The following is a 144,179-nucleotide window of genomic DNA, read 5'->3' on the forward strand; positions in this document are numbered from 1 at the left end:
ATGTCATAACCAGGAGCTATTTAGAGAGAGAGTTCAGAACTATGGCCTTTACACAACTAAATCAACCTGTCACAATTTTTTAAAAAGATACAAAGAGAGTGCTAATCTCTGATATCTTTTTCAGATCCTCCTGGCTCATGTTGAGTTGCACTGGAAATACCAGTAATGCCATTTAAATCAAATGTGTTCTTGTGTGTGTGTGTGTGTGTGTAATGGTGTGTGTGTTTATAATGGTGTGTGTAGCTTCCTCACAAGTAAGCGGCTCCAAACCCCGGGCTTGGTTTTTACAGAGCTTTATTATATACATATGTACAAGACAGAGCATCAAAAAGCATGACTCTACTAATCCGATTCAGAATCTGGAAGCGCCTCCCTTCATGATTTCCGACAGCATAACCCCTGGGGCATCCTGAACCTCCTCCGTTGGTCCCTCCTCTCCCCCCCTCCTCTGTTGGGGTGAGGGTGCTGGTGGAGCTGCTCAGTCGAGGGTCCACTAGAGCTGCTCAGCACTGTGGCTCCCGGAGCCTCCTCCTCTTGAGTGCTTGGGTCCGCCCTCTGCAGCTAGGGCCGGCCCTATGGCCAGGCTGGGTGGCGCAGGGCACCACGGCGCCAGCCCGCCAGGAGGGCGCCGCGAGCTGCACCCACCCGCTGGCCGGCCGGTCCGCTGCGCAGCTGTGCCCACGGCAACCGCACTGTGCCTGCCTGCCCGTCCGCCGCGCCTGTGGCAGCCGCACTGCGCCCACCCGCCCACCGCGTTGGGGCGCTTAAGATGGCCCTGCCTGCAGCCTTCCCTCTGGAGCTCCCATCTCCACAACATCCCTAAGGGTTTGCATCTCCTCCTGAGCCTCAGTCCCACCTTCTGGAGGAAGCTGCCAGGCACTAGGCGCTGGGGCTCTGGCAACGTCCTAGAGCCCTCGCTCCGATCCACCAGGCTCTCCGCTGAGCCCTGGTGGTTCCCTGACTGTGTGTGTGTGTGTGTGTGTGAGAGAGAGAGAGATTCCTGGTTTATGAAAACAAAGTGGTTGTGTAAACTGATCCTAAGGCTAATTGGTGGAGATGGCAGGCTAAAGAGATGCATGAATTATTTGTTTTACACTGAGGAGATGGAATTGAAAATATATTTTTCTTGTCAATATTTTTTTTAGCAACTCACTTGACTTCTAAAGATCTCAATTCCACCATTCTTGCTTGTTAAAACCACCTTCAATTTCCTCAGCTTTCAGGGGACCCTCATGGACCTCCCGACAGCACCCACATCTCCTCCTCATGCAGTTGCATTTGCCCCCCTGCCATCACCAGGGCAACAGCAGTAACATAACTGACTGCCCTCCTTCCCAGCCCCCTGGGTGCTGTCTTAGAGTAGGGCTGGCGGTGATGGCTATCCTGGCTCACATCTGTGGTGGCCAGCTGCCATTTTAATTTACCCAGAATGAGTTGCCTCAGGACAATGCTAGGGCAGCCCAGCTGAGTCAGGCTGGTGAGGGATCTTTCTGAGCAGGTGGGGTCTTTGCCAGGGCCCAGGCAGACTGACTGCTGGCACCAGGCCTGTTTTCTCTCTTGCTCCCACATGGTGCTAATACAGACAGAACCCACCTGCCATGTACATCATCCCAGGAGGTGCTGTCAAGCACCTGGAAGGTCACAACTGCCTGCTTGGATCCCATGCCTTCCTTAAACTATTTTTGTTTCACATTGGACGTCCCACTGCCACCATCCAAAGCTGCTCCCCTCCATAAGTGAAGCATGTTGCCTCACTACCTATTCACCACAGTTATTATTATTTACATTTGTATATTATCATTTCCTCCAAGGAGCTCAAAGGGGTGTACATTGTTCTCCCCTCCCTGCTTTATCCTCACAGCAGCCCTGTGAGGTAGGTTGGCTTGAGAGACAGTGACTGGCCCAGGGTCACCCAGTGTGCTCCAAGGCTGAAAGAGGATTAAAATTCTGGTCTCCCAAGTCATAGTCCCAACACTCTGTTATTCCACACTGGCTCTCAGCTTTGCAGTGGCATCTGCACATGGTGTATTGTGTTGTAAATTACTGAAGTACTATTCACGAAGTTTCATAATTCATCCTTCCATTCATTACCATGGATCAGTCAGGAGTCCTTGATGGTGCAGTGCTCCTGAAGTGGATGGTGCTTCTCCTCAGGCCCCAGGGACCAAAGGCTCCTCTTCTGCCTGCAATCATAGCTGCCAAGTCTCCCGTATTCCCCGGGAAATCCCTGTTTTTCCAGCTGTTCCTAGCTGAAAAAACGGATTTTTTTTGTTTCCCCCCGGTTTATTCTGGCGTGGCGGCCATTTTGGAACTGGGCGGAGCATGCTCAGAAGCGACTTTTGATGCTGCTCTGCCCAGTTCCAAAATGGCTGCAGTGCGACTTTCAACAGCAACTTGGCAGGTATGGCACCCATCTAGCCAGTACCCCCTCTCCACTGTCCCCATACCCTAATGTAGGTGGACAACCTGTGAATGTCAACCCCAAGGAGTGTTGGCTGTTTTCAAAGCCGCACAGAATGGCTAAGGGGTGGTGGTACTCTCCTGCTCCCATATGTATGGGCTGGATTGAGGAGGGGGGGAACACCTGATGCACCTGGACTTTCCTCCTCTGCCTCCTGCTCCTTTCCCAATCCTCCCTTTGCCTCCTAGGCTGCAGATGCCCCATGAAAACAAAGACAAGTGTGCCAGTATTAGTAATAATATTATCTTAAACATATCATGGTTCTGAGCAACCCAGAGATCATGCTCATTTACTCAGCAGCAGATGTAATAGAGCTAAAAGTATCCATTTTCAAATAGCTGGAAAGCATTTTGCCTATGCAGTTCTAACCTTTAAGCAAGCAGGAAGCGGATGATGGCCTAAATCCTTTCTAGGGAAACGGATAGCCAAGCCCAGATGTAGATTAAAAAAACATAAGGGCAGAACCATGATCTGTTACGATGAAAACTAAATTAGGCACCAGAAGATAGCAAGCAGAGTGTCAAATAATGAAAACCCACGCTTGGCAACAAGGTGCACTCCCAAAACGAGAGAGTGCGTGAAACGTAAATATTAATATAACAGTGCCATGTGATGCAAGGGCAAGTCAACTTTGTATCTGTTTATGAAAAAAGACAATTGTGAAACATACCTTTTTTGGAAGTTTTTACTGCTACATTTAGGCCACTGACTCAAAGGCTTTTTTATATCAGGTACCGTGTGTTATTTCCTCTTCTCATCACCTCCCAATGACAGCTTGACTGCAGCACAACCAACATGGCCAAAACTAGATGACATGCTAGCTATGTGCCTTTAACTGCAGGGTTTTTTAAATATACAAATTCCCAGAATGGGCAGCCTGATCTAGACTGGCATCTCACCACAGAGAGAGGCTTCTACTCCTTCCCATGCCTACCTGTACCTTCACGCCATACAGTGGTATCTCTGGTTAAGAACTTAATTCGTTCCGGAGGTCCGTTCTTAACCTAAAACTCTTCATAACCTGAAGCACCACTTTAGCTAATGGGGCCTCCTGCTGCTGCCGCGCCACCAGAGCATGATTTCTGTTCTCATCCTGAAGCAAAGTTCTTAACCTGAGGTACGGTACTATTTCTGGGTTAGCGGAGTTTGTAACCTGAAGCGTTTGTAACCCAAGGTACAACTGTATTTCTGGGAAAAGTAGGAATCTGAGCCCCAGCTTTTTTCTTTTTCGGTAATGCCTCCCCTTCATCAATGTCCAGCTTGCTTTCAGTTGTGGGCCCCCAAGAGCAGAGGGATTGCAAGTTCAGGAGGGACGGTAGCTTTGCTGGGTTCAGACCCAGACATTCTTCCAGTTTTGTGTGTGTGTGTGTGTGTGTGTGTGTGTGTGTTTAAAATGGATCAGATAATAGGAAAAAATAATAGGAGATGGGACAGGCAGTGGGGGGGGGGACCTCTGCCTGAGAGCCTGGAGGATAAACGACACTGAGCAAAACAGACAAACAGTCTGACCTGGTAACTGTAGAGCATCAGAAGAGCCCCACTGGAGCAAGTCAAAGACCCATCTAGTCCAGCATCCTGTTCTCAAAGCAGCTGAGCAGAAGCCCAACAAGCAAGGCCTGAGCGCAACAGGGCTCTTTCCACTTGTGATTTCCTGCGACTGATATACAGAGGCTTCCTGCTTCTGTTGGTGGATGCCGAAATAGTAGCCATTATTAGCAGTATTCTCCATCCAAACAACTTCCTATGATCCTAAGAACTGTGCCTTCCCCTCATGAGTTTGCAGGGGAATGACAGAGAGGTAGGGAACTCCTAGGCTGTTGAAATGCAGGGGGTGGGTCACGCTAGCACACTCATCACTTTTCTTTCTAATAAGCCTTCCATGGAAGCTGAGCTCCCTTGTGCTGAGGCAGAATGCATGCCATTGTGAATGACATATCATAATTGACAGGCAGAAGAAATGAACAAATAAGCAAGCAAGACCATCATCAACAGCTGTTCTGGGCCTGTCTGAACTGGTCCTCTTTGCAAGAACAAGTATTCCAAAGCACAACATGGATGAGGTGTCCTCTATGGTGTTTATTTTGCTAATTGTGGGTTTAGTTTCCTCAAAGGGCTCTCTTGTACAAGTCTGTGACTCACTGAGTTTGGATTTGGTAGAATGAAAACATGTTCGGAAGACTTTGGGTGCCTAACATCATTCAAGTATGCCAAATGTTTGTGTGTCTTCATCTATAATAGGCGGCTTACATTTGTCTTCTCCAAAGTCCCTGTCTCCTCTGCCCTTTTGGATGGCTGTGATGCCACACAACCAGAGGTGCCACAGCTCTACTGATTGCCATTGGCTTAGCTGATCCAATGTCACAGAAGGAGGCCTTGTCCAGGAAGCTTACCACTAGGAAGGTGGCCTTGGGAGATACTTGAATGCGAAGTTCAAGGTCCATGCTGAGCAGCTTCTGGTAAACGAAGCCAAGCAAGTCTTTCCCAGACCAAGCATAGCCAGTTGATGCTCCCATGATATGGATATGGCCTACAGAAGCAGAACAATTGTATTTGACCCTCAGTGGCTTTACCAGATTTGAACTGTGTAGAAAAAGGTTGCCAATAATTTAACCCATAAAGAAAACAAAGAGTTTAATGTCAGAGTTCTTTCAGACTTAACACCACGGCCATACAAATGACCACCTTTCACAGCATATTGGTTTAAGAGTCTTATACTTTTCTTTCTGCTTAGTAAACAATACATTTATGTTGCCTTTCAGCTTAGCTTCCCAAAGGCAACAAAAAAGTATTTTTTCAGTTGCTCTACATAACTACAAATTAGTACTGTGCAATGCAACCCACAGCAAAAGGAAGTTCCACTGAATTCATTGAGCCTTTATAGCATTGCAGCATAAATTATTTTTTAATTGTTTTTAAAAAGCTAAGTTGAAAGTGTAACAGAAAAATCAAAGGACAACCTTATTAGTTGAATAATCATTATTTAACTCTGGAGCATAATCAAGTAAAATATTTACTAGTGTAGGTATATCAAAGGCCATTTCCTGAATTCCTTACTAACCCAAAACACACATGAGTCTTAATAAGGGCTTCTACTGGCTTTTAAGGGACGGGTGGCACTGTGGTGTAAACCAGAGCCTAGGGCTTGCCGATCAGAAGGTTGGCGGTTCGAATCCCCGTGACGGGGTGAGCTCCCATTGCTCTGTCCCAGCTCTTGCCAACCTAGCCGTTCAAAAGCACATCAAAGTGCAAGTAGATAAATAGGTACGTGCTGTTGTGTGCTACTCTGGTTCGCCAGAAGCGGCTTAGTCATGCTGGCCACATGACCCGGAAGCTGTATGCCGGCTCCCTTGACCTATAGCGCGAGATGAGCACCCCAACCCCAGAGTCGTCTGTGACTGGACCTATTGGTCAGGGGTCCCTTTACCTTTACCTTACTGGCTTTTAGTATGAGTTTGGGGCATGGAGTGAAATCAGGAATCATAGAATCATAGAGTTGGAAGAGACCACAAGGGCCATCCAGTCCAACCCCCTGCCAAGCAGGAAACACCATCAAAGCATTCTTGACAGATGGCTGTCAAGCCTCTGCTTAAAATAAACCCTGATTTTGGAATAAACCCTGATTTTGGAAAATGAACTGAATCTTGACAAAGTTAGTTGTGCTTAGTGCCCGTTGAAATCAGTGTGAAAAGTCTGTTTGTTTTAACTTAAATCCTACCTCCATGCTTGCAAGTGAGAATACATGGAATTAAATGGATTTCAGCCCAATTCTTATGCCCAAACTGCTGTGGCACATGACAGATAGGTCCATGCTGATGAAGTAGCCAGGCAATTGTTTCATTGTACTTGCCATCCAGCCTGGCATAGCTGACAAATAAGGCTCCTCCTTTTCATGCCTGCCTGGGGCTACAGCGTGGGGTTTGTCACTAATATACGGGATGCCACTAATATATGGGCGGTGTAGCCTGGACCCGCAGTTGTTGCTATGGCCCAGAGTCTGTTCAATACTCTTGCTTGCTTCTTCCCTGGTTGTCCTGATCCCCAGGCCCAAAGGAGGGCCCGTGTGAATGGTCTGGTGCAGGTATACCAAGGAAGGATGCCCCAAATGCCAGAATGATCAGTTCCAGTGCTGTATCAGAAGAAGGTGTAAACTGTCAAAAGTTGGCAAAGCCTTGCTGCGTTGACAGAGAATGAAGACCAAGACAGCAGTCGTTTGCCCCTTCATCCCACATACCCAGCTCCTTAAGCCGTTCCTCATAAGGCATTGTTTCCAGGCCTTTGACCATTTTAGTTGCCCTCCTCTGGACGCGTTCCAGCTTGTCAGTAACCTTCTTGAACTGTGGTGCCCAGAACTGGACACTGTACTCCAGGTGAGGTCTGACCAGAGCGGAATACAGTGGTACTATTACTTCCCTTGATCTAGATGCTATACTCCTACTGATGCAGCCCAGAATTGCTTGATCCTTGCCCATGCTGGCTCATAAAAGTAAGCTGGGAAGGGCTGGGCGTGGTGAATGCTTCCCTCTGTGAGGGAGCCTTCCCAGACCTGCTGAAAGAGGCGGTCATTAAACCACTTTTTAAAATAACATCTTTGGACCCAGCCAATATGGCCAACTATCGCCTAGTCTCAAATGTTCCCTTCATGGGCAAGGTGATTGCTGAACAACCCCAGGCATGCCTGGAGGAAGCAGTCTATTTAGATCCCTTCCAATCAGGATTCAAGTCTTGGTCATGCTGGTCGATGATCTCCGGCAGGCTAGGGACAAGGGTGAAAGGTGTTTCCTAGTTCTGCTGGATCCCTCACAAGCCTTTGATACCATTGACCATAACATCCTTCTGGACCGTCTAGAGCAGGCACCCCCAAACTGCGGCCCTCCAGGTTCCGGTTTCCGCCTGCAGGAATGGCGGACCTGTTTTCCATCTCTCTGACCTTCGTAAGGAATTTGGCGGTTGCTAGGGGAGTAAATGGCAACCCCCTACCCTCTCCGGGGGTTACGGAGAGGGGCCGCTGGCCCGCGATGCCCCCAGACCCACTCCGACTGTTTTTGGAGTGGGGGGAGCTTGGGCTGAGCACTTACGACGGCCAGGACTCCCGGACGCTAATCTGCATGGCGGGGATTTCCATGGTTAAAGAAGATAATTAGGCTTAAATCTATGGACATACTTCAGAAGGAGGGGAAGAAGCGCTGTTTACTGCTGAGAATTTTATGCTGCTGAGCGAGAGGAGTCAAAGAATGTACGGCATCTGGAAGAAGGATTGATGGGGACGGAGCGATAAGGGAAGCAAGTTTTTATTTTTTCTTCATATTGTTGCCTCGTATCTTCCCGGACGCGATGTCCTGGCTTGTTTGGAGTGAAAGAGAAGCAAAAGACTGTGTGAGTTGAACTTTATAGCTGTTGTTACTGAGCATATTTCTTAAAGATGTGAAGTTGCCGATGAGAAAAGCCCCCCCCTAGTCAGACGGAAGGAGTTCTGGACGCGTTCGGAGGATTTATGAGCTGTGACGCACTTTAAATTGGAGCAGCGACCTGAAGCTAAGTTCAGCTATAGGGCAAGGAGATCCATTAATTTACCAAGAGTTCATGGTTGGATGTTTGGGTCTCCTGCCTGAAAAAGCTGTAAATTCTATAAAGATAAATAAATCGTAAATCTTCATGGCTATGAGAGAAAATGAAAGTGATTTGAGCCTTTTAAGATGGCGCTGCTACTCCGTCGCAACAGGGAGCTCCACTAAGAAGATTTATGGGGAGGCTGGACTGATTAACTCACACAGGAGAAAGAACATCTGTGAAACTTCGTTTGACATTTATCTCAGCAGCTGGAACAATCGGATGAAAGTGGAAAACATCTAGGTGACTGTAAGGGGAAGATTTGGAATATTATGAGCTTGGAGGACGATTTGAACTTTAGAAATAAGACGGCAGTGGACAGTTGCGAGGAATTCCCAATTTCTTGAAGCATGGGAACCCAAAAATAAATTATTTAGATGATTTGGCATAACATTCGGTTTGATTGATATATATATGTGTATAATTTGAAATATTGAATGTGATATAATTGGTTTTAATTGGAAAATTAATAAAAATATTTTTTAAAAAAAAAAACAAACTGCGGCCCTCCAGATGTTTTGGCCTACAACTCCCATGATCCCTAGCTAACAGGACCAGTGGTCAGGGATGATGGGAATTGTAGTCCAAAACATCTGGAGGGCCGAAGTTTGGGGATGCCTGGTCTAGAGGAGCTGGGGGCACTGTTATACAGTGGTTCCACTCCTTCCTCCTGGGCCATGTCCAGTGATCAGACCCCTGGGATCTCACTTGTAGGGTTCCGTCCTCTTGTCCCATGCTTTTTAATGTCTACATGAAGCCGCTGGGGGGGGGGGGAATCATCAGGAGGTTTGGCATCTGCTTGCTTTGATATATGCTCATTGGCTTGCTTTGGTGCTATGCTTATCTGTGGACTTTGGATACTTGGCTCTTGGCCTAGGGAGGGGAGCTATCCACAAGGCTTGGATGCCTGCCACCCCTGTCTTCATGAGCCAGGTGGGCCAATGGGGGTTTCTAATCAAACTGACACATGATGTTTTCTGTACAAGCAATGCACAAAATGCTTGCCCAGGGGCAGGCAGTCATGATGAATGTTTGGTGTTTTCGTGTGTATCCTGAGTCTGTAAAGGCAGTAAGGTTTCTGGCATTGCATTGAAGTTTTCACCTTTTCATAATAAAGCACTAGAATGAATCCTTTTGGGAGTTTTGACGTCCTTTTCTGGAATCCCTGATCTGTGGATCAGGACAAGGGGATACTGCTGTCTGCTCCATCATTTATTCACTCAGAAGCCAAAGCATCCCTGGGCTACAGGCTGCATATGGAAGATGAGGGGCACACTGAAGTGGAACTTTCTTGAGCATTAGACTGAGTCGTGGCACACCTGCCCCCTAAAAGGCAGGCTTGGCTATGCCTGGCACTTAAGGGCTAAGTTTTTCATCCCATGTTCACACTTCAGTATGCCTCTAGAAAGACAAAATGGATTGGGCATACAGTACCCATCTTTCTTTCCTTTTAAATCATTAAAAGCCCATACAGAATCAGTCACACAATTCCAAAAAAAACGCTGTGCTAAGCAAGCGGATACAGAATTTTGCTAACTCAGAATGTCTACTTCTGATATAGTGAGGATTGTACTATAATTCCACCCAGATTTTCTTACTTAGCCTTCTTTTTAAGGGGGAAAATGTGTTCTTTGCCTAATGTTTAAATCCTGGTACCGTTCCTTCAATGCTGCTAAATGTGGACTCATTTGAAACTCATTTGAAACCATGGCTTTTGTGTTTATATCAGATTGCAACGTCCCAGGTAGGGAGAAGAGAACAGAAGCTACTACAGGACTGTTTCAGGTCCCATTTCCCTTTAAAGGTAAAGGGACCCCTGACCATTAGGTCCAGTCGTGACCGACTCTGGGGTTGCAGCGCTCATCTCATGTTATTGGCCAAGGGAGCCGGCGTACAGCTTCCAGGTCATGTGGCCAGCATGACAAAGCCGCTTCTGGTGAACTAGAGCAGCGCACGGAAACGCCGTTTACCTTCCCGCTGGAGTGGTACCTATTTATCTATTGCACTTTGACGTGCTTTCGAACTGCTAGGTTGGCAGGAGCAGGGACCAAGCAACAGGGGCTCACCCCACCGCGGGGATTCGAACCGCCAACCTTCTGATCAGCAAGCCCTAGGCTCTGTGGTTTAACCCACAACGCCACCTGGGTCCCTTCATTTCCTTAGAGGCACACAAATTCATTTTGTTCTTTACCTCTGCCAGTCTCAGCTAGTGGCAAATAAGCAGCTGAAATTAGAAGTGGGGTGCTTCAAGTTCAACACTGGCTGTCTATTTCTTTTGATCTGGGGAGCCTTGTCAATGCCTGTATTAGTTTCATGATCCCTCGTGTCACCATCACAGAAAATAAAATATTAGGCAGTTAGATGGCATTATGGAAATATCAGATGTGGTGGTGAATCTGCGTTTGGACATAGCACATTTGAGAAATTCCTATGTATTTTATTTTGGACATAATTCAAAGGGAAAGCCTGCATTTGTCACCCCTCCTCCTTCTTTAGAGAAAAGAAGTAAGAACATTATACCTGCAACACACACACACACACACACCCCTCCCTACTTTTCTGGAGTGTTTTATAATCATAAAAAGCTGAACACTGCTGCCAGTTTCTGAAACTTGTTAAATATTGCCAAACTTTCACCACATCTCCAATGCCTTATCAAGGAAGTACAAACACCAAGATGGGCACAGAGCAGTCAGCGCAGGTGCAGGTGAAGAAGCTGCAGGATTAGGTCCCTCCACAGGGTGTTTCCTCCAAGCATTTACCAAGGGGAAACTATTTGGTTTGAGAATAAAGTCACAACTCCAGACCTTTTCCTAAGGCTTTCAACATTCCAGAAGAGGACCCTCACATTTCTCCTTCTTTTCTTGTGAAATATTATGCATTTGGGGCTGTGAACCAGCCAAGCCTGATTTCAATGCGGGAGAGTTGAGCACATGCTTAAAGGTGAGAAACTGTGGCTTAGGGCTGACAGGTATCTAAGGGAAGGAGGGAGGGAACCCAACCCCAAACCACCCTCACATTCCTGCCCTTTTGCTTTGCACAACACTTCTGTGTGTAACTATCAGCAGGTGACCCTTCAGCAGCAAGGAGATAAACTCCAGTCACCTGCCAGAGTTTGCACACCCAACTGCTGGGAAAACCACAGACTGGCTGGAATGCTCAAAGGCTTGCTGTGTCCTACCTGCCCCTAACTCACAGCAATCTATGGACAATAAAGTGATAAGCAAAGGGCCCTTCTAGTTATTCTCTTAATTGCACAGCTATTTTCCTTTCTCCTTCAGATGACCTGAAAATCTTCAAAACGTTCGCTGCCAATCTGGTCAAAGTTCAGAGATACTTTTTGTTTTAGCAATTGTACTCTGATGCAAGGAATAGCAAAGTGCTGGTGGTAAGATGAGAGAACCACTTTAGGGGTTCGATAAGATAATACCTTTCTGCTTATCTGTTTGTTTGTGCATAAGCATGGAAAGAATTTGCTATGATATCCTTTTCTTCTATGGCAAGCTTGTTTGCAACATAGATTTTTTTTAAGGCAGAGGACTTAGCTGGATATACGGAAAAAACAATGAAGACTCTTGTGGTCCCTTAAAGACTAACAAATTTATCACAACATAAGATTTTGTGGGCTACAGTCCACTTCATCAGAGATATGAAGAGGGATCCTCAGTTTCAGGTACATATATACTTGATGGTTAGAGGAGGTAAACCAGGCATCCCCAAACTGCGTCCCTCCAGATGTTTTGGCCTACAACTCCCATGATCCCTAGGTAACAGGACCAGTGGTCAGGGATGATGGGAATTGTAGTCCAAAACATCTGGAGGGCCGAAGTTTGGGGATGCCTGAGGTAAACTGTCAGATCCAAAGTAAGTATGGGTAGTGGTAATTTACCTTGTTCACAGAAAAGTGGGGCTGATAGCACAGACACCCCGGCTCTGATAAACCAACTAACACATGTAGCGTGATAAAAGTCCATTGTGCTGATTCAATCCACAAGTTATAGCAGCCAGGGTACCAGATGGAACTGGTAGACAGTTTCCCAGGTCATAGAATTGACCTGCACCTCCATGGTCAGCTGTGAGTCCAAAATGACTCCCAGGATGCGCACCTGATTCTTCAGGGGTACAGTTACCCCATTCAGGACCAGGGAGTTCCCCCCACCTGCCTGCCCCCATCCCCATAAAACAGTTGGACCAGATGATCCTCAGGGTCCCTTCCAACTGTGATTCTATTCTATTCTATTCTGTGCAACCCTTGAGATTCGTTCACCTGATCAGCTTCCAATGATATGCCATCATCTGCCAACATGACACTTCTGAATTCTCTTATAAGACAAACAGGCTTTTCTCTACACAACACTACTCTAAAATGGCAACATGGCAAAAATGACAACATGGAAATATAGAAAAAAACAGTAGGAGGACATTTGAGCTTCCAATGACACTGCAACCAACATAACGTGAATATAGGAACTTCAAAAGAAGACTGCAGTGAGAAGGTTAAGTGCTGTCTTTTATGGACTGAAACAGCAGAACTTATTTTTTTTAAAAAATCATTTTACCAGTGCCAGGATGTATGTTGTATGTGTCTGTATGGAAGGCCCAGTTAATAAGATAATTATCACCCAACATACTTTTCTGCATTTTGTTTTCTTCTGACGTCACTGTTTACAATCCTTCCCCCATCCTGCATTCACATATGCATGCCACACACCTGCAACACAGGATAGCATTTCATGCATGTGATGAAGTAGATCTCCCTCGGGCAGGAGATATAGAAGTATGATAAGCCGCACCAACAGGTTAAAGAAGTTTTTGCCCATGGGCCGTGAGGCTGCTGAATGAAAGACAGCAAGCTTGCAGCTGACGTTCGGGGTTGGTGGTTAGCTTGAGTCTAGCTGCAGCCAGGCCCTATGCAATCAATGATTCAGGAGAGTGGATTGGGCTGCACATTTCCTTCTACACTCAAGACAGACAGTAATGTACACCCCCACCCCACATGTGCAGTGCAAATACAGATTTCATCAGGTGTCTCTCACCCAGATGCCCATCCACACATGATCTAAGGAGGAAACCATGCATGGAAGCTTTGCTGAACTGCAGCAACTATACAACTATATATGTAATGTGCTTGGGGGTGTCTTTCTTGCACAGTATTACAGAGGACATGAGAACATAAGAAGATTTTGCTAGATCAGGCCAAAGGCCTATCTAGTCCAGCATCCTCTTCTCACAAGGCCCAAGCAGATGCCCCTGCAAGCAGAAGCTGAGCAACAGGTTCAGCTCAAATAAGATTATTTCCATTCTGTGCAGTACTGGAGCTTAATCATCCTGCTGTATCCAAAACCTCCAGGAAGAGCCCTCAAGCCATGGACCCTCTTATTTTCCCCAGCCCTTTGCCTTGCATGTCAATGCCTTTTTTAGATTGTAGAAAGTCTACTAGCAAGGATTGTCCATCTCATTATGGCTCTCAAGTGGCTGGCCCGCTTTTATGCCCTTCTCTTGCAGGTACGTAGCTATGCATGTGTGTTGTTCACATTTCAACAATTCTGCTGGATTTCTCCTCAAGAAACTGTGCAACCCTACAGGCGTCTACTGATAAGTGAATACCATTGTGCTCAGTGGCGTTTACTCCCAAGTAAATGTGCAGAAGATTGTAGTCTACATATTTTAGGAATGAATTGTAATTATAAATCAATGTTAAATTCCCTAATACAGTAACATATTCTGATTCCCCCCTTTGCTGATTTTATCTTTCTCTCTGTAAACCATTAATACTCTCTTATAATCCAGTCCTGAAAATCACCGCTGTGGAAGTAATGCTATAATTTCTGCAGAACTTGTTCCTAGGCATCAGTCAAATCCTATACAAATTTCCCAAAACAAAAAGGCCCCAATCTTATGCATACTTCCTTCAGAGTAGGTGCGACTGAACCCAGTGAGGCTTGCTTTGAGTAAACATGCATAGGATCCAGCTGTTAGTTCGATGGGGCTTCTCCCAAGGTTTGCAAATAGTACCATGGTTAAGGCTGAAGCCCTAAAATGCTTTGGGCTCACAGAATCATAGCTTCAGACATAATTCATACAGAGCAACAATTGCAACCATTCTGAAACAGGATGGCTGTGTCAGCAGCCACACTCTGCGGAAACAGGGGGAAACATCAGGGAATAAAGCTGCAGCGAGATCCATAAGTAAAAACCAGCAACAAAGTTATATGCACAAGTGAGAACTGCACAGACCTACAGCAATAAGACACAAGGAGATTGCCTCAGTGGCAGAGCTTGAGGGAAGTTAAGCCACGTAAATATAACTAACCTTAGTATACTGAATCTTCAGATCCTTGAGGGGCTCTGGCAAAGCTGGGGCAGTTGACATGTTTGGACTAGTTCCTGAAACACAGGTGAAAGGAGGTTGTAAGAAAAGTTCAGTGATATTTGCCCTGACTGAGCACTTCGATTTAATTGTGCCTTTTTATCTGAGCTGGCTATAGTATATTTGCATGCAAGAGTATGATTGGACGAACAACTGCACAGCACAGAGAGAAGGGGGGGGGGAAACTACAGCTGATGTGCAACACCTAGAAAGCAGGCTGTGTCCTTGGGTGCAAAAGTCCATATGAGGTTGTGGCATTCTAGATGTGTGCAAATAGCAGCCTGCTCCTTTTCACCTGCAAGAATAACTTACACCCAGAAACATCAGTATAGATAACCTAAAAAGGGTTCTGAAGATATTTCAGTGCTTTGGAAATTTACACAAATATATACTGTATGTGGTTGTTGTTGTTTAAATAGTTCCTGTCCTAGAAACGACAAGATGGGCAAATATCCAATAGGTTCAGCTTTTCCTGGCAGGAATTGCTGTGATAATATTGAAAAGAGTGTTTGATTTGAATATGTCAAATCAATTCATTTTTAATAAACTAACTCATGGAAACTATCCAGGAAACAGGAAACAATGATGGCTTTTGCAGCAAGAGCAACTTAGTGCCTTGCAGCACTTTTAAAATATTCAGATGTTGTCGTTTATCAATAATATCTTCAGGACATATTCTTAGGGGCAAAGCACTGTGAGGGGGTAAAGCATTGCCCATAACTCCAACCTTTAGGTAGTACTGCCATCACCCTGCTTCTAAACTTCCAGGCTAGTGGGTTGAAGACACACCGTCTTCAGGCTCTTATTGTAGGAATTGGGAAATCTCCAATTGGCACCAGAATAAAGAGTCGGACTATCTTCTCCAGGTTCCTTGGAGAACACATTACTGGAGCAGCCTGGCTCATGACCTAAAGCAACCATCCAGCCTTCCAAAAGGATACGGAGTTTATTTTAAAAATGATGAATAAGGGCAAGAGAGAGAAGAAGAGTATATCAAAAACCAAAACAAACACAAACTCAGCACCTAGGAAGCTTATCACTTCACCACATTGCAAGATCCAGGTTACAGTATAGGACTATAATACACATGGATCTCCAAGAAGGTCTAATGAAGACAAAAACAAGTTAGGTATGGGCAGCATATTGGTTCAGTTTAGATTTTTGTGAGACCTGACCTAATTCACAGTTCCTGCTGAAACAAGATATGAACTGAAGCAGGTATACTTTCTGAATTTTTGTGAAACTATTCTTCTAGCAAATAATAAGCACAAAATGTGTGCTTAGAAAAGTATTAATGTATTATTATTACTGAAAATAATGCCATATATAATAAAATAAAACATAACATAACATAACATATAAAATGCATTGTATAAGAGGAAATTGCTTGCAAAATAGCATACAAAAATGGGTATGTATTAGGGAAAAAATCACACTAAAACGCTGATAAATTTTCATTTTTATCATTTATTAAATTAATATTAAATTCCAAAGATCACAAGGTGGTTCACACAACATAAACATACAAAATGAAAACACAAAATACATAATAAAACAAAAACAAACCAATAACCCCCACCCCACAAACACATTTAAAAGGCTATACTGTATAATGTTTATTCAGCCCAAGGCCTGGTTACAGAGAAATGTTTTCACTGGGCACCTAAAGATCTGTAATGAAGGCGTCAGGCAAGCCTCCCGAGGAGAGCATTCCATAAACAGGGAGCCACTACAGAAAAGGCCCATTCTTAAGTTGCCGCCCTCTGAGCTGCTCATGGAGGGGTCACACGAAGAAGGTGCTCAGGTGGGCTGGTCCTTCAGGTATTGTGGTTCTGAGCCATTTAATGCTTTACAGGTCAAAACCAGCACTTTGAATTGGGCCTGGAGACTAATTGGCAGCCAATGCCGTCATTGGCATCATATGCTCAAACCGTCTTGCCCTGGTAAGCAACCTGTCTAATGAATTCTACACCAGCTGAAGTTTCCAAACAGTCTATAGACCCATGTATAACACTTTGCAGTAATATAAGCCTCAAGTGACAGCAAAGGATCCAGGAGTACCCCTAAGCTACACACCCACTCTTTCAGAGGGAGTGTAACCCCATCAAGAGCAGGCAACCCCCCCAGCCATCCGGTCTAGGGAGCCACCTCAGTCTTATCTGGATTGAGCTTCAGTTCTTTGGCTCTCATCTAGTCCATTACTGAGCATAGCTGCCAAGTTATCCCTTATTTTAAGGGATTTTCCCTTATGCTGAATAGGCTTCCTCGCGAGAAAAGGGAAAACTTGGCAGCTATGTTACTGAGGCAAGACAATGATCCAACACTTCCCTTCCACTGCCTCACCTGCAGATGTAAAGGAGAAGTAGAGCTGCATGTCATCAGCATATTGCGGACAACCTCCTCCAAACTCTGTTTCAGGTAGATGTTGAACAGCATAGGGGATAAAATTAAACCCTGAGGAACCCCATGTAGAGGATTCCACAGAGCTGAAGAACCACCACAAAGCAGTGCCAGGAGGATACTATGGTTGATGGTATCAAAAGCCGCTGAGAGGTTGAGCAGGGACACATTGCCCCCGTCTCTCTCCCAACAGAGGTAATCATACAGGGTGACCAAAGCAGTTTCTGTGCCAAACCTGGGCCTAAATCCCAATTGAATGGATCTAGATGTTTTGGCCTACAACTCCCATGATCCCTAGCTAACAGGACCAGTGGTCGGAGATGATGGGAATTGTAGTCCAAAACATCTGGAGGGCTGAAGTTTGGGGATGCCTGATCTAGAATATCAGTTTCCTCCATCCGCTCAAGAACCTTGTCCAAGAAGGAAAGATTGGCAACTGGCCAGTACTTACTTACTTAGGGTGGATCTACACACAGGGATAAACCCCCCACTATAAATAAGTCAGAAATTAAATCATAATAACAAAAGAAAAAAATGCTATGTAAAATTTGCATAGAATTTTCTCTCTCTCTCTGGTGCCATCTGGTGTTGCATGTTTATAACAAATTCAAAATACTGTTTTTGGACTAATGTAGCTGAGTCCTTAGATTTTTCTGAATCCAAGGAGGGCTTCTCAAGGAGTGGTCTTACTACTGCCTCCTTCAAGCAGGCAGGAACCACCCCCTCTCATAAAGAGGCATTAACCGCCTCCCTGGCCCAGCCAGCTATCCCCTCCCTGCTAGTTTTTATCAGCCAAGAGAGGTATGGATCCAGAGTGCAAGTCCTAACTGATCCAAACACATTGTCCATGTCCTCAAAACTTACTAACTGAAATTCATTCAACATAACAGCACTAGACAGTGTTATGGACACCCCATGAACAAACAAAAATCGCAAATTGATTGCAGAAATGAATTTGAGATTAGGAAAATGGGAAAGTGAAACCAACAGATCTGTCCCTTTCTCATTGCAGGGGGGGGGGAGGCCAATCCAGGGGAGGGAACCTAGGACAGCAGAAGGCAGGTCATGTATGCAGGAGATTTTCAGAGATGGGTGCATGGGGCAATTGTCACTTTGCCAAGGTAGGAGAGGTGGTGTCCACTGGAAGGACTTTGTGAAAGGACAAGCGGCATTTGTGCAGGGCATTGTGGCATCAGGGCATTGTGGCACATTTGAGAGTTAGTTCCTTAAAGATGCATAAGACCAGGCAGTAAAGTTCTGGCAAACAGCAAAACCTTTCTCCTGACTATACATTGCAGGTAAAAAGGCACCTAGTTCAGCCTCCCCCCCCCAAAAAAAAGAAGATCCAAAAGTATTTAGGAAGAATGCTGCATTAACTGGATTTCTGCCACTTAAAGGGACAAAAAAATAATTTTGGGGGGAGGGGGGAGATGGCAACCTTACTTGTGAAATGCATGCCATGTTGATTGGGCTGCCTTGCCTTTCCACACCTGAACAAAATGTTCTCCCTCCCTCCATGACTGACAATTTTTTGCTATAAACTAGATGCAGGGTGTGGTAATGCTCAGAAACATCAGCACGGTTTTTGAAGTGCTCAGCCTTGCCCTTTAGCCCTGCATATTGCAACACAAGAGGATTGGCACAGAGCTGTTCGCCTTATAACATATCTGGCACCTCTTAAAGATTTGTATCTAATATACTGTACAATGTTTCATAAAAAGAGATGGACAACTCCAACCTTGTACTCATCCCCAGATGCACCACTATGCGTACACATATACTGAAGCACGCACGCACATACACACACACACACACACACACCAGCATCTGCAAGGTGTTATTTCCCCCTGTTCCTGCATGTAGTTAGAAAGCAGAATATACCCAGTTTATGTGCATTTGAAAAGCATTGCTTTCCATGAATTCACTTGCATAAATATTGTGCCGTTTCTGGCTCTGCTGCTTTGCCTTCATCAGCAACCTAAAATTCATGGTGTGCAGAGCTAATGGCAGAGACAGTTCCACTTGCTTAATTTCCTCCTACCAGGCTGCTGTGAAAGACAAAGGAACAGGATCAAGAAAATTGGCACCCCTGCTGTAAGCTGCAAGTCTTTTCTCATTCAAAAAGTGAAAAGTGGATACAGTCAACTGGAGGTGCAGAAAAATACTCTGCACATGTCTAGCTGGCACTGTATTTTTATTACTTTATAAGCACCAGAGCTGCACTGTGAATTTGAAACCAGATTCAAGGTTCACACCCTGCAAATACCTCAGTCAGGAGGACCAAGGTCTGTTCACCTGTTGAGCAAGATGGCTAGCTGCCCAGAACGTTTCAGCTACACCACTAACCTGTCCTTTCCTGTCCTTCCAGTTTAGCTCAAAGCCCTCATAGTTTTGCTTGTTCCAGCAAATCCTTGGTGGTGCCAAAGCCACTCCAGAAATAAGCCATGGGGCACATTACAAAATACTTACTTGAACTGTATAAAGGCAAGACAGTTTCTGTCTGAAAAAAGAGGGACATCCGGTGAAAAGCATTTCGCTCTTGGCTGCGACCGCAATCTGGGTTCAGTCCCTAGAAAGAACTTCAAGCCTGTAAACGTGAGTGTTGGAGTGATGTAGCCTGCCCTGTGCCCCCTAAGCTAGTCTTCTCCCCTCAGGGGTGGTGCTGGTTCTGTCATCAGTGCTGAAGTAAGATTCAGCTGTCAATCTGGCTGGCATCTATATGCGAAATGGGCAGCCTTTGCCTCAGAGAGCAAAATGTCTTGGGCTGACCCTATCATTCATGCAAGGAACAAAGCAAGACTTTCCTCACACTGTTAGGATGTGGCAATACCCCAAATTGCAAAAGAATACATGAAGTTAAGATTTTAAATGAACATATTGTATTTCTATAACATAGATATGAAAAGAGTTAAGAACTTTACAAAGAATATGTATGTGGCCTATGGCCAATACAGTAAGCGAATAATTGTAGTTTCACAGCGCTGAAAAACAGACTCCGTGCAAATGATGACAACAATGTTATCTTCCAAATGCTGACTGTACCACAGCACAAAGATATGGTTGTCCAGAACCTTGGCATCCTGAAGAAAGACTGTGGTCTAGTCAGCATTTGGAAGTTATATCCAGTCAGCATGACTAGATATGACAGAATACATTGTTGTGATAATATTTGCAGTGTCTGCATTTCAGGGTTATGAAGTCACGTGAAACAGTTTGGTTAGTACTATATATAAATGGTTTGGTTAGTCTTGTCGCCTCCTCTGAATGCACCCCTTCTGGAGTTAGGGGACACGTGGAGTTTCCAGTTTTCATGAGCCACATGCTGCCATGTGAGGCCCCTGCCAGCAGCCCCTTCCCACTGCAATTTCCCCCTCCATTTTCAGGGGTCTCTCGAGGTAGAGCAGGACATAAGACCCAGAGCAACACTGGGCTCAATCCTACTCAGTCTTCCCAAAACCACTTTCCATACTTAAAAGTAGTGTTTATATGCAAGCAATAGCTGTCCAAAGGTTTCTATTTTTTAACTGTCTAATTGCTCTAAGGAATGTTCAGCATTCCTACCATTAGGCAGGGTGAGGGAACTGCTGCAGGCAGCGGATTTGTGGTGTTATGACAATTGGTTAGCTATTTAATTTATTATTGTTGCATTTTAACTGCTAGACACAGGTTGCGGCAGTTGTGGGATTTTCTGCTTCAGGTGCCACAACTGCCTGGATGCTATATATTGTACTTTGGTTTTTTTGAGGGTTGTGATTTCCTGCTTTGTCTCAGGTGGCAAAATAGCTAGGGTCACCTCTGCTTATGAATGCTTCTTTCAGCATTTAATTTTATTCTTAATATATAAAGCATCCAACAATATTACTGACTTTCCACTTACTACAAAGCTTATGGGTTATAATAATTGTGCCAGCAAACAGATCAGATTCCACCAGGACAGGTTTCCAAACAGACAAGGAATGATTAATAGAAAGTTAGGTATTCTGTAGTGTCACTGGAAGAAATGGAATGCAAAGACTTTATTGTCTGCTGAGTTCCTATTGATCCCTTTCTTTGAATTGTTCTTATTGGACACAATCCAAAGCATGCACGTTGGAGTTTTCTGTTAACTTCTGTCATGGGAAAGGCTCTGTGCACAGGTGCACAAACAGTTTTCCTACTGTGTGCACAGAAAAGGTTTTGCTTGCAGGGGAGAGTTCCTACCAAGGCGAGGCATGTTTTACATATGAGGCTGTGTGATGCCTTGGCAAATATTTGTCTAGAGTTACAGTGTTCTCACTCAAACTCTGTAGTTTGGGAATGGCACAATGTGTTTTGTAGTTCACACCAAGCAAATCACATCTTTAACAATATAACCCTCTCATGTAAGGGGTAAATTTCTTCTTTGCGTGCCCAGGTGGAGACCCCTCGGCCCCAAGAGACCACCAGAAGGAATAATGACTCCTGACAATGTGTTATGGAATTAAAAATTGGCCACAACTTTATTAAACCTTTCATATGTAGGGAGACCTTGGCTTAGGCATTGGGCATGTATCCCTCCCAGGCCCCAGCTGGGGAATGGGGGCTCATCAGGGTGAATGGGAGATGAGAGGGTGTGCTGCAAGACGCTTGTGTACGCAGGCAGCCCACCCCATATCCCCGCAACACAGGGGAGTTCACTACAACCTTTCAGTGTATGGCCAGTGACTCCTTATTTACAAACCCCTTTAAGAGGGGTCCCTGGAATTGTGGCTGCAGGGGATGGGGTGGGGTGGTTCAGTCACCACTTCACACCTCCCCCCCCCCCCAATATATGGAGGATAGACTAAAGGATTCCGTCCAAGGCCTCAAACTGCCAAGTTGTGACAAATTGCTACGGGGAAGGCAAAACCTGCCAGTGCAGGGAAATTCCTTCCCAGTTCTTCAACAGCAGCCATTGAAAGACCATAGCAGTGCCCACTGAACAGGAAGGAAAAATGGTTAACCTGCAAATAAGCAATAGACAAAGGGAGGGTTAGGTGGGTGAAGCTCCGGAGCCGACCGCATGTTTGCTGCTGGCTCCATCTCCTATTTATGCGACTGGCCACGCCTCCCAAAGGTGCTGATAGGTTAACTGGGGTTCAGTGGGAACCCCCATTGACTATCACAGGGAGGCGGGCCAGCCCAACCAGTTGGTGAGTCCCACGTGGCCAGAGGTGCTGCACGCACTCCTGCAAAGGATGCCCACAAAGAAAGGTGTGAGCACTCATTCTTGCACATTGCATCTTGGAAAAGAACGCATACAGTGTCATGGTAAGCAAAGTGTGTGGGGCATTTTAAGCAATCACTCATAGTAAGAATTAGTTCTTACAATAAGAATTCGTGCTGAGTCAAAGCATCACCAAGTGAAGACTTTAGAAAGAAAGGGGGCTTGTGGTGTTCAAAATACCCCCATATAAACTTCACATATGAAATTAATTCATGTCTTCTGCGATTGTTTGCAAACTTTACAACCATATACTGTAAGAAGCAAGTTGTGGCACAGTGCAGGGTGGGCATAATGAGTTACCCAACTGCTTACCTCAAGCTGAATAGCCACTCATCTCTTCAGGTGTGAGGTGGTTTTTGGAACCTGACACAGCCCCTCCCCCCATCTTCTTTGTCCTGGCTCCCAGTCTCTGGCTCCAACAGCCATTGAGAGATCTCTCTCCTGTCTCTCCTAGCAGCTGTGCAATTCAAATTTGCCCACCTGCAATTTGGTCCAATCACAGGTGGGCTTGGGGGAGTGGCAATGGGGGTGGACCTGAGGCAGACTTCCTGGTGGAGTCTTCACCCAGGTCCACTCCCTGGGCACAAAACTGGTCTGGCCTTCACCTGAGGCCACAGTTGCCTGTGGATCTCCCTCCCTCCCTCCCTCCCACCCATATTTTCATGGTTTTCACTGTTCTGTTGTGATTGTGTGATATTTGATGGACCTTGCTATGGTCATTATGGTTGCCATATGTGGGGTTAGGGAGGAAAATTTCTCATCATAAGAACTGGCCTGTTTTGAGGGTTTCGCCTACCTCACAGCGATCATCACAACATGAGCAGATATGGCATTGAGTAAATTCCTAGTCATTGGCAGAGGGGAAATTGTGAAACCTCTGCTTCTCCCTCCTTGGTGGTGGGGAATGGGGAGGTGCTGAGGACCATAGTACTCTCCAACGTGGCAAGTCTGTGGGGATTGCACCTATTTGATGTATGTCATAGGTGAACCCCAAATCAGTCTTGAATCCTGATATCCCTCCAGCAGGTAAGCTGGAGGAGATGGTGGCTACCCAGTGCCAAGCCAAAACTCACTCACATCTGCAATCAATAAATTTGTAGCCTAATTTAAATCCAAGAATGTTATCGGTGGTCCTTGGTTTTTCTGCTATGGCTAGATGGGGTGGGTTCACTGCGCCCGGGCAGTAATCTCCCTTTCTTTCTGAACTGTGTTGCAGGGATACACAGGCTGCAGTGTACAGAAGGAAGAGACAGAAAGTTGCCCAGTTGTCAAGACACTGGGGTGATTCTTCCTCACTTCCACCTCCTGCCTGTGACTTACATGCATTATAGTGCAGGAAGAGAAGAAAGTATCCTTGCTTTGCCTGGTGAATCAGGAGCAGACATTCCCCTTTCTTCCTGTACAGTATTGTAATTTCTAGCATCGCACAGGAAGTAACCGCTTGTTGCCTAGGCAACAAAAGCACACCCTACCTCATATTTCTAGCATAATGCATGAACGTTATTTATCTTCAAAGTCCCCACAACCAATAATCTTTAAAAGGGGGGTGCTTTAAAACCCCAAATGAGGTTGCAACAATAGGACTCTCAAGTTAGAGATAGACGGTAGAGAAATTTGGTTCAGTTCACATTTAAAGGTGAACCTATCTAATTCAGATTTCCCAGAATGATACACAAACTAAAATGTAGCTATCATTTGAAATTTGAACTTATCTGATTTTTGCAATGTATTCCTTCAGCCAAGTAAGATGTTCCACATATATATTTGGGGGTATACTGGGCATAAAAGCTCAAATATTAGTGTAATAAAATACAAAACTGCATTATATTGGGGAAAATGGCTTGTAAACATGTGAACATTAAGTAAAATTGCACACAAAATATGTAAAGGGAAACTATTACAAATTTTTATGAGTTACAGGTAGGTAGCCGTGTTGGTCTGCCATAGTTGAAACAAAATTTAAAAAATCCTTCCAGTAGCCCCTTAGAGACCAACTAAGTTTGTCATTTCGCATGCACACGAAAGCTCATACCAATGACAAACTTGGTCTCTAAGGTGGTACTGGAAGGAATTTTTAATTTAATTTTTTGAGGACTTTTTAAAAATTGCAATCAGATGTGGAAATGTGGAGACTGGAAAAACAAGAAACAGGAATTTGACAGATTGACCCATCCTCCTCTGCCCTAGTAATAATTCACAATGAAAGATGTTTGAAGGGCTATAAGAAATAGTCCATAGTCAAAGCAATATATGCTGAGCTAGACATGCAAAATAAAATAAAAAAATGAGCTAGAAAATCTAATGCTGCTTCCATTGACTCTTGCCAGGGTTGGTGCCAACTAGTAAATGCAAAACAATATATGGGCAGAATTTTATTTCAAGGCCAAAGGCTGAAAATCACTGATAAGCCTAAACTTATTACAGAGGGAGTTTGTATCATCTGAGCAATGATTTAGCGAAGACTGTATTGTGCTTGTGTACAGTGCTAATCTACTGATTTTTTTCAGAGCTTGGTCAAGATGGGTCAAATAAGGACATGCACATCTTAAAAGCACATGCCTTAAACAAATTGCCTGAAATATATCAAAAATATATTATAAGCCCCCTCACCCCTTTTTGTGCAGCGGCATTGCAGGATGGAGGAGGCTTCACTGGGGCCCCGACGCGGGATTTCAAACTGTGGTCCCCTCCCTATCAGGAACTGGACCCTCGCCTGCACCCTGCTTTGGCAAATGGGACTTGGACTGTGCCGGGTGTTTGTTTTATCCATTGTCTCTAGACATACAGTGTTGCATTGCTAAAGGAGAAATGGTAGCCTAATACTATGGGACTACATCACGCTCACCATTTATTAAACTAACCTCCCCCCCCCAAAAAACCACCACCACCTCCTGCAAGAACTGTTCCAAAATGTGTCCAAGCAGCAGGTCTCTCATGAAAACTTTGTAACGGAGGTGACAGAAACACTTTTGAATCACAATGGGCTCAGAAAGGGCCATAGCTCAGTGGCAGAGCAATGCAGAAGGCCCTAGGTCTAATCCCTGGTATCTCCAGAGAGGGCTGGCAAATGACCCTTCTCTGAAAGCCCACAGTAGGCAATTCTGAGCTCAATGGATCAGTGGTCCATCTTGGTCCTTAGAGCTTTCTGGAGTAGGGGAAATGGAAGGATACAAGTCACAGATAACAAGATACAGGTAAACTGTACAAACCATTGAAGTGGTAATCCTATCTACAGTATGTACACTTACTTAGGAATAAGCTCTGCGGAACAACAGAGTGGTATTCAAAGTTAGTGCTACGCAGAATAGACCCATTGATGTTAATGGACACAAATAGTGGGTTCATTAATTTCAACGAGTCTAAGATTAGGTTAGCTTGTTTTAGATCATAAAAGTATTAAGTACAATTTGGGGTGAGGACCCCCCCCCCACTGAAACCTCTTGGCCTTACTTCCATCCTTAATATCCTTATATCAAAGTAAGCACCATAGAAACAGTTGATAGTAACAAACTAATAATGAATGCATTCAGGGTAAGGTCTGCATGGTATTATCGGCAAACATTCTTCCGTGCAACTGCAAACTGCTTGTGCAAAATCTATATCCAACTATTTAAGAACAGAAGGAAAACATTGGCTACTATTCAGCGATCTGTAACATGAATATTAAAATGACTAAAAGGGAAGGAGTCCAAAACTGAATGGTAGGAAGCATTCTCAAGGAGAAAATCCTGCAGGATATGGTGGGATGTTTAATTTAAATGGGGGTTATAATGGACCTACAGTTTAGAATTAGAAAGTTCTATTAGAAAATGTTGGTTCAAAGCAAATGATTTAGATACTTTAGATCATGGTCAGTGTTCTTAGGATTAGGATTAATGGGACTGTCATCTACATTATCTAGATATAGCTGCACAATCCTAGCCTCGTCTTCTGTGAACTAAATCCTATGGAATTCAATAAGGCTTATTCCCAATTTAGCAGGGTTAGAATTGCAGCCTTAGTCTTCCTTTTTATTTAAATGAGATTCCTTCCAAAAAGTGGTTATGGTATCATCCAAAACAGAAATACATTCCGTTAAAATATTGGCATGTACTTCCAACATAATTTATAATTGATGTGTAAATCATCTTAAATTTCAGTTGAGTTTGGACAGATAAAAACATGATAAGAAAATCAATGATATGCTTGAAAATGAGATATTTGTATTGGAAGGATCCATAGAATTTTAACCCAGGGTAAATACTATGCCTAGGTTATTAAGAATTATTAAATAGTCAAAGTGGGTGAAAAACTCAAGAATGATTATATTTCATTTTATATGTGTTTATTTCAAAAAGCGATGAAATATACAAAGGCAAATGGCAAGGCAAAGCAAATCCTTTAAAATACTATTCTAGGATTACAAAATAATCACAAATGAATTATTTGTAGTGTTGCAAACTAGCATGCTTCTGTTTGAACTGTGAACTTCAAAGTCATCAAAGGTTAGTGCCTCCGCCTTGACTTTTCAGACCTGCAATATCTTAAACATGCCTAGTCATAGTATTTATAATAACTCATTTTACTTATAAATCTATTTATTTTAATTCAGCCGAAGTTCAGACTTGCGGGTTAAGCTTGAGATGCACATTCAGCTGGGGTAAATTAATCTGTCAGGAGGAATATTAAAATGTTACAAAGAAGAGCAAGGAAAACTCAGTCACAAAGAAGTTGTTTTACAAGAAATATGGGTAAAATTTATACGGTGATTAATCAGAATCTTCTCCCCTACTTCCATAGATTGATGAGATGAGATGAGTGATTTATCAAAGAACATGGATTAAAAGTGTTCCAGGTTCTTATGATAACCATCACTAGAACTATTGGTACGTCTAGTAAATGAACAAATTTGAATATCTGAAGTCAAAACTTTAGTCTACTGTAAATTATAACAGGGCGGGGTTCTTAACATTGCAAATATTATTCTGTCTTTCTTTGTACTGTACAGAGGAAATCTCCTACATTAGTTTACATTTTAGAAAGCTGCTTTGTTTAAAACAAAAATGTTGCAATCTATTTATTTCATTTTACTTTTGTATGTAGCATGTCCCTTAAGACATTTGATTTACTAGCATCTTTCACTGATTCCTACCTCTGGTGAATGCCAAGGTCTAATTTGTTTTCTTTTGAATCATTTCAAAAGCTACATCTTGAATCATTTGAATCATTTCATATCTGCATTTCAAAAGCTGAAATGGAAAAATAAACCACTTAAAGGCTAACTTGATTATGTTATTACATAAGACGTCCCCCTATCCTTCAAGGGTTATTATGCAGGATTCTAAGAACAGTTAGGAGAGAGTGGCTGTTTTTGTAATAAATGAATCCTGTTTCAACTCCAACATCACTAAAGGCAACAATACATTGTCTGCATTTGAATATGTTCTGCCTAGCCTGGATCGCTTTTAGGAACTCTAGGAACACTTCTGAAACATCCGTATCTAGCGGCATTTTAAGCAGGGTTTTTCCCCCTAGCAGCTTTACAAATTTCATTTGATATAATTACAAATATGCACATTGGGCATCATCAGCAATTCACTTTTCCCTATTTCAGATTCAGCCATTTTTAATGAGAAGTATAAACAAGAGATCCTTCCTAATAAATATAATGTGTATAATATATAATAATAAATATATAATGTATATAATATAATTCACTTCCTTTTATTTCATTGGCTGATAATTCTGTCTGCTTCCTTCTCATGTGTACTGTAAACTATCTGCATGATGGTTCTGTTTGCTTTTTCACTTTCAAAGAAAACCTGAACAGACCGTCTTCATATATCACACCATTCACTGTTGTGTAGATGCTTTTGGAAGCCAACATCTACATGCTGCAATTTTTTAGCATTGCTGTTTGCATTGCACATACAATTAGAGCATTCCTAAATGGGCAGTAAAGGATCTTCTCTGAGATCACTCTAAAGTAAGCATGATTTAAGCGCCAATTTCAACCAATTCCCCCCCCCCCCAAAGAAATATATAAAAATCAAGAATCCAAGGCCTTACCTTTCCCCGTGCACGTTGAGTTCCTAGATGGGATGCACTTCGCTCAAAAGCACACTCCGTCCTATAGTCTGTGATCAACACTACAGTCAAAGCATCACACATGACCTCTCTCTATATATGCACACAGCAGTCGCCGCAACAAGTGGCTATCGAGAGTCCTACTTCATCCCCCTGTTTATCAAGTGAGGTTACTCATAGAAACAGATCCTTCAAGCAAACACTAAATCTCCATTGGGAGGAAACTGAATGATACACTTGGAGGAGGGGGGGAGGAGGATCTTATTTTTGACACAGCAGATGAAAATACCCACAGCTATTGCACATACCATTTATTCTGTTAACCATGTAATATACATTGTCATTTTGACGTCCAGACCATTTCTCTTCTTCCATCACCTCCATGTCAATCCAATTCACTCATTCTTACCAATGATGAAATGGGGGCGGTGAGAGGAAACATGGACAGATTGTTATCCTAGATCCTGTATTTGCAGGACGTTTTAAAGCCAGCCAGATTAAGCATTGGGAAGATGTTAGCCTTGATAAAGGAAGCCCCACTGGCTTTCTGTCTCCCTGAGACAATGAAATCGCATAGTTGTGTCTGTGTGTCTTTCTGTTTGGGATTTTTCTGTTTTAACACATAAGAGATTGAAGGTCGACTACTAGTCTTAATTAACTCAAGTTAAACTAATGAGGGTGGCGGGAGGGAAAGGGAGAGATTGAAGGTTGGGGGAGGGGTGGCTACAGAAAGAAAATGGATCATTAACCAAGAAGGGTTCAGTTTCAGCTAAGAGTTAGGTGGAGGAATGGATACAGCAAGACTCCATTCTTAGGGAGAAGCCACCAAAGACCATCTGGAGTTAAATTCCAGTTCCTATTTTCATTTGGATGCATTTCAAACTAGATTCCAAAGCCGAAGTCTTTCTACTATCCCTGCTCTGCCCATTCTGCTTCACTTCAACACATTATTGTCCTTATGTAGAGGCTGTACAGGTTTATATAAGAGCCATAACATCAAGCCCTGCCTGGTTCTGGACAACGTCTGTGATACATGGAAAGCCTACAGCATCAGCTAGAAACATCCAACAGCGGTTTCTCCACAATGCCTACTATCCATGTTGTGAGCAGCATGCCTTGTTTTGGCCTCTGAATTAAAAAAAGAGAGAACTATTTTTCAGCATCCTTCATGCAGAGTGGCAGAAGATATAGACTATATACGTAGAATATATAGTTAAAAATTTAAATGGCATTATTTCCGTACACTCTTGGCTTTGTTTTAACAAGATAGTCTATGCAAGACTGGATTTTGGGCTGTATGAGAGGTTTCCCCGCGCAGGCGCTGAGCCAAGGGGTCTCAGAATGGAAGGTGAGAGGGAGAGGGGCATGAAAATAAGAAATATTGGGCAGGGCACCAAATTTTGCCATTGATCAGGGTGCCATATTACCAAAGTCCTCCCCTGGTCTAAGCTAGTGCATAATATATCAGACATACCATTCTAAGACCATTCTAAGATCCTACAAGATCTTTGTTGATAAAAGTACCTGCTGTGCAAAGATTTGGCCTGATATAGGTAGAATCCCATGGTGCAATTATAGGGTGGCCTGGAACCCGTGAGTTCTCAGGGATCTCTCAGTATCCTTAAGCATTGATACATGCGTTGCAAAGTATGGAATAAAATGGGCCACTTAGCAGCAGACACGGCACCCAGAGGATGCATATGCAAAGTGAATGAGATGGCAACCACCCACCTCAGCTTTGCCCTTCAAGGTGTGATAAGGCTCCTGACCAAACAATTCCTGCTTTCTCCTGTTTTGATGCATGAACCACTTACATGAATGCAGCCATGCCAGCTCACTAAATCACTTAGTTTTGCTGCTTGCCTTCCCAATGGACCAAACCTTGGACAGGTCACATTGCACGTCTGGAAGGTTTTTGTTCTTTTTAGTAGGTCACAAATTGTGTCAGCCTGATTTCATACAACTGGTGGAGGAATATATATATATAAGGTAAAGGGCCCCCTGACCATCAGGTCCAGTCGTGTCCGACTCTGGGGTTGCGGCGCTCATCTTGCTCTATAGGCCGAGGGAGCCGGCGTTTGTCCACAGACAGCTTCCGGGTCATGTGGCCAGCATGACAAAGCTGCTTCTGGCGAACCAGAGCAGCGCACGGAAACACCGTTTACCTTCCCGCCGGAGCGGTCCCTATTTGTCTACTTGCACTTTGATGTGCTTTCGAACTGCTAGGTGGACAGGAGCTGGGACCGAGCAATGGGAGCTCACCCCATTGCAGGTATTCGAACCGCCGACCTTCTGATCGGCAAGCCCTAGACTCTGTGCTTTAACCCACAGTGCCACCTGGGTCCCTGCATTTATATAAAAATGTAAAAATCTAATGGGTCAGAACAGGATGGGAGGAGACACAGGGATGAAACCTGCCCTCTCCACAGTATCTGGCCTCGACTCAGGGGGACTCTGAGGCTCAGGGGGATCTGAAGGGGGGCTATTACCCTCCATTTCACATATACTATGACTGAATGCAACCCTCTGCGTCTTTTTTTTATTAAAAAAAACAACCATGCACTTTCTCTCCCCAGTTTAAGTCCTCAGATATTTGCAGTGCCCAATTTCCCCCCCCCCCTCGATTTACAATCCCCTACCTTCCCCTGCCACCTTGCAGGGCCAGACAGAGGCCCGGGCCAGGTAGATAATATGGCCCTGTGTTTTTTTTTAAGAATAATTTTTATTGAGTTTTACATTAAGAGAAAAAAAGGAAAAAAGAAAAATTTAGAAAAGAAATACAGAAATACAAAAAACAAAAATGACCATGTTATCACATCTTGTTTCTTCAAACTTCTTCACTTCCCCTTCTTACAGTCCTTATTAATAATTAACTCTTACCATTTCCAAATCTTAGCTAAACATCATAAAATTACATATTGTCTCCCATTTCATAACCTTATTCTTAAATAATTCTTATTCATTTTATATAGAAGAGTGAAGGAAAAATAGAAAGAAAAAACCCAAAATAAAAATAAAAAGACATAAGACATATTCATATTTTTCAATTTCTAATCAACACATTTAGGACTTCCTCATTTCCCCCTCTTGAGTTCCTTATTAATCACTAATTATTGCAGTTTCCAAATCTAAGATTACCATCTTTCTTCCAATTTACAACTTCTTTTTAATCGTTTACCCTTCATGCTTCTCTTTACCTTTATTACCCAATATTCTCTGCCCTTTTACCCAAAAATATTCATAATTAATTTTCAAAATCTCCCCCCCTTTTTATTCCCACCCTCGAGACTAAATCTACCCCCTTTCCTTGGAATCGGTGTCTCCAGAGATTTCAGCCAGCTCCTTAATACATTCTGAGTTCAAACCGTGTTTTATCCACCTATAAAAGTCATCTCAGTTCCTCCTCACCCCACTCCTGCTCTGTCCCAATCTAAATTTTGCTCAACCCTTCCCCCCCCTGCTGTATTCCCAACATCTTTTTCCGCCCCCCACCTGCTTCCTTCTCCCCCTCTCTCACTGGGGTAACAACCTTTTTGTTTTTCCCCTTTTTGGGGGACTTATGGATCGAGTCCTCTCCCTGTTCCACCCCTCCCACTGGTGAAACAGTGATTTCTTCCTCATCCTCTTCTGTCTCAAAAATCAGTTCTGTTGAATCAGCAGTCTTCTCTCCCGTAGTTATTGCGTTTCCTTCAGGATTGCGGTTTCCTCTGTCATTTCCAGAATTTTCCCTAAAGTCAAATCACAGCATGCATCTTCTTCTAGTCCTTCCCTTAGTCCTTCTCTGAATTCATATGGATCATCTGTTTCAAAATTCATTTCTGTTAGTTCATCAATCCTCTCATCCATGCTTGTTGCAACACCTTTAGGATTGCGAATCTCCTCTGTCATTTCCAGGATTGTTATCAAAATAAAGTCCCACTGTGTATCATTCCTCTCACAGTCCAGAACCTTCTCTTCCTTCCTGTTGATGCTTTCCGCCTCCATATTTGTGGCAGAGCAGGAAGTGGTATTGTTGTTGTCCTTATTTTATATTTTCCAAATGTAAAAAGAATAAAGTCCCATCTGAATTGGATCCAACCTCTATTTCTTTACTTTTTCTTTTATTATTCAATCTCAAATTCAACACTGAGTAGCCTTAAAGTCTATTTTTAAAACTTCCTCTTTTGCTTGTCTGCAGCTCTCAGTCTCATACAAGCACTCACATTCTTTTCTATTGTGACGTCATAAAGGCGGCTAGCCAATCCTTCCTTTGACCCAACTCCAAGTTCATGGGGGGTTTCCCCTTGTCAAATCACAGTCTTTTGCAGAGATTTATACACACTTTACCTTTTTCCCTTACTCTGCATCAGGAAAAAGTTCTTAAAAACAAATTTCTGGGCTTCCCCCAGCTTTACTGCATCATCCATTACTCAAGTGGGGGGGCCTGACTTCCCTTTTAAGCCTCCTCCCAGCGCCAATTATCCAGTCCAATTCACAAATTTATGACTTACTCGATCCAAATCTCTTCTTTTTAAGGGAAGAATCCGCCGCTTGCAGGCTGTAGGCTTGGAGCTTTGCATCTTGGAGGTAACGTTGGTGCTCAAAATGGCTCCCGCGACTGCGACTACACTGGCTCTCGGGGCTCTTACGAGTTTACCGGGCAGCAGAGGAGTCACTCCTGGAGCTCCACCAAGCTTTTTTGCCCCCGGGACACTCTACCCAGGGTTCTACAGGGGTCCGCGTCACCCCCCCCCCGCGGAATTCCCCCCCGCAAGCCAGAAACCTCGGAGGTTGAGGTTTCTGCGCCTCTCAGCCAGCGCGGCAGACCGGAAGTAATGTGGCCCTGTTTTTAACCCTTTTGTTACTTTTTTCATTTTACTGATTGTGAATATGCTGACTGAGGCCCCCTTTGGATTCGGAGGCCCGTGGCCCATATGACCCCCCCTCCTTCTGTCTGGGCTATGGGGCTGTGGGGCTTCGCTATTTGACACCCCCCCCCGTTGGGATTTTTTAAGTAGTTCCCTGGGTCCCAAGGCGCATCATCACCCCTGATCCTTAATCTAAATATATAGAAATGTTCACGATGCGTGCGCAGGGGCCAATGTATGGAGATGCAGGGGGGAGGGGACAACAGAGGGCTCAGACAAAAGTAAATACTGGGAAATGGAACCCAGAAACTGACAGTTCCTTCTCCAAGGGTGGGGGCCAATGTAGGAAGATACCGGGGGTAGGGGCCAACACTCCCCATGGACAATAGAGGGCTCAGACAAAACTACATGCTGGGAAATAGAACCCAGAACCTAACAGTTCCTTCTCCACGGGTGGGGGCCAAGGTATGGAGATACATGGGGGAGGGGCCAACACTCCCCAGGGACAACAGAAGGCTCAGACAGAAGTGCATGCTGGGAAATAGAACCTAGAAGCTGACAGTTCCTTTTCGAAGGGTGGGGGCCAAGGTATGGAGATACAGGGGGGAGGGGCCAACACTCCCCAGGGACAACAGAGGGAAGGGTATCCTACCGAAACACAGGGATGAGCCTGGGTGGAGGGAGGAGGGGCAGGATACGTCATGGATCGGGACAGGGTGGGGTGGGGATCACAGGAAAGAACCACAGCAATGCGTGGCCGGGTCAGCTAGTAGAACATAAAATAGTAAAGGGGGATATTTAGACAAGGTTATAAGAAAAGCAATGGGCATCAAGTTTGGGGTTATTCCAAAGGATGTGGCTTCTGTGTTGTCCCCTTAAGAAGGTTAGTTGGCTGGTTCATCAGTTGTGCGTTGTGGCTACTGATCCTTCACAGTGCTGTCTACTGAGGATCAGCAGGGATCAGCAGATGGGATCACATAAGAGATTTCCGTATCCTGCTTAATTTATTTGAGAAGAATCTGAACCTGACAAGTTTTACATTCTGTTTCACCACACCCTTTTTTTTCTTTCTTTCTTTCTTTCTTTCTTTCTTTCTTTCTTTCTTTCTTTCTTTCTTTCTTTCTTTCTTTCTTTCCAGATTGATCAGGATGTTTATCTTGGCAAATGTGCCATTCTGCATATTCAGCATCAAGAAAAGGAAAGGCAGCTTCCAAGATTTTGAGATGGGTTAGAGTGAAGAAGCTGAAGCTTAATCCATACAAGATGGCAAGAAACTGGCTGAGGGGTGCAACTGGTGTGTGTGGAGGGGCTATATTCTCATTGAAGGGCCATGTTTGCACATGGGAGTCCTCGTATGCCAGCTGTGACCCAACCTTGAGAAAGTAGACCTAGTAGTGGATAGGCATGTCCTTGTTACACCCATACTGGACTACATACATGGGGCTCCCTTTGAAGACTATGAAAACTTCAGCTGGTGCAGGAAAGTGGTTGCTAGTGTGCTCAGTGGGACCAGATGGTCAGATTATATTACACTGGTGGTTCTGTGCTGGTCCTGTTGGTTACCAATGCATTTCCAGGCCCAATTTGAAGTGCTGGCTTTGTCCTTTAAAGTCTTAAGTGGTTTGGTGTCAGGCTATTTGAGAGACCGACCACCTGCACCCATATGAGCCCACCCATTGGAAGCCCTGAACATAGGCTCATCTTTAAAAATTAGATGAATGGGCACTCTGGTGCAGTATTCGAAGTCTTTAAAAACTCACCTGTTTAAAATGGCTTGCAGCTGGTGTGTTTGATAGGCTGCTATTAAATAATTTTACTGCTGTGGTTGGAAATTGTTTTATTCTGGTTTACATTTTAGTGTATTGCTATTTTGGTGGTGTTTATATGTGTGTGTTGTACAGTTGTATTGTTGCCACCTTGGGAGGACATGGTCTGGGAAAGATGGCTTATTTATTTGCTTTGTGTGGGGGGGTGGGGGGGTGGTATGGAAAGGCAAAAGTCGTTGCCAGTGGAAAACACTGTAGCAAAGACTAGTGCATTTGTCTACTAATTAATTAATCGGAGGCAGAAGCCTAGGCCAAGAATTCTTTGGAACAATTTACAAAATGCCGCTCCTCAAAGGCAGCAAGTGATCTCATGCAGTGGGGTTTGGGTTAATTAAGAAAAGTAGGAGGAGTTTCAGCAGGAGGAGATCTGGGACCCGAGGGGGCAGGAGAAGGGGAGGGTGGGACATAGGTTCTCTGTGTTTCAGGTCAGTTACAAAATGAAAGCCAAGCCTTTGGCAAAGCCTTTGTTGTCTATACATGTGTATCTGTCTTCATCAGCCATGGCCTTGACCGGGGTTAATAAAAGCACTGCTTGCTTTAGGAAAAGCCGAGGGAATGTGACAGGTAACTGAGAAGGAAACTGCCGGCTGCCTTTGGCTTTGCTGTCGTTATTTGTGTCTAACGAGGCCGGCTCGTCGCCAGCCTCTTTGCAGATGAAATGAAGCGATGGGCCCAGCAAGGCAAAGGAGGCGCCGTGTCCTGACAGGCTGAGGTGTGACCTGATGTATCCTAACCATCCCAGACAATGTCAGAAGAACAAGGGAGAAGAGTGAAAAGGTGGAGGGGTACAGAGTCTGGACTTGGGGTACCCAGCGAAAGGGAATGAAGGAAGAGGGTGACAAGATGCAACACGTCATGAAAAGGTGGGAGATAAATTATTCTCCTCTTCTTCTTGGTTAGTACAAAAGAGTCTACAAGCAATTGATAAAAAGGTTAAAAGCTAAAATGGCATCACATATAAAATAATATGTTTCAACAAAACCATTCCAATAACACACAAACGAGCCCAGCAGAAAAACAACACTAATTCCCGCAGCAAGACTGTTTCATTCATCAGCCAGTCATCACACAGCTATTAGATGCGTGGGAGAAAAGAGAAGTTTTAACCTGGTGTCAAAAGGATGTTCTTGGTGGCACCAGGTGGGCCTTGCCAGAGAAGAGCATTCCACTGATGGGGAGCCACATCTGAGAAGGCCCTCTGCCTTGGGAGAAAAGCCTGAGATGAAGACTGAAGAGGTCCACAAAGGTACCTATGTAGAGAGGTGCTCTGAAAGGTATTGGGACCCTGAGTCATAAAGTCATAAGGGGCCTTATGATTCAAAAACAGCACTTTTAACTGGGCCCAGAAACACCTAAACATTGAGTTCTGGTCAATTTTATCCATATGCTTAAAAAAATTTTTTTGGGAGAAAATGCTTTTCATTTTACACTGCAATCCAAACCTCTCTCCATCAATGTGGAGCTGCCTGGTCCTTCACCCTTTTTCTGATTACTTGCACTGCCTTTGAATTTTTAATATTTCAAATTTCTAAAATGTATTTTGTATATTTTTATAGGTGTTTTTTATAAATACTTGACTTTCTGATACAGACATTTCTCTTGGAGATCTAATTATGCCAGGTTTCTCTAAAGCACAAAAGCAAGGTAAAGTGTGTTGTATATTACAACAAATGTTACGGCATGTACTAGTCAAGAGCATTTCGTTGCAACAAAGGTTGCATTCCTCATTCCTTTCTCACTGTAAATGCAGTATAGTAGACCTTAAGTGACCAATTTTTCTCAGTATTCCTTTTTTCCACCTCCCATCTTTCTCATTTTACTGTATATACATTGTTAATTTGGCGAGCACTTCAATTGTCCATGCTTTTATCATTCATATTATAAATTTCCACTTCTTTTCATATCATGAGTGTGTAGATACTTTTTGAAGTAGAATTGAGTTAAAAATCCAAAGGAATATTAAATCCAGTAATTTCTGCATAATAATTTCTTAGACGTAAGGAGACCTTGCACATTTCCACTATAGCGGAAGAATAAAGTCTTTTTAAAATTCACATCGGCCTTTACCCTTGCATTTTAAGTTTGGGTGATGAAGCTTGAATACACAAAAAACATGGACATTTTACTCATAAACACTACAAATAAGTTCTAATAACTTTCTTTGATTTTTAGCTCCTTTTGAAAACCTTCAGATTATTATTTTTTGAAGGGTAAAGCTATAATCTCATAATTGTATTAGAAAAGGGAGGCAGAAGACAGCAAAACATCCAGCTGGATTTAGGAAAACCATAAATGGGGGTTCTTTGTGCCACACCAGTGATATTTTGCTACCATAATAGTTTGTATTGCTGGTTGCATGGTAGTGAAAGTAAGAAAAGAAAAGAAGAAAAGAAAGATCAGAGAGAAATGAATATATGGAGCTTCTCTTTTTGACCTGATTTCAAGGAAACAAAGAGTTTCACTTCGTCAACAGATTATAGAATAGTAGATCTTAACAGGAAGGATGAAAGTCCTTTCTAGGACTTTTATGAGGGAATCTTATGCAAAAGGGATTTCCAGTATTACAAATAATTCATCACTGATTCGCAGTGAACTGCTGTAAAAATTAACTATTTTGCTGGAGGACAGGTTAGCCGTTGAAGGCTGAAACTCTCTAGCTAGACTCTTGCTGTCCAAACAAAATGCACCTTTTAAAGCCATTACACTGCATGGCAGTATTTATGCAATCCACACAGCTCAACTCCATAGCTGCCAAGTTATCCCTTTTTTACAGGGATTTTCCCTTATGCTGAATAGGCTTGCTCGCGAGAAAAGGGAAAACTTGGCAGCTATGCTCAACTCCATGCTGCAAATTAGAACCAATGGGGCAGGTTGTGTTTCAAAAATAACTGCCTGTACTGGTGCAAACTTCACTTATAACCCAAGTTCCAAAAGAAAGAGAGAGTACTGTAAGTAGTTGCCTCAGCAACAGCAGCCAAATGCTGATATTTAGTGTTAAATATTGCTGGTTGGGTTAGTACATTTTTCTTGAAAGTTTCTGTGCCATCAACAGCTGTGTGATATGTAAAAACAAAACAACAACAAAACCAGCTCTTCCTGCCACCACACACCCATGTTAAGTAACGCTATACAGTGGAACCTCAGTTTACGAATTTTTGGTTTACGAACGCCACGGACCCATATACAACGGATTAATTCACTTTCCATTACTTATAATGGGAAAGTTCGCTTCAGATTATGAACGCTTCAGTTTAGGTACTCCGTGGACCGTCTGGAACAGATTAATCCACTTTCCATTACTTTCAATGGGAAAGTTCGTTTCAGTTTATGAACGCTTCAGTTTATGAACAGACTTCCGGAACCAATTGTGTTCATAAACCGAGGTACCACTGTACTAGCTGACTTTCTGCTTGTCACATAGCTGTAACAAACAGGGGGAAAGACCTGCCTGGAATAAGCATGAATGGTGGAATGTACACTGGGCACCTTAAGTAAAGGGATGAAAAATCAATTGGTTAAGAAGCTCACACTCAGCAGTTCCATACTCAGCTACAACCCCCTTATACCATTGGCTCAGGTTCTTGAACCCTTTCAAGATTCTGGAAGAGTTACGTCTTACTAAATAATTTCATGTGGATGAAACTAGCTTTGAAACAATTGTTTTGTGATCTGTAATCAATTAATTTCACAAAATCATTCTTCACTTACCTACATTTTGTGTGGCCTTTTGAATTCTTTTCATTTTTGGGAATGGCATATATTATGCACTTAAATTCACCATTATGTCAAGGCACCTGCCATTCAGGCTTCTTCACACACACACACCCCTTCATATATATTTCTTTAACACATTTTGCCTCCTTTACTTCAGAAAAAAATGAACAGCAGGTCTTCCTCATAACCAGCAATTAGGGTTGGGCTTACTTGGCCCAGCAGTTCCAGTGCTGCTGAGCTGACTCACACACATTTGGGGATTTGGGCATTTTCAGCTTTTTCCTTCAGTGCTAAGACTGCTTCTGCTCTAATAATAAATTTGTTTTCTGGTTTGGTATTTGTGAGAGTTTATCAGGTTTCTAAGCAAGAGGTTGTTATTGCTGCTGAGTGACTGACCAGTAACCCATTTGTAAGCAGATTGCTTGCTGATTGTCAAGTATGATACTGGTTGGTGTTCCCTTGATAGAAGCAAACAACTGGGGAGGTTTCTATTGGATGGACATCTGCAGAATTGGGTTTGGAGTCAGTGGCGAACGGTGCTGCTTGGCAGCTAGGGCAGAGGAGGCGAGGGGCGGGCCAGGGGCCGGGACGCTGCCCCCACGCTGCCCCGCCAGACTGGAGCTAGGGGCGGCCCGCCCCCTACGCCCCTCCCTTGCTACGCGCCTGTTTGGAGTCAGGGTTTCCATAAGCAGGTTCTGTGGCAGAAAAGACGGCAGTTTGCAGCTTGAATCTGGGATTGTGGCGCTGGGAGCAGGAGAACTTAAGACAACACAAAGAACCCCGCAAGGACCCATCCGAGTCCAACCAGGTGCTTATGGGACCTATTCCCAGCGAGGAGTATTCAGAAGTCCATTGCCTCAGACCATAGAGGTTGAACATCACCATTGTGGCTGGTAGCTACTATTGATAGCCTTATCCACCATGGATTTCTCTAGTCCTCTTTTAAAGCCTTTAAAGTGGGTGGCTATCATAATATATTGTGGGAATGAGTTCCACTTTCACTATGCACTTTGTGAAGCCCTTTCTTGTGTAATTCCTGAATCTTCCAACATTCAGCTTCATAGGATGGGTACTGAGACTTAGGCTGGATCTATATAAATATTTAAAATGCTATAAAAAAAACTAATGTTTATAAGACATCATTAACGTTATAAATTTACCTGTGTAGCTGAGTCCCTAGTATTAGGAGAGAGACAGAAACTTCATGTCTACTTTCTTCATTCCTAATTTTATTCACCTCTACCATGTCCCCCCTCCTTTTCCTCTAAACTCAAATATTTCTTCGTAGGGGAGTTGCTCCAACATCTGTATCATATCTATATCTATATCATCTATATCTATATCTAATTTTATTGGGTTTTTGGTAATTTTATACATATATAACATAACCATTTCAAACATTAAAATACATGGTTCTTTTGAAGCTTCGGACCTCCCTCCCTCCCTCCCTCCATGGGTTCCATGTTTAAGTTTAAATTTTCTGCATCTTTTACCATTATCCATCTATTATATAACGATAATTACCATAAATAATTCCACATTACAAGTGTCATGCATCCTTGCCAAAGATTTTAATTACAAATTTACTCCAATGTTTAGTAAATACTTGATCTTCCTGGTTTCGGATCTTCCCCGTCATTTTTTCCATCTCCACACATTCCATCAGTTTCATCTCCCATTCCTCTTTTGTATTTCTCCTTCCTTCCTTCCATCCATCTCTTCCTTCCTTCCATCTCTGGGCTAGAAGCATTTTTGCTGCCGTCATTGCATACATAAAAAGTCTTTTATCTTCTCTTGGTAACTCTTCACCTATTATACCTAGTAAAAAGGCTTCTGGTTTTTTAACAAATGTATTTTTAAACATTTTCTTTAGTTCATTATATATCATTTCCCAGAAAGCCTTTACCAATGTACATGTCCACCACATATGGTAGAAAGTGCCCTCTTTCTCTTTACATTTCTGTCAGAGGTTCTTGCGACTACTCTTGAGTAACGACACTGCACACCTGCTTGTCTTTAAGATGTTTTTTATTGTGCATTCTATTTACACTGCAAAGAGTCTGGAAAACATGTCTGCTTAGTCCGAGTCAGAACCTCGCTATGGCTTCTTTCTGTTTCGCTCCCAACATAACAGCTTGGGAACCCCAAAGCGCCTCCCTCTCGTCCTATGGGGTGCTGTGTGCCTCAATTCAGGCATCGGGGGAAAGGGCTGTCCTTCTGACTGCCCTCCCGTCATTTCCTCCCCAGCTGTCTCCCTCTCTACTCGGTGCTGAGGCTCTTTGACGCTGCTAGAGCCTCTTCCCTCCCTCTCTGCTTCCTGACTCCTTTAATCTGATCCGCTACTGGACTTACTGCTCTGAGAGGAACTCGACCTGATGGGGGGGGGCTGTTCCCTGTAAGCCCTCCCCTTTACAATTTCCAACACAATTTTGAACTTGTTTTGTACATTTTAGCAATTTTACTCTGTGTCAGATACCAATGATACATCATTTTCATATAGTTTTATTTCAACGAACAACATGCAGTAAATTTTATTTCTTCTTTCCATAACTTTTCCCAAAATGAAAGTTGGATATTATACCCAAAATCTCTAGCTAGCCCAATGTATCATCACTGCCTTGACTTCTTCATCTTTTGTAACCAACATTTTTGGCATATAGCAACTAGGAAACTGATGAAGGATTAGCAGCCATTTTGCCTATTTTCAGGAGTCCACTTATTTCCATAATGCTGTTGGTGAATGTGTAAATAGCCAGACACTGCAAGGACATCATAAGTCTCCCTAAGGGGGACTTTGGGCTGGAACTAGGTTTGAGGGGTACCCAGGCAAGGTCACCTCTGCCTCCAAAGTCACAAGACCAGGGGGTGCGGAGGGGAGCAGGTGGCTGCAGGGATGGATAGCAATGTAACCCCTTGTTCCCCCCACCCTGTGCTAAGAAGTGCTGGGCCAGACATTGGCAGCCATCCCCATTTTCTGTTCTTTTTTATAATCATTTTTTAATCGAAAGTTTTCAACATAGAATATAATAAAACCAAAATAATCTAAATAAAACTAAAACAGAGAGAAATGTCTTTCTCTGATCCAATATGATAAGTTTCTCTCCAAGGGTTCCAACAAATCCTAACAGCACATCGTTCACAATTATTTACTTGTTATGTCTTCATTAAGTCATAGCCAATCCCATATTTTCCAGTCCCATTTAAAAAGAGGAGAGGTCTTTCTTTTCCCATTTCCGCCCCCTTCTTTTTCCAAACCAATCGCCAAAAGCTTAGAGGCTTTTTCTTCTGTGATTCACCTCAACTTGTGCACTCTCTGCCAACAGGAGTGTCGGCAGTTGTTGACTATTCCTTGCGCTCACCACCATTTTCATTTCCCCAGAAACCCTGTCAGCCCAGATGCAGCTTTTCAGAGGGATGTGAGGTTGTGGCTGAACCCACAAGCACGGGAAAGATGGTCGCATCTGTGGCTGCCTGGTCTGACGGGTATTTTTTTCCTCAGTGTCAGGTCCTAATATACGGTATGTATTTTTTAAAATAAAATAAAATAAGGATACTGGTGTGGGCTCTGACCATGCTGTGTGCTCATGCTGGGCTTGTGCTCTCTCATTCACCCCCACTTTCATAATGAGAGGCCTGTGAGCATTTAAAAATATAGGCATGGTTTGAGACCGGGGTGGTGAACCTCAGGCCCTCCAGTCTCTTGCCCTCAGGAAGCCACATCCCTCCCTAATTCTGTTCTTTGCTGCATTAGTTTTGCCTGGCTGGAATGTGTCCTTGGACTCTGATGGACCCTTGCTTGTCTGGATGGAGAACTGTATACAGAAACCCATCTACTGCCCAAACAATTTTTTTACATTTCTTGCTTTGCCCATTCTTGGTTTTGGCCCCACCCATCCCTGGCATGTGGCCCATGGAAAGCTGACCAGAAGGGAGTGCAGTCCTTGGGTTGAAAAAGCGTCACCATCCTTGTTTTGAAACCACACTTATTTAAACTAAAGGAGGAAAGTATAATATATCTAATTGGGTGGTCAACTTAGGATAAAATACCTACGGTACTGCTCATTCTGGAGTTCTCAGGCTGGAGACAATGTTGCAGGCTTTAACAATTGGTTTCTTAAACTGGTTTGGTATTGCTCTGGAACCCAAAACACTTTAGTCTGATGGAGTGTCTGGCTGGGATCTCTAACAGAATTCTTAGTGGCCTTACCAAGCAATTCCCAGAATTCTTCTGAGGCATCCTCTCTGCAATTCCCTGTGCAAAACCTGCCCCAGAGTGTTGGGGAACCCCCTGGAGCAGATTTATTGGGGGGGATGCAGAGAGAGGAAAGTGAAGTTCTTTGGGGCAATGTTGAATCGATTATTTTATTTTATTTTTCTGTTGGAAGCCGCCCAGAGTGGCTGGGGAAACCCAGCCAGATGGGCGAGGTATAAATAATAAATTATTATTATTATTATTATTATTATTATTATTATTATTATTATTAGGATGCCATTAGTGCCGTGTTGAATACAACCCCACAAGTTAAACTGGTATAATGCAGGTGTACAAGTTTAAGAAACTGACAAGGCCATAGAGCTTTCAGACATTTCTGTTTTCTGATCAATGTTTATAACTTAATTATAATTATATTAATTGTAGGGGTTTTTTGTTCACTGACTCATACCACCTTGAATCAATATAGCCCACTTTCAAATGTGAAACTTAGGTTATGCCTCACATGACATTAAGATAAACCCACATAAATTTCTTGAAGCGAAGCACATTCTGTTTAAATGGCAGATCCTTGCTTTGAAAGAAAATGAATTGTCTAACGCAGCCTATCATCTGTTCAGATGACCTGTATTCTAATTTTGTTCCTGCCAGCCCCCCCCCCCCAGAAAATGAATGGTTGATTTAAAAAGGGAGTGAAGAGAGAGATGTAACTGAATTAACTATACAAACTGTGGAAGATATTTGGGCTTTGTTTAGGAAACCAATTTATTGATCATTCAAGTACTTTAATAATACCTGAAATAAATTTAAGACTGTGTGGTACAGTATATTGTTGGCTGTTTCTGCTGTGCAAAGTGAATCTGTGGCTTTCCAGGAGAGATTTAGTTAGGATAGGGCTAAATGTGTTGCCAAGCAACCATCTCTGGTGCTAAGGCTTATAATCACCAGGAAGAGGGGGCGCTTTAAAAGTTTGCCTTCTCCAAACAAAAGGGAACTGGTGAGTCATTTTTAGATGCTGGTAAATAGAAATTTCCCAGAAAATTCCTCTCTCTGATTCTGAACACCCATTTAGGATGTTTGGCACATCCACATCATCTGCTCACGCTGGATTTAATCAGGTTTGCAGTCCAGATCATGAATCCTGTCAGTCTAAAGGCATCCAGGGTGACGCTATGGGAAGCTACCCTCCTTCAAGCCAGCAAGATGAGTGGAGTGATAGACTTGACTTTCCAATGGCTTCCCCAACAGAAGATCCAGAAATCAATGATGATGACAGCCAGGACAAAGTGTTCATGTGCGCTTGTACTTGGAGATGTTCCATTTAATATTTAGAGCCTCGAGACCCAGCAATTTAAAGCAGGTAACATAAGCAAGAAGTTGGAGGTTGGATAAGGCTTTTGTTAATATTCATCAAAATGTGGCTGAAATGAAATTGCTAGCTGGGCTTGGATTGTGAGTGGCCATTTCACATTAAGATACATTCTCTAATCGTGGGAATAATGCTGTTCTTGTTTTATTAAAAGCAGGTTTTGTGGAAGCTGAAATAGTATCTCAGCAAACAGATGTACTCTCTGCAGAAGGACTTTAACATTGAACATTTGCAAAACAATTGATTACTATTAATGAGTATTTATTTTATTTGATTTAGGACTGTTCTTGAGACAGTTAGCCAATTGCTGTACTAAATTGGAATGCTGTGTTGAAGTCTAGTAAGTCAGCAACTTTAAGCATGGAAAGGAATGCAGAACAGAAACCTTTTCCTTTTTCAGCCAGGGCATATTAATTGAATGCTTTGATATACTTGATTATTGAATAGGTAGTGTGTAATACAGATGAAAGAGACACATGGGTGTTATTTTACCAATAATCTATAATTTGCTTCAGCTGTTTTATACATTCATTAAGTGGAATTTGTATTATATAGTACGCTATCTACTTTTATTTTTCTGCCAGATAGAACTTCTGTCTCAATCACATTTACCTGGAAGTAAAGTCACTGATCTTAGTGGAACCTTTTTTCTTGTGAAGTTGATTGCATCATGTACTGATTTTGTATAAATGGATTAAAAATCTGGCTCTGACCTCCAGAAACTGGAATATTATTAGAAAGAGTTTCAGTTTTTTAATGCTATAGAGGTGAAATTTGTATGCTTCTTTCTGAGCGTTGCTATTCAGCCTAGTTACAGGTAGGTAGCCGTGTTGGTCTGAGTCGAAGCAAAATAAAAAAATTCCTTCAGTAGCACCTTAAAGACCAACTAAGTTTATATTTTGGTATGAGTGTGCATGCACACGAAAGCTCATACCAAAATATAAACTTAGTTGGTCTTTAAGGTGCTACTGAAGGAATTTTTTTATTTTGCTATTCAGCCTGTTTGTGCTGGACTTTCTTGGGCACAGTGGCATCAAAATAAGGGAAATGCAGGACATGGATTGTGGGGGGAATATATAAATATAAGTGGGCTGGTATTCAACCCCATAAAAATCCAGTGTGTTTCCACAGACTGCAAAATCTGTATGTATAAGAACGAGATTGGTCACTTGACTATTCCAGCATGCACAGAATCCCATGCAATGCAATTATGTTTAGGGCAGAGCAGTGAAAAACAGTGTGAAAATGTGGCAAGAAGTGATGTTTGTTCATAAAAGTTTTGCAGATTCAAAATGCTTCTTTGGTATTGTTTCAAAGCTGTTCTATTCTGGGTTTGCTTTCGAATGAGAAACTTGTAGTTGTCTCTCTAAAAAAGGATAAAACAGACACAAATATTTCTTACTTAATCAAGCTGTGTGCTAATGTCTGTTCGCCAGTTGCCGTTTTGTGTCCTGTGGAGTCGTCTTTCTTCTTAGGTGCAGGACTTAATGCTGAAGAACACTTTTCATTGGGTTTACAGTGACATGCATATGTGTGTACACCATTAAGATGCAAGAAAAAATCAATTCAGTTTGCATTTAAAGGCAAGAATATTTTCTAAAACAACACATGAACCAAAACACAGCCATCCTTCAAAATTCACACTCCTCTCTTTTTCCCCCCCGGCAGTTTGCCACCCAAATAATGACTAAAAATGTGTATACTATGGTGAAGTGTGCCTATATTAGTGAAAATTACATACATGATGAATTTATATGGAGATTTTAGAAAAATTACAAACTGATGTAGAGAATGTTGGGTAATCCCCAAACAGTTTGGGTTTAAGTGCACATAACTGTGCCTTTGATTTTGGTACCCAAAAGCAGATAAGTACAATTTAGGAACATGTGAAATCTCCCTCTCTCCTCAGATTAGAATAAAATGGCTTTTACACAAATGAAACTCCTCTACATGATCCTCAATCTTCCCAAAGGGTGCTTGATTTAAAAAGTTGTTATTCTCTCATCGTACTCAGAATTGCAAAATAATTTAATAGCACTACATGATATTGATTTAGAATTGTAGAATCATAGAACTGTAGAGTTGGGAGGGACCATAGACGTCATATAGATTTGTTTCTTTTAGGAAATGAAAATAGGAAGGGAAAAATGCTGTAGCAACTTAGCAAACCATAAAACTACCAGTAATTCTCATCGTGACTTGACAGCCGTCTGTCAGGAATGCTTTGATGGTGTTTCCTGCTTGGCAGGGGGTTGGACTGTATGGCCCTTGTGGTCTCTTCCAACTCCATGATTCTATGATTCTCCCACTAGAGTCAATAGTGATGGTGGTGGGTACTTGTGCCAGCTCCTGTCTTAGTGTATATTTCTGCTGTTTGCAGGCATGTTTGAGCAACAAGAGGGGGCTAGGAAGCAGCATCGGTGTGTTTCTCCCCTGTGCACCACACTACACCCTGCCTATGAATCCAACCCATTTTCAGGGATTGGCAGGTGGAGTGTGACCAGCAGAGAGGCTTAGCTGGTTGAGCCATCCTGCAGTGCTCACATCTTCTTGGGGATGTTGCTGGTGGCTCTTCACTTCTGCTGATGCCAAGAGCCTCCTACCTCATTCTAATGCCCCTCAGCTGATGGCCTGGTGTAATATAGGACTGCACCTATAGTCCAGGAAAATAGCTCTAAGGGGGTTGGAGCCATATATTGCTTTTTCATTATCATGCATATAATGGAGCAGGTACTGTATATGCCTCCCTTGTATACCACATTGATTCCTGTGCTGTGCAGTAGAGGACCTCCTGTAGACAACATCCTTTCAGGAGGTTTGTTCCATATAATATAGGAATCAGGCCTTTAGTGTTATGGCAGCAACCTTTTGGTATACTCTCCCGTGATATATCAGGCACCATTTTTGTTGTCTTTTTGACAAATACAGAAAATCATCCTACTTCAAGAAACCTGTTAAAAGAAGATCTTTATCCCATTCTGCATCAGTATTGGAACTATTTTGAACTGTTTTTATATATTGAATTGTTTTTGTTTTTTGTATTATTTTATATATGGAACTGTTTTTAATTTTACACTTGTCTTGTTTTATGGTAGCATCTATCTATCTATCTATCTATCTATCTATCTATCTATCTATCATCTATCTATCTATCTATATCTATATCTATCTATCTATCTATCTATCTATCTATCTATCTATCTATAATTCATTGCTGTAACCTACCTTGGTAAAGGGCAGAAATCTCATAAATAAAAGACATCCCTCTTTCTTTCTTTCTTTCTTTCTTTCTTTCTTTCTTTCTTTCTTTCTTTCTTTCTTTCTTTCATAAACTTTATACACCGCTTGATTGAAGAAGAAAAAACTACAAAAAGATGAAACAAGAAAATCTAGAAAAAATCCCAACCATACCTTGAAGGATACAGAAGTTAAAATACTAAAGCATAATAAAATTACCTTAAGCATCTGGGTAGACATTCTTCAGTCTGAGAAATACCTTGGAAATACCCTGTCTATGCAAATTTATAAACAAACACTTGCACTTTTTGTTTTTGAAAAATCACTAACTCCTAAGTACTACTGCATTACTCAAGTCTTTTGACAGATTAGCCTTTGAAAGGAGAAAATAAATAAGAAACTTCAGATACAGCAGCAGACTTGGAAGGCAACAGAAACTGAGGTCCCTGAAAGAGAAACCTTTTAATAAGGAATGGTGTAGAGTTCAGAGTTAGCCATTTTAAAAAAATATATTTGAGCATTCACTCTGTTTAACCTTCTGCTGTACCAATTTGTGCTTTTTTCTGGATTATTCGAAGAAGTTAATTGGGGGAAGTAGAGATTGTGCACTAAGTGCCTTTAAAAAACAATGTACGATCCCAGTGTCCATGCAATACTACTCCCCGCAATGCAAAACTTTTGTCTGATCTAGAATTACAGTGACTATTTCTTTGATTTCTTCATTGAATTAAAGGTAAAGGGACCCCTGACTATTAGGTCCAGTCGTGACCGACTCTGGGGTTGCGCGCTCATCTCGCATTATTGGCCGAGGGAGCCGGCGTACAGCTTCCAGGTCATGTGGCCAGCATGACAAAGCCGCTTCTGGCAAACCAGAGCAGCACACGGAAACACCGTTTACCTTCCCGCTGTAGCGGTACCTATTTATCTACTTGCACTTTGACGTGCTTTCGAACTGCTAGGTTGGCATGAGCTGGGACTGAGCAACAGGAGCTCACCCCATTGCAGGGATTCAAACCGCTGACCTTCTGATCAGCAAGCCCTAGTCTCTGTGGTTTAACCCACAGCACCACTCGCGTCCCTCTAATGAGTTACATCATAGTAATTTTGAGAATCACTGTCTCTTGATCATTTTACATTGCTGCTGTAACATTCATCCCTTTATATATGTTAGCGGTGTGGACTGGCCTGTGATCTCTTGACATTTTCTTCTACTCACAGTGCAGCAGCTGCAAAGTGGGACTGTCTGTCTTGCAGTGGAAGGCTTGCAGGAGTTGGGTAATGAAAGGAGCCTGCTGCCAGGCAAATGTAGGAGTGAGGTCTTTTTCAGGAACAGCACCACTGAGTACTGCTTAGTCTTGCAAGCAGTTTCATTTCCCAGTCACTCTTGCCTCATGGCTCTGTAGTTTAGGAGGGGCGGGGACGGGGACGGACAACAAACAACCCCTGGTTAATGAAGGTTGCCAGGTTCAGGTGCAACAACAAACCATAATTAAGTCAAGACAAGGTATGTATATCAGCAAACAATCCCTTACGATTCAACAAACCATCCCTTACGATTCTGCTGCATTGGCAGAAAACAGACCATTGTACAGCTTGGGTAAACAAACAAAGGATAGTTAGGCTATGCAAACAATGACTTTGAATTGTGTGTAAACCAGGCCACTATCAGCCCAGTCTGCCACTCCCATGAAAAATGACACACTTAAACAACTATAAAATAAAGATCCTGAGTATACAATTATATCATAGTATCATGAATGGCGGTGAATTCTTATTTAAACAGATGGTGAATTCTTATTTACTGAGTACTACCGGTAGAAGATGTACTGATAAGCTCACTTTTTTTAAAAAAAAGGCACCAAAGGAAATTGCTAACAAAGCCATGCAAAAAGAGAAGTTTAGAGGGCAAAGTTAGTGTATAAAGTGTATCAAATGCCTGCCTAATGCTAACAGGCAGGGAGATGCAAAGTGCAGGGACTGCCTAAGATGGCTCTGTGACAAGGAATGCTCCCTTCCCCAGGCATAAAGGTGATTAAGCCTCCCTGGCTTTACTCTGATTATATCAGGCCACCACAGTCATTGCTGAGACACAAGCTTTTCTTCATGTAGTGCAATAACTACAGGATGCAAGATAGGGTTGCCAGACCTGCTTCCAAAAAATAGCGGACAATCGCCCGGGGGGGGGGGTAAATTAAATTAAATATTTTCTTACAAACATTTTAACACGTATTAAAATAATCACTTGAAAACTTTACTTAAAATTCAAAACATCAAATATATAATATGTAAAATATTAAATTACATTTTACTTTGCTGTCATGTGTATTTTTTATTTGACTGTGCAGCTTCATCAATTCTTTGTGTTTAAGGAATAATTATTTAATTTCAGTACAACGTTGAGAAAATATACAAAGTTCACTTCGAACTGATGGTCGGTTACGTTCGTCAGTCCACAAATTTCCCACGACGCTGAAAATTCGTTCAACGTTTGCATTTGATGCACAAAACTGGAACAGTTTCAGTAAACTTGGAGCTGGCTCTTTCTTGAAAAAGTACGTCCACTTTTCAAGGGATGAATCACCCTGCAGATGAACATAAACTTCTTCTAAGGCAGAAATTTCATCGAAGAGAGTGTTAGGTGGAAGTTCTTCTTGCCATGGTGATAATAACCAGATGTCTGTCATTTCTTCTAAAGTTGGAGGATTATTGCGATCAATTAGATTGAAACAACTTAGTGTCTCATATAGTGATTTTTCTAGGTACACTTTTCTAGGTACGCAATGGCTCTTTGATATATGTTGATGGCTTATTCCTTGAACTTTTGCATGGCATTCTCAGGCAAATTTTTTTATGTAAGGCAAATAAAACTTGCATTCCAAAAAACTGCTCATCATATATATATATGTCACAGTGGCCGGAGTGGACTACTTCAGAGTAACGACGCTACGCAGCTCTGCATTTTATTCTTTTATTGGTGCTGCGTATTTACAGTGCTCAAGTCATTGCTATTTACACGGAGCGATGTTGTCAGTCGGTTTCAGAACCTCCTAATGGCTTTTGGCGCGTCTTTCTCCAACACAAAAGCTTTGGCAGACCCATCCTCTTGCCCCTCCTCTTCCTGCGTAATTCTGGAGTTGGGGGGATGGGTCTTCCCCCCTTACTTGCCCCTTCCTGTCCCACCTGGGACCCTGGCTCCTCTACCTTGCCTGAGCCTCGGACACGACTTCCTGCTTCCCCACTGGAATCGGAACTCTCCCTGCTTTCCCCTTTGCTCGGGGACGGGCTTGAACTCAGGAGGGGAGGGACTTCGCGATATCCCCTGTCCCTCACATCCACCCCCCTCCCAAGCTCTCCTTCACCCCTCCCCAGGCCCCCCCCATGTGTCGGTGACGACTGGAAGCCTAAAAACTCGGTGCTCTCCGAGCCCGTTGGTGTGAACACCTCCCCCCAGTCCTGCGAGCCCCCCCCTTCCGCCTGGGAGGACGGGAATCCCAAAAAGTCCGTGGCGTCAGAGCTGGTGGGGGTAAAAATGTTTTGCCAATCTGCTCCTTCCTCTGACTGGGTGGATCTTGGCGACACCCATACCTCATCCTCTGGTTCCTCAAACTCCGCTTCCCAGCGCCATGGTGAGCTGTTCTCCCGTGCCTCCTCCTCCTCCCCCTCCCTTTCCATGTGCCAGGGCTTGGGTCTGTGGGGAAAGAGGGCGTGAAATTCTTCCACCAAGAATTCCTCCTGTATCTGAGTGGCGGGAACCCATTCATTCTGGGACGGTGGAGCATCCTCCCATGCCATGAGGTACTCCAGGCCCCCCACCCCCCACCTTGAATCCAGGATGGCCGTGGCCTCATTGAGTTGCTCCCTGCTTTCCCTCTCCCCCCCTCCCTCGGGGGTTTGTTCGCTGTCTCTGAGCCTGCTGCTTTCCCTGTACGGCGACAGCAGCGATCTATGAAACACTGGATGCACCCTCATGTCCTCTGGCAGTGCCAGCCTGTATGCCACCGGGTTGACCTGTTGCGTGACCGTGAAGGGGCCCAGCCATTTGGGTGCCAGCTTTTTGCACCTCCCTCTGGTGGGAAGGCCCTCCGAGGACAACCACACCTTGTCCCCCACCCTGATGACCTCCCCTTGTCGCCTGTGGCGATCTGCCCCCTTTTTGTACGCTTCCTTGGCCCTCTCCAAGTGTTCTCTGAGCTGCTGGTGCACCGTCTCCAGTTCCTCTGCCCAATCCTCAGCCTGTGGGCCCTCCTCCTCCTCCTCCCTCTCCCTCTCTGGGAAAGATCTGAGGTCGCGCCCGTAATTGGCCTTAAAGGGCGACACCCCTGTGGAGACGTGCACTGCATTGTTGTAGGCAAATTCTGCTAGTGGCAAGCGATCCACCCAGTCCGTTTGCCGCTGGCTGACGTAGCATCTCAGGTACTGCTGCAGAATGGCGTTGACCCTCTCCGCTTGTCCGTTGGTCTGCGGGTGTCTAGCCGTCGACAAGCTGACCTCCACCTGCAGGAGGTTCATGAGCCGCCGCCAGAACCTGGAAACAAATTGGCGGCCACGATCCGAAATAACCCTTAAAGGTAATCCATGCAGTCTGAAAATGTGATCAACAAACAGTTTGGCTGTCTCTTCTGCCGAGACTGCCCTGGCACACGGTATAAAGTGACACATTTTGGACATGAGGTCCACCACCACCAACACTGCAGTCTTACCCCTGGACGAAGGCAGATCTGTGATGAAGTCCATGGACACCACTTCCCACGGCCTGTGTGGTGTGGCTAAGGGCTCCAGCAACCCTGGTGGCGCTGCTCTGACCACCTTCGCCCGCTGGCAGGTGGTACAGCCCCTTACATAGTCTCGAACATCTTCCCTCACCCCTGGCCACCAGAAGTGTCTCATGACTAGGTGAGTGGTCTTGTCCCTTCCAAAATGCCCCGCTGTAGGGTTGTCGTGCATCTGCTTGAGGACCGTACGTCGAAGCTGGGTGGTGGGTAGGTACAGCGCACCCTTGTAGAAAAGCAGCCCTCTGCGTTCTGCAAAGTCTTTTGCCTGCTCCCTCCCCCCTCTCAGTTCTCTGAAGATGCGGTTGGCAAATTCATCCGCTGCCGTCAGTGCTGTGAGTTCTGCCTCGCTCACCACTGCTGCTCCGCAGGACCATGCCGACGGGGGGAAAATGTGCCTTGGGGCTGGTGGCGCCTCCTCCTCCATGTACTCTGGCTTGCGGGAGAGGGCATCCGCCCTGACATTCTGCTCTCCTGGGATGTAGTGTATGGAGAAGTTGAAGTTCGAGAAGAACTCCGCCCACCGTATCTGCCGCTGGTTGAGCACCCTGGCAGTTCTCCAGAACTCCAGGTTCTTGTGGTCTGTGCACACCTGGATGGGGTGCTTGGCGCCCACCAGGAAGTGTCTCCAGTGCTGGAACGCCGCGTGGATCGCAAGAAGTTCCCGATCAAAAACTGTGTAGTTTCGCTCGGGCTGGGTCAACTTCCTGGAGAAGAAGGCACAGGGTCTCCACTCTCTGTTGGCGTCCAGTTGCAACAAAATGGCGCCCACAGCCTTATCAGAAGCATCTGTTTCAATGCGTAGGGGCGCGTCCTGAACCACGTGGAACAGGTTCTGGTCTGAGGCGAACACCCTCTTGAGGCTTTCGAACGCTGCTTGCGCCTCTGGTGTCCACCTGAACTTCTGCTTGCCTCTCAGGCAGTCAGTGATGGGAGCCGTAACTCGAGAGAAGTTCTTGATGAACTTCCTGTAGAAGTTGGCAAAGCCTAGTAGGCGTTGGGCATCTTTGCGCGTCCTGGGGCTGTGCCAGTCCAGGATGGTCTGCACCTTGTCCTTGTCCATTGCCAGCCCCTTGTCTGACAGCTTGTAGCCCAGGAAGTCCACCTCCTTGGTGTGAAACTTGCACTTCTCCAGCTTCACATACAGGTGGTTCTCCTTCAGGCGCTGTAACACCTCCCTGACGTCCTTCACGTGCTGCACTGGGTCGTTGGAGTAAATAAGGATGTCATCCAGAAAGACCAAGCATTTCCTGAAGAGTAGGGACCCCAGGACGTGGTGCATGAAGGCCTGGAAGCATGCTGAGCCCCCTTGCAACCCGAAGGGCATCACCAGATATTCAAAAGAGCCCAGAGGCGTGAACATCGTGGTTTTCCACTCATCGCCTTCCCGGATCCTGATCAAGTTGTACGCCCCCCTCAGGTCTAGCTTGGTGAAAATCTTGCCTCTGCGTGCCGCTGTCAGGAGATCATCCACTCTGGGCATGGGGAAAGCCACTGGCTCTGTCACCGAATTCAGCCGTCTAAAATCCACCACAAGACGGCGCTGTTGCGTGTCTTTCTTGTCCACCCAGAAGACCGGGCTGCCCCCTGCTGCCTTGCTTTCTCTGATGAACCCCCGCTTGAGGTTCTTGTCGATAAAAGCGCGCAGATCCTCCAGTTCCTGGTCTGACATGGCGTACAGCTTGGCTGGGGGTATAGTTGCCCCAGGCACCAGGTTGATCTGGCAGTCAAAAGGCCTGTGTGGGGGCAGGTGGTCGGACTCCGCTTCACTGAAGACCTCCTGCAGGTCCCAGTATGGTTTGGGTATCGCCTCACCCCCTTTGACGTGCATGGTGGCCACCGTGGCTATCGGAGGCCCCTCCCCTGGTTGGTGCTGCATGCAATGTTCCAGGCAAAAGTCCGATCCAAAAGTGATGCATCTCTGATGCCAACTTATGGAGGGGTCGTGGCGCGCCAGCCAGCTCATGCCCAAAACGATTGGGGGGTCTGAGATGGTGGTGACGTTGAATGCCAGTGTCTCTGAGTGCCTTCCAACCGTCATTCTCATGGGGGGGGTTTGATGAGTGATGGCCCCTCCCAGCAGCTCTCTGCCGTCAATGGTTGCCACGTGCAGAGGAAAATCCAGCTGCAGAAGCTGGATCTGGTGCTCTTCTGCAAAGTTTCTCGAGAAGAAGTTGGCTGAGGCACCACTGTCAATTAGGGCGAGGACCGTCAATGGATAGCCATTTGGGAGCGTGAGCGTCACTTCCAGAACCACTCCTGCTCTGGGAGGGGTGGGCTGGCTCTGCTCCTCTCTGTGCGGGTGGGTGGGCTGGGGCTGTTGTCTGCTGACTGTGCCTGGCTGCCGCCCCTTGTCTCCTGCAGCCAGGCTTTCCCGTTTCCCTGCTGTGGTGCTGCGTCAGTGGGGGAGGGCACAACCGTTCCCGCCTTTCCTTGCCACTCCCTGCGATGTGGGCAGTCTCTGACGAGATGCTGGGGGGAGTTGCAGAGAAAGCAATTCCCACCCCTTCCCTCCTTGCGTCTTGGCGCCGCTGGGGTTTGAAAAGCCCGCGCGCGCGCGCTATCAATCTGCATGGGTTCCTGGTCCTGACTGGCCCCAGGCGTGGCTTGAAAGGGTTGTTGAGGGAGTGGCTTCTCCTGCGACCGTGGGAACCAAGCCCGCTTTGTGCGCGTTGCTTGCTTGTCGCTCCATCTGGATTCCTGCCTCACCCCCACCGCCAGAGCCGCTTTGCTCAGTTGATCCATATTACTGGGCTTTGGACCTCTCGAGAGCTCATCCTTCACCTCCTCATGCAACCCCAAGTAAAACGCCGCTTGCATTGGGGCAGACTCCAGATCCCACCCCAATCTGTGCACCAGCATGGTGAATTTCGCCCAATACGCGCGAACTGTCATATTTCCTTGGCGTAAATTATGAAGTTCCTCCTTAGTCTGGTCCATATGACTATCGGACGAATACATCGTTTTCAAACCTTCTAGAAATAGTTTGACATTCTTCATGCAAGGATTCCTTGTTGCAATTAACGGTCTTAGCCACTCCCTGGCCGCCCCTGTAAGGTGCTCCACAATAAACGCTACTCTGTGCTCATCATCAGGGAACTCATCGTGGTGCAGCTCAAGAGCATACACAATCTCAGTCTCAAAGCCCTGAAACTCCTTCGGGTCTCCATTGAACTTGCTTACTAGGGTCCCGGCTCTCCTTCCTGGCAGCACTTGGACTTGGGGTGCCCCTCCCGCCTTGTTTTTCTCTGCATCCAGCTTGTTTTGGAGGTCTACCGCCACCGCCCTTAAATGCTGCTCTTTTTCCTGGAGCTCTCTCACCTGTTCCGCAAGTTGTAGCCGGTCGTCCTGGACCTTCTTAGTCTCCTCTTTAGCTGCCTTCAATTCTCCCTGCGCCTGCAGCGACAGCTGTTGCAGTTCTAGCTGGGCTTGCTCAGCGATCTGCCGCCACTTCTCCGCCTCTGACACGCTCATCCCGGCAACTCCAAAGTAGCCCAAAAATGATTAGGAGGTTGCTGTCACAGTGGCCGGAGTGGACTACTTCAGAGTAACGACGCTACGCAGCTCTGCATTTTATTCTTTTATTGGTGCTGCGTATTTACAGTGCTCAAGTCATTGCTATTTACACGGAGCGATGTTGTCAGTCGGTTTCAGAACCTCCTAATGGCTTTTGGCGCGTCTTTCTCCAACACAAAAGCTTTGGCAGACCCATCCTCTTGCCCCTCCTCTTCCTGCGTAATTCTGGAGTTGGGGGGATGGGTCTTCCCCCCTTACTTGCCCCTTCCTGTCCCACCTGGGACCCTGGCTCCTCTACCTTGCCTGAGCCTCGGACACGACTTCCTGCTTCCCCACTGGAATCGGAACTCTCCCTGCTTTCCCCTTTGCTCGGGGACGGGCTTGAACTCAGGAGGGGAGGGACTTCGCGATATCCCCTGTCCCTCACAATATATATATATATATATATATATATATATATATATAGCAAAGAATCACGCAGCTTACACATGATAATGTGAAGATCACATAAAGTTTCCTTTAAGAGAAGTCAGGATATTTTCTGCTTGTGCATACGTATGTTGAAAATAAGCTTTCAAAAACACTATTGAAATCTCAAACTTGGCAAGGTGTATTTTCTTTTGAAATGCTTTATTTAAACAAGAACATACACTTCAATAACACACAAGAACAAAAACAAAAAAGCAGAAGCAAAGAGTTCAAGCAGGGAAGGGTAGGCGCAAGCAGATTTCTCTTCCACAGGCCGTCCTGGGCCCAGAGGGACAGAGAGGGAGCCATCACAGCAGAACGGGAGGACTGGAATTGCACAGGGTTCCTGACTGTGTGGACAGCCATGGAGTGCATGAAGGTTAAGAGTGGAGGGCTTGGGGAAGGTGCATGCACACCCACAACCTCTACTCACATTGACCCCCCCTCACTATTTTCAGTGTCCCAAGAGGGAAAATTTTAACCATATGTTGACACACTGTAGAGTGTCCATAGGAGTCCTTTGAGGAATGGTTGAAAGAGTTGAGAATGTTGCCTCACAGGGCAGGCTTAGAAACAGTGGGTAGAAATGGAAGGACTGCCTCCTGCACAGAGCAGGGCTGGGACTTGGTGACCTTTAAGATGCCACTCTGTGAATGATTTCCCCACTTTCAGCTGTCATCAGCTCCTGCTTTTTCTTATTGTTCCAAACCATGTAAAGCAGGGGTGGCCAGCTCCCAAGAGACTGAGATCTACTTACAGAGTTAAAAACTGGCAGTGATCTACCCCCTTTGGGGGGGTTCAGGTCAAAGTTGTTCAGTTTTTTTAGGGAGGGGGAAAGCCCCGTTTTTGGGGGGTGCAGGGCAAAAAAATGAGGTTTTTTTTTTAGGGGAGCCAAAGTTGTTGAGCTTCTTTGGGGGAAGCCAGTGATCTACCACAGACGTCCAGTGATCTACTGGTAGATCACGATCTACCTGTTGGATGTGCCTGATGTAAAGCAACGGGTAAAACACATTGTGCCCAGGTCACATCAGTCAAGAAATTAAGATGTATATGGCAGCTATAAAATATTAATAAAAGATTAACGGTCAACATCTGTTTGTGCCTACTGCACCTGGGATATTGCCAATCAATATTTTAAAATACTAAATATGTGTTACTCTCATACCAACTCTAACCTGCATAATTAGGAGAGAAGCGTCCTTAACTGATCTCTATGGGTAAAGTTCTTTTCCAAGTTGTCCAGTTCCCAAGCTGTGGCATGTTTGCTGAATATGTGCCAAGGCAAATCTCTTTCCTGAAAAGTATTTGGTGGGTTATAACCTGCGGAGAGAAGAATACGCAGAATCAGGAAAGTATACAAGAGGTGACTGGGGCAACCTTTGTAACTCGGGCAATGTGTTATGCAATTGCCAATCACTTACCATTTGAAGAGTAAATATCAGGAGGCACCATGGATGTTCCAAGCAGACGTTAATGCACTCATAGGAATGAAAAACACAGTCATATAACCAAAGCTTATAGGCTGAGTCTCATCTGCAGGGGAAAAGGAGGCAGCAGCAGAAGTGCATTTTTCATAAAGCCAAAAAAGGGGAGCCTAGCTGAAATCAGGGGGCTAGAAATACAGCACAATAATAAGTCCTACTGAATTGAGTGGGTCTTACACCCAGGTAGGATTGCAGCCTAAATCTAGATCTAACTCATCTTGTTCAAAATTATGTGACTACATAAAGACTACCACTAGCCTCGTAAATACTTCCCCTTTTTAAAGACACCGTCTTATTACTTTTTTCCCTCAAAAAAACCACAGGGTGGCTTATTTTCGGTGGGATGTCTTTTTTTATTATTACGGTTTTTATGGTACCTTATGGTCTCCTCGGCCGGGCCGGGCCGCTGGCTTGGGGCACTGCTGGGCACTTTGAGGTGCTGGGCGCTCCGCGCGCTCCAGCACCCATTTCCAGGTGGCGGGATGGCAGGCCTCCTCGGCTGGGCGGAGGCAAGGCTGCTGGCTCTGGCGCTCCACCCGGCGCTGCTGGGCGCTCCGCGCACTCCAGCAGCTGGTTCCAGGCGGCAGAACGGCAGGCAGGGCCATTTTAAGTATATTTGGCGCCCTGGTGCCGTGGTGCGACGGATCCCTCCGGCGCTCCCGTCCCGTTTCCCAGTGCGGCGGGTGGCCGGAGCTGCGCGGCTGGGCCGGCGCACGCGCGCCGCACACAGCACAGCTGCCGGGGTTGCAGCTCCGCGGCGGGTGGGCGGTCGCAGTTTCACAGCGGGTGAGTGGGCGCAGCTGTGCAGCGCGCCCCTGGCAGGCGGGTGCCCTGGTGCCCTGCGCCACCCAGCCTGGCTGTAGGCCCGGCCCTGACGGCAGGCCTCCTCCTCCTGCTGCTGCAGCTGGCATACTGGGTCCCACTGGCTGGCTGTGGCATGGCATGGAGGTATGTCTTATTTTCAGGGTATATCTTATATTTTGTAAAAGGTTAAAAATCCTGCCATGGCTTACTTTATGACTATGCCTTAAAAGGGGGGAAACAGGGTTCTTGTAGGTAAAGGATGGAGAACTTCTGGCTCTCCAATTTTTCTGGACTCCAAGTCCCATCAGCCACAGCCGGTACGGCCAACTATGTCTAGAGGGGTAGGTTAACACTTACTTTATGCACCAGTTAAATTTTTAAAATTTGGATTATTTTGAGGAAACATATATTAACTTATTATTAATAGCATTTGTATCTAATCCATTGGCAGCTGTGTATGCCTCATTTTTGAACAGAGGTTAACCCATGTTCGTAGAATTGTAGAATTGGAAGGGATCCCAAAGGTCATCTAGTCCAACCCCCTGCAATGTTGCTTTATTACCTGCATATCTCAACTCTCCTCGGAAGAGCTCAATGCAGTCCAGGCAGCTTCCACCACCCCTCCTTTCATAGCTGCCAAGTTTTCGCTTTTCTCGCGAGGAAGCCTATTCAGCATAAGGGAAAATCCCTGTAAAAAAGGGATAACTTGGCAGCTATGCCTCCTTTACCTTCACATGCTCAGAAGCACTCTCTCCTTTCACCCCTTGGTTGTTCCTTGGTGGCTGCTCTCAACCTTTGCAACTCCCAGGCTTTAGGGAACTGGCTGCTTTGAATTGAAGGCACTGCGCTTTCTTTCTTTTTGTTTTAAAAAACAGATTCAATTCTGTCAACGTCTAATGGGTCTTTCTAAGTTTTTAGCAGCTCTTCTTTTTATATGTAAGTCGCCTCGAGTCCCATCAGAGGGAAAGGCGGGGTATTAATATATGATACGGAGGAGGATGGTAATAATATGCAAGAGGTTCCCGCGTGCACACAGCGCCCTCTAGTGGCGGGCAGGAGCCGCACGCGGCAGCGCCCCCAATTTCAAACGGCGCGGGACTATGGGGTGGCGGGCTGCGCCGGGCGCCCTCTGCTGGAAGCCGTTGGAAGCGCCGCAGCCGGGCTTGCTCGGCGCGCGCGGAGGCGGCTCCGCCTGGGCAAAGAGCGAGGCGCGCCTCCGCCGAGCGGGATAAAATAAGGTACGCGAAGCGCCGCCGCAGGGCCGGATTCTGCTGCGTTCAAGGGCAGGTGAGCCGTGGGAAAGGGGATCTTGTTTCGCAAGCCACGGCTTTCCTTTGCAGCGAAGGTCGCTCGTGCACTCTCGATGCCATAGCTGCCAAGTTTTCCCTTTTCTCCCGAGGAAGCCTATTCAGCATAAGGGAATTTCCCTTTAAAAAAGGGAGAACGTGGCAGCTATGCTCGGTGCTCTTTGCAAAGGTTGGGTGGCAGAACAAAAGAGAAATGAATAAGAAAACCCTTGATTTGGTTTTGAGAAATAAAAAGGTGAAGGCTTCAAAAGCGGCAGAGAGACGCGCCTATGAGCATGTGCAGAGTCGCTTGATTTCCCCTTTGAACAGCGTTTTGCAGGGCGCCATAATAAAAGGATTTGTGTAAATCCCTTGAAAACCACTTCGTCCAGCCTCTTGGGTCTTGGGCAAAGGGAGTCGAGGCAGGACTCGCCGGGCTCATTTCCCGTCGGGCAAACGCGAAGAGACCGCGCGAGTCTGCCCGGTTTCTCGTCCATTGTGGCTTCCTGGTGGTCTGTCTGTGCGCCAGAAAATGTGTACATTGCGGGATTACGAAGGCTGCTTCAAGGGAGGAGGCGATACTCTGCGTGGCTCTTTGGGGGGGAAAGCTGTCCTGAATATATGCAAAATGCCTTTCCTAAACAATCAGTGACCACACCTAGTCTTTGTAGCCTCCATAGGTTTTGACTACAACTCGCATCAGCTCCAGTCAGGATCCAGCCTGGTTGGTGACTGCTTGATTAAAGAGTGTCAGAGAAAGCCAAAAGAAAGAGCTCAGAAAAAGGAGAATGGTCCTTGGACCCAGGGGACAAGTCATCTCCAGAAAAGATACCTTTGACACGAACTGGTCTCCCCTTTTCTCATTTATTGAAGAACAACAGCATGTTTTAATGCCACCATGATCACAGAGGTGCCTGTGGAGGGGATATATTGAGTGAAAATGCATTGTACAGTATTGTAACTTTTGAATAAATGTGGGGGGGGGAATGTGAAAATGGTTAAATACATTTCTATCTCTTCCAGCTCTTTAGAGGAAGACTTATGTGTAGCCAGGAGAGGGGAGATTTAAACTACTTGTTTATATTTTGAAAAGCAATGAGTTATCCAGAGATCCTGTTCTGAAATTAACTTTAGTTTCTTCACACGCCTCTTCATGATTCAGTTTATGGGAGAGAAGCTGAGACTGATTCCAGGAATTCTACATTGGAGAAAGGACAGTTTGCAGTAAACAATTCTTGCTTTAGAGGCACAAGTAGGGAAGCCAGAACTTGGTTCAAAGTGCACACTATTACAACACTATCATAAATATTTAGAGTTGGAATTCAGCTGAATCATTGCCAAAGTGCAGACTTCTCCATCCATAAATTAAATAACAACATGTTCTGGTTTTGGGATTTTTAAAAAAAGAAAATAGTTTGAGATGAATTTGCCACTTACTATGTTTTCCCCAAAACAATTACATCTCATTCCATTTCTTACAGTAAATAACCAGCCTTCTGTTTTGCCTGCACTCATTCTCAAAGGAATCATCCCATGTTGTTTGTTCTGATAATCTCATTTACAAGATAGCCGCTTTCAGGAGGCGATGGATGGTCCTCTTCTCCACCACTGGAATCCAAACAAGTCTTATTCCACAACCATTGCATCTCCTAATATCCCCATTATAGGACCCAGGTGGCACTGTGGGTTAAACCACTGAGCTTGCTGATCAGAAAGTCGGCGGTTCGAGTCCCTGTGACGGGGTGAGCTCCAGTTGCTCGGTCCCAGCTCCTGCCAACCTAGCAGTTCGAAAGCACGTCAAAATGCAAGTAGATAAATAGGAACCACTACAGCGGGAAGGTAAATGGTGTTTCCATGTGCTGCTCTGGTTTGCCAGAAGCGGCTTTGTCATGCTGGCCACATGACCTGGGAGCTATACGCCGGCTCCCTCGGCCAATAATGCGAGATGAGCGCGCAACCCCAGAGTTGGTCACGACTGGACCTAATGGTCAGGGGTCCCTTTACCTTTTTAATATCCCCATAGCTTCTAAGTTAGTACTGAAATGCCAACTTACATTCTTTAGAGCTAGGACTAAATCCAGCCTACCACTTGCAGATCCCTACTCATGGTTTGTTTTCATGGAAGAAGCAGGAGGCTATGGCCACATTTAGATGACCAAATTCTGTCTAACCAGGATATGCACACATTTCAGGCAGATTAATGGTGCAAAAATATGGGTTGGTATTTTGATGCTGACAACATCATATGGATGCTGTGAAAAGCTTGTTTGCTTGAGCAAGACTGATCCCACAGTAAGCAGCCATCTGGAGGTACCGCAGGGTTGCTGGCTGTATATTATGAAGAACTTGGCTTTGAACTTGGCTTTGGTGAAACATTGCTGTGTTCCCCAAGAGATATTTAGACACATTTAATTATTTGACTCTTCTGTAGGTATTAGGGTGCTCTACCCAATGAAAGGTGCCTTTGGTTGTAATTTAAGAGTCAGAGTTGTGTTCTTATCTAAAATGTAATGAGTTGGGAGTGTGCTTTGCCACTATGTGTGTGTGTGTGTGTGTGTGTCTGTCTGTCTGTCTGTCTGTCTGTAGGTTTTACCATATAATATCACTAGATACAGAAATGTGGGAGAAAGATCCTAGAATCACTTGTAGATGGAGAGATGGTGGCAACCCAAGAGAACCTCTGAGTTGCATTGGGAAGGGGGGACACGGAGATAATGCGCCATGAAACAAACGGGTTCTACTGTGTAGAAGGGTATGGAGCTGCAAAACATCTTGCCGGAAATCTGTGTCTGTAAGTTTTATTTTATTTTATTTTAAAGGAGTTTCAGTCTCTGCCATTTTTCTTTTCAGGTATTTTCTTTTTTTGAAAATGAATTTTTCAGCTGAAGACATTTCCTTTTCAAAGGTGACCATTGCCTTCTTTACGGTGGCTTCCATTTTAATTTCTATACGAATTTTTATGAAGAGCAAGCAACCTCGGCCACCAGGACCTTGGTCTCTGCCAATTGTGGGGAATCTTCTCCACTTGGGAGAGCATCCCTACATTTCATTTGATCGCATGCGGAAGAAATACGGAGATGTGTTTCAGATAAAGCTGGGAATGGTGCCAGTCGTGGTGGTTAATGGACTGGATGCAGTGAGGCAGGTGCTGCTTAGAGATGGGGAGAGTTTTGCTGCGCGACCTGACATGCACACCTTTTCTTTTTTTGCTGATGGAGAGAGCCTGTCATTTTCTGTGAAGTACGGAGAAAGCTGGAAGCTTCAGAAGCAAATTGCCAGCAAAGCTTTAAGGTCACTCACCAAATCAGAAGCCACGTCTTCCACTTGCTCTTGTCTGCTCGAAGAGCATGTTTGTGCTGAAGCTTTGGAACTGGTGAAAACCTTCATGGAGCTCTCCAAACAGGCCGATAGCTTTGACCCTGCTGACTCCACTACCTGTGCAGTTGCTAATGTTGTCTGTGCCCTCTGCTTTAACAAAAGGTATGACCATGACGATGAGGAGTTTCTGTGCATGCTTAAGGTAAACAATGATTTCATAAAAGCATCAGGCGCCTTCAATCCAGCTGATTTTATACCATGCCTTCGTTACCTCCCGCTGCCTGCCGCAAAGGCTGCTCGAGAGTTTTATGGGAAGTTCAACAACTTTGTTGCAAAACGTGTAGAAGACCACTATACCACATATGATAAGGTAAGCTTTCATCTGTGGAGGCTGAAAACACTGGGGGTGGGGGTGGGGTGGGGTGGGGTTGGGTTCTTCAGGTAGCATGACACTTATCAAACCAAAGTATGGCAGGAGATTACGCCTGTCATAAACACTGAAAGGGTGAATACAGGAATGCAGTATCTTTCTGTTCAAACACTACATTTCTACAGTTTGTGGCAGAGTAGAATGGCAACTTAGTTCACATTTCTCATATTAACATTCCTAACATTCCAGACATGTGGAAGGTTGACATGTGTTTTAATCTAGTTTTCTGCTTATCATTGATTTTAATCACTTTTGAATGTTATAAATAGTTGTTTTATACTGTTATAAAAATAATTTCATTTTTTGTAAACCACCTTGAGGATTTATTACAGTCAAGTGGTATATAAATCTTGTGGGGGAAACAGAACTACTGTATTATTTCCTAGACATGCAAATATTCTATCCAGTTTCTATAACAGCTAAAGCATATTAGTTTTAACTAAATATTTTTAAAATTATTTTTAAAATTCTGATCTTCTTAAAAAAATGAAATGCATTTTAATGAAGTGACTCACTGCTTCCCTAATGAAAACAACTTGGTTAAAGAAAATGCAAATTAAAATTAAAAACACATTACAAATGGAGCAGTAGCAATTAAAAGAAAAAATAGAAGCAATGGGGCAGAGAAAAACAACTGCTATTAGCTCTGGAGGGGAGACTGCACAGGCACAATCCTGGTGTCTGTGTCTCTGGCCACCCCCACCCCCCCCATCTCCACCCCCTGGAGTTCTGGGATACTGATTTTGCATCAGGAAATCTGAGGAGGAGGAACGTTGCATATCAGTTCTTGGCTCAAAAAACATACCAAAGTACTGTGTCCAGTTCTGGGCAACACAATTTAAGGAGGATATCGACAAGCTGGAATGTGTGCAGAGGAGGGCAAGCAAGATGATCAAGGGTCTAGAAACTCTGCAATTCTATGATTCCTGCTCCAGAGACTAGGACCTGAACCAATGGCTTCAAGTTACAAGAAAGGAGATTCCTACTAAACACCAGGAAGAAATATCTGATGGTAAGAGCTGCTTGATGGTGGAACAGACGTCCACAAGAGGTTGTCATGGAGGTTGTCAAGCAGAGGTTGGAGGACCACCTGTCATGGATGATTTAATTGAGATTCCTGTGTTGCAGAGGGTTGATCAAGATGACCCTCAGGATCCTTTCCAACTCTACAATTCCATGTTTCTATGTGACTTTAAGGGGAAACATTTTGAAATGCACATTTTTATGTAGTTTAAAACAGAAGTCACAGATTAATGTGGCTTCTGTCCAGCCCTGTGTGAGATTGGGAGAAGATAACATGCTTGTACTGTCAAGAGAAATATCATTAGCTTTCTTTTGTGTGTATTGACTTGGCAGTAAATTCCTGTGACTTGAATGTTACTTAGGCCAATACCTTGCTATGAAGTCTGGCTAGGATTGTTGCCTCAGGAATTTATCATTATGCTTGACATTATTAACAGCTGATACTTGCTGTTTTCTTTTCCAAAATAAATTTTGTCCTAAGAGTCTGAAGCCCTTGATTTGGCTGGGAGGGAAAAAACAAGATAGATTCATTATATGTAGGATTAAACAAATTATAGGCTGCCAAGTAAAAAGTGATTGGATGAAAATAGCATCAAGGGTTTTGTTTGTTTCCTTTAGAACCATCTCAGAGACATCACGGATGCCCTGATTAGTGTAGGCAATGAAAAAAGAGAGGATGGAAAAGGTCCAGCTTTATCTCATAAAAAGATAATAGTTACAGTCAATGACATTTTTGGGGCTGGTAAGTATGGAACATTTTTGCCACTCTGAGAGTTTTAAAACATGACCCTTAAAACACAGCTGCCTGCTGTTGACATCTGATCTTTTAGGTGAAGAGCAGGTGAAATTTTTGTAGAGACCATATAAAGGCTCCTATCTTTGTTGGTGGATAGACTAAGTATGACGTAAAATTCATGAGATTTTTTAAAAGTATACATTAATTAATTGTAGTCCTCTTGCCCAGTATCTTCTATGTAGATGGATTTTGTGTCAATGTCAAAATGGATAAACTTCAGCAAAGTGTGTTAAATTTTTTCGAAACAAAATGAAAAAATTCCTTCCAGTAGCACCTTAGAGACCAGCTAAGTTTGTCATTGGTTTGAGCTTTCGTGTGCATGCACACTTCTTCAGATACTTTCGTGCATGCACATGAAAGCTCATACCAATGACAAACTTAGTTGGTCTCTAAGGTGCTCTATGGTGCTGGAGGAGACTCTTTAGAGTCCCATGGACTGCAAGAAGATCAAACGTATCCATTCTGAAGGAAATCAGTCCTGAGTGCTCACTGGAAGGACAGATCGTGAAGCTGAGGCTCCAATACTTTGGCCACCTGGAAGACTCCCTGGAAAAGACCCTGATGTTGGGAAAGATGGAGGGCACAAGGAGAAGGGGACGACAGAGGACGAGATGGTTGGACAGTGTTCTCGAAGCCACCAACATGAGTCTGACCAAACTGCGGGAAGCAGTGGAAGACAGGAGTGCCTGGCGTGCTCTGGCCCATGGGGTCACGAAGAGTCGGACATGACTAAATGACTAAACAACAACAAGAAGAAGGTGCTACTGGAAGGAATTTTTTTATTTTGTTTCAACTACGTCAGACCAACATGGCTACCTACCTGTAACTTAAATTTTTTCAACACCTAAAATATAGAATTGGTTTCACCCCCTAGAATGAAACTCAACATAATCCACTTTAACATTTGATAGGAATGTACTGTATGTCTGAACATTTTCTTGGACCATTGACAAGGGGTAGAATTGCAAAAATTGACTATCAAACTGGGACTGGCTGTAAATTTCAGTGAAAATGGATCTGTGCCCTGAATTTGGCATTCGGCTAAATAAAATGATGGCCAGAAATTGAGGACCTGATGACAAAAACTCCATCCTACAATGCCAATGACACATTGCAACTGTGGGGAACAGAGCCATTGAGTTGTGCCCAACATTGGGGGAGTCTGCCATGCATGTGTGATGTCACACACACGCCATCCCTCCCACCCACCCAACCAACCAGGGTGACTCAGCCCCCCACCCCCACCCCTACCTTTTGAAAGGCACCCTGGCCATTGTGAAAGGGACGCACAGGGCAAAGACACAGCCCTGGCAGAAGATGCGTGTGGTTGTGGAATTTTGAGGGTGCCCAGCCCCCTCCTTCAAAATTTTGGGGGTCCTTGGTCCCAGCTAGAGGGCACACCTGGTGGGGAAAATGCTCATGCAGGCATGGAATTATCCTGGACCTGGATTTAAGTGAACAATTAGCAATTACCAGTAGTACCAAAACATGTCAAATCATAACGGTCTAGTCAATTTTATATGGAAATGTATGGATTCTGGTCCGTGATGGAATATCTTTTGGGATATGTGCATTATGCCTGCAATGGATTTCAACATATAGAAATACCAAAGTGTTGTGTGCAGAATAATAATGTAACCATCACATATCCTGACACTTCCTTTATTTTGTAGGCTTTGCTACACTGTCAGTATGTTTGCAATGGATATTTTTGTACCTGATAAGCAATCCGGAAATTCAAACGAAAATTCAAGAAGAAATTGGTAATGTTCTTGATTAAATCGATTAAATTGAAAATGGATTAAATACTGAGGCCCTTATCTGTGAAGCACAATGCTTGAAACATGCTCCATTTTGTTCTGTGTAGATGCAAAGATTGGAGAAAGACCACCAAGGTTTGAAGATCGGAAAGTTCTACATTACACAGAAGCTTTTCTTCACGAAATATTTAGGCACACCTCCTTCCTGCCCTTCACTATTCCTCACTGGTAAGAAGCAGAGTTGTAGAGCAGTTTTGTTTCAAAGTTCTGCTCATATGACTACTTAATGTTTTGCATGGTGCTTCCAACACAGAACTGCCAAGTTACCTTAACTGGCTGCAATGCAATCTATATCTTCTTTGCTACAAGGAGTGGGGTGTGGGTGGTTAGGCATTGCGGGCGGATTAGGGTAGAGGTGATGGGGAATGAGGGGGTAACTATTTTGGGGTTCAGTATGCATGGAGTTTGTTACAAATCTGCTGAAATACCTTGTATATTTTTGATGGACCCCATGTAAAACCCAAGAATTGTTAGCACTCTGCCCACCACACCCCTTCCCTAACTTCCCATCACTGGATTCTGCCTTATCATTAAATACTGGGGCTTGACCACAGAAGTAATAGTCCAGATAATTTTTGCCATCATCAACTGAATTCTGTGTCCAGTAGAGTACTGAAGAAAGAAGGGTCTTATTTTATGAAGAGTTTCCCTAGCTTATAGGTAAAAGATGTGGCTTAGGATATTTGTCCACCCTCTTACACTTACCTAAGATCCCCTAGCCATCCCCCAATAATATAATGCTCTTAGCCCTAAAGTAACCAATTGCAAGAAAGCCACTCAGGTAAAACTGTTTGAAATTCACCACCAGCACCACCAAAAAAGTTTTATTTGTTTAAATGCCCTATATTTATTTGTTAATAAAACACATTAATTAATTAATCACAGGGATGACCCACAGCAATGCGTGGCCGGGCCAGCTAGTAACAACATAAAATCTAAGCAACCCTTTACATCAGCAGTGATGGACCCAGGCTATTCTTGGTGGTTCCTTTTGTTTGTACCATGAGCGTAGATCAGTGTGGAGCAATCCTAAATTATATTTCTAAAAGGTAGGGGCCTATCAGGATCCTTCACTCCCTGCCCCTCGCACCTTGTCCCTCTCTATCCCGACAGGAACTGTGTGAGCGGGATGGGAATACAGGACCGTGTACAAAACACAGAAACCTGCAAAACACAGTTCTGCCACCACTTCCTTAAACACTAAGTGACCATAGGGCAGGAGACAAGGAAGTCCACTCCAGCCTTTACCAGGTGCACTTAGCATTGCATACTTTATCGTACCACAGACAGAAATTCAACAGGTAAGGTTTTTTAGTTGCAAAATTCTGGCTGACTCTACCGTGGCACAGACAGAAATTCAAACAATAGGGTAGGTGACTAAGCAGCTTAGGAGCTGTAATTAGCTTCCCCTCAGCAAAGCACGAAAGACTCAAAAAACAGAAGTCCTTTCCAGGATTTATTGTAAAACAAGACAGCTTAAAACTTTTTCTTTAAAAAGTTACAAACATAAAACAAAAACATTATTTAATATTACTATCTAAGATACATATGAACCGTTAGCAATTCAGAAGCACAGCAAGAGATCAGAACTTGGTTTCAAAGCGGCTAAGTGTCCTAAGGCACCTTACCCTGGCAAATTGCATGATGCGATGTTGCTTTGGCAAGTTGCAAGTTGCAAAGTGCCATTTTACATCTCAGAGCCAGGTATCTTTATACCAATTTACCACGAGGGGTTTTTGATCGATAGCCAGTCCTCATTGGGCTCCACTTTAAAATCACCAATAACAATATGGGCGAACTATAACTCATGGGGCAGACACAGCTGTCCGTGTTTTGACTTCCCTTGTGGACCTTGAAATAATTGAGAGAAACTCCCTAATTTTCCCATGTCCAGCTGACACAGGTCCCTTGATCTTTTATAATCCATTCCACATCCCCAAATACCACAGGTTCCTCCTTTTGTGTGTAAATCAGTGTTAATCAGATAACATCTCTGGCGTTCCTTATAGCCCCCAGGCCATTAAATCACACCCTTGGAGTCAGGCTGGGGGGGGGGGGGAAGAGAAGAGTTCATTTTAAAGACACCAGACCTGCTTTCTCAGAAAAACATGGGATTTCTTATTTTCCCATTTGGCCACACGGGACATGAACCAGAGTTTAATATTATATTTTCCTACATTCATGACAGGGCCACGGAGTGATCTCTCACCATTATCTGCAGATTGCTGTGAAGCTGTTGTGCAGCTCCACGTATCACAGTGTTGAACAAAAGTGATGTGTATGCGCTTGTGTGTTTGTTTCCAGTACCACCAAAGATGCCACTCTGAATGGGTACCATATTCCCGCAAAGACTTGTATCTTCGTTAACATGTATCAAGTAAATCATGATGAGTAAGTAACAATACTATTTTTTAAGAAAATGCATTATAGTCAGGGTTTGTTTGTTTTTTTCTTGTGTCTGTCGCGCCTAGAACGTAGGGTGGACAGGGCGTGGCGGAGAGGGACTTGTCTTGGAGGGCCTAATGAATTTCTGAGCATGGCAGGTAGAAGCTCCTATTGGGCCAATGGGCAGTAACACACGTCCCTGCTGCTTTCCAGGCAGAGAGTGGAAGATGAGAGGTGGCAGGGAAGTCAGTGCTGTGTGGTCAGACTGGCAGGAGTGCCACGTTGGCTGTGCACTGGCAACCCCTTCCCAACAATCTGTGTCACTACCAGGAGGCAAGGTGCACAGTGACGTCCCTCCATGCTGGCTGCTCTTGACTCCCACCTTGTGGCTTCTTGCCATTGGAAGCCATAGCCAAACCTCTTCCCTGTTTGGTTGCTATCAGGGATTACCTTTGCTTGTTAGGGATATTGCCTGTGTCCTCTCTGGTTGCAGCACTCCCAGCAACACAAGGGGCATTTCAAGCATCTCCCAATGCAGGGGAGGGCAACCATTTTTCTCTTGAGGGCAGCATTCTCTTGGGGGCAATCTGTTAGAGGTCATCAGTGAGTCAAACGCAGTGGTGAGCAGGACTAAAACCAAAAGCTTTCTCTCTTTCTGAGCCCTTCTCTCTGTGCCCCAATGACAGGAACATTGGAAGGTGCTTTATACCCAACTGCTCCATCGACTTCAGTATTGTCTACAGAAGGGCAACCATTGGTTGTCCAGATGTTATTGAACTACAGCTCCTGCAAGCGCAAACAAGCAGTGGCCTGGGATGATGGAAGTTGTAGTTCATCAACATCTGGAAGGCCAGAGTTCCCCAACACCTGCTCTACACTGACTGGGAGCAGCTGTCCAAGCACATTCCGAGCCCTACCTGTTGGGGATTGAACTTGGGACCATCTGCATGCAAGACGTGCTCTGCTGCTCTCCTACGACACCTGCCTTCATGTGTATATGATCCCATGGAAGGGTGACCTAATCTCTACTTCCTGTTTGCTTTTGAGTCTTTTGGGCAAATATAGCTTAGCGCTTTTATCAATCCATTTCAAACTCATCTCTGCCTCCACAAGGGATATTGGGTTTTTTTCTTTTAAAAGTGGGATTCCCAAAAGTTGAATTAAAAATCTCAATGGACTGTTGCTTTGTTCATTGCTTAGGTGTTGCTAAATTTTGTGAAGCATAACTTAAATTAAGTGTTCTACATTGACTATAGCAGCTATCTTTGCTTCTTGTAATAGTTGGGACCTCTAAAATATGGTGTGTTCCCCCCTTTTCACAACAGATCTTTATGGGAAGACCCTTACTTGTTTAAACCACATAGATTTCTGAATGAAAATGGAGAGCTCAACAAGAGCTTGGCTGAGAAGGTATTGATCTTTGGAATGGGAATACGAAAATGTTTGGGAGAAGAAGTCGCCCGCAATGAAGTCTTTGTCATCCTCACCACCATCTTGCAGCAGTTGAGGCTGGAGAAACCTCCTGAAGATCATCTAGATCTGAATCCAATTTATGGGCTGTCCATGGCACCTAAACCATACCGAATTAAAGTATTATTGCGCACTTGATTGTGATGAAGGGAACAGCTTTGCTTTCAAAACTCAATGATAATGCAATATGATGCAGTGAAAACTAATCCATGAACCTTGTGTGACTATATTGCATCTATCAGGAGAACCATGTTGGGGTTTTTGCTTAATATGATTTTTAAAATCATTTTTATTAGCTTTCCAATATAAGCAGCCAATTAACATATTCCAATTTAAAAAAACACACTAAAAAAAGGAATGAAATTGTAGTCCAAATTATTAATTACTATTTTTTTTCGGGCTTCCTCTTGAAGCATATCTCTGATGTCTCATTCCTGCTTCTTCTTCTTGTTCTCCTATTTTCCACATTCCGATTTTATCACTTTAAAGTTCTCCATCCCTGGCTATGCGATTCTCAATCATGTCCAAAATCATATATCCTTACATCCATCAAGTCCAGCTGTATTTGTAAATATATATATTTACAACTGTCTATTTGGCAGCGCAACTTTTCCTGCTTCATTCCAATCTCCGTCCGGGCTGTTATCTGTCTTTGTTTGAAGTTTAATGATGCAGCAACTCCCGTATTATTAAGTTGTTAAGTTCTTCCCATCTGGGCTGTTGTCCAAATCTGTCTTTGATGTTAGGCATATGTTTGCATATTGCAGTGTAAATGAACTGTATTCCACAGATGTAAATCATTTGACGATCAATCATCAAATGATTGACCACACAATCCCCCCTCCCGGGCCCTAGGAGAGGGGCTACTAGACATCTATTTAGCCTTCTTTCTCGTACTTAATGAAGAGTCTGCAAACAGATACACTATGTTTTGTCCCAAATTATTGTCTCAAATCATTACAAAGTCAGCCAACGAGCATCTCCCACTTCCCTCGAAACAGGGAAAAACTCATTTTTCTATGCTGCCTCACAAGCGCCATCATGTTTCTTCTTTTCTTTGTGAAGTCTTTCCAACCAATTAAAGCTGTGCAGTTGAATATGTAATTATAAATAGAAGTCCATCTGTACTCCTCAAAGTAAATTAGGTTTCTTAATGAGGTTTGGTGTAGAAAACCAATTATAAGTATTGAAAAAAAAGAAAGAACATACCAATCATTGTAATCCAAACATCATGATGAGAATCTCTTTGAAGTCTGAGCTTAAATGCCAGGGACTGTACAATTCTGCAGGTCTTCTTCTGTTGAAACTATGTCTGTTTATTGTTCAAATCTAATTATTTTATCAAAACAGATATTCCCGGCTATGGGAATGGCTTTGGAGAGTGCCGGCCATGTCGTGCTCTGGGACCCAGTGTCCTGCCGCTTGCACAATGCAAGCTGGCAATCTCGGACAATCTGCGGGTCTGCGAGACAGTCCTCCCTCACCCTGGGGAGTCTACCAGGGCTAATTACCCCCATATCAGCCCTGAATTACTGGCATGGCCAGGATCCGATCGTATGGGAGTCAGCCATTTCCCACCACTGGAAACAGGAAGCCCCGCTTAATATGATTTTTTAAAATCACTCTGATGACAGGTATGAGATTAGCTAGAGAGTGAATTTAATCCAGGCTTTTCATGAGCAAGTTGCCCATATATATTTTATGATTTGTCTTGCAGGGCATATAACTATGGGAGGAGGGGAAATGCAGATGAGTGAAAGAGTGAAAGGCTCTTCTGCAGCACCCAAGACCCTGAGCTGGTGGAGGGAATTGCTGCTCTTAACTGGGTCTCCTGACAGGGGTGCCAACTTGAATGAAATGTTGTGGGGGCCCAGGTAAGCCCCACACCACATAATCGATCACACACACCATTTGAATGGGAAAGCCCATCAACTTTGTGGAGGCCTGGCCCCCTCAAATATTTTATTGTGGGGGCCGAAGCCACCACAGCCCCTAGGAGTTGGCTCCTATGGCTCCTGATGTTACATCTAATGGCTTCTGTAACAAGGTGGCCCAGAGGTGTTTGAGCCCGCAGCTTGACAAACCGCATTCTTTCTGCGGCTCCCCTGTTGAAGCCACGCACACTGGAATTCCATTACAGGAATTGGGGATTTCCCTGTAAGAGAGAGAATGAAGCTAAGAAATAAGCAAAGGGGAATGTGTACCTAAGCAAAGAGTTGAAAGTGAGAGACTGTTCCCTAGCATGTGGCAGAGGGCAGAGAAAGAGACTGTGAGATCTTACTCTGGAAGGTATTGGCGCCATTCCAAAACCTGGTGCCTGTGCTGAGCTGATGTCAGTTGCTGCAGTTGAAACCATCTGGGCAGCCCCAGCTTGGGGAAGAGGTTGCAAGGGCAGGTATTTGGCCTCAGGACTCTTCTCCACACATGCATTCTTCCATGTTGCAGTTTTTCTCTGGAGAAATAGCATTAGCAAATGGATATACTTCCCCACATTAAAAATTCATTGCTCTTGTAACGGCACAAGGTAGCTGTAAACTGTTACTAAACAACTTTTCATGGTTTCGTTATTGTTGCAAGAATCGGTTATGGCTGATGCAAGTCTGTTGCTTCTTGCATACATCTGACAAAGTGTGCTTGGGTCCTCAATAGGCTAGGCCCAGAGGGTTTTTCTTTCTTTCTAGGCGGTAATCAACTTACCTTCCAAGTCCCGGACTGCAGAATCCGGGACCGGCAGCCGTGTGACACCGGAAGTTGTGTTGACGTAACTTCCGGTGTCGCTTTGCTCTTCTATGGGCACCAAAAATGGCCGCCGCCGGCTTCGAAAGTCGCTTGTACGCATGTCAGGAAGTGCGTCGATGCAACTTCCGGTGTCGCTCCTCCCATCTATGGGCACCAAAAGTGAATGAGGAAAGAATTTTCAAGGTGGCTTCTAAAATAAAATGTGTTGGCAGATCTTTATCCCCCTGAGGCTTGTTGAATGCTTGAACAAGCCTTCCTCAACCTGCAGATGTTTTGGACAACAGTTCTAATCATTCTTAAATAATCTCTAACCAGCACTGTCTGTTTCCTTATGCTCTGGTTTGGATCACTCAGATCATCTGATGGGCCACTTCTGGTGGTTCCCGATGCCCATGGATCACTCAGATCATCTTCTGGTGGTTCCCGATGCCCATGGAGTTTGGTTGGCCTTTACTAGGGACTGAGACTTTAGTGTATCAGCCCTGCTCTGTGGAACTCCTTGCTAGTAGAGACTTGGCAATTTTCATTAATGCCGCCTTTTAGATGTCTTCTAAAAATGATTTTAGTCAGACCTTTGCCATGGGAATTTCTTTTCACTAACCAGTATTGATGTTTTACCTGATGTTTTTATTGACATTTTTATTCTCTTTATTGTAACGTTGTTTTCTGTATTCCACCTTCTGTCCTGCTGTGGAAGTGTAATCTATAAATATTTCAATAAATACACAATTGACAATGCTGGCTGTGGCTGATGGGAATTCTAATTCAAAACACTCGCAAGGCACCAGATTTTTTTTTGGGGGGGGGGGACTTGCCTAAGTTTAGGAAGGGGGTAGCAATTTGGGTGCGGGAGGAAAGTTTGAGAATAGTTTGTTCTCCAACTCCAAGGACAATCCTTTTCAGATCAGAGATTTATATTTATTCTCAGCAGACAGGGACTAATATAAAGAACTACGGTACTTCACATTTATTTTGAAAGGAATGAGCTGAGAGCTTCAAACTCATCTTCCATTTGTCTGAGCCTAGTTGGTAGGCAGGCTTTTTTCAGTCCACACTTGAAGCAGTAATGCAGAAAAAGGAAAATTCTGTAGCGCTTTTCTTGAAACAGCATAATGAAACAATTTGAACATCTCTTACAGCAAGGTCTTGTCTCCAACTCAGCTGAACTCTTCTGCTTTTAAATGCGTTTCTCTATATTTTTAGCTTAATCTCCGCTCCTGAGTTTCCTGCTTTGTTGAGCTCCTGGCAATTCTCTTAACTGTCCCTGGAACTGTTGCATTCGCTGTTTTGAAAAATGTGGGGGAAATCATGTTTATTACTTTGTACATTAGAAACAGACATATTTCAGTGGATTTCTTTCAGTGTTGTGTGGTTTGCAATTTCACATGAAGGCTCTCATCTCTGCTATACTTTCTGTGCTAAGAACAATTTCTGTCCTTTTAGCAAAATGGCTACAGTGCATATTTTCCTAACAAGTGCCATTAATTCATCTGCCAAAAGCACATTCCATGTACAATAACAAACACAATGTAATTCTGAGAGAAAAATGGCAAAACTGGTAATGAACTAGGCAGGACAACAAGAAAGTTCATTGATAACATTGGGAGGCAATGAATGTTTAGATCTTGACGGCAAGGACCTGTTCTGAGTTTACCTTGCTTGAAATAATATATCTAATTCTCTGTTAGACTGCCAAAGGTGTTTGACTGTTATGCCCTGGAAGGGGTGGTGATTGGACAGATCAGTCTCTATCACTTTTCCACATCTTCATCAATCCTATCTGCCCTCTCATGTATTTCATCAAAAAATTAAGAATGAAAATTAGCATATTTTCTCACAAAATATGCAGTTCTAAATCCCCGCTGGCTCTAAAGTAAGTATTTTAAATGCATATTTGCTGCTTTATTGAACCAAGAACTAAAACACAAAATTTGGAGAAGTGCAAAATGCCATTTGGAGAAGTGCAAAATGTTCTGATCTGCACTTTAGTGTGGGTCGGATGTGGTGGCATAAGTTAGTTCTCACTGGAATTCAGAAAGATTTGCTGGGTTCAGAGTTTGTTGCCTGGATGCATCTCACCAGAGGAGAGGGCTTGGTCATGATGGTTAGTTGAGGGAAAAGACCAGTCCATGAAGTCTGGCTCTTTTTCTCGCATATTAATTCCAGCCTGGGAGAACTCTGACCTTTGAGTGCTGTCAGTAAAACTAGACAAGTTTTATTTTTATCTTTAAAAGGAAAAAGATGAGGTAAATGTTCTGTAAGTGTTTGTACTACACTAGGATATTTCATATTGTTATCAGCAACTAACCTGCTGAAAGCTTAGTAAGTAAGTCAAGGTACCTAGATATCGATAGGCTGACATGGGCCTATATATATACTGTTTCCTTACTACGAACAGATGGATATGTGATTGTGCAAACAGCAGCAAATTGCAGCAGTCAGATAAGACTGGTTAGAGATTTCAACAACCTGGGGACAAATAAAAAAACCCTCCCCCCTCCCATTTGAGAAAACATAAAGAAGGCACATGAAAAAGAAATATAAATAGCATTTAATCTAAGTCTGTATATCTCTCTGTATAGAACAATGAAGCAGGTTTTCTGAGAAATTTTGAACAGGATAATTTTCCTGTGCAAATTCGGCTATTTTGCATAGGGTACTTTGCATTGCAAATTTTTCAGTTGTTAAACTGCTCTGGGGATTGTAGTTCTGTAAAGGGAATAGGCACTTCTTCATTATTCTCAGCACCTCAACCAACTACAGTGCCCAGGATTCTCTGGGAGAAGCCTTGATCGTTAAAGTGACAAAATAGTGCTTCAAATGTGCGGGGAGAGTAAAACTCACTGAATCTAACTTAGTCATGCATAGTAATTTCATTGGGTCCACTCCCACAGAGCTGGCCCACCGATGAGGGAGGGCAAAACACCTGCCCCCTCCCCCTCCCAGACAAGAGGCAACACTTTGAGGAACGCTCTGGCTCTCATCCAGTTCATGAAGATAGTGAGGGAGCATCACATTCCTGTTTTGTTTTAGGGCAGATCCACACCAAACATTGAAAGCACATGACTCCCTCCAAAGAATCCTAGGAAGTGTAGGGTGTTGTTAAGGGTGTTGGGAATTTTAGCTCTATGAGGGTAAACTATAGTTCCTGATATTATTTGGGATAAGTCATGTGCTTTACATGTATGGTGTGGATCTGTGTTCAGAGACCAGTTTTGCTCACTATAAGAGACAGACAGTATAAACTAAATCAGGCATCCCCAAACTTCGGCCCTCCAGATGTTTTGGACTACAATTCCCATCTTCCCTGACCACTGGTCCTCTTAGTTAGGGATCATGGGAGTTGTAGGCCAAAACATCTGGAGGGCCACAGTTTGGGGATGCCTGAACTAAATCCTAGTCCAAAGTGCATTTAGGGATAGAAGCATCAGCCCATATCTGCTCTGTGTCTTAACTAAGCAAATGTATCTTCACTAGCTAATATACAGTAAACTCTGTCAACAACATATCTGTACTATGAGAGTTACACCAATGTCCATTTTGCAGAAGTTCACTGATCTCTGTCTCCCGTTTGTGTAAAGACCCTTTGACCAGCTCCAAGGTGGCTTTGACTTCCAGCAGAAGTTTCTTTTGTGGCAAACCATGATGTGCTTCCTCCATCTCCACCTGAGGCAGAGGAACAAATCTTGATCACCATCTCAGAAAATTGAAGTGCTGTACCTAGCATAATGTGTGGCAATGTATCTAAATTACCAAGACAGGCCAAAACTACACTGAACCTTCTAAACCTTCTCAACCTTGTTTAGAAGGAAATGAAATAAACCACACACTATTGTAATCTGAAGTAGCTGTTTCTTTGACTGCACTCTCTCAGGACTTTCCCAGATTTTCAGGTGTTACAGTGCAATAAATAAAGAGTTGGAGCTTATTATTTGTGTGAAATCCCAACATATTCCTGCCTGGAAGAAAGTACTTCTGTTTTAAGGATGCCACATTTTCCTTGTATTCACACTGCAATAGATTATCCTTGTCTAAATCTGAGTCCTGGTTCCTGGCACCAGTGCAATCAGGGCCGGTGCTAGGGCTTTTTGCGCCCTAGGCAAAATCACCTTCTGGCGCCCCCGGCACATGCATCATGACGCATGCGTCATGCCCCACGCACAACACCGCTGACGCCCCTGCGTCCCCTCCATAGGCAGGAGGAGCACAAGCCAAAAGGAGAGCTCAGCGCCCTCCCGCCTATGGAGGGGACGCTGTGAGCTCCTCAGCGGCTGCAGCGAGTAAGCAGCGACGGCGGCAGCAGTGCCCATAGCTAAAGGTTTCAGCTATGGGTGCTGCCACCGCTCACTTGCTGCAGCCGCCAAGGAGCTCACAGCATCCCCTCCATAGGCGGGAGGAGCGTGAGTGCATGCCGTGGGAGGGCGGCGGTGGCGCGGGGGTTTTGCGGGGCAGGCTGGCCAGCTCCCCCTCCATTTACGCACCCTAGGCTAAATGGACGCACCGGCCTAAATGGACGCACCGGCCCTGAGTGCAATCTGCAGGGCAGTCTGGAATGTGGCTGCCTGAGTGCAGCCAGGATCTCTGCACAGTGCCAGCAACATCACTGATTAGGCCCAGCACAGATCCCCAGCCAAAACCCATGATGGGACCCAAATATCCATTGCTTGGCCTGAAAAGAGGAGACTCGTATCAATACCCTGAGCCTATTTGTCTCGAGACAAAGTCTGGAGAAGCCATCTTCCTGCCCTCCCAAATCTGCTTCATTCCTGTTTTTTTTTTTTTTTTAAGGTAAAGGACCCTTGGATGGTGAAGTCCAGTCCAAAGCGACTGGGGTTGCTGCACTCATCTTGCTTTCAGGCAAAGGGAGCCGCATTTGTTCACAGACAGCTTTCCGGGTCTTGCGGCCAGCAGGACTCACCGTGCTGGAAACCAGAGTGCATGGAAACGCCATTTACCTTCCCGCCACCTATTTATCTACTTGCACTGGTATGCTTTCGAACTGCTAGGTTGGCAGGAGCTGGGACAGAGCAATGGGAGCTCACCCATCACAGAGAATCGAACCATCGACCTTCTGATCAGCAAGCCCAAGAGGCTTAGTGTTTTAGATCTGCAGCAACAGGTGTGGGAAAATGGGTCCCAGCTACTAGAACCAGTGCACTGACACCAATTCGAGGGGGCCCTAGGGGCCCAGGCTCCCACAAAAAAATCATTGTGTATGCTCAGCATCATGGATGTGACTTCCAGGTCCCATCCAAGGCCTCGGAGTTGGAGTGGTGTCTTAGGCCACACAGAGCCTCCAGTGTTCTATCTGTCACATGAGGAACTGGAAGTTACATCAGAGACCGCATGGGGCCTAGACACCGCTTTCAAGGCCCTACAATGCCTTGGATGGGACCTCTGATTCCTCATGAGGTCCTGGAGGTCCCACCTGAGCTCTCGCGGAGCCTTGAAAGTGGCATCCTAGGCCTTGCAGGACCTCTGGCGCCACTTCCAGGAGCGATGTCATGTGACACCATGACAACACGTTACATCAGTGCTGCTTGGACACCCATGATCTGCGGCCCAAGTCAGCGCCTCTGAACTGGTGCTTCCAGACGTGGCTGAATGAGTGGTGTCAGGATTTCTGGATCACTCACAGCAATAGGCTTCATGTGAGTGATGGCCCTGGGGTCACTGCTCTTCCATGAATCTAAAGTAAGATGACTTAGAAACCCTGCGGGCTACCCTGTTCATGGGAGAAGGGCACCCACGACACTCCTCCACCCTGCAGAGCTTATCACTGGGACCAGAATCTCTTTGGTTAATGAGACCGAAATCTTGTTGCTGTGATGCTTGAGCCGGACTTGCTTTTTTCAGATTTTACCCGTGACACTGCCGTTTTAACTCACATATGAATCCCATTTATGGAGGTTGAGCACTCCAATGCACTGTACCTCACCTAGCAGATATGAGGTCCAGGCTCTTGAAACAACAAGAGCAATAGAAGTGACAAGCAGCAAGTTTATTACTCCTGCACCAACCATGTTGCCATGCATATCTGTGATTTAATATGTTCTTGCAAAAGGAAAGTGGATGGAAGGCTTACCACAACAGATGTAGACCTTTGAGCGGACTCTGTAGTCTCTGACTCCTGTGTTGTGACATTAAACTTTCCCCCCTCCGCATTATGGTCTGTGATTCCTTTTTCTGTTATCTGAAAGAAACTTGCTTTTTTATACATTCCAGTTTAATCACACCCGTTTTGCAACCAAAAGAACATTTCCATTTACTGCAAGTATAACTGTTGGCAATGCAGAATGGAATTTTGCCTCCAAAGGAATATTTGATATAACACCTGCTGTTTTTCTCCACCGATTTCAATCAGATTTTGGTGAACAAAACAGAAAGTGAGCTTGGTGAAGTTTGCAAACTGAATCCATAATAGGATGGTGGCCCAATCAGTCCACATTAAACTCATATATTTTAGAACACTGCAAATCATCTGCAATTGAGTTTTGCTACTAGAGAAAACACCCTAACTCTCTGCCAGTTAAGTGATTTATAAATGGATCAAATATGTAAAAGGAATATTTTCAAAACAGAAAAACTGACCATTTATTCTATTTCATCATCTGCAACACAAAGAAGTTTACCTCATCCAATATAATTAATGCCCTTCGTTGATCACAGGGTAAGTCCATTTGAAAATCTACAATTTTCTCCACTTTTTCAAGGTTTACTCTACTCTTCTGAAGTTCTTCAATAGCTGGGAGGAGGGTGAATATGAGAATGTAACAACAACAAAGATAACTTCTAAAGGGAAAAAAACAGTTCTAACAAAAGAATTGTAATAAAAATTCTGAATAGTTCTCCAGAGTTGTACACTTACTTGCCCATAGCTTCTATCATAGCAAATAGAATAAATCCAACACCATTCACACAATTAGCAAGTGGTATATTGTCTGGTTTGGGCTTTGCAATGCACACAAGCATGTGAAAAACAGCATTTTCTTTTGGGGCTGCAGCATAGTTTGCATGCTCAGTTATCACCTAGGGCTTGTAAAACATGATAAATAAATCCTTGTGCTTTGGAGGAGTCCTTTTGTCAACTCTATTTTTCAATTATAGCATGATTAAAAGTTCATTGAGAGACGTACCATTGAGCAAGAGATATTAGTTTGGAGCTACAAATGAAATGCAAGGAAGAAATAAAGGGCATGTTGTCTATAATTCATTCAAGCGGTCATGCTTTTGAAGGGAAACACTTACTTAAGGTGTGCTGGTTATGCAGGCAGTCTAGCTTTTCAGTAGTGCTTTTGAGCAGCCAAGCCTGCAAAAAATCATAACTGTTCAATTTTCAATTCTTTTGCAGATCTATATATATATATATATATATATATATATATATATATATATATATATATATAATATTGTGGTTTGTTTATTTATTATTAAAATATTTATATATTTTCCTCCATTTCACAGTTTACAAAATATAGTACAATGGTATACATTAAAACAAAAACAACACTGAAAACCAATACAAGAAAACACCATGGAAAAATAGAACAACACATTACTAAAGGTTAGTTTTAAAACCAGGAAGTTCTAGTTCTGGAGCTGCAGAGCAGGAGAGGCTTCAATATAAACCTCTTATAATACTGCTTTGCAAATAATATACACTTTAAGTGAGAAGAAGAGCAATGCTTTGGGCTTCTCCTTCAGAGCACCAGAGAATGATGATGGCTGCTAGGCTGAAGATCAAACATTGACCCTAGAGGTACATGGACCTGACTATTTACAGTGCGTGCCACTTTCACAGGTATTTATTCATTGATTTGTTCTGACCCAATTCCAAATTAAACTCTGCTTGTGTGTGTTTTTTAAAAAAAACCTCAATGGAAATTCACATGTTTGAACACATTTTTCACAATATATGCATTTTTTGGTAAGCATTTAATCACAAAATGCCAACTTGCCCAGACACCCCCCCCCACGCTATTGGCACAGACTGCTGTAATCCTGGTAAGCTTCTCTTGCCAGCTCAAGACATTTATTATTATCATTCACTTGAGCTTGTTAGCCTGCTCTGATGCGTTTTACCATGATTGATCTGTTATCTGTTGCTTCAGTGCAACTGGTATATTGTGCAGGCATCTCAGGTTAACTAGGTATGTTTAGGCATGCATGCTTCCCGTGGGTCAGCTCCGCTGTGGCCAGGAAAGTGCTAGATTTGGCAGGGATCAATGTATTTATTCACCTGATCCTCCGAGCAGAGAGAACATGACTTTGGTTGAAATCAGAAAATGCAATGCCAGTGGGCTAATCTAAGGACCATTAATTTAATTTACAGGTCCTAATTACATAATCTATGTGTGCAGACATCTGTTTAAATTTGCTAGTCAAAAAAGGAGAAAACTTTATACAATTTCAGTTGGGTTTTAAAAGTCAAATTCCTCCAAACTACTTCCGAGTTACCTTTTCATCACCCCATTTTTCCTTCTGCAGTGTGATCTGATTTGCCAGCTCTTCTTTCTCTTGTCTCAGTATTCTATTTTCTTCCTTCAGTTTCTGGGTGTATAATTATACAGAAATGATACTATTATCTTAACCAGAGGGGCAAAGAGAAACCTGCTTGCTTGCTCTAATTGCTACAGTGATCATACTGTAGAAATGGAACCTATAACAAAACGTTGCAGTATACCTGGAGGAGCATTTCCGCCCCCATCATTCAGCCTGAGGTCCAACTCCAAGGGCCTTCTGCTGGTTCCCTCACTCTGAAAAGTGAAGTTACAGGGACCCAGGGTCCCAGGCAGAGGGCCTTCTCGGCAATAGCACTCTCCCTGTGGAACACCCTCCCTTCAGATGTCAAGGAGAAAAAGATCTACACAATTTTCAGAAGACATCTGAAGGCAGCTCTGTATTGGGAAGGTTTTAGCATTTGATGTTTTATTATGTTTTTGTATTCTGCTGGAAGCCATCCATAATAATAATAATAATAATAATAATAATAATAATAATAATTACAGATTGAATAATAGCTTCTCCGTAGGACTCCAGCCACCCCATTCAGTTTCGCCTCCTCTCCCAATGTTTTCTGTCTCCCCCTCCCAGCAATAGCCAGTCAACATTCCATGACCACAGAGCACAATCTGGCTTCGCTGGGCTGTCACCCCCACCCCCACCGCCATGGTTTCTTTCTAAAGATTTTTTGCACATCTGTAAATATTGGGACATAAGTTCATGCCTGTGAAGTTGTGATGGTGGCAAACCTCACAGGATCTTCACGGCCCATAAGAAATGAAAATATTTTGGTGCAAAGTAGCTTGTAGATCAGCAATCTGCAATTGCACATTTGCCCTTTATTTATAAACTTAAAGGGCAAATGTGCAATTGCAGATTGCTGATCTACTAGTCCTGAATATTGTTCATATAGCCTCATGAAGTTTTAGGGGAAATGTTGTATCCCATCCATTCAAGGTGACAGTGTTTCCCTTTTTACCTTTGTTGTGTCTTGCCAGTATTGGTTTTTCTTGTCTACTGTCTCTTGATAGGCCTCCAGCTGAGCTCGCAAGTTCTTCATTTTGTTGCTATATTGATTTTTCAGAGCCATCATAGCTTGTTCCTATCCAAAATGTTATGATTAAGAAAATAAGCTAAGCTTTAAAGGCAACTAAAAGAGGAGTGGCAGGTATAAACCAAAACCTTTGAATCATGGTTCTTGATACCTCTCCACCTTTCTATGTTAGTTTTCTTGACTTGGATAAAGCTCTAGGGCATTGACTTCAGCTTGGAGCAAATGCTAACAGGAGTTCATTGGTATCTGGATTTTTCTGTACTCAGCATAAAGATACTTGATAGCCTCTAATTGCTAATTGTTTGGATATAATGCTAAAGTTTAGCAGCCAAGCCATGGTTTAGCATTACAACAATGAGCCTCAGAGAGCTCTGAGCTTGCATGCTGCTCAATTCACTCTTCCTTTCCTAGTAGCCATGAGGAGATCAGAAGGCTCTGATTCTATTTTAGACTAACTAACATTTAGAGTGCCATCTGAATCCTAAATTATTGCTGGTCTTAACTATGGCTGCTTCGGACAAGCAAACTTCATTAAACCATAGTTTGAAGTTGGCTTGTTTCCACCAGCCATAGATAAGATTAACCATAATTTGCCAGGTTTAGTCACTCTAATGGCCAAAATGGAGGAGCAGGGAAGGAGAGATACACAAGCTACTCTGTGGGCTGTTCTCATAACAGCATTACATTCAAACCAGCCCAATGAATTGTACAAGAGGGCAAAACACTGATCACTATTTTACAACATTTTCATAATTAATCATTTCAAGAATAATTAAAACAAAGAGTTGAACCATCAATGAAAAAATGGCAGGAATAAAGTTAGCCTACATCTTAGAGTGGGACCCAGCTGAGTCTAGGGCTTGCTGATCAGAAGGTCGGCAGTTCGAATCCCTGCAACGGGGTGAGCTCCTGTTGCTCGGTACCAGCTCCTGCCCACCTAGCAGTTCGAAAGCACATCAAAGTGCAAGTAGATAAATAGGGACCACTCCAGCGGGAAGGTAAACGGCGTTTCCATGCGTTGCTCTGGTTCGCCAGAAGCAGCTTTGTCATGCCGGCCACATGACCCGGAAGCTGTCTGCGGACAAACGCCGGCTCCCTCGGCCTATAGAACGAGATGAGCGCCGCAACCCCAGAGTCGGACACGACTGGACCTGATGGTCAGGAGCTCCTTTCCCTTTCCCTTACATCTTAGAGTGAGGGTGTGATATAGAGAACTAATGATGAAACAGTTATATGTCAGGACAAGGAGTCAGCACAGAACAATTGTGTGAAGGAAGAATTGTGTTTGGCTCAAGAGCTGATAAGATTTCTATGGCATCAATTTCAAATAGCAACTATGAACAAGTTTGCATGTAAAAGGTAAAAAAGGGTAAAGGACCCCTGGACGGTTAAGTCTAGTCAAAGGCAACTATGGGGTTGCGGCGCTCATCTCGCTTTTCAGGCTAGGGGAGCCAGCATTTGTCCACAGCTAGCTTTCCGGGTCATGTGGTCAGCATGACTAAATCGCTACTGGTGCATGGAGGACCATGACCTGTGCCAGAGTGCATGGAAACACTGTTTACTTTCCCGCCACAGCAGTAAGTCAAACCATGGCTTAGTGTGATCACACAAATGTGTGGGCTCCCAGAAAGGAACTCACAACCACTTTGCCCCTCCCACCTCAAGCTGAGCTAAGCTAAGGTTTTGTTATTTGAGGTGAGAGATACCCACACAGTGGAAGTTGTCCTAGTTTCAGTCAACACAAAAAAGCAGAGTAAGGACCAAAATACTTCACTGCTGCAGAAAGTAAGGCTCAGTAAAACAGTTCTGGGTATAGAAACATACCGGGTACATACAGCTTGTAGGCTTTTGAAATACAGTGGTACCTCGGTTTACAACCACAATTGGTTCCGGAAGTCTATACTTAACCTGAAGCGTTCTTAACCTGAAGCGAACTTTCCCATTGAAAGTAATGGAAAGTGAATTAATGCGTTCCAGACGGTCCGCAGAGTACTTAAACTGAAGCGTACTTAACCTGAAGTGAACTTTCCCATTAAAAGTAATGGAAAGTGGATTAATCCGTTCCAGACGGGTCCATGGAGTACTCAACCTGAAGCGTACTTAACCCGAAGCATGGGTGTAATTGGTTCTGGAAGTCTGTTCATAAACTGAAGTGTTCATAAACTGAAGCGAACTTTCCCCTTGAAAGTAATGGAAAGTGAATTAATCCGTTCCAGATGGGTCCGCGGTGTTTGTAAACTGAGGTATGACTGTACACACACACACACACACACACACACACGTACAAAGTATCTCTGTTGCTCCAGCAATTGAATACGTAACACAGACTCTGATTCACAGACAGACTCCTTCATTTACTGACCTCAGACAGACCAACAAGACTGACTAATGAGCTGGTATGCCTTAATCACATATATAGTTGGCACTGGGCCATTGCTGTAGCAACTGGCTTGGCTGAACAGGCACTTGTATTAGCTCATCCATGGGCTTTTTAATGCTTATGAAAGAAATCAATCCCTTTCCTAATTTTAGTTACTACAACGGGTTTAGTTTAGCATGTTACCCAGATACTGGATCATGGTTATGGTCCCTTCTCATCAACCATGAGCTATGATGAAGAACAGACATTGGCTACAGTCTGTGGTTAGTGAGGAGAGAACCTAACCATGGCATGGGGTTCAATAGGGCTATAAGAAGGCACTGGTTTTCATTCTAACCCATGCATGCAACACTATTTCCATTCTGCTGCAGCTTGTCTTCTGACAAAAACAAAGTTATTAGTGATGTGCCAGAATTTACGTAGCTAATTACACTATTATTATTATTATTATTCAACACCATTCATTTAAATGCAAAGACCATTTGTTTCAGTCCAAAGGAAAGACAGTGGAAATAGAAGTGAGTGGGTGTCACTGTTAACATAAAATTTGCAGGAAGAAAACAGTAGCAGCAAATGCTGGATTGATTTCTGTTCTAGACATGAGACAAATAAGCAAATCCTGGCAATTTCTGCTCCCATGCCTGTTTTTTATAGAAATTCTCTGAGATCCCTATGGTTCTCCAACCTAGTTTTTGCTAGGTTCTAAAGGATCTCTGAATGGTATGGATCAAGAGACATAACTTATTTTGCTCCTCAAAAGACTCTCTCTCCCTCTTTCTGGTTATTTGCTTGGTCCAGGACCTCTGTACTCCACTGATACCACACAGCTAAATGATAGAAATGTAAAAGGACATGTAAATCTGCTTTGCACTTCACACAAGGCAGTTAGTTGCCTGTTGCAAGTTTAATCCTTGCAACTGCTCTGATTTACCACCAGAGGGAGCTACCATCTAATAAAAAAACTGTCTAATACAAAATAAAAAAAATCCATCAGCAGCACCTTAAAGACCAACTAAGTTTTTATTTTGGTATGAGCTTTCGTGTGCATGCACACTTCTTCAGATACACCATTTCATGCAGCTCAATGTGGTGCCTTCCATAGTTCTAGTTACAGGTAGGTAGCCGTGTTGGTCTGAGTCAAAACAAAATAAAAAAAATTCCTTCAGCAGCACCTTAAAGACCAACTAAGTTTTTATTTTGGTATGAGCTTTCGTGTGCATGTATCTGAAGAAGTGTGCATCCACACGAAAGCTCATACCAAAATAAAAACTTAGTTGGTCTTTAAGGTGTTGCTGAAGGAATTTAAAAAAAATTTTTTTTGGTTTGTTTCAACTCAGACCAACATGGCTACGTACCTGTGTCTAATACAAAAACTGTTTTAAACACTCTGCCATGTAAATTGCACTTAGCATTCAGCTGGGTGTTGGAAGACAGCAAATACAGTGTATAGCATTTTATATAGAATAAATGCAGATTAATATAGTGAAGACTGGTCCACTTTCATAATAAATCTGACTTTGCACACACTTAAAAAAGGAAGCAAGACCATTGCAGAAAGTTAGCTACACTTATGCCAAATTCAACAAGCTAAAACCCATTTTTCAACAGGCTAAGGGACGTCCACCTCTGCATATAATTTAGTTTAAAATCTCCTTAATCTTAGGGTGGCTATTTTGCATCATTAAAAATAAAATTAAAATTAAAAATGAGAGAAGGAAAGGGAAAGAAAACTCCAAGCCAGATTTGCATAAAAATTACAAATTCTAGTTTATATGTAAAGATGTGCATGTAGGAAATAATTACTATAATTTACATAGCAATACAAAACATCTCACCAAAGTGGGGGCCTGTATGCCTGCTCAGTTTGTCCAGGCACTAAGTGTCGATGGGCAACTTCAAGGCTCCTTCTTGCCCTTCTTATGGTTCTTGAGCTATCATCTGGACTTGGATCTGGCAGCCCGTCCAACAGAGGACTGTCCTCTCTAAAGCAGGATAGTAGTTACCCTTGCAATCATAAACATGTCTACTCAGAAGTAAGTCCTATTGAGGTAAGAACATGTAGGATTTCCACCTGAACAAAGAAATTATCTCTACCTCCCCCCCCCACTACCCACTTTGATGCATCATGTGTTAGTGCAACAAAAGTAGAACGTGGTTTGCTGAGCCCTGTTTGTTCTCACAATAAATGGAAGAACTGGACCCCTGGAGTTTATCTGCAACTTTAGAAAAATCACCTGGTTTTCTTTTCCTACGTGTTCCAGCTCTTTGATTGCCTTCGTGTACCCAATTTTCATCTGATGTGTGTCTTTAGCAATCTAAAAAAAGAAAAGAAGCAGCAGCAGATTCGAACATTTTATTCATCCCTCCCAAGCAAACTAATAAACAAAGTACAGATGGAAAAGAAGGCAGACTCTTGCACCTTTAACAGTTCTGTACTCAATGAAATTACAGCAGGGATAGTAGTTTGCATGACAAGCTGTACCTAGAGAACTCTCCCCCCCCCTCTAACCAACAAGTATTAAAGGTGGACGAACCCTGCCCTCTTTTTCATCTGTCAGTGCTAACAATGAGTGTGTTATGGGCAAACATTCATTTAAATTTCGACAGTAGTATAAGGGAAGCAGTGAATTAATAAATAAAGCTAAAGCAGTAAAACCAATCTGTAAGATCAGAATAATGATTCTGTTTTAGCATGTCATATAATTTAGGGTATTTTATAATACTGTCCTCTTCTAGGTCAGTGTCTGATTTTTAAGATTTTGAAATGTGCATTTCATTCTTCGATGTTAAAAAACCAGTAATGGTTTTAACAAGTAGCTGTTGTAAGCAAAAGCTGATCATGTGTCTGTTTATTCAGAAATCAGATTCGACCAAATTAACTGAGAATTATTAGTGTGTGTGTGTGTGTGTGTGTGTGTGTGTGTGTAGGAATGCAGCCTTAATACAACCTGTCCAAACCTTTGACAGGTAATTGCAGTTACTTTGGCATGCTATGCCATCCCTTTAATGCCATAGGATGGTGAGGCTCTGTATGGGCTTTGCTGTTTTTTTCTGAAACTGGCAGGAGGATGTGAAGTGAGGCCTGATAAAGAGTGTGTGTGGACAGAACAAGACTTTTATTAGAGTTTGGGAAATCACTGCCCCTCTGGTAGGATGCGATGCCTGCTGCCAAATTCTGGTTTAAGCAGACCCTGGTGTGCTGTGGGAAGATATTTACATGATGTCAGGCTTTGGGGGATCCAATCCCTCCCATGGGAGCAGTCAAGAAGCAGAGAATTCATTAATATTCACAGAGAGAGTTGTAGGAATGCAGTCTTCTCTAAATAATTGCATTGCTCCAAGTCCCACCCCCTTACGTCTCTCCTATTCTACGTCACCCCTGTGTCGGCTGATCTGGGCTTTCTGCCTCTGAGCTCCCTGTTCTACTACCCTCAATGCACACCTGGTCCTGGGAGAGGGGTGGGGTGGGGTCAGGAATGCTTTCCAAGGGCACCGAGTCTGTCAGCTGTCTTTCCCTTGGTGTTTCTTCTTCCTGCTGTTCCTTTCCCAATATTTTCCAGCTTCTCCCCTCTGCAGCCTCTGAACTATGCCCTTCTGCAAACCACTGTTCCAAATCTATACTGTCCTCCTGTTCTTGGGAAGGTTCAGGAGAAAGGGGGGGCGGTCCCCACCATTCCTCCCCAGTCTAGTCCCTGACACATGGTAGCAGACTACAGACACATACTCAGAGAGAAGGCACTCTGATCTCACTGGAAGGAAAAACTGCAATATTGACACCTCCATCCTAAATAGATTAATGGCAATAAAAATTCCACTGACTTAAATGAGAACTTACTTCTAAGTTAAGTTGCAGCCCTATTGGTAACAGTGGTCAGCAAGGCAGTGGCAATTACCTACAACAGGCATCCCCAAACTTTGGCCCTCCAGATGTTTTGGACTACAATTCCCATCATCCCTGACCACTGGTCCTCTTAGCTAGGGATCATGGGAGTTGTAGGCCAAAACATCTGGAGGGCTGCAGTTTGGGGATGCCTGACCTACAACTTGCAGCCAGCATCACTGTGGCTCATGGGGGCGCATGTTGAGGCAGCAGCGAGGTCAGTGTAGAACAAATGCGTTGGTGGCAGCACTGGGTTGGTTCCACTGGTGTGCTCTCCCAGCATTGCCCTCAATGTTGCCTTGCCCCCCCCCTCTTAGTATAATGCAGTGATGCTGGTGATAGAAGGTGAGGAATAGGCCACTGCCACACCAACTGTTGCCACCAGTTGCTGCAGAAGATGTCAGAGTGACAGAAAAGGTCACAGAAAAGATGGCTGCCAGTAACTGCTGGAGAATGGCGCTATTGAAAATGATGGAGGTGTAAGTTGGGGAAGGGCCATAGCTAAGTTATGGAACATATCGAAGGTCCCAGTTTCAATTCCTGGCATCTCCAGGTAGGGCTGAGAGAGACTCCTGCCTGAAACCCTGAGGGATCACTGCCAGTGTGTATCTTCTTCTTTAGTGGTCACTCGTAGCAAAGTAAGATTGTCGTAGCCAAGTAAGACCATGAATATGGTTTTAATGGTGTGTCCATAAGTGACTGTGGAGGCCAATTCTGGATCCGCACGTCCTTCCACTGTGGGGACATAGGTTTCCAAGCAGGAGTTAATCGCAGTGAGGGTTTGCCAAATGTGCCTTCCTCTTCGCTTGTTTCTCCCTTTTGTCCCGAGTTCATGCTTCTTCAAAGTCCATGATGTCTTTGGTGAAGGTTGTTGTCAGAGACATAGCTTCCCAGAGTGACATTGGAGACAGCAAACTAGAGATTGTCAGGGACAGAGAGCTGCAAAGAGACAGTGCAGGAGAAGAAAAGGAAGAGGTAGTTCTCCTTCCTTTACAGCAGTTTGAATCCAGCTCCCCTCAATTCCCCTCGTCTTCTGTCATAGCAGAGGAGTTAAATTCTCAGGAAAGCAAACTAGAGCTGGCACAGAGGGCACAGAGCCCAGACACTGATAAGCAGCCTCGGGTAACAACTGAAAAGGAGGGGCATTCGTCAGATGAAGGCGTTGGAAGCCAGTATGAATCTCCCAGTGCTCATAGGTTAACAAGGGTTAAAGAACACTGTCAATCAAAGAGGCAGAAGGGGAGCTCTTGGAGGATATCCTGTTGGAGGAGGGGGTGGAGTCCAAATGCCTCATAGAATCATAGAGTTGGAAGAGACCACAAGGGCCATCCAGTCCAAACCCCTGCCAAGCAGGAAACATCATCAAAGCATTCTTGACAGATGGCTGTCAAGCCTCTGCTTAAAGACCTCCAAAGAAGGAGACTCCACCACACTCCTTGGCAGCAAATTCCACTGCCGAACAGCTCTTACTGTCATGAAGTTCTTCCTAATGTTTAGGAGGAATCTTCTTTCTTGAAGTTTGGATCCATTGCTCCGTGTCCGCTTCTCTGGAGCAGCAGAAAACAATCCTTCTCCTTCCTCCATATGACATCCTTTCATATATTTGAACATGGCTATCATATCACCCCTTAACCTTCTCTTCTCCAGGCTAAACATACCCAGCTCCCTAAGCCGTTCCTTATAAGGCATCATTTCCAGGCCTTTGACCATTGTGGTTGCCCTCTTCTGGACACGTTCCAGCTTGTCAGTATCCTTCTTGAACTCTGGTGCCCAGAACTGGACACAGTACTCCAGGTGAGGTCTGACCAGAGCAGAATACAGTGGTACTATTACTTCCCTAGATCTAGATCCTATACTCCTATTGATGCAGCCCAGAATTGCATTGGCTTTTTTAGCTGCTGCATCACACTGTTGACTCATGTCAAGTTTTGGTCTACCAAGACTCCTAGATCCTTTTCACATGTACTGCTCTCAAAATCTTGCCTTAATGTCTTGAAAGATGCTGATTGCTGTAGCAACAGCTCTGATTGCAAATTAATGTATATAATAAAACTACCTGAAAACAGAAGGTCAAGGAGTCAACCAGATTGTGACAGCTGTTCTCCAACTGGAGCACTCTCAGGCCAGTGTTTCCGTTATCCATGCTTATCCAGCATTTTTAAAGATTTGCACCGAGAGTGTTTTTAAACCTCTTTTGTTGTCCACCAGCATTAGGCTTACCATTCTTAAGTTGGGAATAGAGTAGATGCTTTGGAAGACAATAAACAGGCATCCGAACAACATGGCCACTCCAAATAAGTTGATGTTGAAGAATCCAGTAAGTGTAGATCTACTCAGCCAGATGGACCTCAATGGTCTGATTCAGTATGAGGCAGCTTATGATGTTCTTCCATGAGATACTAACATTCTGTGGCAGCTGGGACAATAGTCAGCAGTTCACAACAGCAGCCATGATACTACACACTGAGTTGGAACACAAAGGCAGTTGTGGAGGATTGCCACCACCTTCTCTCTTCACATTCATCAATGAAAGCAGCCTAACATTTGAAGAGGGCTTAAGTGAAAAAGTGATCAAAGGACAATGTTTATGTCAGGGGTTTTCAACCTGTGTGCCATGGCCCCCTGGAGTGCCTTGAATGATGGTCCTCTCATTCCCCTCCCTCCTCTCATGTCTTCTTGTGTCTCTGCCTCCCTAGGCTTGTGCAGCTGAGCTGTTGTAGCAGCCCTGGCTACAAGTTCCCCAGGCGAATGGTGCCTCTGGGACCAGCCAGGGCGTGCTGGTTGCCAGGAGCTGAGGTGGCCTTGGGGGTAAGCAAGCAAGAGGGTGAGGGCGAGGGAGCCCAGCCAGTCAGTCCACCAGCCCTTGCTGTTGTGAATGGACAGACAAGTGGGAGGCTGTGCAGGCAGGCAGGCAGGCACTGTGCTGACCTGGGATCTGAGTACCCAGCGACAAATAATAATAATAATAATAATAATAATAATAATAATAATAATAATAATATTTCTACCCCGCCACTCTGGGTGGCTTCCAACAGAAGGTTAAAAATACATTAAAACATCAGCCAAATAATAATACTTTCCACCATGCAGGCCTGGCAGCGCCTGCTGCTGCCATTGCTGCTTCCCAAGGTGAGTAAGGTGCTGGCCTGACGTTCACCTTTGGCCAGTCTCTGTTGAGCCACTAAGGCTGAAGGCGTCCTCTTCCCAGGCCCCTGTGGGGCAGCATGAGGAGGTACCTCTCTTTGGGGCGGTGGCGGGGGCAGCTGAGAGACCAGGGGCGGCAGCAGCAGCAGCTGCCTGGAGGACTCCCAGGGAGAGGGGAGAGGAGGAAGAGGGAAGATTCCACAAGGGAGGGTGTTTGAAAAAGGGTGAGAGGCTGCCAGCTCTGCAGGCAAGGGGGGACCTAACTGGGCTTCTGAGCCCCCAGGGGTGCCACAGAAAGAATGTAGTTGGTCAAGGGAGCCGTGGACTCAAAAAGGATGAAATTATCACTATTAGAAAGAATTTCAACAATCAAAATAAATGTGCTACCAAATATGTTGTTTTTATTCCAGTCAATTCCAATAATCAAGGGGACAGCCGTGTTTAAAGAATGGCAAAAGACAATTTCAAGATATCTGGCAGAGGATGAAACCGAGAATAAGGTTCAAACTGTTAACGGATTGTAAAGAAAGAGGTGGGTTTTCCCTGCCAGACTTGAAGTTATATTATGAAACGGCTTGTCTCTGTTGGTTGAAGGAATGGATGGTTTTGAAAAAGACAGACCTTCTACATTTAGAATGCCATGATAATAAATTTGGTTGGCACGCATATTTATGGTGTAATAAGATAAAGGTACACAAAGGATTTGGAAACCATATATTCCGAAAAGCTCTCTATGAAATGTGGGGACAAATATAAAAACCTATTGGAAAGAAAAATGCCTTGGTGGCCACACTACAATAAAAATGTGGTATGTTCCCAACTAGATATAAACACTAAGCACACCTCAAGCATTTCCCACAAGCAGACCAAAGCAGGTGCACTGGCAGGCAGATGTTTGATTTTAATTCTCACAAGCCTGTTAATGTATCAGTTCAACAGAAGCAGACACAAAACAAAATTTATTTGCGCAGCCCTACAAAGGAGAATTGTTTGCTTCTTTCTCTTGAGTCTTAGCTTCAAGACCTGGGGAGCAATCCCAACCCCTGGCCAGGATCAGCATGGTTGACCAAGGTGGTGGAGCCATTTCACACCCAAAGCCCTGCTGCTCACACTGGCCAGGGCAGAATGTGTAGGAGGCCATTTTGCCCCCCCCTTTTTGGCTGCACTAGCTCTAAATTGGGCCCATCACCAATAGCTGGATCAACTGGGAAGAGAGGGGGGCTGGATTGCTCTCCTTTTCACCATTTAGGCATAGTTTTGGATGAAGTATAGCAACTGAGGTTACAGTTATTATAATATAAAAAGTATGAGAAGTTTGCAGTTTATGGAATTATGAAAAAAGAAAGCTCATTCATACAGATAACCTCAATCCATCCTCAATTCTCATGCAAACCAGAATGCATGGTGCTATATTGTGAGTGCCCTGTCTGCTCCTTCTCTGCCTTGTTTACCTTGGAACAATGTTATGACAGAAGATGTCTCTTAGGGGATGAGCACACAAAGCCCCCTTCTCATCTGACCTCGGATGCCCTGATCCCAGGACAAATGTATTCGTTTGGATAAGCACTGTGTATTGGATGCAAGCCAGGCTTCCACCAGAGTAAACATTAAAAATGAAACAAAAAATGCCTTGCCAAAGGATCAGGACCCGAACATAGTGCCATCATGTTTGAACAATTTCAGCAGTTAAAATTATTATTATTATTATTATTATTATTATTGTATTATTATTATTTCTGAGGAAATTGAAATAAACTTATGTTTTCTATGTTTTTTAGGGACATCAATTACAAAGCACAAAAACTGGTAAACATCTGCCATGGCTAACAGTGCAACAGACAATTTCTTAAATGGAGAAAATGATTTAACAATAAATTAATTACCTGCCCTAAGAGAAGTACCCTCCAGTAGGAAAAGTAGAAGAAAGACTCTTTTCTCTACATTCGTGTGTTTATAAAAAGAAGTAATGCATTAGCAGTTAATTATCTACTGAACTCAATTCAGATCATAAATTACTTTCTTTGTTTGTTTACCTTGGTAATATATAATTTTGCCAGTCTGTACGGAATGTAAAGCTGTTCTTCTTTGGACAGGCATCCACCCAGTTGATTGTCATGAAAGAGCACTCTAGAAGCACTGGGATGACCTATGATATGCATATATAAATATAATTCTTGGCGATGTGAGACATGAAGCAAAATGAACCAGAAATGCTCATAGCTGAAAACATCCTCTACCATTATCCAGTCCCACTAAACATTAAGCACGAAACATGGGAAGCTGTTTGAGCAACCCAACCAGCATAAAGAACACATTATTATGCACTCACCAGCAGAGAGAGGACAAAAGTATTTTAAATAAGGTGAACGCAGTCAGATCATGCAAAATATAACTTAGAAATGCTGACATAGCACAAGCTAGAGAGGTTTACCCAAATTTGGCTAACTCAAGGATGGGGAAGCTAGAGGTGTGGCAGATGTTGCTCGATTACAACTTCCATGGTCTCTGATCATTAGCTATGCTGGATTCCACAACATCTGGAAGGCACATGGTGACTTATGAAGGCTACAGCTTCACCAGCCCTGATCTAATGTGTGTAAAGTTAATGATGATGATGAATTCTGACTTAGAGAAGCTTGATACACAAACTCCCCCACTTATGAGACAAGCATAGATACTCCAAGATTTGCCCCTGGGCTTGGTTTGGACCATATTGTGTTTATTTATTATTTCATTAAAATTATATACAGTACCACTTACCATGCAAACAAAAAAACCTCTACTAAGCAGTATACAAAAGACAATATAAAATGTTAAAATAAAAAAAATCCTTTAAAATGCCAGTAAAAACAAACATTTAAAGCAAGTTGCCTGCTCTTTTAACAGTTCTTTAAAACCAATTGTACTTATTAAATTCATATGTTAAAATTTCACACTAAAGTTACATGCCTGGGTAGGTTTGCTGAACCAAAAAGGTTTTGGTTTTTTTAGCAGATTATGAAAATAATACAATGAAGGTACCCATGTAATGTTAATGGACAGGGAGTTCCAAAGGTTAGTTGTTGCCACACTATAGGATTCATTTATTTTAAATGTTTGAATGAACATTATGTGGACTTGTAAATGCTCTAGTTCCACAGATCTAAGCAGGTGGCATTGCTGCCTGCCAATCAGCCTCTGTTCTTCCTTCAACGTCTCATTTCCTGCTGCCAACTACATCCCTTCATCCCTTCTTCCCTATTTACAGCAGGTAAATCATAACAGTGGCAGCAAGCTCTTCCCCTGAATTCCGGAGGCCATGGTTTCCTAGGAAATTTAGTTCTCCAGAACTCCTGAATGACTCCTGGGGTCACACACACAAAAATGAGATGAGTCAAGAGGAGTTTACACTTACCACAAATAGGATATATTTCTAAGGAAACACCCATGTCTCACTGTGGGAATGTTACAATATGGAATGTATGTCAGGCAGAAGATTTGCTTCAGCCTATGTTGTCGAAATACCTTTTTGTGCAGTTTTGTTTCCGTCCCGTTCATTCAGGCATGTTACAAATGAGAGCTTGTTCTTGTTGAAACTCAGTTTGTTCAACCAAGATTGACCCTGCCCGATTTCACCTGTAAAAACAAGCCTTGTGTGATTCTGTAGTGAATTGTCACATTATTATTGAATGGAAAGATCCCTTTGGTTTTCAAATCTCCGTTCTTTGGGCTACAGTGTGTTTTGTCTTCGGCTTAAACAGAAAAGGGGTGAAATGCACTCAGACATTTTTGTTTGCAGTTACATTTGAGAATAAGCGGTCCTCTGAAGTTTGAAATGCTTATGATGAAGCCACCAAGGTCACCTGCAGAAGCTGCTGGACCCCAGTTCCCATCAGCCCCACACTGCTGGGCCCATGGTCAGAGATGATGAGAGTTGCACTCCAGCAACATCTGGAGCTCCCCACACTGGCTTCTCCTGCTCTAGGACTTACAACTTTGGAAAGAGTTTAAGGCTGATATACTTGCCAGTGACACTGGGTAGCCATGATAGTTGGGGTCCAGACTGATTGACCCTATTTATGGGGAGGCTGGACTGATTAACTCACACAGGAGAAAGAACATTTGTGAAACTTTGTTTGACATTTATCTCAGCAGCTGGGAAATAATCGGTTGAAAGAGGAAAACATCTATGTGACTGTAAGGGAAAGATTTGGATTATTATGAACTCGGAGAGACGATTTGAACTTTAGAAAAAAGACGGCAGTGGACGGTTGCGAGGAATCCCCAATTTCTTGAAGCATGGGAACCCAAAAAATTTTCTAGATGATTTGGCATAACATTCGGTTTGATTGATATATATGTGTATAATTTGAAATAATGAATGTGATATAATTGGTTTTAATTGGAAAATTAATAAAAAAAATTTTTTTTTATTTTTAACAGACTGATTGACCCATTGCAACTAAACATGTCCTCAAAACAAGAGAGACCATTGCTGTCAATGTGAGGTGCTTCCCACTTGGGCTGCTGTTGACGACATTCAAAGTCCTGTGGCACCATCTCAAAACCACATTAAGGACAGAAGAAAAGCTCAGCTGAATTGGAACAAGACCCACCTATTGTAGCATCCTGTTTTCACAGCAGCCAGATAGACACCTATGGGAAGGCAGCACCTGAGTGCAAGGTCATTCATCCCACTTGTGATTCTCAGCAACTTTCTTTCGTCTGCCCTGAAGCTCCCAACGTTCAGTTTTATTAGATGACCTTGAGTTCTATTATCATGAGAATGGAAGCAAAACAGCTCCCTCTCCACTTTCTCCACACCCATTGAAGAATGTGGATTCAACGCTGCCTCTGTCTGGTAGCAACATAAATGTACAGTGGAACCTCGGGTTACGATGGGGATCCGTTCCGGAGGCGCCACCGTAACACAAAAACGATGCAACCCAAAGTGTCGCATCTGCACACGTGTGCAGAGTGATTTAGCAATTCTGTGCATGCACAGACACAATATAACACTTCTGCATGTGCGCGAATGGCACAAACCCGGAAGTAACCCGTTCTGGTACTTCTGGGTTTGCGCCGGTCACAAGCCGAGGGTGATGTAAGCTGGAGGCAACATAACCCGGGGCACCACTGTACAGGTCAATGCCCATATACCCCGAAGGATACATTAACTACCGTGTTTCTCCAAAAATAAGACACCGTCTTATATTTATTTTTCCTCCAAAAAAACACACACGGTGGCTTATTTTCAGGGGATGTCTTTTTTTTATTAAGTATGGTACAGTTTAACCTACAAGGTTAAACCGCCTATCACTATGGCTTATATTTGGGGTATGGCTTTTTTGGGGGGGGGTATGGCTTATTTTCGGAGTATGGCTTATTTTTGGAGAAACACGGACAAGCTAAATGACATCAAGTATTCATTGCTGTAAAATTTCTGATCTGTCCTTTCCTTCTTTGAAACCAGAGAATATTGTTCTTCTGTAGACCTCAGTTGTGTATGTTCCAATACAGAAAAACTTTCCTTCCAAGTGTTGTCTTAAGACAGGCATCCCCAAACTGCGGCCCTCCAGATGTTTCGGCCTACAACTCCCATGATCCCTAGCTAACAGGACCAGTGGTCGGGGAAGATGGGAATTGTAGTCCAAAACATCTGCAGGGCCGCAGTTTGGGGATGCCTGTCTTAAGACAATGCAGGACTCACAGCGAAAAAATTGATCATAGAGAATTTCAAGCAAAATGACCTGAACTGCTCCATTTAGGAGTTGTGTTGTGTTGACTGAAATTTAGCTGTGCACAGGGCTTTTTTTCAGCTGGAACTTGCCGGAACTCAGTTCTGGCACCTCTCAGTTGGGTGCCATTGCTATTACAGTATAAGAGAACAAGGGAAACGTTCATGGTGAATCTGGCTATGTACCAGATTTTACAGTTCTCCAGATGTTGCAACACATCTCTCAGCAGCTTAATTTCTTTTAAAAGAAATTAGCAGATTAATGTGGAAATGGAATGAAACAGAATTATGGATTCAAACACAGAAATAGACAGATATGGTAGCTCAGTTTTGTAATCTAAGATGAAAGCTTTAGCTGTAACCTCTTGTGTTATTTTCACTAATATATGCATTTTTATGTATATTTACCAATTACACACATTTTTGTACTCATTATTTGCTTGGAGAACTGCATTGCAAAATTGAGAGAAGTGTGAAACAAGCATTGAACATATTCTTCACAGTAGGCCGGGAGGAGGCAAAGTGGAAAAACAAGTAAAGGCCATGGCAAGAGGTGCAGTCACTGCATAAACTAAGTGTGTCTTCCTGTACTAACATTCATATTAGGTTCTCCACATTGCAGCCTGGCAACCCTATCTCTATGAATGTAGCTCCAAGTTCTTTCATTGCACACAAATGTATCAAATAAATGGCACCAATGTATCTTATTCATTATGTGATACCAGGGTAACAGCCTAATACTTCACTCTTCCCTGCTGATACTTCATTGGGTTCTGCAGAATGACTTCAATTACGGTCATAGAAGGTTCCCTGTGAGCATCTAAAATAGTTGCCGTGATTGGGAAATCTCCACTGAAATTATTATGCAGATCTGCATGAATAACGATGAAAAATATGGCTGGATCCAAAGGAGCTTCAGCCAATGGAAGAACACACTGGAGCGGAGCCAAGCCATCTAGTCCATGGACTTCAAACATTTCTTGCTCATTTGTGTCAGATATTAAGGGGCTTCATGTGTACAATATGGAAATGAATGGTGCGATTTTGTTGGTATAGGGACAGAATGCTTACCGTGTCCAGCTTCCTCAACAATGGCAGCGCTTTTTGCAGCGCATGGAAGATGCATTTGCAGCTCATCCATGTAGTCCATAATACTGCCCGGCAGAGGGATAGTTGAGCTGATGGTTGTTTGTGATTTGGGCTCAGGATCACTTCTCAATGACTCCTCTGTCACTTGAGAGCTTGATGGGATAACTGTTTGCACCCAGGCCTCTGGAACAGCATGACATTAGTCATTCATACAGCAACAGGAGCAGGGCTATAAGAGGAAGGCTACAACATAAAGAGAATTACAGTTTGCTAGCATATATAGACAAGCATGTTTCAGACCTTGGCCATAGTAGGATGCAGAGATGAACCTGCCAAAGCTCCCACTTCTACTAATGAAGCCCTAAAGTTCAAAGTTTGGCTCCACTGGCCTAAGGCAGGGCTGTGACAGGGCTGCCCATGCCTGTTGCTGGATTCTAAAGTTGCAGGCTTTTCAGTTTTCCTTATGGTGAAAACCAAGAGAGCCTGCTGGATCAGGCCAATGGCCCACCCTGCACCCTGTTTCCACAGTGGCTGACCAAAAGCCCGTGGGAAGCCTGCAAGCAAAGCTCTGCCCCACTGCAATGCCTTTGACGGGGGCACTGACAGCCTCACCCCCCATGAATTTGAAAGCCACAAGGTTGAAATTATTTGATTCACATAGCTTAAAACAGAAAATATCTTGCACAAATCATTTTTTATATTGAAGCTCCCCTCCCCCACATTATATTTCAGTTTATAAACTGATATGTTCTTTCCTGGAACTTCCTCACCTCTTGTTCCACCACCTTTCAGACCCCCAGAAATTTCCTATTCCTCAAATCCCTTGCTTCTGCCTGAAACATCTCCCCAGGCATTCACTTGTTGCCTCCCTTTATTCCTTACCCACATCAGAAACAAAATCTATATAAGTGCATTCACACAAAACCAGGCTCTGCTAGCCTTCCCTCTCTTTCCCCTCCCTTCCTGTGTTGAAATTTGTATTTCCAATTGCTCAAGGCTGGAACCTGCATTTTGTTATGTTACATGAAGCTAAAAGGGACGTAGGTGGCGCCGTAGTCTAAACTACTGAGCCTCTTGGGCTTGCCGATTGGAAGGTAGGTGGTTTGAATCCCCATGATGGAATGACCTCCTGTTGCTCTGTCCCATCTCCTGCCAACCTAGCAGTTTGAAAGCACACCAGTGCGAGTAGATAAATAGGTACCACTGTGGTGAGAAGGTAAACAGGGTTTCTGTGCACTCTGGCTTCCGTCAAGGTGTCTTGTTGCACCAGAAGCAGTTTAGCCGTGCTGGCCACAAGACCCAGAAGCTGTCTGTGGACAAATACCGGCTCCCTCGGCCAGAAAACAAGATCAGTGTCGCAACTCCATAGTCGCCTTGGACTGGACTTAACTGTCCAGGGGTCCTTTACCTCCTTTACATGAACCTTGTGGCTAAGTGCTTTGTGAACCAGAGGTAAACAAAAGTGTCTTCCAGTATATGCAGAGATCCTTTGTCTTACCTCTGAGCTCAGTTTTGCAGTTTGCTATCCTATTATAATAAAGGGCATGCAAATCCCTTGTACATTCTTTATCCAACCTCCTGGATTTGTGCAGCGGGAACACATATATGCTTTTGAAGCAAGTACCATTTGCTCATGCTATAATATTCAACAGCTATATAAAGTGCAAGTTCCAAACCTGCCACAACAATGTTATTATTTCAGGATTTCTACCCTACCTCCCCTTCCCCACAAAAAGAATTCTCAAGGGAGCTTCTCCTATTATTATATTATTTATTATATTACGCTTATCATATTATTTCTGCTTAGAGCTCAGGTGGGCAACCTGGAGCCTGGGGCCTGATGTGTGGCCCCCAACCCATCCTAATGTCCCCCCATTCTTCCATCCCCTCACAGTTTCTTTCTTCCTGTTCATTTTCTCCTGGCTTTTTTTGCATTTTTCCCCTTTGTAACTTCAGAACAATTGGAAGGGGCGCTATTTTATCAGATAAAGATACATTTATGATTAAGACTTGTATGGCTTTACCACACTAACAAAAGGCTCTGTTGTTCTAATCAGATGATCAAGTCATGAGGCCAGCCATGTCTCTTGCGGTTCATGTCATGGCAGGATTCTTAACTATATGACTTGGCAACATTGTGATCATCTTTCTTCTTGAAGGAAATATTCAGTGTTTTACCCCTCTGCACAAATTTTCATATGTGGAATGCATGCATAAACCCAAATCAGTTCATAATCCAATTCATACTTCCCCTATTTTGGCTCGAATCCCTTTGGGAGAAACCCACTTGGGTTATCTAATAGAAAAACAGGCATTCCACACACAAAGCATCTATTATAGTCAGAGTTCATGTGGGTATTAAAGGGTTAAGTTGTACTAGACGCTCTGAACACTGAGCAGCTGAGCATCATGGAACATACGGGAATATCAGACAGTCTGTATAAATAGTCAGTTCTACTATGTGCTCTCTCTCTTAGTAGCGTTTTCTCTTGGTTGCAGTTTGTAGTAGAAATCATGTCTCAAGCTTGTGCGCTGAGGCAAAGCTTTGTTTAAGTTTTTCATGCCCAGAGATGAAGGATGTCTGCCTTATCTCCAGGCTATGTTTTGTAAATAAAGTTTTTTGAGTTTCAATGTGCTTCAGAGTTCCTGAATTTACAACTCTCGCTGACTCTTCTAATCTTCAATCCACTGCACTCGCTCTGCTGAGAAGGAAGATTTACGTCCAGAAGCACGACTGGACTAGTAAAATTGTTTACTTAAACATAAACTAGTTTATGTACAGTTCATATGCCCCAAAGATTTTTAGATGACAGTAGAAAAAAAATTCATAGGTTTGGAAGAAGAAATTTGGAATTTGATTTAGCTCATAAAGTAACCACATCCCTTTTTGCTTTATAAGTGAGACTGAACAATTTGTAGAAATTGATGTTCTCAGCTTGGGAATTACAGATATTACAGACTTTCATGCTCTCTCTCTCTCTCTCTCTCTCTCTCTCTCTCTCTCTCTCTCTCTCTCTATATATATATATATATATTCCATTACAATATCCCCATTAAAAGCAGAAGCCTACCAAAATGTCCCTTACAAGAAACTATTAAGTAAATTTTGAAAGATATACATTTTCAAATACTAAACTTAGAAAAAGAAAATGATATAATAGTAATTGAAATCACTGGAACTAACATGATTATGTTCATTAACTTCAATGGGTCTGAGCACAACTCAATGGAACATTGCACATCACGTGGTACTTGTGGTGGTAAAGTCTCATTGCAAACAGGAAAGAAATGGGAGAGTGAGTGACACACCCAGGACAGAAGGGGGCCTGAGAGAAAAAGAGAGAAGGGCAAGAGAAGAATAAGAGAGGAAGGGAGACAAGAATGGAAGAGGCAAATGAGAGAGAAATTAGCCAAGAAGGAAAGGTGGGGAAGAAAGTGGGGGAATGAAGAGATGAGTGGGGTTGGGGGTGGGAGATGGGCCAGAGAGGATAAGAAGATAATAAATGGAATACTGTACATGCTGAGAGAAAGAAACAGAAGGTGGGGCAAGAAGAAGAAGAAGGTGTGCACCAGTGCATATGAGAGAGAACAATCTGAGTACAGACGAGAGAAAAAGAGAAACTCCCATGGCTCACTGAGGAAGCACCTAGATGGTATGAAAGATTGTTTAGGAGTTTATCAGCCCAAACACTGCCTGCAGATTATTCTACAGTTAAATCCATAGTGAAGTTTTGGCAATGAGGGAGATATCACAGGATTGCACCACTGCCCCCAAATAGATTCAGGCATGCAGCAACTATACTCCCTTGTTATCTTTCTCACGAAGCTCTCAAAACACTTACTAGATTCACATGGGAGGACTTTAGACGGAGAGAATTTGCTGCCATAATTTATTGTCGCTAAAAGCCAAAATTGCTCTTAATACTATTCGACTCACAGCATAAAACTGTCTAACCTTTCAGTCACCCAATATGCCATGGAAATAATGGCTTGCCTTGTTACCACAGGAATGCAAGAGATCTATATCTTCCCTCCCCCATCAATCTAATCCTTACTAGGCTCAGTACTAGTTTCTAGCTTCAAATTGTGAAGTTCATTCACAAATGTTGTGTAACCATGAACCAGGGCCGTCTCTACGCCTGGGCTGGGTGGTGCAATGCGCCCTGGCGCCTGGCCACCAGGGGCGCTGCTGCGCCGCCAGACAGCTGATGTTTGCACCGCTGTGCCAGACAGCTGATGAGAAGGACTTTCCTCCCTTCCGGAGAGAAGTGATTGCGTGTGGGGCCCGCCTCCTGCCAGGGTGCCTGCCACCAGGGGTGCTGCTGCGCCGCCAGACAGCTCCTCATGCGACGCTATTAAATTTGTTGGCGCCCAGCAGCCACCGAGACCTCCGTCGCCACTGTGCGGGTGCTGGGGGAACCCGGGGAGCCACTGCCCCCCCCCGCAATCACGCCAGGCGCCCGGCCATCGACCGGGAGGAGCTCCGAGGCTTGGGTTAGCCTGGCCTGCAGAGCACTGGTGCTCCGGAGGGGAAGAGGAAGAGCCCCGGACGGCATGCTCACACTGCCTGAAGCGGCTCCCAAGCCACTGAGAGCTGCCAAGACTGCCGCTGCCACTGCGTAGGTGCCCGGGGGAACCTGGTGGAGTGGCCAGGGAGCCGCTGCCCCCCCCCAGCGATCGCACCAGGTCAGAGCCGAGGGTGCCCAGCCATCAACCAGGTGGAGCTCTGAGGCCTGGGGCAGCCCGGCCTGTGGAGCACCGGTGCTCTAGAGGGGAAGAGGGAGAGCCCCGGCCTCTTGGCCGCTGCCACTGCCGTCCCCGCCCTGGACGGGAAGAAGGGGAGAGGGACCCTTTGAGGTGAGGAGCCTCAGTCTTGCCGCCCCTGCCGCTGCCACCGCTATTGCCACCTTTTTTATCATCATTATCATCATTACTACGGTATTATTATTTTTTTACTTTCATTTATTTAAAAATAAATAAATGTTTATTTAAAATAAATAAATGTTTATTTAAAATAAATAAATGCCTGCCACCCTTCCTTCCTCATTGTGGCCAGGGTACAGCAGGTGATCCTTCCTGGAGGTGAGTTCAGGCCGGAGGGAAATGGGGGGGGCAGAGGGATTTTTGCACCACGGCGCTGGATACCCTTAAGACGGCCCTGCCATGAACCATTATATTTCCTGGCCTGCTCCACTCCCATCTCTTTGTTCCTGCTCATCTCCAGAAGTCTGGGGCTGCAGCCTCCATAGACTGCCCTCCTCACAATCTTTTCATTCTGCTGCCTCCCAGGAATAGAGGCTCCCATCACTAACTCCTGAAAATAACCCTCATTCCAGGACCAAAACATACACAGAAAGTGTGCTGAAAGCACATTACTTTGCCCAAAAAATTATGGGAACTGTAGTTCACCCCACACATAACTTCAATTCTCAGCATCCTTAACAAGCTAAATCAGAGGGCCAAGCTGGAGAAAGAAATTTTAATGTGCGAATCACACAGGTAGCATGGTTAATTGGGTAGTATGTAAATGAATGAATGAATGTAGTGAGCTCCCCCTGTATCTCATGCCCTCAGTTTTTGAACTCTCTCTCTCTCTCTTTCATGTATGTGTTATGTACAGGAAGGAGGGATCCCTAAATTCATCAAAGAGCCACATAACATAATTTATTTGCTTATTCTTTCTACACAATCACAAGCATTGTAAACTGTAAAGCTTATTTGCATTGAGACCATTGGTTGTGATCTTATGCATGTTTGTTTAGTGGTAATTCTGTTGAACTCAATGTCTGTTGTTTTCCAAGAAGGTACTGTATGTTTATGACCATGATATAACAGTTTCTTGCTGTCTTGAGGTTTCACCATTTCCTAACAGTCATTTTGTAACTATGCAACTATGAGGTTTGGAAAGACACTGGGTGGGTTAATTCATACCTGTTTTGTTTTGGCTTTCCACAGCAGGGAAGACAGAATTTCTTTTTTTCTTCGAGAGCCAAGACCATGAAGACATGGGGATATGTTCTTCAGATGTAAGGTACATGCCTGGACAGAAATAAAATACCTGTATCATTTTTACAACCATTCATTCATTTATTCATTTGAATCTCTGTTTATCATGATGGCCATTTGAATGAGAAACAATAATCCAGACCTAGCTAGTTAGCTTGACTGATGCATACATGCTACCTATAATCTGTTTTGCAGTTAATACAGAATAAACAGATTAATGAGCTGCACACCAGCTTGATGTCTGAAAGGTTAACCCAGATGTTAAACCACAGACACAAAAGAGGGGGGGGCTCCATAGTCCTGTCCCCACCATGCAGACCACTCCATTCAAGCCCCATTTCAGGAGAGCTGAGAGGAGACAGACAGATGTTAAAATATCCAGAGTCTGCTAGACCCTGACATAAAGCAACACCTTTCTTCCAAGAGAGCCAAGGCAGTTTACAATGTTAAAAATATTGGCACATGTTTTTAACATCTTGGACTTCTTGGGTTGCCCTGGTGGAAGAGACAGCCAAGAAACTCAATGGATGCCACAGACACAAAAGAGGGGGGGCTCCATAGTCCTGTCCCCCACCATGCAGACCACTCCATTCAAGCCCCATTTCAGGAGAGCTGAGAGGAGACAGACTCCCTGCCAGGTCCCTGCTGTATGGGATGCCAGCACTGGAGTTTGCTCTTGCTCTTGTATGTATGCAAGACACTGCTCTTTGCTCTTGCTCTTGCTAAGGCGGCATGTTTCTTGCTGCTGCTTTCCTGTCTCAGTTTTGCAGAGGAGGAGATGGAGCAAATGTCATCGGCACAGGTGGCTTGCGGAGGCAGGTAGGAGATATCCCTCCATGCGGCATGACATGTATGTATGTATGTATGAATGTATGTATGTATGTATGTATGTATTTTTTTAATTTCATGGCAGTTATACAGTATACAGCTTGATTGTAATAACATCTCAAAGTGGTTTATGAAAATATGAAAGTATGGTTTGGTTTTTTTTTTAAAAAATGATATAAACTAAATCTAGAGGTTTAGAGTAGGATTAAATTCAGGTGGAGGCAAAACAGGGTATGTTCCAGGCAGAGCAGAACAAGCAAGCAAGATGAGGCATGCCAAATACATGGCTGGGGCGTGGCAGAAAGTTCAGGGACATTCCCACACAGGGAGCAAGCCAACGAGAGGCCAAAGTTTGAGGTTGGTTTGAGGATAGGACTTGTGACAGGTTGAGCATGGCCTCTGCTTGTTTCCAACTGCATGGTCCCTGGCAGAGGGACCTACTTTGGAAGTTGAAGGTCCCAGGTTCAATCCCTGGTGTCGCCAGGCAGGGCTGGGAATTGTCCCCTGCCTAAAACCCTGGAGAGGTGCTGCCAGTCAGTGCAGACTGAGCTAGATGAACCAGTGTTTTGACTTGGTATGAAGTCAGCTTCCTATGTTCCTGTGACCAGTGAAGCCAGGGGAAAACCAAATGAGCTTTCAGGTGTGCACACGAGAGCAGGTGAGTGTGAGGGAGGAGAGGGGACCTCAGTTTGCAAAATGCACACAGTGTGCCCAATGTGCCTCTAGCAACCTGCCAGGACACACAATGATGATATGTTATATCATATAGTTTGCTACGGCTCTATATGCAGGTGCAATGCTATTTCTGTACTGGGTGGACTAGGCTTCTCCTCTTGCATCTGCTAAATCACTAGTCCTCCTTCCTTTCCCAGTTTTCAGCCACTCCTTCACTGAGCATCATTTCCCTGTCCCAATGCATAAACCTGTAACACAGGGACACTTCTGCCACCTCTGTACATATGATCCCTTTTAAAAAATAAATAACATATTATTAATAGTGGGGAAGACACTAATAATAATAATAATAATAATAATAATAATAATAATAATAATAATAATAATTTATACCCCGCCCTTCTGGCTGGGTTTCTCTAGCCACTCTGGGCAGCTCCCAACTGAATATTAAAAACACTAATACAGCATTAAACATTAAAAATTTCCCTAAACAGGGCTGCCTTTAGATGTCTTTTAAAAGCAAGGCTTATTGCCTTGACATCTGGTGGGAGGGTGTTCCACAGGGCAGGCGCCACTACTTGTGTGCCTGCTCAGTCTGCTGATCAAATTGTTGAATTCCCCCCCCCCTGTTTTGTATCCTCATTGTCAAACCAGCATCCTATGCACAAGACACACCTCTTTACTTTGGCCTTTAACAGCAGAGGTATTTGTTTCAGACCTGCTCTTATTCTCCATTTAAAATGCATTTTTAAAATTTTATATTAAACATTGGTTTTACCTAATTTTAATTAAATTGTACCATTGCTTTGCTGTAACCTGGACTGGGACCTTTTGGTAAAGGGTGGAAACCAATTAAACCGGCTTTCAGGAGAGATTCAAACACACAAAACAAGGTCCAGTAAAAGCCTGGAGAAAAAGAGACGTCTTGACAAGCCATCAGAAGCAATGGATGTTGTGTCATGCATGGCAAAGGGAAGGGCATAATACAGGAGCCATAGCAGAAAATACTCGTTTTTGAGTCACGTTATCCTGAAATACAAGCTCCTTAAAGATAAGTCCCTTATCTTCCAACCATACAAGTTTGCAACATTACCACTCAAATATACATTAAAACTTTCTGTCTTCACACCCTCAGCTCAGCTGAAGCAGATTAGACAACTGGGCCAAAGCAAACAAGATGAATTTTAATAAGGAGAAATGTAAAGTACTACACTTGGGCAAAAAAAATGAAAGGCACGAATACAGGATGGGAGACACCTGGCTTGAGAGCAGTACATGTGAAAAGGATCTAGGAGTCTTGGTAGACCACAAACCTGACATGAGTCAACAGTGTGATGCAGCAACTAAAAAAGCCAATGCAATTCTGGGCTGCATCAATAGGAGTATAGATTCTAGATCAAGGGAAGTAATAGTACCACTGTATTCCACACTGGTCAGACCTCACCTGGAATGTGTCCAGTTCTGGGCATCACAGTTCAAGAAGGATACTGACAAGCTGGAACGTGTCCAGAAGAGGGCAACCAAAATGGTCAAAGGCCTGGAAACGATGCCTTATGAAGAACGGCTTAGGGAGCTGAGTATGTTTAGCCTGGAGAAGAGAAGGTCAATGATAGCCATGTTCAAATATATGAAAGGATGTCATATAGAGGAGGGAGAAAGGTTGTTTTCTGCTGCTCTAGAGAAGCGGACACGGAGCAATGGATTCAAACTACAAGAAAGAAGATTCCACCTAAACATTAGAAAGAACTTCCTGACAGTAAGAGCTGTTCGGCAGTGGAATTTGCTACCAAGGAGTGTGGTGGAGTCTCCTTCTTTGGAGGTCTTTAAGCAGAGGCTTGACAGGCATATGTCAAGAATACTTTGATGGTGTTTCCTGCTTGGCAGGGGGTTGGACTGGATGGCCCTTGTGGTCTCTTCCAACTCTACGATTCTATGATTCTATTCTATGAAGCAATATTCTATTGCCACCACATTATTTTACATATAATTTGTTCTCCACTCTTTTTTAACCACATAGCTTCTTGACTGTTCATGTTCTTGGGCAATAAGAAAGCATCATCTAACTATGTTCTTCATTCTATCCCTCTGAACTGCTTCCAAACTCATAGCTAGCTGTTGGGTTTTGTAATAAAAAAAACCACTCACACACACACACACAACCCACACAGAGAAAACCCCATATGCCTTTAGGGTTGACTGTCTTCTTAGTCTTACTTTTATGATACGTAAAAACAATTGAAGGCAAATTTATATACAAGGAGTGATATATGAATACAATTAACCGATAAAGCAGAACAAGAGCATAGCAATTAATACCTCCCATTATTACTTTCTGTAATTTATTATGCTTATGTTATTTCTGAGCCCTTTGGCAGCCCTGCGCTGTGTTCCAACTGATCAAATTAAAATTAAACATGTTGAGGGAATAAATTTCAAAACCGTTCTAGCTGTCCAATTTACCCTAACAATTATCCATGTTATATTGAGTGGGGGCAGAAAGTACTTGTTTTGCTAATTAGAATATTGCTTAAATTATGTTAAGGATTCTTAACATTTAAATACAGGTGTCAGGTGTTTAAAATGATGCATGGATAATTGACCCCCCACAAACGTGAGTGACAGCAAGACTGCAATGCTATGCTCCCAGGGCTCATAGGATAATATGGACCTCCCACTCTATGGTTGGAGAAGGAAATCCACAGGCAGAAAAGGAGGTCTGTCCCTAGAGGTCTCCTCCTTTAGGACATGGAGCCCTCTGCAGCTGCCATTAGTCCTGTACTGTCAATGCTCCAAAAGCAGTAAGAGAGGCATCAGGGGAGGGTCAGGAGAGGCACTGAGCAGCAGCGGAGGAATCCGCTCCGGCACCTGGGGCGGGGTGAGCCTCCCATAGGGGCGGGGTGCACCATGGGGCCTCTGGAGTCTGCCTGCCACCTACCACTCAGCCGCCCTACAGCTGGGGGGGGGGGAGGCAGACGGACCATTTGGGCAGGAGAGACATGTGGCTCAGGGGCTCTGCAGGCCCCGCGATGAGTGCCGCCTGGCATTCTGTCACCCCCCTCAGTGGTGACACCTGGGGCGGACTGCCCCCACCGCACCCCCTTCCTTTGCCCCTGGCACTGAGTCCATTGGATCCAAAGCATCTCCTTTGCTGGAGTCCTGAGCCATAGTCACACTATATGGGCTGCATCAGTAGGAGTATAGCATCTAGATCAAGGGAAGTAATAGTACCACTGTATTCTGCTCTGGTCAGACCTCACCTGGAGTACTGTGTCCAGTTCTGGGCACCACAGTTCAAGAAGGATACTGACAAGCTGGAACGTGTCCAGAGGAGGGCAACCAAAATGGTCAAAGGCCTGGAAACAATGCCTTATGAGGAACGGCTTAGGGAGCTGGGCATGTTTAGCCTGGAGAAGGGAAGGTAAAGGGGTGATATGATAGCCATGTTCAAATATATAAAAGGATGTCATATAGAAGAGGATGAAAGGTTGTTTTCTGCTGCTCCAGAGAAGCAGACACGGAGCAATGGATTCAAGCTACAAGAAATAAGATTCCACCTAAACATTAGGAAGAACTTCCTGACAGTAAGAGCTGTTCGGCAGTGGAATTTGCTACCAAGGAGTGTGGTGGAGTCTCCTTCTTTGGAGGTCTTTAAGCGGAGGCTTGACAGCCATCTGTCAGGAATGCTTTGATTGTGTTTCCTGCTTGGCAGGGGGTTTCGACTGGATGGCCCTTGTGGTATCTTCCAACTCTATGATTCTATGATTCTATACTTTAAAGCACCATGGAACCACTTTGAACTGTCATGGCTCCCCCCCCGAGAGTTTTGGGAACTGCAGTTCATTAAGGGTGTTGTGCATTGTTCCCCTTACATTCCCTCTTTCCAGGGAACTCTGGGAAATGTACCTCTGTGAGGGGAATAAGGGATTCCTCTGCCCAGTACACTAAGGAAGAAACAAGCCTATGCACACTTACCTGGTCCATTGAATACAGTGGGATTTCCCTCTAAATAAACATGCATAGGATTACAATGATTTCTTGTTCCTGTTTACTCTGGATTTCTCAGTCATAAATGATGTCTTATACAAAGCAGATTTGCTCTTTACTGCCTGAGGAATAGGATCTTTGTGAACTGTGCTCTAAGCTGACCTGATTTTGCCCTCCCATACAAAGTATTTATTGCCTAGTAAGTAAAGTCATGGCTTGTTTAGTTCAAAAGACCCCAATATTCTTTTCATTCTTTTTTCCTTGATTACTGTTTCGATTCCTTTCTTTCAGTTTTGCACCATATTCGCAAATACCTGCTTAGAGACCCACGCAAATTAAGAAAAAGCCCCACTTGTATGGGTTTAAACAGAGTTTTCAGCACTCTTAAATTGTACAGCCCTATTAAAGTGTATTATTTCTCACCCACATAACTTAAATTGATGACTTCTGTTCATTGAGTACTGTTGAACAAGACTGAGCACATTAATGGAAATATCAGTCTGATACGCACCAATCATTCATTAATCAGGGTGACAAATGTTGCTTTCAAATTGGAATGTAATTTGAATTTTGTTCTCTCTTAATGAGTGCCCAGTGCTGAGGCCATTAAGGGATATTCTCTTTGATCTCCAGTTCTGTACACAGGAACTACCACTGATCTATGTGCAGCTTTTGATTTGATAATGATAATACAGCTAATATAATTTTTGGAACAAAGTATATTTCATTGATATTTACTAGAAATATTCATTATATTCACTCAATACCATACAGGTATGATAAGTTATTTGCAGTTACTTTGGCTGCTTTCACACGATGGTCCTTTAGTTCTTTTGATACATTAGTTTTCTTCTGTCATCTGGAAATGGCAATAAAACAGTGGCACCACACAGCTCTTAAAATAGTACTATATCATCATCCTGCAACGCCAGTCTTCCCGACCAATGTCCAGGGCCAGCACGTCCATTTAGGCGAACTAGGCAGTTGCCTAGGGCACCAAAATGGAGGGGGCGCTGGCCAGCCTGCCCCCTGCCGCCGCCATAGCCAGCCAGGGAGAAGGGAGGTGTCCCTTCTAGCTGGCTGGCTGTGGGGCGGGCAGAGGGAAAGCCGGTCAAACGCTGCACGCGGCTCTGGGGCTTTCCCTCCACCCGCCCCACAGCCAGATGCAGGGCCAGATCGTCCATTTAAGAGAACTAGGCAGCTACCTAGGGCACCAAAGTGGAGGGGGGCACTGGCCAGCCTGCCCGTCGCCAGCCCCCTGCCCCCCGGTGCTGCCTGGGGCCACCTCCACTGCGCCGGTCACCTGTTGAGCAGCTTCAGGCCGCTTTCCTGAGGCACGCGCATGCCTCCGGAGAGCGGCCTGAAGCCGCTCAACAGCTGACAGCTGCAGTGGAGGTGACCGCAGGCTCGCGCTCCCCGGGCGAAGCTCTGGAGGCGCGTGGGGAGCGCGAGCCTGGGGCCACCTCGCCACGCCTCTCAGCACCGGCCCTGCCAATGTCATTCTATAATGTTTATTCAGAAGAAAGTGCAAAAAAAAATCTCCTGCGTTTTTTATTAGAAGCTTTCTCCTTCCAGAATCTGCCCTGAATGTCCCTTAATTAGACAGCTTATGTTTCCTGCCACTGTGTTTTAAATGAAATATGTTAAATGTAGGAATCAAGAAATGGCCAATTAAGATGCAGTTGAGGCTATTAGTAATGCTACTGCTCCACTGAACAAGAAGAAATTACAGGGGCAGAAAGGGAAAAGAAAACTACTAATTAATTCTGCAGAGTCTTTTGCTGAGCAGGACTTCCTGTTGTGTAAACATTATAGAAATACTGTGACCATTGGGATGGGAATTCCTTGATAATACAGGGCTATATTAAGCATCATGTGGAATCACTATATTACTATTACTACTACTGAACAAGAATGAATTTCAGGGGCAGAGAAGCAACCTGCTCCTTCAAGGGAGTGCAGCTCCATCAAGAATAGATAAATTGCCCACTTCCTGGGCTCAGGAGCCACCTACCTACAAGGCCTCCATCTTAATGGGATTCAGCTTCATCTTTTTGGCCCTCATCCAACCCACCATTGCATCCAGACACCTGATCAGGACTTGAGTGGCCACACCTCAGATGCGACAAAGATAATGTGATTTTGCAGTGCTCCAGATCTCCTAATGACTCCTCCTAACAGCTTCATATAGATGTTAAACAGCATTGGAGACAAGATGTCTGGGGGACCAATCACAGTCCCAGTGCCACTCTCTAGAACGGGCCCTGTATGTAGGAGCATAAACACTGTAAAAGGGTGCCTACAACTCCCACCCACTAAACTGGTCCAGTAAGATACGAAGATTCTGTCCCTCTCCCAATCCCCCCAGTGAAGTCTGATGGAGTCCCTTATCCAGGCCTGAATCTATACTGAAATGGGTTCAGATAAATGGTTTTCTCCAAGGGTGTCTGCAGCTCACCTGCCACTGCTCTTTTGAGCACCTCACCCCCAAATCTAGTGTTGGTGACCATAAGGTAGGGAACTGCATGGAGAGGTGGTTGCTGAATGCTCATATATACCCAGGAGGCAAAGCCTACAGTCTCAGTCTGATTTGCTTCCTGGGCGGAGCCAACGGAGCAGCCAGCCCATGATTGGCCAATTTGCAGGCAGTCCACGATCTACTTCTCCAACTGGCATGAGGTCCATTTTGGGGTCTCACTGGCTGGGGACACCCCTCCCCCAAGAGCCTGCCCCTTGTTAGATCCTGGATGGAGAAGGCACTGTCTTACAATGCCACCTGACCAACAGCAGGCCTCAAAAGCTGAAAACTCTTTTCACAAATCTGCCTAGACAATATACAGTATCAGGCACTTCACTAGTCAAACCTGTAACAACAATATCCACGTCATCACTATTAATGCCTCTTCAAATTGCTCATGGAAGAGCAGTACCTCAAGTTCTGATGCTGGCTCTGCAATGCTGTGTATGTTTTAAATGTCCTCCAAAGAGGAAAAGAGGATACAGAAAATACCAAAATGCAATGGGTTGTCAATGATGTGATCTGGACTTGCTTGAAAAAAATGACTGAGTGGAGAATTAGATTACATTTATTCAGTCTATGATTTGGTTCACACAAAAGAAGTCCTGGAGCAATTATGGAGCAGTTATTGTATGGTACTGGCTGATTTTTGTGGATGAGAATTTTTAGTATATAATTTTTATTTTGTATTGTTATTTTATCCTTCTAAAAATTAAAACAAAAGTAATATACTAAAAATGCTCATCCACAAAAATCAGCCACTACCATACAATAACTGCTCCATCCACACAAAGTTGAATACTAAAAACAAATGACCAAAAACTGGATTGTTAGTACTGTCCAAATACTGTACCTGGAACTGCAATTTCAGATAAAATTGTTAGCATGGAAACAACTTGTCCAAATCAAAGGTTGTAGTCAACTGAGTTCTACTCAAAGTAGACCCAGGAAAACAAATGAACCTAAGTTACACATGTCCATTTACTTTAATGGGTCTACTCTGAGATGGTTAGCATCCCAATTACCCAAGACAGGTAATTAAGAAGATACTAGTCCTCTTCAGACATTCTGGCAATGTTCTACCAGTGTGGTATAGTGGTTAGTGTTGGTTGAGGACCTTGCGATACAAGGGTTCAAACCACCCTTTGCCCATGAAGCTCACTGGGTGATCTTGGGTCAGTCGCTGCCTCTCAGCCTAACCTACCTCATAGGGTTGTTGTGAGGGTAAAATAGAGTGGATGAGAACTATGCATGTCACCTTGAGCACCTTCAGGAAGAAGAAGGTGGGATGTAAAGGCAATAAACAAATAAATGTCCCAGTTATGTGGAAGGGTGCCTATGCACATACAAATCTATGAGAACAAATATTTCTACACTGAGTACATTTTTGAATGTGTGGAATACCACTGGAATGTATGAAGAGGGCTTTAGTTGCTGCCAGCTTTGTAAATAGAAGGAAGGGTGAAAAAATTGCACACCTTTGTGCTGCAGTGTGAGAAGGATGGGAAGCGTCTCCCATCTTTGATCTTGCAGTGACAGCAGCAGGACATCACCACACAAACCCCTCCCTGGGCTTGCATCCCCAGCGGAGGCTAGTTTCACCATCCCCTCAGTACCATACCTGTCACGTTTCCCCTTTTCTCGCAAGGAAGCCTATTCAGCATAAGGGAATTTCCCTTTAAAAAAAGGGAGAACTTGACAGCTATGCTCAGTACACCTCTGCCCAGGTTGTGTCTCACCTTTCCTTTAAAGGCAAAGAGAATTGCTTTAGCTTTATAGACACCCTGTGAGGAAAGGGTGTGTTTGTGTGTGATGTTCAAACCAAACCACCTAGTGAACTATATAGCTAATCAAGGAAGTGGGGTTTAACCATCATCAAATCTTCCACTCTAGTCCTTACTACTGCATCACACCACTTCTGTCCACATCTGTTTACCATTTAAGGCCAGGAAGATGCGTCAAGGTCATTTGAAGCAAGCAGCATATGATACGGATGGCATCCAACTGCCTGCTAAATCCAACATCTGGCTGTCTGAGACAGTGTCTCTGAAATTAAGGCTACCATTCTAGGCATTAGCTTTGAGCTTTGAATGCTTGCTTCACTGAGGTTTAGTTCTACCAAGTGCCTTTTGTTAACACTTTGGGCAACTCTGCAGATAATTTAAAGCTAGTTTGATTTTGTTGTGCCAGTATTTCAATAAACATTCAAAGCCGAAAAGTCTCCAGTCTGCCCTGCTCTCACATTATTTTACTAAAATACTTTTGTTGTTGCTTACTTATAAAGCAGATGAAATACCTCACTGAACTTTTACCACCATTTCTTTTGCAAATAGAAAATTTTGCTTGGTTTCTTGCCAAGTGGGCAAAGCACTATTTCTGCGGATGTTAATATTTCATCATCCTTAAGCCATAGTGCAAATGCAACATGCTTGTCTCTGAACGAAGAGACATGGAGGAATGGATTGCAGCATTCCTTGTTGGGGAGGGGAGATGGGAGGGGGAAAGCACCATGATGCAGAGCAAAGAGTGACCTTTTGAAATAGTTTAAACATATTTCAGATTAAGGAGCAGCTTTATCTTGGAAACATTCCAGTAGATGATAAGGGCTGGATGTGCTCCCACTAAATAAATCTGAAATTAACACCTTTATGAATACTAAAATTATAAAGTCATAGAATCATAGAGTTGGAAGAGACCACGAGGGCCATCCAGTCCAACCCCCTGCCAAGCAGGAAACACCATCAAAGCATTCCTGACAGATGGCTGTCAAACCTCCGCTTAAAGACTTCCAAAGAAGGAGACTTCACCACACTCCTTGGCAGCAAATTCCACTGTCAAACAGCTCTTACTGTCAGGAAGTTCTTCCTAATGTTTAGGTGGAATCTTCTTTCTTGTAGTTTGAATCCATGCCTGCTTCTCTGGAGCAGCAGAAAACAACCTCCCTCCCTCCTCTATATGACATCCTTTAATATATTTGAACATGGCTATCCTATCACCCCTTAACCTTCTCTTCTCCAGGCTAAACATGCCCAGCTCCCTAAGTCGTTCCTCATAAGGCATTGTTTCCAGGCCTTTGACCATTTTGGTTGCCCTCCTCTGGACACGTTCCAGCTTGTCAGTATCCTTCTTGAACTGTGGTGCCCAGAACTGGACACAGTACTCCAGGTGAGGTCTGACCAGAGCAGAATACAGTGGTACTATTACTTCCCTTTATCTAGATGCTATACTCCTATTGATGCAGCCCAGAATTGCATTGGCTTTATAAGCTGCTGCATCACACTGTTGACTCATGTCAAGTTTGTGGTCTACCAAGACTCCTAGATCCTTTTCGCATGTACTGCTCTCAAGCCAGGTGTCTCCCATCCTGTCCTTGCAAAGTTTAAACAAAAGTTTAAACAAAATTTGTACTTTTGTTTAAACATTCTAACTTTTCAGTTTTGGTACTAGTAAGGGCAAAGTTCCTGTATTTCTCTCTCTTTTTCTCACATCTCTGCAGTTGGGAAGTGATGGCTCAGTCCCCTCCCCTCAGCAGCAAATTAATGTTAATTTAAAATATAGGTAATTGTATCTCTCTTTTTGCTCCTCTGAATATGAGAGCAAAATCTACATTGTTTTATGAGCCAGTTTCAAGCATTTTATAAACAAACAATCACATTTAAGCCACTGAACAAATATTGATCATGCAAGTTACATTTGCCACTCCCAGGAAGCCTTAACTCGGCTGAACAAGAGGTTTACTTAAAATAAAATAAAAACTTGAGCAAATTTACCTTCTTCCATGGTGAACAAACAGCAGATTCAGGATAATGAATTCACTCAAGAGCTTTTTTTGTTTTGTTTCTTTAAGAACAAGCTGCTTCATGTGGAAGAATCTGACACAGAGCATGTTTAAAAATGCAGGAGCCTTTTGACATGGACTAGGATATAGTTTCCTGTGGAAATGAAGCCATGCTTCTGATAGGGAATCGGGTTTCTTCTTTGGCCAGCAGTCAGGCCATTAATTAAAAGGGCCTCACTGCAGCCCTGTGGTTCTTCTGTACACCCTAGGGGCTCATTCAATTCAACGTTCACAAATATTGCATGTGGGACTTAGGGTGTCTAAAAAGACTATCCCCAGTGCTGAAATAAACATGGCCAATCCTTGCTTGAGTGGTGCTCCAGAAGGACAACAGAGCCAGATGGAGCTCTGGAACATGCATAAGCAATGTCTGGACTAATGCCTGCCAGTAGGTGACTCCTGTGCTCTTGCCCTGGCATATATGTCAGAAGCAGGATTGTGACATGTCCTGCCAGTAAAAGGAGTGCATAAGGCAGAAGGGGAGAAGCCACTGGCAGTGTCATTGCTGCCAGGATGGTGACTGTGTCAGACTGCAGTTGGGTGTGCCTGCAATGAAGAATGTTATCAGATGAACACCACAAGGTTATGTTGGTTTCAGTGTGTCCCCAGAAGCACATAGAAGCATATGTTGATACAGTATATGGGCCATTTGTCTAATAGTGCATTTACATATGCAAAACTTTTCAGGACTAAATATTCAGAAAGTTCAGCTTGTCACATGCTAAGTAAGAAAAAGGTAAGAGAAAATGTACTTGCAAATAACAGTCAAAGTTGCAAGTTTCCTGGCACTGTTGGTTGCCCCTGCTGGAAGCTTTTCAGGCATCCATTTATGGACTATCTAATTTGGCTAGGTTCCCTATAAAGCCAGCAATTGCTTTCTTCTGGCAGTGCTGCAGGGCAGATCATTTGACCACCAGGAGCTTCATGTTTCCCTTCCTTAGGGGCCTATGACTCCATCCAAGTCAGCTTTGGCTGGAAAGTCTTTCATAACTGCAACTAGGGATGAGCACATCCCACACAAAGAGGTATTTTGCAACCAGCCAGAAAAACTAGTAAGGTTTCTGTAGGCACTCTGAGATGCTATCATGTCATGCCTAAACCTCTAGTCTATAGCAACCTGTGATTATTAATCATTGTTCATAATGCATAGTATTTCACCACTTTTTTTTAACCTGGAGGGCAATGTTGCTGGTTTTGACCATAAAAATGGCCAGATGTCATGAACAAATTAGTTGAAGTGATAACTCATATAAATGAAATGGTAGATGCCATAGGCAGACTTGTGATGTCTGACAATAACTTCAAATTAAGCAATTCTAATAATTTACCTACTTCTTATGCTCTTGCTAGTACAGTAGTTCTACTCTCATAGGAGCCAACTCCACGGAGCCGAGGGGTCTTCACCCCCCCATAAAATAATTGAGGAGGCTGGGGGCCCACAAAGTTAATGGGCATTGCCATTCAAATGGTAGGTATGCACCACGTCATGTGATCAATTGTGTGGGGCGGGGCTTATCTGCCCCTCCAAGAGTTACACAGGAATAACATGGGTGTGATCTTATGAACTCCCAGCTGCAAAGCAGAAAGCAAAACAACGCAAGTAGAAACAAGACAGAGCGTAGCAACATTGAAATACATCCTTGCAGCACCCTCGACCAACGCTCCAACAGCAACCAATCATGGTGCTGCATGCTGATGACTTCCACCCCACCAGCACCCATTTATATAAGGCATCAATCAGCATGTGGTGATGACATCAGTGCCGTCATGATATCCACGTATTCTCCCATGCAAAATCTTTAAGCAGACCTGATTCCACAGCTAAAAGGAGTCCACAGCACCTCCCCTACCAGGGGTCTTTCCTCAGAAAGGGGTTTGAATGCAGTGGCAGCTGAAACACAGCGGCCTTGACACTGAAAACGGCTAAATAAATGAAAGGGGGGGGGGACATGACTACAGGATTCCACTGCAGTCTCTCTTCTGGTTGCTAGATAATGGGCAGGTTTTCATTTGCAGAAGTAGCGCAGGGAATGATCCATCTAATGTTGGTTGCTTTTCCCTCTCTAGTTTCACAGGACACAATGCATGTCATCAACACACTCACAATAGATTGGACTCCTAGATCTCAGCATAAGAAATGAGCTACACGTAGACACTGAGCCTGGCAATAGCCAGAGTCTGATGGGCTGCAAAGCTGAGCTGGCAAAAGGAATGCTGGAATGTGTAGCAGACCAAAGAAAGCAGTTTCTTATTCCCCCAGAAGGAAGGAGAGCCAGTGGGGAGTGCCTCTGAGTCACAGGTGATGCTCCTTGTCAGGGCCAAGATATGCAGATGGTTCCTAAGCAGGGTGGAAACTTGCTCTGATTTCTTATTCTTATTCTATATTTGTTACCCGCCCTTCACAGAAACAATGCAACAACAAAACAACATAACAATACAACATAGCTGCCAAGTTCTCCTTTTTTTAAAGGGAAATTCCATTATGCTGAATAGGCTTCCTCGCGAGAAAAGGGAAAACTTGGCAGCTATGCAATACAATCACATCTACATTCTGAACATTAAACAACAATCCAAGTAAAACAGTACAGAACCAGTGAAAATTCATATTCAGCCAGCCCAGAAAACCTGGGGGAGAAGATGTGCCTCAGAATGCCACCAAAATATGTACAATGTGGGTGCCAGATAAAACTTCAGGGCGCGGGAGTTCCAGACCCTGGGGACCACCACAGAAAATTGTATGCTCCATTGTGCTCAATAGCACTTACTTCCCCAGTTAAGTGTGTATAGGATTGTGGTCTTAAGCAGATAAGATATGGATTTTTAACACACACACACACACACACACACACACACACACACACACACACACACACCGGAACAGAGTTGGACAGATAAAGCAGACAGCATTTGGAAACTTAATTCTTTTGTGGGATGCAGCTGCCTTCAATTTTTTTTTTAAAAAAAAATCAACCACCACCAAGCTCTTCTTAACTAGAAGCTGCTATGTCACAAACTAAAAGTCTTGTCCCCCTCCATTTTGAGTGAGGTGAATTAGTTCTCCGGGGCGGGGGGCGAGGCGGGGCGGGAATACATCAACTGCCCCCTTCCAGGCTGCAGCCCTGCAAACAGGAGCATGGGGCAACATGGTGGTTGTCTTTAAGTCTTTTGCAAGTTTTCCCTCCCTCTTTAAGCCTCTAGTTTCCAAGACTTAAAAGGGAAGTGGAAGGAGACTTGAAAAGGGGATTGCAGGCCTCCTCCACTTCCCCTTAAGCCTTTGACATTGGAGCGCAAGGGATTTTGACAGTTGGGCAGCCCCAGCCAGCTGTCAAATTAGGCCTGAGAGGCAGCACCTGATAAGGATCTGGCCCATGGAGCCTAAAAGGTTCCCCAGCCCTGAATTAAAGGGAGACTCTGATGCACAGGGCAACTTGGTCACCCTCAACAGCTTAAACTGAGTCAATGTTGCTTGGTATGGCAGAGAGTGACCGCAGGACTGAATATAACATTTCACTAGCATGTGTTGATCTGAGGCAACACCTGAGGAGAAATAACAGCCCCCAAGAGGAGAGATGCTGTCAGTAAGTCTGGAGAGCATTATTGCTTGCATACCCCTTAAAATTGCTACATTAAGCCCAGCAATTTCAACACCTGTGAATAGGGTGGAGAAACTAGAAGTGGGTGTTGGCTCAGCTTGGGCTAGAGTGCATAGCAAGCTGTGGGGGGCATAGCTGCCAAGTTTTCCCTTTTCTCGCGAGGAAGCCTATTCAGCATAAGGGAAAATCCCTTAAAAAAAGGGATAACTTGGCAGCTATGGGGGGGGGCAGAAAACAGCAGATGGGGAGATGGCGGCTGTTCAGTGTGTGGAAAAGATACTCTGTACATACTCCTGTATTTGGGGACCCATCCCTTCTACTGAAATGGGCTACCCTAGCACATCACATCAAGTGGAGGGGTAGGGGACTAGGTAAACCGTTGAGCCCAAATGTCCCTCCAAATTGTGTTGCCCTATTCATAGGAGGTGAAATAGTGGCAGAGGGATATCACCAGCAGGGCCGTCTTAAGCGCCCCTGGCGCCATGGTGCGACAGATCCCTCCGGCGCCCCCCGCCCCGTTTCGCAGCGCGGTGGGTGGGCGGGAGCACCGCGGCTGCCACAGGCACTGCTGCATGGCAGGCGGGCAGGCACAGCGCAGTTGCCGTGGGCACAGCTGTGCAGTGGACTGGCTGGCCAGCGGGCAGGCGCAGCTCGCCGCGCCCCCCTGGCGGGCCAGCAACGTGGTGCTCTGCGCCACCCAGCCTGGCCGTAGGGCCGGCCCTGATCACCAGAGCTGTCTTGGCCCACCTGGTGCCTTCCAGATGTTTTGAACAAGCTGTGCTGCCTGGGGCTCATGAGAAATGTTCCAAAACGTCTGGAAGGGACTAGGTTGGATGTGGCACACTTATCCAGAACATGCTTGCTTCCAGGTGGCAGCTCCTTCCACCATAAGATGGGGATCAGATGGTATCATTGTGTGCACCCATGACTGAGCAGCATGTGTAGCATGCAACAAAATCTCTTCCCACCTCAGGGGGAGGAGATGTTGTGGCCGGCTCCCTGCCGCGGCACGCCCTCAGCGCATCCAATTGGGATGTACTGGGGGGGCGTGGCTTGCCAATTTAAGCGAGCGTGCGGCAGGGAATCGGCCTCGCTTCTCAGACCAGCTGCTGCGTTTCTCCCACCCGCCTCCCCCGTTTAGGCAGGGTTCTTCTTTGACATTGCTGCAGACCTCGGTTGGTCGCCGTTGAGGGGCCTGGTAGGAATGTCCCCACTTGGCAAATTGGCTCAGGCCTGGTGGTTTTCGCCTACCTCGTAGCAACTCGTCACAACTTTGGTTTTGGTGGTAGGCATTGGATTATCTCATGAAGGTACAGGTGTGTGGGGGGAGGTTGCTGCCATCACCTCTCCCAAAATGCGGAAGGGTACTCCCTTAAGTCCGAAGCCGTGGTAGGTGAGGGCCTGAGGGCATGCCCCCTAGTGGTGGCCCCAGGATGAGCTCCTAGTTGATGTGCATTGCAGGACTCATCCAACGGTGGTTAACCCTTCACAGACTGCCAGCAGAGCGGGCTGGAGTCGGATATAGTCGGTTAGATCCAATGCCTAGGCCAATACCTCTCTACATCCGTAATCAATAAAGTTGTGGCCTTTTATGCCCATTAACCTTATGCAGTGTGTCATGTGTATTTATTTCTCTCGGGGAGGCATCGGGGTATCGCCACACAATTATTGAGTACATGGATTCACAGCAGCCGGAAATGTGTAAACACCCGAAAGTACCTTTATATATCCAGTACAGAAACCTGAAGAAAGACTTCAAATAATTCAGGTAATATACAAAACAAAAGCTATTCCATTGCCAATGATGTAACTGCATGCCCAGACACAGTCCCCGCCCCCCACCCTAGGAGCCATACCTCAGGACCAAGGAGTAGACATGACAACATATTTAGGATTAAAATGGCCACAACTTTATTATATTTCAGATGTAGGAAACCTTGGATTAGGCCAGGCATGGCCAAACTTGGCCCTCCAACTGTTTTGGGACTACAACTCCCATCATCCCTAGCTAACAGGTCCAGTGGTCAGGGAATTGTAGTCCCAAAACAGCTGGAGGGCCAAGTTTGGCCATGCCTGGCTTAGGCATTGGGCGTGTATCCCTCTCAGCCCCTACTGGGGGTCTGAGGCAAGATAGGGTCAATCGGAACACTGCAAAACATGTTGTGACAATTGCTACGGGAAAGGCAAAACCTGCAGAGCAGGGGAAATTACTTCCCGCCTCTGAGAAAAACAGCAACCATCATCCAACCGTAGTAACGCCCATGGACCTGGAAAGGATAAAATTAGAGGGAGGGCTGGGTGGGCTCTGGGGGGCCGGCTGCTCTTCCAGCATCAGCTCTGGCCCTCTTTCCTACTTTAGGAGTGGTGCTCCAACACCATCCACTCCTCTTGCCCTGCCCCCCAAGCCACCGTGGATAGGTCAAATTTAAATTTTGGGTTTGGCAAGAACCCTAGCAAGCATTGCTGCAACCAAGGGAGTGGAGCAACAGCCAGTGGAGCGGTGTGCCTTCGAGGAGTGGCGGACAAAGACTTTCTGCGGCCCGGGGCAGCACTGCGGGCATGCACCCAGGGGCGGGGCATCGCCCCACGCAGCACGCGTGCACATTGCCACACACAACACATGCGCAGGGAGCATGCGGCACATGTGCCATGCGCGGTGGCTCCACGCATGCATGCTGTGCGGCAGAGCCGGCGGTGGACCTCAGCACCATGCGGGGATGCTGCCGCCCGGGATCCTCCATTCGCAGCTGCAGTGGCTTCATCCCTGTGCGGCACTGGGGGTGTTTGCTGGCGGCTCCACTGTGTAGCAGGGCGCCGGTGGAGGTGGAGAGAGGGCACACCACCCCTATTGCCCCCCTCTTGCTACGCCCCTGCCTTCGAGAGGATGGCAGGGGTGGCGCTAGGCTGCAAACCTTGCCCACTGCTGGACCTGGTGAGCGGTCATTGTTTAAGCAAGTGAGGAAACTGCTTCAAAGGGTGCTTTTGCACAGGGCTTTAATCCTGCTCAGTTGATAAATAAGGATTAAATTCCTGCTGTGCCACCTTGTTCCCTGCCCTCCTGTCCATCAGCTGATGTCTCCGGTAACATCAAACGTATGGATCATTCTTGTTTATGATCTAGAGAGGGGATTATTTAAAGAAAAGTCATTCTAGTCAAAATGTTTCCCCCCTACCCGTTCATCTATCCAGTCTATTCATTCAGGTGTCCAGCATCTCACTTGTTTGCATTTGACTCTATGCCTGTGCTCACAACCCACACTGGCCACATCTTTTCTAGAGGAAGGGCTGAATGAAGGAAAATCATAATGGGTGGATGCCTTGAGTCAGCCATTCATGTAGCAGCTGGTGGCTGTTTCTGAAGGAAGTTTCAGAAATGTGAACACATTTTCAGAGGAAAGCCGAAGGAATGTGCAGAGATTTTCATGATATTACATACAGTGCAGGTCCACTGCTTTTAACAGTGCAAAAAAGAAACTGACTTTGACATGGCAATCCTAAACAGGTTACCAATTTGAGTTAATGTGTTACTTTTTGAGCTGTTAAGAGTGTCTAATTTGCAGTTTAAATGTTAATACCATTGACTTCAATGTCTCAGGATTCAGCCATCTCAGTTATTCATCTGGCTCCAGTAGTTTCAGGATTAGCTCACGGATCTGTTTCTTCACTGCAGTGGGCAGTTTGTTTCCAAAATGTATGGGCGTGAGTTTTGCCTAGATTCTTAGCCTTCCCCCACCAAGCAACCAATCATCTGAGTTGTAGAAATAAGCATTGGTTGCTAGGTGTGGCTTCCTGCTAGCTTTATAAAAACCACAAGTCGGCAGTCTGATTCTTCCAGTCTGTAGTTTTCCAGAGCAAAAAGAGTCTTTTTGAGTTTTCACATCAAAAGGTATGGCTTCTTCATTCCTTGCTCTTCACTGCTTGTTTGTTGTAGAAATGTGTGACTTGTGGGCTGACATCATGTGCAAATTTACTTTCAGGTATTACTTATTTTCAACCAAATGTGCTTAGGAACAAGGCTGTAGTCTGTTTAAAAAAGTTGTTTTCTTGCTGTATTTTTTTTGGGGGGGGGGGGCGGAATTGTGAAAAAGCAGCAATATTTCTAAAGCTGCCAATGCAGGTTTATTTTTTTTTAGTTTGTCTAAAACTAGCTCTTTTAGGACTGGCTTTTGTGTGGATATGTGTGACCATGGAAAACTGAATTATTTTTAACCACCAAAGAGTGAGTGAGTAAGAGGGGGAAAATGTGACTTCCTTGTATGGAAACTTCTTTTTTTAAAAAAAAACATGCACCCTGTGGTTATGGCGTTGCTTAATTGTTTTAATAACAGCCGAGTTGTCACTTCTTGCAAACATTACCTAGGTATGAAGTTAAAATGTGAGCTCTTCTTCAAGAAAGAAGGCAGGGGTACCAGTAATTAGTCTCCTTCCTTTTTTAAAATTGCAAACTGCTCCTCCTGTGGGTGTATGCATGAGTAAGAGCTACAGAATCTCACCCCTAGTCTGTTCATACTTTCCACAACTGCTTTCAAAAGAGGGTGGGGCTGTTTCTTTCCGCTTGGTAGTTCTTTTGAGTCAAGGGACAAGTTTTTCAAGTTTTTGATGCATTCTGGACATAAGGGGAAATTGCCTATGGGACATGAAATGCCAAAAATAGCTGTGTCCTTGTGAGAGTACTTTGATATCTGGTGTATGCCTACTTTTGATAAAGTTTTTTTTTTTTTTTTTGCAATGAGCCCCCCAAAATAGCTTTGGAACTCTTGGTTTTATACATCTAATTAGTTGGATTTGTGTGTTAGCCAATCCTGTATTGAGGGCAGCTGTCTTGTATAAACTGCAAAGCATCCAGAGCAACTTCTAGCCTAGCTGGTGGCATAGTTTCCTAATTGCTAGCACTTCTGATCCATTTTCTAACATTCCTATGGAGCCATGGCTTTTTGACTGATATACCAGCATGTTGAGCTAAATTTCAATCACACCAGTGATTCCTCTATGATTCATTCATGAAAATAGCAGGGAAGACCTATATACTGGTGTTACATTGTCTAGCCCTACATTATTCTCACAATTTTCTGGGTTAATGGGTTTGCAAATAGATTAACATGGAAATGAGTGCTGAGCTTCCACCATATTCCACTAGATTTCCAGAAGTGGCTTTGATGTGTTCTGCAGGGGTGGCAACTTGAATAAAATATTGGGGGTGCCTAGCAAGATGTGACACATGCACACCATTTGAATGGCAATGCTCATTAACTTTTTATATATAATTTTTATTTTCAATTTTCAACAGTTTACAAGTACACACCTTACAAACACATACATCCAATAAAATAATATATATATGACTTCCCTCTCCCACTTTTGTGGTTTCTTTTCTAATTTAAATTAACACTGCATTTTCCACTTTGCTCCATTTTTAAGTTATTCTTCCTTTTCTCTTAATGATAATTTTAACTGCTTGATTTAAGTTAACCCGGCTAATGAACTTTCAAGCCAGAAATTTTCAGATGTTCCCCACTCTTTAAAAATTTGTTTTCCTCTTGGTTTCTTATTACACCCACCCATTTTGCCATTTTGGCATAGTCCATCAATTTAGCCAGCCACTCTTCTTTGTTTGGTACAGGGAAATGCCCATTAACTTTGTGGGGGGGCGGCCCCCTCAAATATTTTATGGGGGGAGGGCAAAAGGTCCTTGGCCCCAAGGAGTTGACTCCTGTGGTCTTGTGGAATATAACATGGAGATTAACACCTAGGGGACTGGGGAAACAGAATAAACTGTCATGTGAAAACCACCATAGAGATGAGATATAAAAGGTTATTGGTGGTACCTTCGTGGGCCCAGGCCCTGAATACACCCTACTTACTTATTACAAACTTTGCATCACTGGAATGCCCTCCAAATAGGCCACTGGTGACAAGCTTTCTAGCTGTCCTATTTTTGGAATTCAATGGGAAATTAGTCTTCCACAAAGTACCAAAATAAATAAAACAAAATAAAAAATCCTTCCAGTAGCACCTTAGAGACCAACTAAGTTTGTCATAGGTATGAACTTTGGTGTGCATGCACACTTCTTCAGATACGTATATGAAGAAGTGTGCATATCTTCAGAAGTGTGCATATCTTCAGATACGTATCTGAAGAAGTGTGCATGCACACGAAAGCTCATACCTATGACAAACTTAGTTGGTCTCTAAGGTGCTACTGGGAGGATTTTTTTAGTTGGTCTCTAAGGTGCTACTGGAAGGATTTTTTTATTTTGTTTTGACTGCGTCAGACCAACACGGCTACCTACCTGTAACCAAAATAAATAAGTAACACTAAAAGAAGGACTTGGCTGAAATAATATCTGAATGGAGTTGTGATTGAACCAAGAAGGTTAAAAGTATTGAATCTTGATTTCTTAATCTCAAATCTTAGCCCAACTTGGTGGTTTTTAGTAAGTGCTTCTGGGCCTGAGCCTCAGTTCCTCCTCTGTTGCATGAAGCTGAGGATTGTTTTACCACCCTATTACTGCCTCCCTCAAACTCTAGTGATATGGGGGAGTGTAAGGAATAAGAATATACTATGGGTTGTATATGATTAAATCATGCCTGGACTAATTAAACTAACGGTGGTTATAACTAACTTTTGCCCATTAATTTCAATGGGCCTTCTCTGAATATGCCTTGTTTGTGTCCCTATAATGAAGGTCCAGATTGAGGATGGCCTTTGGGCAGCCCACGGGTCTCTTTTGGCGAACCCCTGGTTTCCTTCTGCCTCTCTCACTTCATCTTAGAAGTGGTGTGTGACTCATATGCTATGTTTGGGCTTGGCACTTCCTCTATGGAAGTAGCACTGTCAAGAAGGGATGGGGAGAAATTCAATTCAGTTTGTATTTAAAGGCAATCATACAAAATTCAGTGAACTATAGCCATCCTTCCAAATCTGCATGACTCTGAATTTTGCAATGTAGTTCTTAGCCGTGTGATGTGTACAAATTTGCATATACTGGAGTAAACTGTGCATATAAATGTATATATTAGTAAAAATAAAATACAAAATATGCAGAAAATTGCTTTGCAAAAATGTGTATATTGGGCAAAAAATGTAACATTAGGAGAAATTCTCATCCAAATGCTGATGAATTTTCCAAACTGATATGGAAATGTGGAGAACTGAACTTAAGATTGGAAAAATGAGAAACTGAGAGAAACAGAATTTGACCCCTCCACCTGTCCCTTTTGTGCCAAGACTAAAATCAGCATGTGAGAAGCATATGTGATCTTTTTGGCCTAGTCGCCCTCCTCCCAGTATAGAATGAGAATGTCATAGTCTCATTTGCTTCAGAGGGCTGTTGGGAAACATTAATCTCTTTTCATTGCTTTCAGAAAGCCCTGACAATATAGATGATTATTAACCTTAGAAAACATGAAAAGAGACTGCTGTAACATTTCATTATAATCCTTGCTTTCCCCCTTGCAGAACCTTGAAACATCATGGCTTTTGTGCAAGAGTTTCTGAAACAGGCCTGGTTTATTGAAAATGATGAACCACAATACGTGGTAAGAATTTTTTCAAATAATTGTGCATAAAAAAGAAAAGTAGAAGACAGAGTTACCTCACATGGGGTCTGCAACAAAATGTTCAGGATTCCTGCCAGCCATCTGTACCATTTCCCAGAATGCATTACCCCCCCCCCCACTCCCACTGCAAGCATCAGGCAGCCGTTGGTCTATACCCACTAAACAATGCTCAGTCTTCATTGGGGTGTTTTTCCTTAAATATATTTTATACTTTTGCAAACCTTGGTGTTTCCCTAAGTTTGCAAATACCTCCCTCTTTGTGTGGATGGTGCCTTTTGGCCTATGGAAGGATTTCCTTTCATAGTCAGAGAATGAATTCGTATTAGGATGTCAACACAAATAGATTTCAGAACATGGGTGGGGCATGTCAAAGTGTCTTCCTTATAAGAGCCTCAGTGTTATTAACAAACACTATTGCTGCTTAAGCAAGAGCCCCTTTCAGGCGCTGTCCATCACTTGTTAACCACACCCCCTTTGTCATGTCCCTTTTTGCCTGTCTTTGCCACCTTCTATGCATGGGAAAAGAGAAGACATCTGAAGGGAAAGGGTTGTTCTATGCATGTAGGTTCTTTGTACATGATCATGCTTCTATAATATACAGGGAGCCTTCAGTTGTAGACCAGGGTCTAAGTTTCAGGTCACTTTCCCCAGGCCATTTTTGAGCTTTTTTAAAATGGAAAATTATCAACAGGGGCTGCCATACGTCTGGATTTTCCCAGACATTTCACCGATTTCCGCCCAGACACTGCTAGAGACAGCAGCATTCAGTATATGTCCAGACATATGGCAACCCTAGTTAATATGGAATTAATGCTATCCTTGGTACTCAATATTGTCTCTTAGATCCAAGCCTTAATTCTCATTGAAAATGTAGGGGCAATATGCCAATGGAATAACTGTAACATGCTATATATATATTTCATTTTGCATCTTTTGATAATTTACACTTTAATTACCTGGTTCTAAATGCAATTCATCCTGAACCTTAGAGGATAGAAAATTAAAGCAAATGGAAGTTTCTCATTCAATCCCTTTAATTCATTTAGAAAAATACTAAAAGTGGCTCTGCAGTTCATGCTTATCCTAGCTTCGATCCATCTTCTGATGCTACTGCCCTGGATAAAGCCATAACAGCTAAAGGTAAGACAGGTCTATTCAACCTCATCATGCATGTGGAAGCATTTTGAAACTGTCCTCCATTGACATGTCCCTAATATAGAGAGGACTACTATTTTGAAGACCAGATTAGATCACCAGTCCTTTTTCCAAGGTTGTCAATGGAAACTGATTTTTCATCCAGTTTGTTACCCCAGTCTTCTAAGTTGTTCTGGTATGTCCACCATGGTTCATGGGATTCAAAGATCCTCCTTTATTTGACTGGTGTGTGTGAGGTTTTTCCTACAGACTTTAGCCTCTGACTGGATAGTCTCAAGTTCCAAAGTTTGGTCCAAACTAGAAATCTTAATTGTGTGAAAATTAGGGCTGAGTTGACTTCTTTCCTACAGTTAAAACCCCCAAAATCTTCCTAATCCCAATCTGAGTTGTTGGAGAATTTCAGTCTTCACCTGGAGAATATTCAGCAAAATGGCCTACCCAATTTCAGCAAAAGTGTGCATTAAGTTTAAATAAAAAAATCTGTCATTCTTTTCTCCTGGCGGCTGTTTCTTCCTCTTTTGCATGACGCCACCCAACGAAGTGTTGTGAAGGGGTTGATTTCACAGCTCTGCATAGGACATCAGATATAGCAGCATGATTATAACATGGAGGGCTAAACATAAATGAATGGCTTAAGAATGAGTAGTGAAAACCCATCTTTTCAGCACCGCTGAAAATGTTCATGAAAAAAGTGACATGGGCCAGTTATGGCTGAAGCTTTATTTGTTTCTCAGTATTATAATTAGGAAAAATGATCTGCACACAGTGATACAACTGCTGACAAACACTTCTTCTTTGCATTTCAGGAGTTGATGAAGCAACCATCATTGATGTTTTGACCAAGCGAAACAATGCCCAACGCCAGCAGATCAAAGCGGCCTACCAGCAGTTAAAGGGGAAGGTACAGCTGCTAATAAAGAACTATCTTGTATATACATGGTTGCATTTTGCAGAACATGGTGCATCATTTTAGAAAAAGGAAGCGACATTTTAAAATCCTCATGATTTTTGGTAGTTAAAATATAGGTTTGAAAAGGTGGACATCAATGTGTCCCAGTTTTGGCATGGGGGAGGGATATTGTCCCATCCCCTCCGGCACCATGGTCCTGATTTGAACAGAGGGCCTTTCCTTGGCTTCTTTAAATTGTTTTTTTAAAAAAATAAAAATAAAAATATGACAAGCATACTGCCATGCCACATTTTACCATAAATGAATCAGGAACAACTGAAGGCAGATTCCATCAGTACCTGTGAGAATGGGGATAGAGAGGAAGCTATGGCCAACTTCAAGTGAAAAAAGGCTTTTCCTGAATGTGTGAGGTTTTTGTACATGGCAACGAGCCTGTTTAAGATGGCATTACTAGTTTAATAGACACAAGTATGTATATGGAGTGTTTGAAGCTTAAACAATATTCTTCCTGGCAGAGAGGGAATTGTTCTCAAAGAGGGGAAGTAGATTAGATTGGCCTTGTCAAAGTGATATTTATTTTATAATCCAAATAACCCGTTAAATGGGTAGTTTACACTTACGTTGCTTTTGGTTCCAGCCCCTGGAAGATGCTTTGAAAAAAGCACTTAAAAGCCCCTTAGAAGATGTTGTCCTGGGTATGCTGAAGACTCCAGCCCAGTTTGATGCTGATGAGCTCCGGTACTCCATGAAGGTATGTCTCTCTGCTGACTGGGATAAGCTGGGTGTTGTACCCAAGCAAGATCTGGTCTTCGGCATTATTGAGTCAAAAACAAATCTAATAAATGTGTATAACCTCAAGATGGCATGATTAGTGTGAGAGTGGAGCAGGGCTAAGAAGTTCATTGGCTCCAGCTCATGTACAGGTCAGTTACAGGTAGATTGTGGCTGGCCATTTCTTCTTTCTGGTCACTGTGGGTGTTGCCCAACCCTTCACCATGAGATTCCAGGGTGATTTACAATAGTTTATAAATACAATATTAAAATGAGTTAGAACAAATTACAGTCAAGAGAACAGGATGGGTCCTTTATATACCTTTTACCTTTACCTTATATAAAGTGCTTTTTTCTGGGGGGACGCAGGGGCAGTGGCGAAGCTGCATGCTCCGCTACCATGGGCAGAGAGCAGGCGGGGGCATGGCTGGCACCCAGGGAGCACGGCACACATCCTGGGGGCGTGGTACGCCGCCTGCAAGGGCGTGGCATGCATTCTGGGGGTGTGGTGCATGGGGAGTGCACGGCGTGTGTCCAGGGGGCTGCCGCGATGGCACCCTACTGGAATAGTGGTGCTGGGGGCGATCCGCTCCCTCTGCACTCCTGTTCCTCCACCAGTGCTCAGGGGTATGCATACCCCTAAACATTTTGTGAGTGTAAGTTTGGCCTCATTGAGGGGCAGTATTTCAATATGAGTAGGAAAATGAGAGTACCGCTAAACATTTTTTCAAGAAAAAAAAGCACTGTTATATATATATATATATATACTCATAGCTTGCTTACTGAACGCATTGGAACTCGTATGTTTCGGCTCTCAAACATCAAAAACCAGAAATGAGTGTTCCAGTTTTTGAATGATTTTCAGAAGCTGAACATTCAGTGTGGCTTCCGATTGGCTGCAGGACACTCCTGCAGCCAATCGGAAGCTGTGCCTTGGTCTTTGAATGGTTCCAGGAGTCAAACGGACTCCCGGAATGCATTCTGTTTGAGAACCAAGGTACGCCTGTATGCCTATACCTATACCTATACAGTGGTACCTTGGTTTACAACCATAATCCGTTCCGGAGGTCCATCTGTAAACCGAAACAGGTTGTAACCCAAGGAGCGCTTTCGCCAATGGGGCCTCCAAAAAATTGTTGTTCGTAGTCCAAAAAACAAAAAAGGGTTGTAATCCAAAAAAAGGTTGCAAACTGGGACACGCATTTCCAGGTTTCTTATCTCATTATATATGATAAAGCTATTTTTAGCCATCTCACTCCTTGCTTTTTCCTGTAAGACCAATTGCAGTCATTAACAGTTGTCAACAGGTTTACCACATCTATCAGCCAATCACCCATTCCCACCGTCCTTCTGAGTAATACCCCTCCCCACCCTCTCACTATATATAAGGGCAGGCATCCCCAAACTCGGCCCTCCAGATGTTTTGGGACTACAGTTCCCATCATACTTGACCGTGGGTCCTCTTGGCTAGGGATGATGGGAGTTGTAGTCCCAAAACATCTGGAGGGCCAAGTTTGGGGATGCCTGTATAAGGGTCTGGTGACTTCTGTTTCAGTGTATCTGAAGAAGTGTGCATGCACACGAAAGCTCATACCTATGACAAACTTAGTTGGTCTCTAAGGTGCTACTGGAAGGAATATTTCTATTTTATTTTTATTTGACTTCTGGGTTTGACGTGTTTGTCATCCAAAACATATGCAAACCAAGACATATGCAAGCCAAGGTACCACTGTACATATATATGTGTATCTCCAGTGCCAAAATTCAGGGTATGGAAACTACGGAATGAAGGAGCCAGACTGATGTCTGGGGTGGTGGATTTAATAGCTTAGGGTCTACCACAGAGAATGTTCTATTTTGGGCCAGCCCCACAAACTTCGGAAAGCAGTGGAACTCTCTGCTGACGCTACTGCCTGAGAGGGATTGTAGGAAAGGCAGCAGTCTTTCAGATATTATATTTTAGGTCCAGGGACTTTGGGTCCCCAGATGACATTGAACTCAAATCTCCATCATCCCTGACCATTGGCTAAGCTGGCTGGGGATCATGGGAGATGTGGCCCAATGACATATGGGCACCCAAGGTTGAAGATAAACTCTTATTTTGTGAATTCATGACATGGCTGTGATTTTGACTGGATATACTACCTGTTCCTTTATTGTTCTGGGTCCTTTATGTACTTTTTAGATTAAAGTCATTTTAGGTAAAGGTAAAGGGACCCCTGACCATTAGGTCCAGTCGTGACCGACTCTGGGGTTGCGCGCTCATCTCGCATTATTGGCCGCGGGAGCCGGCGTATAGCTTCCAGGTCATGTGGCCAGCATGACAAAGCTGCTTCTGGAGAACCAGAGCAGCACATGGAAACGCCGTTTACCTTCCCGCTGTAGCGGTTCCTATTTATCTACTTGCACTTTGACATGCTTTCGAACTGAGGAATACATATTATTGACTTACTGCCATACAGGGTCTTGGAACTGATGAAGATATTTTATGCGAGCTTCTGGCATCAAGGAACAACAGAGAAATCAAGGAAGCCAGCAGAGCATATCAGGAAGGTAATTTAGTGTTTGGGTTCATTTGTCTGTTTAAACTCAATATAACATGTGGTGCAAGGGGGAGAATAGAATGCTCTGAGCTGATTTCTTTGTTAATGTATCTTAAGATAGAAAAATCAACTTCTTGCATTTTGTTCAGCGTATAGAACTGAGAGCAATGCCTATATCCGGCCTTGTGCCATTCTTGGAACATAGACAGCAATCTTACAATCCAGTGTTTCATCCACTGTGATTATGGCTTGTAGGGAACCAGACTATACGCTGAACTCTCCTCTCCCCACTCAACCCTTCAGTTTTAAACTGTGAGGCAAAGCCGTTGAACAGCTACTAAGCTGCAAATGTTCGTTTACATGGATAACATTTCACTAACTCTATAAAAATGTGTGAAAATTATGACACATCAACAAGAAAATAATGTCCAGGTATGCATCTGCTTCTGCAATTGGTGATGTTATCTTTCAAATGCCTTGTTAGAAGAATCATGTAGGCAAACCACACCTATTTCCCCCTGTCCCTCTCTTCTTCTTGCCCCCCCCCCCAGGCTCTCAAATGAAGGAAGCACTGGGACTCTTCACATGCCATTTGCAGGTCCTCTTTGCAAAAAGACTAAAATAAGAACACATTGATTCTATGCAGTAGCAGCTCATGTGGTGGAGGGGAGCTGTGAGGTTGCCCTCCTGACTTACTGGCGCAGCGATGAGGTTAAGGCTACACAGGTGTTGCGCTCGTGGGAGTTTTGAATTGGCTCAGTCAAAAATGACCTCACTGCCATCCCATCCCAGCCTTTTCTGGTACGTTTAGCAGTGCCAGGGATGGGGGATCCTAGGCTCTGCTCCACCACTGGACAAAGTGAGACGTGTATCTGTTCTAAGCAAGCATGCATAGGATTGTGCTATAGGATTTCCAATGGAAATCTGTCATTGGTTGTAAAACGTCAATCAAGAAACTATGGTATGGGAGAGTTATCTCACCACAATGAATATTTTGTTGTTAAAAAAGCAGATTTCAAAGGTTTAATTGGTTTGTACTTTTTGTAGCTTTTAAGAGGGATCTTACCAAAGACATTGTCTCAGATACATCTGGATCTTTCCAAAAGGCTTTGGTTGCCCTAGCAAAGGTATGCACAATTTGAATTTTTGAGAAGTTAATGTTTGTTTGCTAGTAGTAAACCAGGATTATAGTTTGCAAAGTGGTAATAGGTGAACTCAATCTTTTGCAGGGTGACCGTGATGAAAATCCTCATGTGAACGAAGAGCTAGCAGATAATGATGCACGGGTAAGAACAGGCTTGTGTATATTCTGAATGTACTCCACTCCATGCCCACAAAAGCACAAGCTTTTCCCTCTTGCCAAGGACTAATAAGAACACCAGATCTATTTCATATCACCAGAGCTCTATCCAGCCACTCCCCTCAAAGCCCCAAATAATTTATTACTTTTTCATTAATAAAATCTCAGGACTCACAAAGAGATGGTTCTAACGTAGGGTTGACATATTTCAAAAGGTGAAAATCTGGACACAAAAGTTGAATTTTTTAGTTTTGCAAGATCTCAAAAATAAAAATAAAAAAGTTTTTGCGCTATTCTTAAGGGAGTTCACCAAAATCTATACTTCCAACATGGGTTGCCCTATGCCTGGATTTTCCTGGACATTAAAGCAATTTCTACCCAGACACTGTTTCTGACAGCTGATTCCTGGCAATGTCCAGGAAATTCTGGACATATGGCAACCCTAAAATGTAATGGAAAGAACTAGTTTCCACCTTACCCCACCCCCCACTGCTGCCCATTAAATAGCCCTCTCCCAATTCCTGGAGGAAAGGCAGGACTAGGCCTGACTGAGGCACATGCCTCCGGTGATCTGATGTGAGACAGGCCTGGGTCTCTTCCCTTCTGTGTAGCCTTTGTGTCCCAGGAGTTCATTCACGGAGGGGTGGGGAGCAGATGGTTCTAAGCCACATGCCATAAGTTTCTACCTGGGCACAGCATGGTTTGGCTTAGCATTATGTGCAAACAAGGTATATGTGTGTCAGAGAGAGAGAGAGAGAGAGATGCGAGTGAGGAAATGGTCAGGAAGGAAATAAGCAACTCCTTCCATTCCACCAGCTCTCAGCCATAGTATATATGTGATTCTGTGGTTCACCTAACTGCAGGAATCCTAAGGTAGTGTCAGTTTGCAGAATGGACAGAAAATCATTTGACCTCCAGGTTGAATTCTGCTGTGCAGTTGTTTGCTTTTGACTAAATCAGATTATACACAATATTCTGGACTCCCACACTAAAAGGTAAAGGGGCCCCTGACCATCAGGTCCAGTCGTGTCCGACTCTGGGGTTGCGGCGCTCATCTTGCTCTATAGGCTGAGGGAGCCAGCGTTTGTCTGCAGACAGCTTCCGAGTCATGTGGCCAGCATGACAAAGCTGCTTCTGGCGAACCAGAGCAGCGCATGGAAACGCCGTTTACCTTCCCGCCGGAGCGGTCCCTATTTATCTACTTGCACTTTGATGTGCTTTCGAACTGCTAGGTTGGCAGGAGCTGGGACCGAGCAACAGGAGCTCACCCCGTTGCAGGGATTCGAACCGCCAACCTTCTGATCAGCAAGCCCTAGACTCTGTGGTTTAACCCACAGCGCCACCTGGGTCCCTACTCCCACACTACATTATCTAATTTATTCCAACAGGCCCTGTATGAGGCTGGAGAAAGAAGAAAGGGGACCGATATAGATGCTTTCATTAATATCCTCACTACAAGAAGTATGCCACATCTCCGAAGAGGTAGGTAGAAAGCAATTTAACCCTGTACTACAGTCAAGAATTGCTTCAGCCACTTTGGTGTTCTGCGAGGACAAAGCATAACAGCAAAGTGCAAAATAGTGACCACTTAAGGATAAACAGAGGAGCCCCCGCAGCTTTGTTAATAAGTCTGCATTTCCACCTACAGTTGGCTGCTTCTAAGGTAACAAAGGCTGTTTTGAAAGAGTAACATGGGACATTGCACTGTCAGCATTTCGCAGAACTTGCATGAAAATTGCATATCTCACGGCAAGCACAGCCATAAATTTTCCCTTCTACCCTGGTTTTCAGTTTTCCAGAAATACACCAAGTACAGCAAGCATGACATGAACAAGGCATTGGACCTGGAGCTGAAGGGAGACATTGAGAATTGCCTGACAGCAATCGGTATGCGACCCTGTTACATAGTTAAAACTCTGTTTCTTAGTTCTGTCCCCCTCTTTTTATAAAAAGTATTATTAGTGTGATCCTGTCTACTCAGAAGTAAGTCCCACTGAGTTCAGCCTGACCATATATAGTGATTTGTGAAATTCACATTACTTGCGATAAATAATTTCATGGAGGATGCAGTGGGTGAAGGTGCGGAGATATTGATTGATTGATTGCATTTATGTATCACCTTTCTGTTAAGGCACCCAATGATTGCAATTTGTGTTTAATTAACTCCCAATGGTGACTAAAGCCCATTGAGTTTGAAGTCTTCAGAATCTGTATCTGTTCTTTCCTTCATATCTTGTTTCTGTTATATTGCTGTCATAAATAATCACAGTTCTGTTTGATTTCCAGTGAAATGTGCCTCAAGCAAGCCAGCTTTCTTTGCGGAAAAGCTCCACTTGGCAATGAAGGTAAAATATACTTTAGTGGCAGAACTCTTGTTCTAAAGGGGTAGGCTAAAATCAGAGTCCTTGGGCAAGGAAGCCAAGGTCTGGCCCTCTTTATGATGAAGGGGGTAATTTAATCAGTGGAGCATTCCCAATAGGACCAGCCTAATACAGTGGTACCTCTACTTACGAATTTAATGCATTCCGAACACACATTTGTAAGTCGAAAAAAATTGTAAGTCGAATCCCATAGGAATGCATTGGGAGAAAAAATTCGTAAGTCGAAGCAACCCTATCTAAAAATTCGTAAGTAGAAAAAATCCTATCTAAACCGCATCCAAGATGGCGGACGGAGCTCCATTCATAAGTAGAACCATTCGTAAGTAGAGTTATTCGTAAGTAGAGGTACCTCTGTATAATATAATATATAATATATAATATATAATATATAATATATAATATATAATATATAATATATAATATATAATATATAATATATAATATATAATATATAATATATTATATATTATATATTATATATTATATATTATATATTATATATTATATATTATATATTATATATTATATAATATAATACTTAGGCAAGTAATGTGAAATATAGACATTTTTGATGTATTCATGCACCCTGAGAATATTGATCAAAATAGTCCCTCTCCCAGCTTCTGACATGTGAATCAAGTTGACAATGTCTGGAACAGCTGTGGCTCCAGTCCTAGTTGAGCTGAAATTTATCAAAGAGAACGAGAAATTATTGGTGATCCTGGGCCTGTTGTGGAATTTCAGAGAACACTTGGTAAATCCCTCCCACCCCAATGTTAGCGCTAGCATGTGGGGAGCTCTGAAATGGGGCTTTTGGGGACGTGGGTGGGGTGCCAGTAGTTTATTCAAAGGATATGGCCAAAGGACATTATTCACTGCAGAGAAGCAAAGGATCTTGCACCTTCACTTTAGAAACTGATGTTACAATGTGTTCATAACACAATTTTGAAAAACAAATATGCAGGGATATTAGTTTGCCTGCAGTGAATGCCCATGAAATATCCTTTATCCTTTTAAGAGCTGCGGTGGTAGAACCAGGAAAGTCTGGAGAGCAGTGCAAAGCCAACTACAATCAAAATGCCTATATTAAAGTTTTATTTAATTATATTTATATTCCTCTTTTCAGCCTGTCATGGAACACTGGGAGGCAAACATGTGACCCATCCAGGCACTGACCAACCACTTGCTTAGCCTTAGGATGGCCTCATCTGCCATCAGACTGTATAGTCGCAATATAGTGAATTTACTTCCATTTGTTTTTAACAGGGTTCTGGAACACGCCAGAGAACTCTGAATAGGATCATGGTGTCACGCTCTGAGGTCGACATGAATGAGATCAAAGGATTTTACAAGTCAATGTATGGCAAATCCCTCTGCCAGGCCATCTTGGTATGTAACTTTTTAAAAGTGCAGTCAACTTAAATTGCACTAAACTTGATTGGGTGGCTAAAGAGTTAGGTCTGGAGCTCTGACAGGTTGGCTTGCAAATGTAGGTCCTGACTTGTTTTTGTATATATATATATATATTTATCTATTCCTGTTGACAGAAACCACTTTTGGGGCTTCCAAACAATTATGTAGCACCAAGGCTGCAATCTAGGCACGTTTATCTAGAAGTTCCATTGAACTCAGTGGGACTTGCACACAGGGTTTTGCTGTAAGACTCCCTTCAATGTCACACAACTGCATCTTGTAGGTCTGCATTGCATTCTGAGTAGCCCTGTTTAAGAAACCTAGCAGTCCTTCCTTCTTAGCTGCTACTGGCTGGGCTACAATAGGATTTTCACAGCTTGAGTACTGTCTCTCAACACAGCTCCAGAATCCTGCCCCCCCCACAGACTTGAGAGAATACTCCATTGCTTTCAGTGGAGCAGCATTAGCAATAATGCATGTTCAGTGTCATGGACTCTGGGATGAGCCAGGACACATTGAAGTCAGCTCTCCATCAGCACCCCTGCTTTCCTCCATGAGTTGAAGAGGGGCCACTTGTAGCAGGGCCCTTCCTCCTCATGATGTTCTGGATCTAAAACATCACATGAAGAGGTCAGAGGAAAAAGGTATTGTGTGAGCATGGCAGGAAAGGTCGTCCTATTACTGTACTTCATTATGTCTAGTAGTAGTAGACTGTTTTCTTGGTCATATAACATGATTCTTCTTTGTTCTTCCACATGTAGGATGAAACAAAGGGTGATTATGAAAGTATTCTGGTAGCTTTGTGTGGTGGTGACAACTGAGCTCCATATCTTTTGGATACCCTCCAGCCTCTGCCTTGAAGATGTCATTCCTTTTAAACTCCATCTGTTAAATATATGTGTATGTAATGAAGGCACTTAAACAGAGTAATAACCAAGTTAGACTATTGTTCAGTCTTGATACCTTGAAAAACTGTCGCCTGAAAAAATACTCTTTTTGTTGCTCTTAACTTCTGAGGCATTATCTTCTTTTGTAATATTTATCCTAAGCCAAAGAACAGCTATGTTTGCTTTTACATACCTAGTCAATGTAAAAGGTAAAGGATGGGCCTGAACAGGCCTAAGTAACATTCCAAATAAAATTAACCTGTGATGTACATTGTCGGGCTTTGATCTCTTGTGTTTTCTTTATGCATCCTTCTAGCATTTAGTCGAAGGGAAGAGGGCTCCACATAATGGCTGTTGAGTGGAGCTGTGACACTGGCCCTGCCGCCGGGACATCCATCGGTTGGTGCAGGTGCTGGCAAGCGGCTTAAGCCTTGGGCTTTTACTAAGCAAAAACTCCCAAGCCAGGAATGGAACCATCAGCGTTGCCCCATTGCAACAGTCACTGAGTGCAGCCCATTCATACAGTGAACACACAATGGGCAGGGGGCTTACAATTTATCATATTAATGCTAGGATGAAGCTTTTACAATTCTCATTTCACATACGCACACATACACCCACAAATGCATCCCTTATCCCAGCTTAGCTGTTCCACTCGAGTTATATCCTCTTCTTCCAAGCCAAATTGCTATATTTCATCAACAAATACAGAAAGTAGTATTTTGGCTTGAGCAATGGATGTTAAGGGTAGTCCAGTAACCCATGCCAACTCACCTAGGAAGCAACAATACAGATTTACTCCCCTCTTTCCTTACAGAAGAAATTAAAACATATCTGGTTGCAGAAAATGATATTTTCACCTAGAAAAACATTCCAACAGCTAGATAATTCCTGAAGTCATGCATAAGCAACAAATGTTTTAACTTTGCTTCAACTCTTTATGGAGTAAACAATCTCTCTTAGATAAAATAAATAAAGTCTCTCTTAGAGTATTGTGGTGGATGATCTTTGCTCCAAAAAATATGGTCAAAAGTAAAGGGTTCAAGAACTCAGACCAGAGCAAATGCCAGAAAATCAGACAGACTTTACTAAAACAAAACTGTACAAGAGAGAAAAACTCCAAATAATTACACAGATTAAAATAGCTCAGAAGGTAAGAAAACAACAAATAGTAACTTACCCAGCTAATCAACAACTTAAATCTCAGTAGGCTGAGGAGTGGAACAATATGCTGCCAAAAGCCCAAATAGACGCTGACCTCAGCTTGGCTGGCTGCTGAGAGCTCCCACCAACCCAGATTTTATGGGGACTTAGACCACTGGGTGTTCACCTCTTCCTCTCTATTACCTTTTGACACTGGCCTTGAAGCCTTAATGGGAGAAAGCTGCATGTAAGCTAATTGTTTCTGAGGTTCAATCTAACCCATTCCCATAAACCAGTCTTAAAGGGGCAATATCATCACAAGTCTGTATTGCTGCCTGTTTACCATATTCATATTTGTTACTCAAACTATTGGAATTCCAGTGCTAGAAAGATTTGTCCACACTGTTGATGCAGAAAGATACTTCAGCTTCATTGTCTAAGGTGTGGCTGGGATCTCTGGCATTTCGGAAGTTAATAGGAAATCTAACGTTTGCTGCAGCAGAAAATCTGAGAAAGACCAGCCTCTTTCTTCCATAAAAAGGTAATAGAAGCAGGGCAACCACTGCAGGTTGTGGATTGGGGAATTAAGAGATGAGGAAGGCATCCTATCTTTAGGCTGCCCGTTGTCTTTGCCTCAAAGCATCAGCAGTGGGGTGGTGTCACATTGCTGCCCTCCAGACAGTGGCTGTGGGCAGGGCGGGATGGGGCAGGGCAGGACAGCCAGCTGCGGCAAGGTTGGCACTGCACAGATGTAGTGGCGAGAGTGCCAAATGAACTCCTCACCCTTCACTGTTCTGGTAGGTAGCGGTGACACTGCTCTTGAGATCCTGTTGTTCCCTGCTGGCAGCAGGGGCTGGAGAGCACGGAGGGTGAAGATCACCCTCCATGCCCTGCCCCCACCTGGTGAGCGAGTGAGTGCCTGCCTGGCAGCATCCGCAGTGAGGGCTGGATGAGGGTGCTTTGCGCCCGCCAGGGTCATGTGCACTCGCACCTGCCCTGGGTGCTGACAAGCAGTACTGCGCTCCGCTACAGACTGTCAAGCATATCCACACAGCAACAGGGGCTAGAAACTTGCTTTCAAAGCAAAACACAGGGCCAGCTCTAGATATAGTCCCAATGGCGCAGGGCGCTAGGGCGCCGGGCCGGTAGGTGGGGTGCAGAGCGGCGAAGCCACACAGAAGCCATGCTGTGTGCTGCGTGCTGCGAGGGCAGGGGCGCCAGAGCGATCTCCGTGCCTCAGCGCCAGGGCGCCCGACCTGCTCGAGACTGCCCTGGCAGGTAAAGGTAAAGGGACCCCTGACCATTAGGTCCAGTCGTGACCGACTCTGGGGTTGCGCGCTCATCTCGCATTATTGGCCGAGGGAGCCGGCGTATAGCTTCCAGGTCATGTGGCCAGCATTACAAAGCCACTTCTGGCAAACCAGAGCAGCACACGGAAACGCCGTTTACCTTCCCGCTGTAGCGGTTCCTATTTATCTACTTGCATTTTGACGTGCTTTTGAACTGCTAGGTTGGCAGGAGCTGGGACCAAGCAATGGGAGCTCACCCCGTCACAGGGATTCGAACCGCCGACCTTCTGATCAGCAAGCCCTAGGCTCTGTGATTTAACCACAGCGCCACCTGGGTCCCTAATACACCTGCAATTCTTAGGCAGTTTCCTGTGCCTGATGCAAAATTCTGCACCCTCGCCCCCCCCCCCATTGAGACATGTCTGTCTCGGGAAACAATGGAGGAGTGTGCCTTTGGGTGTGAAGTGGCTGGGGAGATCCGGCCAGATGGGATAAATTATTATTATTATTATTATGAAGTCAAACTAAGGTTACTGTGCCTGTAGAGACCAGTCTAGGAGTGGCGTGTTTTGTTGCAGCTGGGGCATATCTCTTCTTTGTGCTCCTCCCAGCAAGCAGTCTTTCCTCTTTTGCTCACTGCTACGGACGAACAACCTGATCTCTCTGTCTCTGTGATGATCTGCAAGGGATTCCTACACTGTGGGGCTGGTGTTGCCAGCCTTCATGTCACATTTGCAGACATCTTTGCAATGTAGAGTTAGTCTGCCAACAGGCCTGGTGCCTGAAGACAGCTCCACATAGAGCACGTCCTTGGGAATCCTGCCATCTTCCATTCTGTGGATATGGCCAAGCCAGTGGAGATGTCGCTGAGACAGGAGTGTGAACACACTGGGAATATGGGCTAGGGGGAAGCACATCTTTGTTTGAGACTCTGTCCTGCCATGTGCTGCCCAAAATCTTCCCAACACAGCACATGTGCAAGACTCCTGGTGGATGTGAGTTGCTCACATCTCATTTCCAAAAAGAAGCAGGCTCAACATGCAAGCCTGGTAGACCTTCATCTTGGTATTGGTTGTTAGTGTCACATTCTCCCATACCCTTTTGGACTCCCCTGTGGTCCTTTAGAAATGTAGAATATACACAGCCCTCCAAAATGCTTTCAGGGTCACAGGGTGGGAAATCCATATCATACCTGTCTCCAGGACTTCTCATTTCTCGGGTACCTGCTTTCCTGGAATGTTTGGGTTCTATATCCTCATTCTAACTGCACACACCTAGTTTAATGTAATCTTTTTCCTAGTTACAGGTATGAATGATTAATAAACCCATAAGATATATTTTCAGCTTCAGGTCTGTGCTTGCCAATGGGAACAAACTAAGATCTCAGACTTTTGATTTGTCATCACGATGAATGTTCTTTGCCAAGTTTTCTTTGTGCAGTCAGGTGTGGGAATACAAACTTTGCTGCCATTGTGAGGTTCCTGGCACATATTAGTGATGTAGAAGGGGTGCTTCCCTCTAGTGCATTGGAAACCTATGAGTAATAGAGCAAATACAAATGTCTCAACTGACTGTCCTTTGTAGAGGAGGAAGGTAAACAGAGAGTTTCTATGCACTGTAATTAAAAGCTTAGGGAAATTATGGGACAGCCACAGCAATCAAGAGAATGAGCTGTGATGTGGGTGGTGGCTGGTTCAAATCTTACCTTGCCACAGAGTCACTGTGAGGTCTTAGGCAAGGCATTTTCACTCAACTAGGTTTGTTAAACAAAAATAAAAAAATCCAGGGACAGACCACAATGACTTAAGCAGCAGGTAGAGGAGAGTTCAGTACCTGGACAAGCCATGAGTCATAAAACACAGGCTAAACTATGGTTACAGCTCATGGTTGGTCTGGAGACAGCAAACCACAAGTCCAGGATGACATGCTAAGCCAAGGTATTGCTTAGTTTGACAAAGCATGGCAGCAAAAATGATGG

At 44.0% G+C, this 144,179-nt stretch overlaps 4 protein-coding genes and 1 long non-coding RNA gene across 9 annotated transcripts in view; 2 read left to right on the forward strand and 3 right to left on the reverse strand.

Annotated features, from left to right (window-relative positions):
* ALDH1A1 (aldehyde dehydrogenase 1 family member A1) overlaps positions 1-14,511 on the reverse strand; it is a 43,916-nt gene extending 29,405 nt beyond the window's left edge. Inside the window, exon 1 of the mRNA XM_060280056.2 lies at positions 14,382-14,511. Within this exon, the coding sequence (XP_060136039.2) occupies positions 14,382-14,441 (60 nt within the window). The 5' untranslated portion in view covers positions 14,442-14,511. The remainder of the gene's footprint in view (positions 1-14,381) is intronic.
* A 28,497-nt stretch (positions 14,512-43,008) lies between these two features.
* LOC148684349 (uncharacterized) lies at positions 43,009-63,093 on the reverse strand. Of its 3 annotated transcripts, XR_015946246.1 has the most exons (8): positions 62,962-63,093; positions 60,494-60,575; positions 57,509-57,620; positions 57,263-57,407; positions 48,551-48,731; positions 47,323-47,461; positions 45,097-45,463; positions 43,009-44,904 (listed from the first exon to the last, which is right to left on the reverse strand). It is a non-coding gene; the product is annotated as an uncharacterized LOC148684349 (long non-coding RNA). The 3 variants fall into 3 exon arrangements; XR_015946247.1 differs by lacking the exon at positions 57,509-57,620; XR_015946245.1 differs by lacking the exons at positions 57,509-57,620; positions 60,494-60,575 and having other exon boundaries at positions 43,010-44,904; positions 62,962-63,087.
* On the forward strand, positions 59,509-74,380 carry LOC118076906 (cytochrome P450 1A1-like). Of its 3 annotated transcripts, none has more exons than XM_035100086.3 (7): positions 59,509-59,662; positions 62,512-63,349; positions 65,051-65,174; positions 66,902-66,991; positions 67,096-67,216; positions 69,353-69,439; positions 70,759-74,380. In XM_035100086.3, exons 2-7 carry the CDS (start codon positions 62,531-62,533, stop codon positions 71,039-71,041), a joined length of 1,524 nt encoding a protein of 507 aa, XP_034955977.3. In that variant the 5' UTR covers positions 59,509-59,662; positions 62,512-62,530; the 3' UTR covers positions 71,042-74,380. The 3 variants fall into 3 exon arrangements, with proteins under 3 accessions (XP_034955977.3, XP_034955978.3, XP_088509477.1); XM_035100087.3 differs by having other exon boundaries at positions 59,513-59,613; XM_088653351.1 differs by having other exon boundaries at positions 59,532-59,662; positions 62,512-63,181.
* Positions 74,381-74,586: 206 nt separating this feature from the next.
* Positions 74,587-117,521, reverse strand: LOC118077024 (uncharacterized). The gene is made up of 12 exons (XM_088653353.1): positions 117,189-117,521; positions 105,339-105,446; positions 99,390-99,590; positions 96,107-96,217; positions 94,636-94,748; positions 87,813-87,893; positions 83,124-83,246; positions 82,100-82,192; positions 80,891-80,951; positions 80,275-80,387; positions 79,728-79,835; positions 74,587-77,308 (listed from the first exon to the last, which is right to left on the reverse strand). The coding sequence occupies exons 1-12, from the start codon at positions 117,196-117,198 to the stop codon at positions 77,120-77,122; spliced, it is 1,311 nt and encodes a 436-aa protein (XP_088509479.1). The 5' UTR covers positions 117,199-117,521; the 3' UTR covers positions 74,587-77,119.
* Positions 117,522-124,696: 7,175 nt separating this feature from the next.
* On the forward strand, positions 124,697-140,038 carry ANXA1 (annexin A1). Its single transcript, XM_035100037.3, has 13 exons — positions 124,697-124,735; positions 128,309-128,388; positions 129,456-129,549; positions 130,371-130,465; positions 131,112-131,225; positions 133,708-133,798; positions 134,836-134,915; positions 135,018-135,074; positions 136,477-136,570; positions 136,880-136,975; positions 137,375-137,433; positions 138,736-138,858; positions 139,644-140,038. The coding sequence occupies exons 2-13, from the start codon at positions 128,323-128,325 to the stop codon at positions 139,701-139,703; spliced, it is 1,029 nt and encodes a 342-aa protein (XP_034955928.2). The 5' UTR covers positions 124,697-124,735; positions 128,309-128,322; the 3' UTR covers positions 139,704-140,038.
* The last annotated feature ends 4,141 nt before the right edge of the window (positions 140,039-144,179 follow it).

Source organism: Zootoca vivipara, chromosome 10, assembly GCF_965207765.1.
Source record: "Zootoca vivipara chromosome 10, rZooViv2.hap1.1, whole genome shotgun sequence".
Classification (NCBI taxonomy): domain Eukaryota; kingdom Metazoa; phylum Chordata; class Lepidosauria; order Squamata; family Lacertidae; genus Zootoca; species Zootoca vivipara.

Bases quoted from the DNA above. Each gene is read 5' to 3' on its own strand.
- LOC118076906 (XM_035100086.3), top strand. From the start codon at position 62,531: ATGAATTTTTCAGCTGAAGACATTTCCTTTTCAAAGGTGACCATTGCC. The intron at 66,992-67,095 runs GTAATGTTCTTG...TGTTCTGTGTAG, and splicing joins GAAAATTCAAGAAGAAATTG to ATGCAAAGATTGGAGAAAGA. The intron at 69,440-70,758 runs GTAAGTAACAAT...TTTTCACAACAG, and splicing joins TATCAAGTAAATCATGATGA to ATCTTTATGGGAAGACCCTT.
- LOC118077024 (XM_088653353.1), bottom strand. The intron at 80,952-82,099 runs GTAACTCGGAAG...GATTTTTTGCAG, and splicing joins AAAAATGGGGTGATGAAAAG to GCTTGGCTGCTCAAAAGCAC. The intron at 79,836-80,274 runs GTAAACTTCTTT...AGTTTCTTTCAG, and splicing joins CATTAATTATATTGGATGAG to ATAACAGAAAAAGGAATCAC.
- ANXA1 (XM_035100037.3), top strand. From the start codon at position 128,323: ATGGCTTTTGTGCAAGAGTTTCTGAAACAGGCCTGGTTTATTGAAAAT. The intron at 133,799-134,835 runs GTAATTTAGTGT...TACTTTTTGTAG, and splicing joins CAGCAGAGCATATCAGGAAG to CTTTTAAGAGGGATCTTACC. The intron at 136,571-136,879 runs GTAGGTAGAAAG...CCTGGTTTTCAG, and splicing joins TATGCCACATCTCCGAAGAG to TTTTCCAGAAATACACCAAG.